The sequence below is a fragment of the Protopterus annectens genome, chromosome 2.part1 (genome assembly GCF_019279795.1).
Source record: "Protopterus annectens isolate FY-2018-M chromosome 2.part1, PAN1.0, whole genome shotgun sequence".
NCBI classification, from domain to species: Eukaryota; Metazoa; Chordata; order Ceratodontiformes; family Protopteridae; genus Protopterus; species Protopterus annectens.
Genome location: NC_056729.1, coordinates 1,618,559,009 through 1,618,703,187, shown reverse-complemented (window position 1 = coordinate 1,618,703,187; position 144,179 = coordinate 1,618,559,009).

Below are 144,179 nucleotides of genomic sequence, written 5' to 3'. Positions count from 1 at the left end.
CAAGCTAGATGCACAGATAGCAAGAAAGTGCCCATCCATGGTTGCAGGTCCTAATGTGTACTTTGCAAGGAATGGGAGTGGAGGGTGTTTGTAACTGGATGACGCATGGGTGCTTGCTTTGGTGTAATCTACAGCTAACCTATACAGTGAAGCTGCCCAGTGCCCAAACCAGATGCTCTTTGAGCAGCAATAGTCGTGGATGCTGTAGTAATGTAATATAGACCTAAATCCTCCTAACTAAATGTGTTTATGCTGCTCACCACACAAACTAGCTGCCCCATGAGAAGAGTACAGACTTTGAACCTCATAATGTCAAATGACTGATTTGGAGCCCATGTGTTAAGAAACCACAAACAGATGCCTACTAGTAGCTAAAAATCACTGGATACAATGTATTAAAATACAGAACAGCAGCCCTAACAGCACTTACAAAATGTAACTTTTAAACCTTAAAGAAGTGCAGAAAACAATAAATAGCTCAGAAATCTTTCACAGTATAATGACAACAAATAAAGCAAGTGCAAAATGATACTTAATCTCATTTGTCTTGCCAAGGGTGGCTTCAGATTGTATCTTCCCTCTATTGTCTAAGTCTACCAATTTATTTTGTAACTGGGTATTCTGTCTGAGGAGAAATTCTGTTTCTTTTCTCCCTGTTCAGTCTTTCATTAACCACAGAAAGAGATTTTTATTTGTTTTTGTTGAATCATGCCATTTAATATATCAGTTTGTTTGATACTGTTTTCTCTTAAATTGTTTATCCTGAACTCCACCCTTTTTCAAAGAAAGGCCTTATATGAATGACATTACCAGTTGAAAGCTTTTTTTCTCAGAAGAGAGTCTGAATGTATTTCTTTATTTTATTTATTTATTTATTTGAAGTTTGTTTGCCATGATGGTCCATTGGGCCGAAAGAGCCCATTTTCAATGGAGTCCTGAGGAGAAAAGCTCCATAGATACAATGTATAAAATAAGAGGTTGTTATAGTACAAGAAGAGCACATGAAAACAAAGTATTTGATGATACAATTTAGAAGATAAAAACATAAATTATATAACAATTAGTAAAAGTTTACAAATATATAGTCCCTATCATTGCTAAAATAGATAAGTCTATTACAATAATAAGTAGGTATTTACAACTCAATTACAACTATAAGTAGCTATTTACAAATATATATGTTCCCACACAGGAAATATGATCAGTGTGGGGGGGCTATATAGGTTAAATGAGGTAAGGGAGAAATGAGTTAGGGGAAGTAGAGACAGAGAGGAAAATGGGGAGATAGTTGAGTTAGGATAAAAGGAGAAAGGGAAGGAGGATTCATTTAACCAAGATAGTTTGACTGGAAAATATTGATCATTCTTCACAAAATGTGATATATTGGTAGACCAGAAGATAATGTAACAAATTAGCTATACTTCTTGTCGTGAAAACAAAAATCTGCCATTATAATATGTTAGATACTGTGGAGTTCTGAAAAAGGCACTGTTCTCAATTGGGCCTCTCCTGTCCTCTGCCCCCCCCCCCCCCCAGTGGAGTTCTTAGGCCAATTCAAGTGCAAAAAGGCAAGAGCAGTGCAGAATAAATTAAGAAGAGAAGGCATCACATTACTGATTTGGGCAAAGTTTTGGATACTGCAGTTTTTTAGAGTGGATTTTACAGTCTACTTCTGTAGATTGCCTTTCAAGTAACTTTTGAAACCAATGGATTTCACAATTTGCTGGGACAGGACAACAGCTGTGGGGATTCTTCACAATTCTGAGATTTCTCGTTCTACCAGTAGTAGCCTGGGGGACCACCTACATGGAAAGCTAAATAAATAATTAAACAAATAAATACACAAATAAAACATAAACAGACATCAATTTGTGGAAATAACTGATTTCTGTCAATGTCAAATCTCTGTGTGATTTTTTTAAGTGATGTCCTTGTTCCATTATTTACGGCTACAGAGAAAAAGACACGTTAGTATGCATCGTCACATGAACTTCAGTTCAGTATTTACATAATGCTGAGAGTGCAGACATAATGCTTCAAGTTATTTACTGTGGTACTTTATAATATGTTTATATTAATACTACAATATGCTGTAGTGTATCATAATATGCTGATATATCGCCCACATTTCATAAACTTTCCTGATGTTGTAGTGTGTTAAAACGAGTAAATGGCTTCTTGCATTTAGAATGCCTCAACATATCAAGCACTCAGTGTGTTAAAACTGGACAACAAGACTGAAGTTTGTGAGGCCCATTACCTCAGAAACCTCACAAAGCATCAATAACATTTTTATAATGATACCTTGCACACACTCATTTCTTTTGGATGGATTGTTAAGCATATGAGTCTTTAAAATGTAATGCAAACATACGTTAGACCTTGTGTCTATCGGGTTCCATTTTCTGCTGTTATAAATGCTTGTTAGGTACATGTTCTCTGTGTGAGCACAATGCTTGATGACTACACTGCTGCTCTGAAAGAGTTGTCATAACAGAAAGTGATTTCAGCATTAAAAAATAGGCTATGGTTAGCAGGACTAACCCAGCTAAATTAACTAACTATACAGTGTTTCAATAAGGATGTTACTGCACATAATTCCATGTTTAAGAACACCCATCTGTACACTAAATGAGGTTTAAAACGATCTACAGAATCTGTTTCTAAGCTGCTTATACCAGTGTACATCATTACAGAGTATTAGAGAATGGGCAACCTGTACCTTAAACCCTGATAGCAGAATTAACATTCTCAAGCAGGGTATTAATGTACAGGTAATGCCCTATGAAAAACAAGATCAGTGCTTCATGGCAACATATTAAGCTGCTAGGAAACTCGGAAGGTAAGAAGCAAATGAACACTATTTTTTACATTCACTAAACAGCACTTTGTTGTATAGTGAAAGAAAAAGGGAAAAAAAATTAAAGAAAGAAAAACAGAAAATTGTGGTGGTGTCTGTGTGTATGCATGTGTGTGTGCATGTGTATGATTGTGTTTGTGTATGCTTACATACATACGTGAGAGTGAGAGACAACACAAGAATACTGACTGCAACAGGCAGTCCATCAGCAGCATTATTGACTGAATTTAATCCTCAGTAAAGGCAAAAACCATGGACAGTGAAAACGGTGGAGATGGGGTGCAAAGAGTTGCAATGCTTTCATTGTGTGTGTGTGTGTGTTTCATTTATTTGTTCACAAGCAGAAGTTGGAAGGATAAATAAAGTGGCTGTGTGCGTTCTTGCTCATTTTGCAGATAGTCTATTCTCTAAACACAATAATGCCCAGCAGGGTGTGTGCATTGTGGAAATAACATACTTCCACAGCACCCCTGGGCAGGTGTTTTTTTACGCAATAACGACGACATGGTGTGGTATATTGAAGATTTACCCAGAGTTGGCGTGGTTTAATCACGAGGGTGAAGCCCGAGTGAGTAAATAAAGCCAATCGTGGGTAAATTTCAATATACCACAACCATGGAGTCGGTTATTGCTATTATACAATGACATTATTTAAGGAAAAAATACTTACTTTTCTTAAATAATGTCTTTGTATAATGGCGCATTACTGTTCTTCCGCGGGTAGTGGTATACTGCTTCCTTGTGTATGGGACTTTTGTTCCTATGCATACCCAGTACATCAATGCTTTGAAACAGAAACAATGGAGGAAAGAAAGTCTCCGTTGCTCCGTGTTTTTCTTTTTTTTTTTTTTTAGTTATTAAAAAAAAAAAAAAAAAAGTTTGGGACACTTTATACCAATGGAAAAAAGTTTGGGTGACAGGATCTTTTTCCGTTGGTGTATTATAGCAATAACCCACGCCTGGGTGTGGGTAATGCGGGACAACCGTGGGTAAATCCCGCATTACCCACACCCAGAAGTGGGTTATTGCTATTATACTATGACATTATTCAAGAAAAGAAATAATTACTTTTCTTAAATAATGGCATTGTATAATGCCTCTTTGCTGCCCTTCCGCAGCTGTCTGGTATCCGCGGCAGTTCTGATGTACTGCGCATGCCTACGCAGTACATCAGAGCTGTGGCCATAAGCAACAGAGAAAGCAAGATCTCCATTGCTTTTTACTGTTTCGCTATGTTAAATGGGTTTAACATAGCGAGACAGCTTTAAAATAAGCAACGGAGATGTTTGTTGCTTATTTTAAAGCTGTCTTGCTATGTTAAACCCATTTAACATAGCGAAACAGTAAAAAGCAACGGAGATCTTGCTTTCTCCATTGCTTTTTTTTTTTAAACCTGTCTCGCTATGTTAAATGGTTTTAACATAGCGAGACAGCTTTAAAATAAGCAATGGAGATCTCCTTTGCTTATTTTAAAGCTGTCTCGCTATGTTAAACCCATTTAACATAGCGAGACAGGTTTAAAAAAAAGCAACGGAGAAAGCAAGATCTCCATTGCTTTTTACATACTGTGTCGCTATGTTAAAGCAGTTTAACATAGCGAGACAGCTTTAAAAAAATCAACGGAGATCTCCGTTGCTTTTTTTAAACCTGTGTCGCTATGTTAAACTCTTTTAACATAGCGAGACAGTGTTTTAAAAGAGACTTATACTAATGGAAAAAGTCCGGGCGATCGGACCTTTTTCCATTAGTATAAGTCAATTTACAACATGCACGCTGGCCAATCAGCGTGCACGTTTTGGAATATTAATGGGGGGTCATGGTATAATCCATAATAACACACACTGCTGGGCATTATTGCTTGCCTAAACTAGAACTGCTGCAGGGCTTTTTTGCTTTTCTTTATGTAGAAATGGTGTATCTTATATGTCTGGCAACCTTTTTATTTTGACACAAAGTATCTTCTAGTAAGATCTTACTACTCAGTTGGAATATGTAAATTTAAACCTTTAATTCCCTTCAGCCTCCCAGCTCCAAAATAACACTTCATTTAGTCATCTTTTTCTTTAAGGGGTGGTTGGCACTTTCCATATCCATTCCTGAGATTGTATCAGCCAGTAAACCTAAACTATATTAAAACGAATGACAAACTTTCTTTTACAAAGAAAAGCATGGCTCTGAACTCCAGATGAAAGATGAACAACATGTATGTCTTGCAGTATACTTTTCAGTCTGTGTCATTCTAAGTTGCCAAGTAATGTTCCTCAGTGATCCTGCTCTGTTTGGCAATAAAAAAGGCCCATGCAAATAAATATATTAAAAATAAATATATAAGCATGTGAAATCTGATGCTACAGAACACGTTCACTCCTATTAACTTTCTCTAGTTGGACATCACTCTTCATAGCAGACATGACATTTCTAGAAACTGCTAATTTTGCATGTTTTTGTAAGTCACTCTCTGCAGGTCCCGACCACAGAAACCACAACACTTACCAGAAGCAGTATCTGCTAATGCAACACTGAAAAGAGTACACTATATTTATAAGATGATGACTACAGTGTGAAAATGTAAAGGGAAGACCAAAAGCTGTCAATATTACTGTTAGGCTATGGAAAACACCACACTAAAACTCAGAGGCATATTCCAGAAATTACTCAAACTATGCACAGGGCGTATATGCACACTGCTGCAATGTATAAAGTGAGAGGCAGAAAGATATATTTTAGAACAAAGCTCACTGGCTTAATAAAATAATACCAATGACTTCCTGATCAGAAATTTTCCTCATCGGGCTATAATGCATTTCTTTACATATCATTTTTTTATGTCAGTTACTGTAGTTTAATTTCTTATATATTTTTTTAATTTTCACTGTCACAAGCACATATATATTAGTTGCTGCCTCTCCAAATTTCAGATGTCCAATCAGCGAAGGTGTATTACCCTTGTAGTTGGTGTAGCATTAAGTTATTGCAAGCTGACAATCTTTACGTGTCCAGCTACAAGATTCTGAGTCATTGGTTAGGCTGTGCTATGAGCAACATAAAGGAAGAAGCATAGTTTGTGTGAATAATGTTAAAGCAAAAACATGTTTGTGTGCAAAGAGAACAATGGCCTTCATATTTCATTATAAAATAAGGCTGTACTCTCTGATGATTCAGATACACAAACATGCAGAATGTGTCTTGCAGGCATTGGATAGCACCTGCTTAGACCTTCCTTCCCATTACAGCTCATCAGGTATGGCTTCCTGAAGACGTCAGAAGTCATTTATTCATACATTACCAAATATGGACACATGCTGCATCTATAAACCTATTTCTATGCTAGTACCTGTATGCCTAATGCAAACTACGTAACTTACATCTGTAATATACTTAATCTGTACAGGTGCACCAGATCTGTTGTTACCTGTCACTGCTGTGCTGGTAACTTATGAGCTAATCTGTATGTTGTTATGAGTGATTATGTATCATGCTACTCCTCTGTGATTCAAACTATGCACATTTGCCAGTGACATTCACTGAAGTGATTTATTCCATTTGCTCAATTTTCCCTCATGGAATGCAAAGTAAGTTTTTATATGCAGTTTGTACTTCTACTTGTATCATAATCAGAACTGCTTATCTATTCACCAACTTTTGCTAAAATTTGGTTAATGCGAAGTTCTACCTACCTACTAGCCCCCCACCATCTCTCATCTTCTCTTCTATTTTTTTCACCTCATTTGAATATGTTCCTCTCTTAATGTTCCTTAACTTCTATTTTTGCATACCCCAATATTTATTTCTCAAGTGGTATGGCTGCAAAATACAGGAATCACATTCCCTAAGCACAAAACCCAGCGCACAACCTGTAATGCCTTACTATAGTCACACTATCATCCAAAGTGTAATAACATTTAAAACACTCTAGAAATGATACAGGATTGAGCTGACATATGCTTACTTTGTCAGGCAAATAGTGATCGATCACAAATCAGGATTTTACTTTGCAGTGAATTAATGCAATATTATCTACAACTGCCTTGCTTTCACACTGCAGCTTCACTTCAAAAAACATTTATTTCAGTTCCAGGTCGAATCAGCTTCTTCCTGTTAGATTCAAGCTCAGAAAATGAGGGTTAAGGTAAAACAGGCACTGAGTGGTTTATCTTCTCAGTCAATGGTAACTAAGAAATATCTCTCTTCTACATAAAGAGCTTCAACTGTCTCAATAAAACGAGAGGAATATACATCTGAACATTTTGGATATTTAAGGAAAGAGTATCTTTCTGCTACGGTAACCTGAAATACCTGTGTTACATTAAAACATTGCTGTGAGCATACAGTATATGTGCCAACATATAACTCATCTTACAAAATGTATACTTCCTATTTGTGTAGCTTTATTTCCCACTAATGGAATTACAGATGTATCATATCTCTCAACCTCCAAGCATTAAAAATCAGTGCACTGAACCTTACAAATAATATCAAAGGGTCAGAAAGTGAAAAACTTTCTTATTTTTTTAAACAACTTTTCATTAATTTTAAAACAAAAGATTGTACATTTTTTTAAAGATAAATAGAAGAAAAACACAACTATTTATAGATATCCACAATAAAATTAAACATAGAAAACAAAATCATTAAAATTTATCAAGTAAATCATTTAACTTTGACCAAAATCTGAACTGGTGAGTAACATTCAAAGTTCTCATTTTGGCAGTTGACAATAATTTTTTACAGACCTTTTTTACTAAATTAATGAATTCAGTGAAAGAAAGAAAGAGAAGTTTTACATTTCCGATTCTTTGTGACTATTTTTCTTGTAACTGACTCCACAACACAAAACTAAATAAAATACTACAAATAGAGGATGCTGAGTAAAGGGATAACCTCCATTTATTGTCCAAATTAAGTGCTTTTATCCACAGTACAAGGACTTCATCAGAATGACACAAATACAACCAACCCTAGTTTATATAAAAAACAGATAATCACATGATATCCAATCAATTAACTAATTAAACATGTCTCTGTTTTTAAAGCACACTGACACTTATAAACATAAGAAAAATACATATTTGAACCTCAAAAAATAAAAAAAATAAATATATATATATATATATGTGTGTGTGTGTGTGTGTGTGTGTGTGTGTGTGTGTGTATGTGTATAAAATAACCTCCACATAAAATATAACTCTGTTAAAAAATATATGTATATATGTTTTGTATACATATATATATATATATATATATATATGCGTATATACAATATGTCTGTATATACACTTATACACTATAGCCCTATTGCATTCATTTTGCTGTACAATAAGTATTAAATATATTTTTTTGTCTTTATCCATAAAAGGACAACTTAGCACTTCTTAAAAAAAAAAAAATATATATATATATATATATATATATATATATATATATATATATATATATATATATCAATATCCCATCTGTGCCTTCAAGTTCAGCAAACAGGAAATAGAAATGGTTTCATTAAGGCCAGGGGGGGTTGGTGGAGTTGACCCTGAGTTGCCATTTCAACTCACAAAGTTCTAAAAATAAATAAACAGGACCGCCCCTTGATCTCAAATCAACTTGGTCTATAGCCATAAATGTAAATGAGTGGGTGGGATTCCTATTCGTGTGTCTGGCCAAGGCATTCAACTCATCCCCTTTCTGTATATCATATATATGTTGATATATTCTGTCCCAGAAGGCTTTTTTAGTTTAAACAATCTAAGAGCTTTCACAGGACTGACATTTTCCCACATAAACTACCCGTTTACTGTAACAATGCAATTTTCACCTTGGTTTAATGACCCCAAAATTCCAAACATTGACCTCCTGCCCATCTAGGACATATTTACATTGTTGGCACTGCCCGTATTTGACCATGCCAAAAATAGCTGGGTCATGTCCAATTCTTTCCACCAAGGTTATCTTTCTTATATACAACTATAAGTTTTGGTCCAACTTTATAAAGAAGGCCTTGTTGAATACCAAAAATACTCCAGTTTTTTTAATAATATGACAAATGCTTTCAAAATGTAGGTTGTATGTTAAAATCAACCCTTTTTGAAAGATTCCCCTACTACTGTTTATTCCTACCACATCAGAACTTTCACCTGGAGTGGGGGAAACCAAGGCACATGGTGTCATGTTTGACCTTAACAAAGCGGTAAAGTGGCCACTTACTCTTTTCTGTACCACTTCATCAAATATGTTATTTAAAAAGGTTTCAGATAACCCCTCCTTTCAAACATTACCTTTAATGTGAGGAGTTCATTGGAGAACTGGTTCTTGTTACTCACCATTCTGGCCTACCTTACACACTGCCCCTTCATGAGGGATTTCTTCTGATGACGGGGATGCCAGCTATCGAAAAGGAGAAAGGAACTGGAATATGTATGTTTTCTATACAGGGTGGATTCAAACTTCCCCCTCTCCCCTATGTTTGGTAAGGATGACATCTAAATAGTTCACCTTGCCATGGTTTACCTACATTGTAAACTTTAAAAAGCCTGTGCTAACATTTAGGAAGGAAAAATTGATTTAAACAGTCCCTGGAATCTGTCCAAAAAATAATAATGTCGTTCAGGAACCTCCCATAAATGTACCAACTACTGGCAAATTCTGAGGAAAACACTATGTGTTGCTCCCACTGTGCCTGGGCAATGTTGACGAAGATTGAGGCGCATGCAGCACCCATGGCCACACCTTTCTTCTGCCTAAAAAGCTGATCTTCAAAGGTTCAAAAATTGTTTTCTAAGACCACTTCCATAAGGATTTGTAAAGTTAAAATCTTGGTATGATCAAACCCTGAATTCCCACATAGGAACTCATAAAACAATTCCATCCCTTCAACATGAGGTATGACTGAAAACAAATCTTGTACATAAACGGTGACAAATAATAAATTATCTGAATATAATCCATTATTGACCCTGGAGAGGAAGTTCCATGAATCCTTGTACAGGTACCTGTGCCTCGTTAACACCCATTTTAGCTGTTGATATAAATATTTTTCTATAAAGAAGGTTTTAGAAGCCTTGGCACCCACAGTGTGCCTTAGTGGGGGATCAAAAATGTTTTTATGCATTTCTGGGATGCAACTAGTGGGGCCATGTGGCATACAGATGTCCACGGAGGCAAGATGGGGGAATAAAATTAGGGAGCCAGTAAGTAGGAAAGACAAAATGGCAATAGTAGGTTGTCTTGGGACAACAAGGGTACCAAACTACCACAACAGGTTATATCCTATTGTACTGAATGGCAAAGAGGCCATTGCTAAGAGAGACACAGCCTCTGACATAACCATTATAAGGCCTGCAATAGTTATAGAGTAGTACTACTTGCCTGGGCAGTCCATTCCAGTCAGAGCTTTAGGAGGGACCCCATTCCAAATACCTTTGGCTAGGGTTCACCTTGACTGGGAGGGTGGAAAAGGAAACCAGCAAGTAGGTGTGTTTGAGGCCCTTACCAAAGGTTGTCCAATTATTACTGTGCAATATTATTATCCAACTGGTAAGTGTGACTGAGCAGCAAAGCTTATTTGGAGTGGCTTTGTACAGTATCACTATATACATGCAATGTACTTTAGAGCTTAAATTATCTCTACACAAACAGCCACAGTTGAAAGGTTTAAAAATATTTAATAATAAATAATAAAACACAAGACCATACTTCTTACTACACAGTGCCAGTCAAGAGTTCAGAGATATCAGGAAACTGCTTACAATAATACAGTAAAATAGTTCTGACGTCAATACAGAAAACAGCTAGTCTAAACTTACTATTTTCTATCTATTGCTATGAGATACACTAAAGTCTAAGATCCTACTTACATGCAGACAGAGCAAAGCAAGTGCTGGTGGGTGGTCAGTTCTGAAGACAAATGCAAAATGCTCTCTCTCTGTCTCTGAGAAAGTCATTTAAATTGATAATACATCCTGCTGACTCATTTTAGATTACATCATTCTTAATAATTCTCTGGTTTCCCAGGCTAACACAAACTCTACATTTACATTTCTTAGTAAGCTTGCACCTGGTCAGGAAACTACAGCAACTAAAGACATTATATATGTAAAATCTAGCAATTATCTCTAGTCTCAGAACAATAGAAAAAACTCTGCTGGTTCAGACACCACAGCTCTGAGTCCTGAGATCAAAACAGTTATAAAATGCTTGACTTATCAGCTTTCTTACAGCAGAGTGCACTGTTGTAACATTTTTTTTGCAGTTCGACATCCAATACAGTCTTCATATTTAAGAGAACAATTACTATTTACAAACAACAGAATTATCTACAAAATTCTATCTAGCTAGGCTGGCAGCCTTCACATATCTTCACATCTTTAATAAGATCTGTCCCATAAGCAAGAACCTAGGAGGAACAAAGCTAAGTCGGAGGGCAATATCCAAAGTGTTATGCCTAAATCATATCACTGATTAATTGATCATATGCATTTATATTTTATTTCTTCTGCATGACCTGCTTAGCTCAATGTACTGTATATGAAATGGCTAATTATGTGATTATTTTACTACATTACTTTTTTCTTTTTTTCTTATAAAAATTGTTTTCAGTAACATTGTAATAATTCCACAGTCAGTTGAAATGCAAGAATACATTCCCCAGGATTCACTAATATCTTCCATGTAAGACTAAATTAATCTTACACGGAAGAGCCAGTCTAAGAGTAAGACGGCAGCGTGCCATGCATATTAATGAGGGTGCACTGCCTCAACTCTAAAACTAACACAGAGCGTGGAAGAGTGTAGGGGGCATGTCGGACTGCCTATCAGTCCAAAAATCCATGCCCCTGCAAGTTTGAAACTCAGGAATTGTCTAGTTACATGAGCAAGTCCATTCACATGTGTACATTCTAACACTACACTCCTCCATATAGTAAACCTCGTACAAATATAAAAAGTAAAAGAAATTTTTTTTTCATTTCTGATATAGCTGCCCGTATTTGCGCATGTTTGCGTGGGTTTGCCCATTGCTTAGCTACAGTTAGCAGTTTAGACACCGAAGAGGATAATAAGAAAAATATATGCAAATTAAGCAAAATAGCGATAACTTAGTGGTTAGAGACTTCGCACAAAGAGGAAGCATTTCCAGTTCGAGTCCCACCACTATACTTTTCATTTTCTGTTGGAAATCTGTATACAAAAAATATTTCCTGACATGTATTATTTAAAGTTTTGTAAAAAGCGTTGAAATGTTATATGTAGTAGTGAACAAATGAAATATATATATATATATATATATATATATATATATATATATAGGAAGGTGAAATGGTTATGCATACTGATGCATGAGTAACTTATTTTAAGCAATGTAAAGCACTGCTAAGCATAATTTACCAGTATTGAGCATATTTATATTTAATTGCACGTAGCTGAGAACTGCATTAACTAGCGCAATGTCTTTGTGCGGAGCTGCGCATTGCGCAAACTAGCACAAACAGAACATGTTTGCGTGAAGCTGCACACCGTGCTACCCAGCACAACATCAGGCAACGTCGGCAACGTCGGGCAATGTCAGGCAACGTTGAGCAATGTTGATCAAAGTCGCGCAAAGTTGAGCAAAGTCGGCTAAACACAGCCACACCTCCTTTACTGTACCTTAACCATTCAGGTCTGGCCAATAGGAAAATAAAAAACAGTGATAGGGCTCGAACTTGGGATACTGTGCACTATAGTCACAGTACATAACCACTAAGCCATGACAGCATTTCATAACCATGCACTTTCAACATACACATATCTATCAAAGGAATATTAAACATTGCTAACATCAGCTAAGCAGGTGTGCCTACAGCTGAGTTTTTTCAAAACTGGCCAATCACAAATAAGTGCGGGAAATGAGGAATATTTAAGCTCCACAGGTGGGAATACTTGCCATAACTGGTTGTAGCTCCCTTCTGCAGTCAGCATGGCCGGTTGGAGAAGGCACTCGATTTCGAGCGCAATGTTGGGGCATTTAGGAGACCAAAGTAATGGTTTGGCCCCTTGTCCACAATTATGAGGAAAGACTCCTGTGGGGCCAGTACCAGGGCACCCAATACAAAATGGAGGCCTGGAACTGTCTAGCCCATGATCTCACCAGTGCCACTGGTGTTCCTCGGACTGGTGAGCAGGTCAGGCACCATTACTCTGACCTGAAGTGACGTAAGGAGGATCAACTGGACCAGTGGATCCAGGAGGCCTGTGGGATGGCAAATGCCCCACTAGTGAGTAAGTAGCCATTGTATTAAGTATTTAAGAATTGCTATTCTTGTCTATACTATGGATAGATATGTCTCATTATCACTGCATTTACTTCACAGCTGCAGGTGTCCAGGCTATGAATCAGCAAGCCCATGAAGATAGGCTGAAAAGGCTGCGCCACCAGGCAGGTTAATAATTATTCTGCATGTACTGTTATATAAAATACATGAGAGAGCCTTCAAAAAAGTGTTTTAACCCAATAAATAAAGGTGTAATAAATCTTTAATAAAGGTATAATTCCTGGAGTGAGTCTGTGTGATTTTCTTTGGTATGTTGTTGTACTGTTGCATTTTAGAAATAGTACTGTTGTATTAAGCAGTGTTAGTTAACCCACACTTGGGTAGGCCCATATAAAGTGGATGAAGGGAGTGCCAGTAGCTTTTATGCATATTTACAGCCCTTAACTGTTGGTTCATGGCCAGCATGTACAGGTTAATCTGGCACATGAGTAGCTTGGTATTGTGTTCCCCAGAAATGTCAGTGTGCTGCCAGAAATGTAGGGAGCTGTTAACATATAACTGATAATTTCACCTGAACATATTTAGATAATTATATGAAAGTAGAGCTGTCAGTGTACCATCTCAGCAGTAGTGTGTGTGAGCAACTCTCAAAATATGTAGCAGTAACATCTGCATCCTGGACAGTTTGTATGTCAGATACAGCTCATGTATATAATGATCCAGCAAAATCCAGTTGCACAATAGAAGGACATTGGGTAGTGTAATAATACATGTAAGGGACATATTACTGCAGTTAATAGGAATGTAGTGTAAACTAGAAGGTTATATAAGTTGTTAATTGAGCTATATTTTCCACCCTACTGTATGTGCATAAAAATGCAATTCCACACCTCAATGAGTATGTCTAATCTCAAAACATTTGTTGGGATATATGTCCTATTGGTTTATAAATATTTGCATTCATTTATATGCATGTGCCCTGTTCAAATACCACAATATTGGTGGCATTTTGCCATCAATTAAACCTGCATGCTGTTGTAATGTCCACTATTGTTCTATATATGCATGTGTTATGCTTGCTTTTCAACTGTTGAAACTCTGGTGTGTTGGGTTAATGGGAATACTTCTGCATGCTGTTATAACTAACTGGGAATGCTGTTGACTGCTACTAACCCATATCTTTATTAAATTCTCCAAAACATAGTTCGTATGGGAAGGCCGGTCCCAGCGGACCCACCTGTCTCACTTCAGCTGGCCATGGCACCCGGCACCAGCAGGTCCGGTGCCCAGCCTGGGACCTCCTCCTCCATTGGCCCTGTGCCACATTCAGGTGGAAGTGCTGCAGGGAATGGGGCTCAGGCCCCCCCCATGCAAGTGTGGGCAGAAGAGGGCCACCTATCACCCTACGAACTGTCTGGGCTGTGGTGCGTAGAGAGATCAAGCATTCTGTTGCAGAACCTCTACATCAGCTTGAGGCATGAGTGGCACAACTCCCGGGTCAGCCTGCCCCTCCTACACAGCTCCCAGCACAGCCACCCTCTGGGCTGTGAAGGTGCAGTGGTGACTGCCCATGGATGGAGATGTCAGTTCTACTGTTACCATCTGTGGGCTCATGGGCTTGTGATTTCCAAACATCCCTCCCCATCAATGGTGTTCACCCACCACGTGTCATATTCCGCTCCTGTATGCATCTTGTTTGTCTTGTCTGTTTACCTCCCAACCTACCTCCTCAAAAAACCTACTTTCCCTACCCCACAATCCACTCTCACCTGAAAAAAAAGGGCAATCTGCTCCCAAAAAAAAAATTACACCCCATACATAGCTGCCCATTTTGCACACATGTCCCCTGGACACATAAAATGTAATTTAATTGGCATTACAACATACTTTGTTGTCCTCACCCCTCTCTCAGGGGTTGAAGGTTTCATATTTACCTCCAAATTTATTCCATATGCATAGCTGTTGCTGTTAAAGAAATGGGCAGCTATGGACCTTCCCTACACCCGTCCTGCACTTCCCAAGCTATTTTCCCTACTGTCTTTCCCTCTTTGTGCCCCTTTTTCACCACTTTCCTATCTCCCCATTTTTCTTTTCTTTCAAAGAAATGAGTGCGGGGGTTAGCAGGAGGAAGCACTATTAAGCAGTTGATAGTGTGTTTGCGCGAGTGTGCGCTTGTTTGCACTTAGCTAAGCATTGCTAAGCATTGCGCAAACCCACAAAAACCCACTTACAACTGCTAAAAAGTGCCTTAGTCACTCTGTATGTGAGGGCCCTTGTTCTGCTCAGCAGCAAAATAAAACACCTCTGTCAGTCTTGAACCTCAGACCTTGTACACACTACACTGCATGAAGTACCACTAACCCACGGTAGATATACAACAAGTTGGTGCTGAAATAAATATATCATGCATCAGAATGAGTGAATGTAAAGGAAAAATAGGAATGCCATACCACACAACTTGTTTTGTGGATCTTTACCAACAGTTGTTGTGGGATTACATTACATGACTGTGATAAAAGAAGCAGCCATTCTAGCAGGAAATAATGTTACACCATCACTTTACAACCCCCACACAGTATCATAGCAGGGCAAACACTGGCATATCTGTTTAGGGCAGAGGCCATACCCCCCAACTGTCCCTAATTTTCAGGGATGTCCTTGATTTTGAAACAAAATTTAGCTCTGTCCCTCTGAATCTCTCTGAAAACTACTGACTTGGCCAGAAAGGTGGTGAATTACACATAATAAGTAATGACAATAATTAAGAGTTAGACACTTCTTTTACTTCAGAAAAGGTGTATTAATCCATATGCTGTGGTTCTCTCAAAGTCTCAACTTAATGGCACTAATATTTTAAATGTGTCCCTGACTTTTTCTCTATTTTTCCCTGAGTCCATTCAAATATGTACCTGAGTGTTTGAGAGGTCTGGCAGAGGCAGAAACACAGAGGCATATCAGCCTTTGTGCTGTTACACACTGTGCAAATAGCTTTGGAAGGAGATCCGGAAGCATACCCTTATGTAGGAATACAACATTGAAATAAAAAAGGATGTAGCCATGCACTGGTAGCAACCAACTGTAACAATGCCATTGCTCTAGTGCTGAAAAGACCAGTGTGGTGCACAGATAAAGAATAACAGGCTAATCTCTGTCTACCATGTGGATGGGTCCACAGTTGGGAGTTACACAGACAGACTACTTGCCTTGATAAACTAATATGTACACAGCAACCCTGTAAGTCCAGCAAGATAAAATTCACACAATAATACATACGCTCTCTGTACTTCTGCACCCCTACCAAAATGTAGAATATACCTGTGTGTGCAGGGTCTACCAAGGATGTAGGTAAGCATACTCAAAGTACTGAAATGTGTCCAGTTTTCTTGAGCAGCTTGTGCTAATGTCAACACTAAAAAAGCACAAACTGTTTAGAACTGAGTAAATGAATATTCACAGTATAGCAGTTCACAAACAATTCTTGTGCCAAAGGAATACATCTCAATAACTAGCTTTGTGTGGCAGTTCATTGTAAAATTTGAAAAGAAAGTACATCCTCCCATGTATCTTGGGTTAGCATTTTGAGGGGTGAGTACATTTCTACACTGACAAGTGTGTACTGGAAGCAGCAACTTTTAGGTCTGAGTACAAAATGTAAATCACTGGCTACACCCCTGGCTTCTGATATAAGAACTATACCAACCTTCTGTCTTAAACAATGATGTCCACAGCAAACAAGGATGATCTTCATCTTGGAAAGCTGAAAGGGCCACGCCTACCTGAGTTAGCAATTTATAGTAATGGGTTGCTATGACAGTGATTACTGCAATTACTACACAGCAGGCTGCATGCAATTAGCAAATGGTGGCCACTAATTGGTGCAGAGGCCATCACATGCTCATGTGCAAATATCTACAAAAGCAGGCTGCAATCACTGCCAACAAACAAAATAACTCTATTGCAGAGACTGACAGAGAGAGAGAGAGAGAGACAGAAAAGGAAAAAGAAAAGAAATAATACCAAATCATACAAAGGAAAGGTATGTGACACATATGTATTTACTGGCATGTAGTAGATGTTTTTGAAGAGTAGTCTACATAATGTGAACCATTCATATGTGGCAGCAGTACTTATCTATGCACAGATGTCCTGCTTAACTACTGCTATGGACAATACAGTGTGTACCTGTGGGCAGAGGGACATACCTGTAAAATGTGTAGCTTAGCATTAAATGTCAACAATCTGATCCATGTTATCTGTGTTCTGTACAGTAGTGTGGCCAATGGCCGTTGGGGGGATTAGTGCTGCCATTATATAAACATGGGTGTTACAGAGCAACACAAGCATGATAGTCATATTAAAATGTAGCTTAGCATTGGCAACTGCTTTAGCAGTCTAGTATGCATATCTAGCATTTGTAGCTATATATACCCCCTCTAAAGTTAGTGTGTTCACATGTGACACCTGTTTGTGTTGCAGCAAGGCCCAACAGTTCAGCCGTGAGGTCCAGGGACTTACAACAGTGTGGACCTTGTGTGTGTATGCCACACACATAAGGAGAAATATATATGCGTCATATATATTCACATCTGTATATGTGCATAGAGCAGGGGACATATTGCAACTGTTTGTGAAGGGTGGAGATATATATGTTGGTGAAGGTTAGCATGCACATATCTGTATGTAGGTTTTAGTGTGTGACGAACAAGACAGCATACAGTGCTGGTATATGACATGTGGTGTTTAAACAGTGTGGGTGGTTTGTTCAGTTTGCAATGTTGAAGCCAGTGAGGCCTGCTAAAGCTATCTGGGCTGTGAAAACTTTCAATGCATTTATCACAAGAATGTGCGATATTATTACATTACTGCACATCTCACATCCTTTGTATAATTGATATTCCCACTATGAAAGGTGGAATGTGTATGTGCCTACATATATATGTATATGTATATGTACACCAATGGATGTGTGTATACATATATATATATATATATATATATATATATATATATAGAGAGAGAGAGAGAGAGAGTCATATATACTCATACACACCTACATCTACTTGTTGCAATAGATTCTCTGTACTGTTGACTGACTGTGATGGTCAATGTGTTTGTGAATATGTCAAAGATATATGTATTTGTGGGATAGCTTAGTGGGAAACTGTTTATGTCATTATGGGTCCTTGCTTTGATCCCAGCAAAAGCTGTGTATTCTGTTGCTAGGCAGAAAAAGTGCTATGGCATACAGTGTGATTAAGTCCCTTGGTTTTAACTGGGGTGTGTCATTGGAGGCTAAAGCACTACATCTATGATTATTGATTGGTACTGATGTTGAATCCAAATCTTCTGTGTACTGTAGTACTACTTGAAGCTCTGGGCCTGTACAGCAAAGTATGGTGTATGTCCACATTGCTTGCATCCACTGTTTTGTGTGGTCCCTGTATTCATCACAGATTACATTTCTCAAGATTAAGGTTTTGTAAGTACTGACACACAGTACTGTATAGTACACACGTAAAGCTTATCTGGGTTGCCATACCTTTGTGTCCTGGAATTATGTCTGATGTGTGTAGATATGTCTGTAACATGTTCTCTGTCATATGTGTGGTAAAACATATAACTGTGTATCTAGCAACATTTATAGTGGACTACAGCAGTATGCAACCTATATTCCCAATTGTGCACTTATTTTGGCCATGGGTTTGCCATTAACAAGTTGTGTGGTATAATAGTAATACACTCATTGTGATGGATGACATATTTCTTTACACATCAGCTTGATGTATATCTGCTGTGGTTAGGTGGTGCATTGTGTTGCATACAATGTGCCAGGTACTCTTGTATAGTCATATAATGATTTTATTTTATTGCTGTGCAGAACATGGTTCATTAGATAGAGTGAACCAGGCACTTTCAAGCAGTTGTGGGGTGAGCAGTGATAAGTGGTAGTTAAAGTGCTTCATTCTCAGTTAGCTAATAGGTTGCTATATATGGCAGTTCATTGATATCTGTACTGTATAATGTTAAATGTGTCATATGACTTGCTCAGCCATATTTTTTCTTTATGTCTTCCAGGGATCATGACACATCACAGAAATCCCAGCTATAGTAGTGCTGAAGATGAGATCATTACTAGTTGTATGATTCAGCACTACAGTCTAATGTTCTCACAAACCAGCCAGAACCAGCAGGAGCATACTGCAATGTGGCAAGATGTTGTCCGGAGAGTAAATGAGGTAGGCCTGCATAACCGGACATATGAGCAGGTATGCCACCACTGCAGTGATATACTCAGACATGTCTGTCAGCATGCTTCTGATGTGCGGAGACAACAGCTTGCAACAATAGGTGGTGTTAATATCCACCCCCCCCACCAGAGTGGAGGAGCTGCTCCTGAGCCTCGTGGCACCTGCCCAACAAGAACAACAGCAGTAGACATACACCATGATGGAGGTTGGAGCCACACAGCAAGCACACATGGAGCATGCAGGTAGCATGGCATATCTGTAGACTACTGTTATCTGTATTGGTAGATCATGCATATGTGAGATGTGGAGTGTGTAGTTAGAAGATGTGGAGCCTGTTGTTGTGCAATACTGATCATTTGGAACATAATCTGTAGGCCTGTGAATGTAAACTCTTGTTCTACTGTAAGACTGCAAACACACAGTAGCAATGCCACAGTTGTGGCCACTGACAAACTGTCTCATCTCTATGTAGGTCTCTCTGGGGTGACATCAAGGCAGTGGACAGATGCTGGTGAGTGTGTTCTACATTTATTATTGTAAATAAAAAATGCATGTCATAGTTAAGGTGTAGGCCATGTACACATGTAAGACACCTACCCATAATGCATGCTTTGCATGTTTGGTGTAAGACCATGCACATCTCACTAATGTGATTAGCTGCCTCAAACACATGCAATACCCAGACCATCTCAAACAAATGTGGCTACACTGTAGTGACCATTGGATAGGCAAAGTTGATACTCAACATGCACATAACATACACAACTATGTCATATACAGAGCATTTTAACATGCTACACATAAAGGATTCACAAACCCTCTGTAAAGACACATTCCAGTATCCAAAATCTCATCCACACATTACACATAATATACCTGAGGGGTAGAGGCCTATCATGGGGCATTTAAATACTCTGCAACACACTACACATTCATGTCAGGGAATGCTCCTTATTGGCCTCCTTACAAACCCATGTAACAACTGGTTGTTAAATGTTGAATGTAGCCAAGGTAGTACAGTTCTGGTACAGCATGATTAGTGCTGGTTTGGGAAACATTTGTAGCCTTGAATGACCACATGCTGCTTCATGATGATAGCTTATGGTACTATACCCCATCCAGTTATTGTAACCACAGTACTACACATAGCTTTCATTGCTATACACCTCAATGTTCTGTGTGTGCAAACATATGCACCTCTAAACAATATTCATACCAATCACCATTTGCACATCTGACACATATATGTCTTGTCTTGAGTTGCTAGGTCATATGACACACATTGGATATGTGTGATGTTTAAATATGCAGTTGTGTTTTAGCATATCATGTCATGGATGACACTGGCATGTCCACAATATGATCTACACTCACCATAACTACTGTACATTGGGTATGTGGACGAATGGTATTCCATCAATTATACATGCACTACTGATGATGTTGTATGAATACTCATCATACATGTGCTAAAACTGTGTCCACAATGATTTGCTAAAGACATAGAGGCGATAATCAGCATTGGATACCTATCTGACACACAGATACACATCCAGCCATGGCATGTAGACCTGTGAGTTATGGTGCACAGTACATTACAGAGTTTTGAATACTTGCACAGCAATGTTGTGTCCATGTATGCATTGCATTCCAGGGGGAGGCCAATCACCTAATAACAAAACACATGCATCAAAGCCATGTATACTGTTAGTAACAAGGACTGTCTACACTTGCACTGCATGCTGTTGAGCAACACATGTCCTGCATGCTGACATGTGTGATATGACTGTTTTGCTTGTGATACTGTACCCCACCATTACCTGCTATTGTGTATGTTCTGAGATTGCTGGTGTTGTGTGTATATGTGTCTGCTTTAGGGAGGAGTGTATTTGTGTGTGTGCATGTGCGCATGTGCATGTGTGCATGTGTACATGTGCATGTGTGCATGTGTGCATGTGCACATGTGCATGTGTGCATGTGCACATGTGCATGTGCATGTGTGTGTGTGTGCATATGTGCATGTGCATGTATGCATGTGCATGTGTGCATGTGCATGTGTTCATGTGCATGTGCGCATGTGGTCTGACATCATGTTCAGGTCTTAAAGTGTGTTTCCTGTTTTCCTCTCACAGGTGCTGAGGTGGGGCTGGTTCAGTACAGCAGGGAACCTGATGTCATTGAGACAGACAGTGATCATGAGGATAGGTGTGTTGAGGCACAGGCAGGTTTGTCAGGGTCTGTTGTTGGGCCACCAATTGACATTACACAAGTCTCCACCCCATCCATGCACACAGTCATACTGTCTGTACATCCATCATCACCATTGCCCTTAGCTGAGGGACAGTGTATGGTTGGCACTGGCCAGGACAGTGTGGTATCTATGGCACATGTATCAGGACACAGCAGCCATAGCCAGATGTCTGGAATGGTACCACATAGGCAGATGCCCAGGGGTTCTCATTAGAACACTGCTGGTCATCATGCGCCTGGCAGACGTGCCACACCTCTTTCTACCACACACATGTTCCAGGCTGTCATGGAGGCACAGACACGAATGGACTGGTACACCAGACAGGGACTAAGGCACAGAGGGCTCATAACACCTCTGTAAATGACAGTATCTGTGACCTAGCAGGTGCCATACGTAATTACACTGAGGTCATTGATAGATGTTGGGGTGAGACATTGGATGTCCTCCACAATGTCATGTCCATGTGTCAGGATAGTGCGGGACGGTTGAGATGTCAAAGTGGACATTTGCCAGCAACATCAGCAGCTGGAGGTTGCCGTGGATATCCAGCAAGTCACAGCCACTCCCGTAGTGCCAGTACTAGCCCCAGCAATGTTGGGGGGCTGTCCATAGAATGTCCTAGAAGACGACGTGCACGTGGCTCTGGTCAGTCCCAGCAGGGACCTGGATCCAGTGGACATATGTCAACTTCTTTGTATAGTACCCAGTCTGGATTAGTACCTGATACTGTCTGTAGCACCCCTGCCAGGCACAGGTTCCATATCCGTGACCAGAGATGGTGATCTGTAAAGTCGGCCAGGTACAGTCTGTAGCTGTCTCACAAATCCCCGTATATGGCAGCCACATGGTGGAACTGTGTGCATGCAGACACACACACATAAACCAGAAACCTAGGGCAAACACATATCCGCACACATTACATCAACATTGGCCCATAACAGTACTCATGGCCCTCACACACACACACTCACATACACATGTCGATTGTATAGCTCAGTGTAGGCTTCTGGCAAACCAACAACACACCGTGTGCATATGATGAAACCTGTGCCACCTCCTGTCATCTGTAACATTGATGCAGGAACAGGCTAACATGGTGCTGATGCACAAGGTGACTTTAATAAAGTATAGCAATGGTTGAATGTGTAGCATGTTGTCAGCAGTAAAGTGTAATGATATCCTTGAAGGTGTAGCTGAGCAGGCATGATGCATTAAAGCTGTAATTAGTAATGTTGTATTGTTTCCACCAGTGTTTATTCCAATTGTGTTTTGTTTGCCCATGTGCCACTTGGCTGATGTGTGTAGTTGTGTCAGAATGTGTTATACAGTGGAGAGTAAGTGTGGGGTGTGTGCAGCACAGGTCTGCAGGTGTACATTTGTGAACATGGTGGAGGTGCACTGTCTGCATGTACGTGCATACTGGACACATGGGCAGGGTGACATGCCCTGTATTGGTCAGTATTAACACTCCACACTTTCTATTGGTGGCCATTATGCATTGTACTACACACATTTTGGAACTTGAATATGCATGTGTGTGTATGACACGGGTTGACACTGTGCTGTGGGTGATGCTGTTGTTGCTATCTGTCATTGGTTTGCATTACTAAGGTTAACACTGCCCCAGCTGCATAATCCTTTATTAATGCACACTGTTCACCTGCATGGACCATGCTATCACAAACACAAGAAATTCTCACTTATACAGTAAAAGTGCATTAGTCTCATGGACCCCTGCCATGAACTAAATATATAATAGAAGGTGTGAAGTTGTACCAAAAGAGTTACATACCAAGAAGGGATAACCTCTCTGGTCAATATCATTGGGAAAATTCAATCCCTCAATAAACATACAAGGCAAGCTTCAAAATACAAAATGGCAAGGATTCCAAAGACAACACTAAAGATTTCTTCAGTGTTGTTCATAATCTACAGGTGAAATCTCGGATCGGGTCACAGTTAATGTAAATGGTCACAAAGTACACTTATCTGACTGACATTACCAATTCCTTGTCAGACACTTTGAATGCAGATTTCGCCACCCTGTCATTACACAAGGGCCACATTTCCAGACCTGAAGAATGTAAAACCTGATGATTCACAGACACTTTAGTTAAAACATCTCTTTAACAAAGTACACACCACAGTGGCAATGGTACTGGACAGCATCCCTGGCTGTGTCATACACAAGCTGACATATGAAGTCACCACTCACCTAAATGCTCTGTCCAGATGCAGCCTCTATGCAGGTTACATACTTGTGGCATGACACACGGTAATGGTGTTCACAGTCCACAAGAGTTGAGCTACAATGTCTTCTTCTTCTTCTCCTTTTGGATGCTCCCATTAGGGGTCGCCACAGTACATCATTTCTTCCTGGCCTCTGCATCTTGCGCTATCACACCATCCACCTGTATGTCCTCTCTCACCACAGCCATAAACCTCTTCTTAGGTATTCCTCTTTTCCTACCTGGTGGCTTCATCCTTATCATCTATTTCACAATATATTCTGCATCCCTCCTCAGCACAAGTACAAGCCAACTTAATCCTGGCTATCTGGCATGGTCTACTAACCTTCAAACCTGGTCTGACCCTCTAATATACTTATTCTTAAACCTGTCCACCCTCGTCACACCCAGTGCAAATGTTAACATAAATTGATTAAGGGTAGAACTACAACAGGTCCTGGAAACTCTCACCCTATAAGCCAGACCAATGTTATCTGGAAGGCTATGGAGCACAGCATTATGGAACTCATTAACAGAGACTTTATGAATCTGCAAACACGGCACCATACCTATTTAGGTTTTCTAAAGGCCAGATCATGGCTCCTACACCTAAGTAGACTTCAAGCCAGTCAACAAGGCTATAGATGAGGGAGGGGAGGTCAACACAGCCAAGCTATAGCTCACCAGCAAATCATACCTATCCCACATACTGGTATTAGACATAACCTTAACAGACTGACCATAAACGATTGTTCGATGATGGCTTGAAAACTGATGCACAGATGTAGGACACACAGTAACATTTGCAGCCTCCATGTACTATTTTATGCAAGTAACAAGTGGTATTCACCTGCACTCAGTCCTGGGACTACTCCTGTTTGGCATATAGCTTTCTTAGGTACAAGCAAACACAGTAGGGATATGGCTGCCCATGTTTGATGAAAATGCATACTGTGGGCTATACTTTATTCTCCAGATGACACACACATCCTCCAAAAGGGTATCATACAGATAGATACTTGGTGTCAAACTCATGCTGTAAAGCTATCAGCCTAAGAAAGCATAGTTATCCACTTTTAGAAAACAAAGTATCCCCAGAGTACCACATAGGTAGTAGTCCCCAAAATGTGGAACAGGTACTAATGTATACATAGAGCCATGCGTTAAGTCATCTCTCCTTTGATAATCACATTACCAAAGGGTTTTGGAAATCCCTCTGTGGAGCACATAAGCAATAAAGGGTTTGCATGCAGATCCACAGAGGTTGTTGCACACCTATAATGATTAGTCGTCTTTGCCAGACTTTGCTTGCTTTGGAACAGGTTTCAAATATACCTCAAGCATAAACCCTCACTCACACTCTTCAATAAAAACTGTGATGAGTGGATGTGAAACGGAAGCCATAGCCCAGGGATCACTGCAGTGGCTAAGCTTGTCACAAGCATACAGAAGTGACCTAAGGTCTGGAAGGCGCCAGTACGCTCTGACAAAGATAACACATGCGTTCATGGAGAAAGCAGAGTACCCACCTATGAAATACTTGAGGTCACATGTATGTATATGGATTTGCCCCACAGTTACCTTACATGTGTAATGCACATAAAGTTGTCATTGTGATATGTCATACACTAAAAAAATCAAAACCCACTCCACATTGGCCAACGGTGTCACACACCTGCAGTACAGACACACACAGTCAGCAAGTGCAAGATTCAAACTCTTTTCTAACTACATTATGGTAATGCAGCAGCATGCATTTACACAATGCACTATACACATTACTAGGATTTCATCTTTCCACAGGTATATTTGTAGGATGGTGACATAATCAGACTTGACAAAGATGAGTATACCACTTTTAAAGTGTGTGAGTAGTCTCCAAAAAGTTGCTCCTCCCTAGGGAGATACACACATTCAAATACACAGTTAGCAAGTGCAGGATTCAAACCCCTACTCAACTGCATTATGATATTACAACAGTACGCATTTACACAACACCCTGTACACATCACTGGAATTGCACCTTTCCACAGGTATATTTGTAGGATGGTGGACTTGACAAAGATGAGTATACCACTTCTAAGGTGTTTGAGTAGTCTCCAAAAAGGTTGCTCCTCCCCAGAGAGAGACACACACACACACTCACACCACACACACACACACACACACACACACACACACACACACACACACACACACACAGTTGGCAAGTGCGGTGTTCTTAATCCAAACTAAGTATGTCTTTACACTTCAGCAAGCAATATGGAGTTACAGGGTGCAATACAGACATCACTTGCTGACAGTTTGCACAAGGGTTTTTTTCACATTTGCTAACCTCAGCAGGCTTATCATACTAGGTGTATTGTGTGTGTATTGTATGCACAGGCCATGACAATATCATATATGGGTTGATGCACCACATGCTGGCACACACAGGGTCAAACCTTGAGTAGCATCATACCTTCACCTACATGATACTGCAATATAACAGAAAGATGATAAACTTCAACAATTGCCTGAGCTTCTAGTGTCATTCAAAGGGGATCCAGTCTCTGTCTGCCTGTGATGACATGATAGACAAGCCTTGTTGCTTCACTACAGATGGTTTGCACCTGTCACCCCTATGCTTCTGAATACTGGCCAAGGCTCGTGCTGTCCCCATATTACCTTTTTTAGGCAAGGCTCAAAGGTTCATAGGTTCATAGGTAGGTACTAGTCTATCGGCCCTGGGACCTATACAAGGCCAGCCAAAAAGGTACACTGGCTTTTGCCACCCAATAAATTTATTTTCCTGTGCCACTGTCATGCAGAGACACAGAAGTGATCCCCAGGGTGAATTTCCTATTTCCCATCCAATAATCAAGATTTTCCTTGAAGAGTGCTAATGAGGAGCTTTGTTTGATATAAATAGGTAGTTTATTCTGGAGTATGTGAAGTCTGTGGGACAGGAATCTATCCCTCCGGCATGTTCTGTTTATTGTGGTGACAAGGTTTAGGTCCCTAGAGCATGTAGGTTCATAGATAGGTACTAGGCTATCTGCCCAAGGGCATTTATAAGCCTAGCCAGAATGTGTTGGCTTTCGCCTCCCTTTTAAATTAGTTTCCTGGGCCTCTGTCTAGCAGGGCCACTGAAGTGATCCCAGGGGTAAATTTACAATTTCCCATCCACTCATCAAGATTCCTCTTGAAGAGAGTCTGCAAGGGGCTCTGCCTAACATCAACTGGGATTCTATTCCAGAGTGAGGGAAGTCTCTGGGACAGGAATCTATCCCTCCAGCATGTCCTGTTTATTGCTTTACTGAGGTTTAATTCACTGGAGCGTGTGGCTCTAAGAGATTTGTTTTTCTTGAGGTGGAGCATGTCCATTAATTCTGGGTTGGACATGGCCTTATACGTCAGGCATAGATCAGCTCTGAGCAGGTGGTAAGCAACTGAGTAGAGCTGGAGTTTCTTTAGTCGAGCTGCATAGGGCATCTCTTTGAGGCCCATGATCCTCTTGGTGAAGTACTTCTGTGGTCTTACCAGCTGTTGCATGTGCCAATTAAGGTACATACCAAATGGGGCATTGTACTCTATTATGGGCCTAATGAGTGATGAGTAGATGGGGCACAATGACCTCTCTTGATCTAGAGGTGAACCCTTTCATGATTAGGTGGGCTACATAGAAGGAATATCTTACGACTTTGCCAATGTGATTATCAAAGTAGAGGTTACTATCTATCTGGGTCCCCAGGTCCCTAATTACATTTTCTGTACCTAGCGGATTACCACCTATATGGTAATTCATGGGTACTTTGTTTTTTCCAAAGGGGATGACTATGCATTTTTTGGCATTCAGCTTGAGGCCATGGTTTTGATACCAGGTATCTGCCTCTGTAAGACCCTAATGGAGGATGTCTGTGTCAGCCAGAGAGTTGATTATGGCCCCCAGTTTACAGTCATCTGGGAGCTTGGTCAGCCATAGTCCTCCCATGCTTGCCGGTACCTCAGAGAAGTATATACTGAACAAGAGGGGTCCCAGGACCGAGACCTGTGGGATGCCACTTGTGACTGGTTTAGAGTCATACATGGCACCTGCAACTCTGACCATGTGTGTTCTATCCGTGAGCCAGTTGGCCACCCATCTCGTGACATAGGGGTTAATGTTTAAGCTGGTAAGCTTGTCTATGATGCCAGAGTAGGGAATGGTGTCAAAAGCCTTAGTGTGGTCCAGGTAGGCTGTGTGGACTACCTTCCCTTCATCTATGGCCTTGGTAACTGTTTCAAAGAAGTCAACTAGGTTTAGGAGGCAGGATCTGTCTTTAACAAAGCCACATTGGGTAGGGTCCAGTATCTGGAGGTTCCCAATGTCTCTGTTTATGAGTTCCATGATAATTTGCTCCATAGCTTTGCAGACCAGGCTGGCCAGGCTTATAGGGCGATAGTTCCCAGGTTCTGTTGTGGCACCACCTTTGTGGAGTGGGATGACTGTTGCTGTACACCATTCTTTGGGTACATAGCCTGTTGTAAGGTTGAGTCTGAACAGTGAATGTAGGTGAGGGTTTAGTTCCTTTTGGAGCTCGTGTAAGACGCAGCCTGGGACACCATCCAGTCCCATTGATGCTGTGTTCTTATCTTTGGACAGGGCTGTTTTTACCTGCATGCCCATGAAGTCTGGGGCTCTGCATTCTTCTGGGATGGACACAGGCCCTTTTGGGGGTGAGGGGGGGGGGTGATGTTTGCACAGAACATGTCCACCAGGATGTTGGCAGTATCAGTTGGTTCAGTGTATTTTTGCCATTTTGCAGTAGCTGAAAGCATATCTGAGAGTTGCCACCTAAATGTTTGATATAGCTAAAGAAGGCTTTGTGGTTATCTTTAGATTCCTTGGCAATTTTTCTTTAGAAACTGGACTTGGAATATTTTATGAGCAATTGTAGTTTCTTGCTAATAATGATCAGTGATGCCTTTCCTTTTTGGAATTTTTCTCTATTATGTGTTAGTTTCCTCCTTCTGTTGTTTAGCTTATTTATGGGCAAGGACCACCAGATCGGTTTCTTCTTTTTGGAGGAGTGAGTCTTGGTTATAATTGGGATGGCTCAATCCATGCATCCCTGTAGATGCTCATAGAATGCACTTGTAAAGGATTTTGAAGATTGGATAGCATTATCCTGTAGCAAGGGGGCTTTGAAACTTTCCACTTTGGTCTTGAGAAGTGTGAAGTTTGCTTTTGAAAAGTTTTTCCACAGTGGTTTTGTTGACTGGGGTGCAGGGGATCGGGATGTGGATGTCCAGTGCGATTACTTCATGATCTGATATTACCAGCAAGGGGTTTACATCTGGTGTGGAACACTGATCCCCCATGTTGGTGATGATCAGGTCCAGTATGTTGTCACCTCTAGTGGGCATGGTGACCAGCTGTTCCAGGTCGTTTGAGTTTATAAACTCTAGGAAGCATTGGGCAAAGGACTTTGTACTCGAGTAATTCTCCCAGTCAATGTTTGGGTAGTGGAAATGTCCTCATATCATGGTGTTTGGTAGGATCTTTATATTTCCCAGTGTTCTCAGGAATACTGAGTGAGGGTCCTGAGACAAGGTATGTGATCTGTAGCAGGCTACAATCTGATAAGCAGCTTTGCCAAATGTTAGTTGCACTTGCATGGTCTCCAAGGCCTTGTGCTGTGCCACTAACCTGGAGGGGTGAGTATCCTTTATGAAAATGGATACACCCCCTCCTTTTGTATTTCAGTCTGGGTTTTGGAGCCGACACTCGGAGGGATTGGGATTTCTTTAAGTGGAGCATATCCAACAGCTCTGTGTTTGACATAGCTTTGTATGTTAGGCAGAGATCACCTCTGAGTAGGCGATATGTGACAGAGTAAAGCTGTAGTGTTTTGAGACGGTCTGTGTATGGCATGTATTTGAGGCCGCTAATCCTCTTTGTGAGGTATTTCCGCAGGCTTTCCAGTTGTTGTAGATGTCTTGTGAGGCACATAGCAAAAGGGGCATTGTACTCTATAATGGAGCTAATGAGTGATGAGTAGAGGGGAACAATGACCTCTTTTATTTTGCATAAGACACCTTTTGTGATGAGGTGTGCCATGTAGATGGATTTCCTGACTACTGTGGCGATGTGATTATCAAAGGAGAGTCTACTGTCCACCTGTGTCCCAAGGTCTCTTATCACACTTTTGGTGTTAAGTATACTACCACCTATATTGTAGTTCATGGGTACAGTGTTTTTACCAAAGGGGATGACAATACACCTTTTGGCATTGAGCTTGAGGCCATGGCTTTGACACCAGGCATCTGTCTCAGTGAGGCCCTTTTGTAAGATGTCCACATCATTAGTAGTCTTGATTATGGCTCCTAGTTTGCAGTCATCTGGGAACTTCATTAGCCAGAGACCTTCCATGTTAACCTGTACTTCAGGGAAGTAGATACCAAACAGAACAGGACCCAGGACTGAACTCTGTGGTACTCCACTTGTCACTGGTCCGAAGTCGGACTTGGAGTGGGTTGTGTCAGTGAGCCAGTTGGCAACCCATCTTGTGACATAGGGATTTATACCTAGTTTAATGGGTTTATCCATAATTCCAGAGTGGGGGATGGTGTCAAAAGCCGTGGCAAGATCTAGATAGGCTGTGTGAACCACCTTACCCTTGTCTACAGCTTTGGTGACTGCTTCAAAGAAGTCTATCAGGTTTAGGAGACATGATCTGCCTTTTACAAACCCAAAATGGTTGTGGTCCAGAGTTTGGAGATTACCAATGTCTTTGTTTATAAGTTCCATGATGATACGTTCTATGGCCTTGCAGACCAGGCTCATCAGGCTAATGGGGCGCTAGTTCATGGGGTCCGTGGTGGCTCTCCCCTTGTGTAGTGGGATAACCATCACTGTGCGCCATTCAGCAGGCACAAAGCCTGAGGTGAGGCTATGATTGAACATGGTACGTAGGTATGGTGCCAGTTCATTTGGTAGTTTGTGCAGAATGCAGCCTGGGATGTAATCTGGTCCCATGGATGCTGTGTTCCTGGCTTTAGAGAGTGGTTTTTACCTGTGTAGCCATGATGACAGCAACTTTGCATTCTTCTGGTATAGAGATGTACTCTTTCATGGGTGACAGGGGGGTAAAGTTAGCACTGATCCTATCTGCCAGGCTGTTGGCAATATCAGTTGGGTCTGTATATTTAGTGCCATTGTGCTGTAACTCAGAGCAGATCTCAGTGTTGCCATTGAGACTCTTGACATAGCTATATAATGCTTCATGGTTGTCTTTAGAATCAGTGTCGACTTTGTTTTCGTAACTAGCTTTGGAGGATTTTATCAGGGATTGCAGCTTTTTCCTGAGGCTAACCAGGGAGCTCCTCCACTCATGGGATTTTACCCTCTTTTGCAACAGTTTCTTCAGTCTGTTGTGCAGTTTGTTTATGGCAGGGGACCACCAGATTGGCTTCCTTTTCTTGGAGGATAGCATATTGGTTCTGTTTGGGATAGCATGATGCATACAATGTAAGTGCTTATAAAGTGCAATTGTGAAGGATTCTGTAGTCATAACAGTATTGTCCATCTGCATGGGTGTCCTGAAGTTCAGCACTTCTGTCTTAAGAAGCATGAAGTTGGCTTTGGAGACATTTTGTAACATGGTTTCCTTAATGGGGGGTGGGTGCAGAATGTGGATATGTAGGGTAATTAGCTTATGGTCAGATGGGACGAATGAGGCATTGACTTCAGGTGTGGAACTCCAGTCACTCAGGACAAATCAAACCCCATAACCAACACAAATAACCACAAAGTTAGCTAAATGCTACTCATTGCCAGAAGTCTCAGCCTCCAGATGCACACACTCAAGCCACATCTCAGTATGGAGAATATTGATATCTGTGCAGTAACAGAAACCTAGTTCAAGGCTCCAGAGAGCACACCAGCACTACCAGGATACTACTCATTCCATACCTTCCAGCATCAGGACCTGGATCATAGCACATAAGGTGGGGATGTATCCATATTCATCAATGATACCTACACCTCTCTCTAAATGCTCTGTGCAGGATATGTACCCATAGAATGTTGCACAGCAACATTCTTCACACTCCTCAGGGGTGGGGCCACAAAACCCCCTTGGCATTCATGCTCTATGAGCCTGATGAGTCTGATCTTTAAGGCAATGGAGCCAATCATAATGGAAGTCAACAATAAAGAGATTGTGAACCTTCACATAGTTGAGCACACCCAGTTTGGCTTCATCATATGCAGATCACTCCTCCTGAACTGGATGGATTTCTTTGAGACTGTTACCCAGGCTACAGATGATTGAAATGAGCTCAACACAGCCTACCTATACCCTACAGCCTTTGACACCATTCCCCAGTCAGGTATCATAGATGAACTCACCAACCTGGGCATGAATCCATACATCAAAAGATGGATTGCAAACTGGCTCACAGGTAGATTCCACAAATTAAGAGTTGCTGGCTACATGTCAGACTCTACACCTGTAACAACTGGTTGCCCCAAGGGTTCAGTCCTGGGGTCCCTCCTGTTTGGTATAGACTTCTCAAATGTACATGCCAACACAGGAGGGTTGTGGTTGACTAAGTTTGCTTGGAACTGTAAAGTGTTTGCCATAATAGATTCCCCAGATGACACAAATATTCTCCAGAAGGGACTCTATGAGACAGATGTGTGGTGTCAGAATCATGGCATCAAGCTCAATGTGGAGGAATGCATAGTGATTCCCTTTGCTGAAAATAAAGTACACACAAACTACCACATAGGTGTAACCCCCTTAAAACTGACAAGGTAATAAGGGATCTGGGGACACAAGTAGATAGTCATCTTTCCTTTGACAACCATGTTGCCAAAGTGATTGGGAAATCTTATGTGGTCCACCTAATCAACAAAGGGTTTTCATCAGGATCTGAAGAGGTAGTGGTGGCCCTCTACTCTTAAGTCATCAGACCCATCATTGAGTACAATGCATCATTTTGGATGTACTCGACTACGCATATCCAGCAGCTGTAGAGACCACAGAGGTACCACACCGTGAGGATTACTGGCCTCAAATTGTTGTGTTATGCAACACAACTGGTAAAACTAAATCTGTTCTTCGTTGCATACCGCCTACTCAGAGGCACACTCTGCCTAACATCCAGAGCCATGTCCAACACATAACTGCTGAGCATGCTCCATCTACAGATAACAAAACTGAGTCACCCTACACACTCCCGGGATATGAACCTCATCACAACAATGAATACAACATGCTGGTGGGATAGAGTACCATCCCAGACACTTGCCTTACTGTGGAACAGAGTCCCAATGTACATCAGACAGAGCCCCTCGCTGACACTCTACAATAGGAACCTTGATGAGTGAATGGGAAACAGACAATTCACACCAGCCATCACATCAGCAGCCCCACTAGAAAGGGGTTAAGGGTACTAACTATTAGAATGAGGGCTTGGGAGACTACCCAGTGGGGTGATGAAAGCTGCACAACTTGCTTAGGCTAACATATGCCTTATTGAAGATAGGTTCATAGGTATGTAGTAGACTATGTGACAGGTACATGTCTACAGATAGTAGATGTGTACTTCACTGTACCATCATGTTGTACAGCAGGCACATGGACCACATACACTGTAATGCTTACAGATACTGGTGGCTGTTATGTACACTGGGTGAGATGTGCACCTCATGTCTTTTGTGCCATTGGGATGTGTGTTGGGTGGGACAGTCCTGGATGGCTCCCTGTCATGGTCACCCTCTTACACACATCTCTGCCCATCCATCTTTGGCTTATTATACTGTGTTCCCCCTACATATATATATATATATATATATATATATATATATATATATATATATATATATATATATATATATATAGGTACATAGGTAGGTATTAGGCTATATGCCTGAAGGCATATATTAGTATGGCCAGAGTGTGCAGCTATCACCACCCATGGAGTTAGTTCCCTAGGCCTCTGTGTAATAGAGCTGATGAAGTGATCCATGGTGTGACAGTTCAGTTTCACATACACTTATCAAGGCTCCTCTGGAAGAGTGTCAGTGAGGGACTCAGCTTAATGTAGGTTGGGAGGGAGCCTGTTCCAAAGAAAGGGAAGTCTGTGAGTTATTAATGTATCCCACCAACATGTTCTATTTATTGTTGTGATGATGATATCCCTAGAGCCTGTGGTACAGTGAGCTCGGAGTTACTTCAGATAGCACATGTACATCCATTCTGCATTGGACATGGACCTGTCTGTTGGGCAGAGATCACCTGAGTGGACAGTATGAAACAGTACAGATTGAGTTAAATTCAGTCTTGTTGCATGGGGCAACTGTTTGAGGCCAGTAATGCTCTTGTTGAGGTATGTCAGTGGTTTTTCCAGCTGCTGAAGGTGCCTAGTCAGATTCATCGCAAGTGTGTTGTGGTACTCTATGATGGGTCTGATGACTGATGAGTAGAGGAAACCTCCTTTGACCTACATGCAAAGTCCATGGCAGTTTGTGGGAACATATAGCATGATTTTCTAATAACTTTGTGAATGTGTTTCTGGAAGTAGTGATGACTTTCCACGTGTCCATAGATCCCTTATTATTACCTCCATATTTAGGGTGTTGGCACCTATGTGGTATTTGTATGACTGTAGCTCGAGGCCATAAGTTTGACACCACATCTGTCAGACTGAAACCCTTTTTAAGGATGTCTCTGTTGTCCCAAACAAACATCGATTATGACATCCTTTTTGCAGTCATCCACAAACCTTGCTAAACATAGCCCTCGTGTTTGACTGTATTTCTGGAAAGTATACACCAGACACGAGGGGTCCCAGGACTGAGCCATGGGGACAGCAGTTGTTACCAGCTTGAACAGGAGACCACAATTCTTACCTTGTGGGATCTATCTGTGCCCCAGTTGGCAATCCATAAGATGACTTACGTGTTTATGCACAGGTTGTTGATTTTGTGAATACAACATGTGTGTGGGATGTTGGAAAAGGGCTTTTCAAGGTCTATGTAGGCCTTGTGTAGCTCATTTCATTGATGCATGCCCTGGGTGACTGCCTTCAAAACTGTCTAGCAGGTTTAGGAACCATGATCTGCCCCAGACCAAACCAAAATGGGCAGGGTTGGGTATTTGTAGGCTCTCAATAGCTCTATTTATGAGTTCCATAATGATGGACTCCATGGCCTTGCACATCAGGTTTGTTAGGCTTATAAGACAATAGTTCTCATGGTCTTTTGTGCACCAACACTCGTTGAGTGTGCCAAACGTTGCTGTAACCCATTCAACAGTTTCATATCCTGTACAGACGGTGAGTCTCAACAGACTTTTCAGGTGCAGGGTCTGTTTGTTTTGGAGTTCACATATGACAGAGCCAGGGAAGCCATGTTAATCCCATACACGCCATCTTTTTAGGTTTGGAAAGAGCTGTTTAACCATTGTATATGTGATTTCTGGATTTTCACAATCTCCAGGTATAATAATGGGCCCTTTTGTCAGTGAGAATGGGGTAAATATGTATGAACCTGTCTGACAAGATGTTGGCAATGTCAGTCATGTACATGTATTCATTTACAGTTTGCACTGACTCAGAACATATATGAGTTTACATTGATATTTATGACATAGCGAAAGAAAGCTTCATGGTTCTCTATGGACTCTTTGACCATTTTCTTTGAACAACTTAAGTACTTGGAGTACATAGTTTGATTATGACAGCTGTCCAATATATTATATGGGTCTGTTTTCATATCAGTGTGTGTATAAGGCAGGACTGGTGAATAGTGACAAGTGTCTGGAATAAGAACTGCAACTGCCAGATATGTGTGGCCCACTGCTGTACTCAGACATGGCCTAAGTGTGTGAGCATGCCCAGTATGACCTTTCAGTATGTTGCTGACTGAAATTTTCTAAATTTGTTTTTAAGTGTGTGAGCATGCCCAGTATGAGCATATATACTATATGTGCGTGAAAATCAAGTTGTTTTTTACTTCAGGGCTCACCTTTGTGTTGTACATCAACAGGAAGCACAGTGTGCCTGCAGGGTTTCCATGAGTCATTCTACAAACAGTGGGGACAGCTATTATTTGTACATTTCTACCCGGGGGCACATTTGATTGTTACTGTGGGTGTACATAGGATGAAGGGTTCACCTGACACTTAATACACATTTGCTAGGCCTGCACTGCTATGTCAGGTACTCCATTTCAGTCTGTACTGTTGCCTATTGTACTGGCTTGAGGCATACCACTGTACTGCAGACCTTAGCTTCCAATTACATGCATATTAGTTTGTGACTTCATAGCCTACCCAACCCACATCGCACTGCCTGGCCTGCTGTTATCTGTCTGCATAGGCCTGGGGGGAGGTTACTCATATGCCTCTTCAGAGGGCATGATACAGCATTTGTTTGTGTTTGTCTACATTTGTCCTGCTGGCTGTGATGGTTAGGTATGTGACCCCCCCCCCAACTAGTATGTGTGAGTGAGTTAAGTTGTGTCTGTGCCAGTGAAATGCTGTCATGGCTTAGTGGTTCAGTACTGTGACTATAGTGCACAGTATCCTGAGTTCGAGCCCTGTCACTGCTTTTTATTTTCCTGCTGGGCAGACCAGACTGCTTAAGGAACAGTAAAGCAGGTGTGAGCATGTTTACCAGACTTTGCTCAACTTTGCCCGACTTTGCCCAACATTGCTCAATGTTGCCCGACGTTGCGCTGATTAGCGCAGTGAATAGCTATGTGTAATTGAATTTAAATATGCTCAGTACTGGTAAAATGTGCTTAGCAGTGCTTTATGTTGCTTAAAATAGGGCACTCATGCCTCAGGTGGTGCTGCAGGGCTGCCTATGTCAGATGCACATAGTACACTCCCTGTACATGTTTGAAAACTGGTAGTGTCAAGTTAGGCATCCCTTTTACTGTATGTGCGAGTCAGAGAGAGGTGTCATTTCCAGGGTTCCTACTGAGTCAGTGTATGTGCTATGCGTTGCCTCGTTGCCAAGGCCAAGGCATACTGGGCACACCTCCTTCTGCCTACTGGGGCAGGCTCAGGTTGTTTCTCCTCCGAGTCACGTGGTGCCTGTGCAGGCCTTGGCAATGGTGGGGGGCTGTTTGGCTCTGCCCCATGCTGTTCCTGCTGCAGCTGTTTTTGCAGGATCATATTGTGTAGCATGGCACATACCATGACAATTTGGGTACATGTAGTTGGTGAGTACTGTAAGGCTCCACCAGATGTGTCCAGGCACAGGAACTGTGACTTGAGCATTGCAAACACACGCTTAATAATATTTCTTGTTTGTGCGTGTGCCTCATTATGGAGTTCTTGTTCGTGTGTGTATGCATTTCTGATGGGTGTCATCAGCCACGGCTCCAGTGCATATCCAGCATCCCCCACTAGGTGACCGTCAGGGATGTCCCCAATGGCAAATCTCTGGTACAGCTGCATCAAATGCCAGATGTGGGAATCGTGATAGCTTCCAGGGCAGCCAGCACACACATTCATTATTAGGCCCTGGGCATTGCACATGACCTGGCAGTTGATGGAGGGGAAGCCCTTGCAGTTGATGTAGACCCTAACCCGCTCACCGGGTGGTGCTTTGATGTGTATGTGCCTGCAGTCTATTGCACCCACTACCTCAGGGAATTCTGCTATTTGGTGGAAAAGATGCATATTGCTGGCCAATGCCTCATGGGAATTGGGGAAATAAACGTGCTCACTGACATGTGCTGACATGGCATCCAGGAACTGGTGCAGTACCCTGGATGCTGATGCCTGTGAAATCCCCATCATATCACCAGTTGGTCACTGGAAGGTACCTGTAGCTAGTATTCTTAGGCCAACACATACCTTGGTATCCACTGGGATGGGTTGCCCTCTCTTGGTTCTGTGTGTGAGGCATGGCTGGCAGGAAGTCTCTGTCCACCCTATAGCGCTCCACTATCTCCAGCTCATGTATAGCCCCTGGTAGGTTACCCTGGGTTTGTACACTCTTCTCTGTCTCCTCACTATGGGTTGCTCAGCAGCATTCACAACATCACCACCCTCAGCACCTTGCACATGTTGGTTTATGATAGCAAGAGCAGCCCCTAACATTTTGTTTGACTTTAATGTTTTTAAGCTTTCCCTCTTTGTATACTGCAGTGTTGCAGTGTTCTTGGGAAAAAAAACAGGGAAGAATGCTGTTTGCAGAGTCTAAAGTGCTGGGCTGGGCTGGGCTAGTCTGCTGCCTGTGTAATTGGCTGATTCTGATATATTTCACCTGGCAGCTCTGCTAGTTCTCCTTGGTTTTCCTACTACTTCTTTTCATTCTTTTTCCCTTTCTGTTTCTGCCCAGGGCAGCGCTGTGCAAACACCTGCACACGCACGCAAACAAGCGGACACATGCGCACACGCACACACATGCTGTGTGCACTTTTGCAAGAAATTTCAGATATATTCACAGCATACACCTTTGGTTTCTGGTTTTCAAAAAGGACAACTGTAGACACGCCTCTTGCAATCCTGAGCAACTCAGGGCAAACACAAGACACTGTGCACCAATAAGCATACAGCCTTTTTGACACACCCCCTCATAATGTCACCTATCTTCTACTCTACTACTCACCTACTCCTACACTTACTCTCTTGGGACATGGCTCACATGCTGGGGAAATTGGTATTCACTATCCTTATCCTCATTTGCATAGGATTGCCTACTAATGCTTGGTTACATCTCTTACACTGAGCTTCCCTCCCTTAGCAACCACTACTCAGTGGCCATGTTGTCTTCAGCCTGCCATTCACCTGCATGACAGGATAAGCTTTTTAGTGAAAATGCCTATTTTGGGCTATTTTTTAATTATTTTCTTGTTTTTTTAAGCGCCGCACGTTTGTCTGGTGCTGCGCTACGCTTAAACATCGGAGATCGGGAAAAAATTAGATTTTAATAATTTTAAACATTTAAAAATGCCAATGGCCTTATATTTGGCCATTGGCATGCTTCCTCAACTGGATGCATCCTTTATTTGGGGCTGTTATAGCTCCATTTTGCTATTTGCAGAACGGTACTCCGTTACCAACAGAGTACATTCCTGCATATAACACTACTCTTCCACGGACAGGTTAGTGTTTCCTGGATTGCAAATTTACCTCATTTGCATAGCTCTCAGCAGCAAATGAGGTAATTTGCATACCATGACACTGTCTATGCAAGAGTAGCTTTAGAAGCTCTCATGCATGCCCCTGCCGGCTGTTGCTGGATCGCTCGGCAGACATATTGGCTGTCTGACGTCTTACTCTTCTCTACAATTCTGTGCAAGCTTTCATAAATCCAGCATATTGTTTAATATATATATTTAATGAAATGTTAATCGACAGACTTTATCATAGGAATCTACAGATGGATTATGCATGCCAAAACTGTGTGGACGTCAGACATATCTTGTGCCTTTGCTCCTAACATCTAAATCAAGAAATGTGTGAGATTAAAAGCTGCATGGAAATTCAGTAATACATATGAAGCTTATTTCCCTTTGTATTGTAAATACACATGCAAGAGAAGATATGTGTTTTGTAATGTCTGAAAATGCAATGTGTTTGGCTTTGTAAGCTACATGCTCTCTTTTGGCATGACAAAGATAAGAAGAGAAGAGACATGAAGGCTAATGGAGATCTGTTTACCAAACAATACTAAAGAGACAAATAAATTAATGCTGACTTACTTTCCTAAGTGGCCAGTGTCACATTCATAATTATCTAGTAGTTTATAATGGATATATTTTTGAGGGCATTGGTTACAGTGAAATATAACAGGACAATTTACTGCAGCTTAATAGTGCTATCAAGACAACTTAAAACAACATGCACTGAGGCCTGGTTGAACAATGGGATGTCAAAAAACTAATTTTTACAGAGATGGAAGCAAGTGCTTGTACTGGTCTGGGTTATAGGTACGTGGTACAGCATGGGAACTATATTGGTTTATCACAGTGAGATAAAGCTATAAACTAACACACTTATGTCTGCACACCTGGGTTTGACTCTGTCAGTCTCCATTTGCAAATTGTGACCAGGCAGAACCTAAAGAAATATACTTGTGTCTAGAGGGGCATACCTGTTTAAGAAACAAATAAATAATGTATAGGGTGTCCACAAAGTCTTAATAGAAAGAAGAAAAGCATGTTGAACCCAGAAGTCATAGCTACTTGTGTCTGTTTATTTCATGGCTGCTTGCTGTAGCAGGAAATTGTTAGCTACTGTAAAGCATACTGCTGCATATGGCTCAATCTTTTCAAAGCTTCTCAATTTCATTACAGCAGGGTTTTGTCAAAGTTCACAGCAGTCTCCAATTCATGTTCCTTTCCAGCCAGCTCATTGCCAGAAAATTATATTGCCTCCTGCCAAAAAGCAAAGCATAGCCTTAAATCCCAGAGTTTCTGTATTGGCAGAAAGTCCCAAAAATTTAGATGTTGTTTCTAATTTGAGTTTTCAGGCTTTGTTAGCTAAGCATTCTGGTTCAGTGTGCTAACCACAAATATGATGTATACACAGGCCCCTTCCACATCCTCCTTATCACTTACCCTGTTTATGTATATATGTTTCCATTTAAACACTGTTACTTGTAGACTGTTCATCTGCTGTTCTTCACTTCTTGCACTGCTATTTCTTATAGATTAGTATATGCAGAGCAATGGCTGCAGACAGAGTTCAGTGCTTTGGTCAATATGAGTTAGTAGAAATCTGGTCACAATGCCAGACACTGTACTTTTTATCAACTTGACCTTGGTTTTGAAAGCAGAAAGTATCCCTCACCAATTTTTTCAAACTTTTTATTAGCACGCTGTAGAAGTCTGCAGTTGTTTGTCAAATTTTATGCAGCATTCTTTTGTATTCATGGGACAGGCATTAACAATATATTACATCTATATTAAGAGGTTAGAAATCTACTTTTATTTATGTCCTCTCAATTTGGACTCAGAGGGTTTACAACAATGTTAATTTTTTCTTTGTAACACTCACAATATATGAGGAAACCAAACAAGAAATCAAAGGATGGGTTGAAAAAAATTATCAACATACAGCAGGAGACAAGACAAAAGATATTAGTCGTTATAAAACCCATGGCAGAGAATTAGGTCACACAACTGTGTGGCCAAAGAGCAGGCTAGTATGTTCTGTAGCATATTATAATTATAAATTGTATGACAAACACTAAAGATATTCTTAAGTCAAACTATGAATATTATATGCCACACACACATTGCATTTATTTTGTTAGGTTTTTAACAGTAAATGTAAATACATGCTGCATAAGACCAGAATGCTGCTGGAAACAGACAGACATACATGCACGCACGCATGCATGCACGCATACACACACACACACACACACACACACACACACACACACACACACACACACACACACACACACACACACACACACACTCGTGCGTGCACACACAAAACCACAAATAGACACCCTTGCAAGCACTCTAATATAGATTGCTGAAATAGAGAATTCTGTAGTGAAATTAACTATATGTATTAAATTAAATTTGACTAAGTAAAAAAGCAACCAAAAATCATTTTTGCAGTGCCTTCATACATGTGCCACAAAGCCCCTCCTATTTATATATTCCTACACAAAGACCACATTATCTTGGAGGAAGAGAAAAATTCTTTAACTGAATTGAGTTTCATAGTTGCACAAATAGCTAACTGTGATGCAGAATTCTATGATTTTCAATTGTTAGAGAGAACACATTCTATATATTATATTATATTATATTATATTATATTATAGTATATTATATATTATATTACGTTGGCTCATAGGTAAGTACTATGCTAGTTGCCCTTGTCGGGCATTTTAAGCCCAGCCAGTTTGTCTTTTTATGCTCTAATTAATCTATCCCCTTTGGTTACAGATTGGTCTTACCCATCCAATGATCAATAATTATATATTAACTCTAATGAGAATAACTGGGCTAAAACTGTACATAATTTAAGGGGACTCAGCATTTAGGAGTTGACTCTGTCCATTAGTAGTACTGGAGCTGACTTGGGGTAAATTTTCTGTTTTCCATCCACAGATCCAAATTGCAGTTGAATACAGACAGGAATGAACTTTTCTTTTATGTGGATGGGGACTCTGATTCAGAGCAGTGCTATCCTCTGCCAGATACTCTTATCACTCCAAATCATTCTGCTGATGTTAAGAAGAGGTTTAGATCCCTAGACCATGTATTTCTGATGCCATTTGACTTGTTAATGTGCAGTAAATCCATCAGTTTGGGTTGGAGGATACTTTTTATGCCAGACACAGATTGATTCTTAGCAGTCTGTATGATACCAGATATAGTGATAAGGCTTTGAATCATTCCAGCTAGGACATGTTGCTTAGGCCTTGTATCCTTTTAATAAGGTATCTCTGTGGCCATTCCAGTTGTTGAATATGTCTGGACAGATACATGCCAAATGGGCATTTTATTGAATGATTGGCTTAATGGCTTAATGAGGGCTGAGGAAAAGGGGGACTATGACATCTTTAGATCTGCACACAATCCCTTTGTTTATAAGCTGTGCAATATAGAGGGCTTTCTTACAACGGACTCATGTTGGTCAAAAGTTAGGGCGCTGTCCACATAAGTTCTCAAATCCCGAACAGCTGGGTCAACTGTTAGGGGTATATTGTTAAAGTAATAGTTCCCTGGGAATAATAACTCCCCAAAGGATTTTGGCATTTAGTTTCAGTCCACGATTTTGGCATCAGTTATTTATTTGCGACAAACTTCCTGCAGGATGGTTAAGTCATTTGGGGATTCAGAGACTGCTCCTAGCTTGCATTCATCTGCAAAGTTTGTCAGCAAAAGCTTTGGAATTGACTTTTACTTCAGAAAAGTAGATGCCAAACAGGAGAAGTCCTGGTTATCCCTTGTGCAGGTGAATGATGGCAGCTATTCTCCCTTTGCTTGGTACAACACCTGGCTAGAGGGTGAGATTGAACAGTGGTGTTGGGGGTGTGGCTAAATCGTGCTTCATGCTATTTAAGATACATCCAAAAATATTGTCAGGATTCAACACTGTAGTAGTTTTAGCTTTTGATGGTAGTTTTAGGACTTCGTCTTGTGTGATAGCTGGAGGCGAACCAGTTTCAGGTAAATGTTGAGGGACAGAGGGGTAAAGTTAGAGCTCAATTTATTGGCCAGTATGTTTACTATATTTTCAGCCTCAGTGTAAAAATATTTTATATTATATTATATAATATTATATTATATTATATTATACTATATTATTATACTTCTCTCACTAGTGCTGAGACACAGTGGGCTGAGCTTTTTTGGAGGCCTGCTGTGCTAAATGGGTTTTGTTGTGCATTGTCTCGTTTATCTGGGGTATGAACTTGCTTATATTTTGCTTATAGCTCCATGATAAATAATTTCATACTCTTGGTTTGAATTTATCATTTGAGGTTACGTTTATCTATATTTGGTTTCTTAATTTTCTTTCTTTCTTTCTTTCGTTCTTTCTTTCGTTTTTCCATCTTTCAGTTTAATAATCAGGTAAATGGACTAGTTAACAGACCATTTCTAGCCGTGACTCATGTCCAGAGGCATATTGCAAGATCCCTGACAAAAAGTACAAGACAAAGGCTTGCAAAAAGCTTACAATCTATACAGAGTGACAGACATTTTTACTAGATATGCAGTTAAGAATAGAAAAACCTCCTCCCCGGGATGGGCTGCCCACCCATCCTCCCTGCCTCTAGTTGGATTTAAGTCACCTGGGTCATAGTCAGAGATTTATCCCTGTTTGCCACCTGTGCTGTTTTTGAGAAGGAAAAAAATACTTGACCTTATTCTTATGAATCGTGCCTTTGCCTGTACACACATTATTCTTTCTTAGATCAGATCTGAGCAATAGACTGTCACCTTTTCCCACAAAATTAGTATCAAATTGTTCACAAGCTCAGCTGCATTCTGGGACTACTCAGAAGCCAAGATTATATCCATATCTTAGGGACTCAAGAATTTCAAAAGTGCTTTGTCTCCTGCTGACCCGAATTCAGAAGTCATTACATTTACAAAAATTTTTTTTGCAGCCATCTCAATCAATATATACTTAAGTTACTACCTACTAAGCATAAGTATGGAGGGAAATTCAGGGATAATTCTCTGTGGAGGAACTTTCAGATTAACACACTTTATTATAGGAGGAGAAAATCATATGACTTGTGTGAGAGCAAAAGTTAATGCATCCAAATCTGCACCACCGCCATCCAAATATGTACAAAAAACTGCTTGGCTTTAAGAGCTTACAGCAAATGTGCACAACTACCTTGGGTTATAAGTAACACCTGCCATAATTAAACAAACTATGGACTGTCAGCTCTAGAACTGGGTTATAATCACTGGTTCTCCAGAACTTCACACATCACAGTCTAAGCCCAAATGCCTTCCTGTGCATTCTAGTGCATTCCTACCTAAAGTAACAATGACTTAACAAAATTCTTTTTTCACACACCTTCATACTTATAACATTTACAGTTAGGGGTTACTGAACCCCACACGAGTATTCCTCACCTGTACACATTTATTATTTATTTATTTTATATTTGTTGACTGGGATTGTCAGACTGGGCTACAAATGCCCATTTTCAGCAGAGGCCCAAGGAGAAGATCTCCAACAGAAAATAGAAATTTTACATATTAAATACATACAGAAATACAGTCATCAGTACCACAGATTACTGCATTACAGTGCCACACATTACATTCATCAGTTGTTGTGACTTTTGGCTTTTCCCGGTTAGGGGTCGCCACAGCGGAACTCCGGTCCGCTAATGATTGGTAATAGATTTTTTACATGCTGAGTTGCCGGCCCTGATGCACAACCTTCAATGAAGGTACACCCATTCACACATGTCTCCACACAAAAGACGCTCTAGTTGAGAATCGAACAGGACAACGTCTTACTGTGAGGCAACAATGCTACCGCAGCACCACCACTGCAGTACATTACATTCATCAGTACCACACATTATTGCATTACAGTGTCATATATTAAACTGTGGCAAGTGAAATACATTGAAATACATTCATCAGAGGGATACATTCATAATTACATATTATATACATAATAGTGCAATAGTTACATAGCTGAAACATTTTACGAGTTATGTTTGTACAGTGATGTACCAAGAGGAGAAGATAAAGTAGTAAGTTTGTTTATTGAAGGGAAGGAAGAGAGAAGAGAAGTAGAAGGTTATAGGGGAGTCACAAATCAGACTTCTAACTTGATACAGAGACCTCTGTTACTGATGACTCTTTCAATGAGCCAGCTGTCACTTTCGTGTCTAGGACACGATAAAAGAGTCTTCACGGGTTCTGTTCAAACATCTTTATTTTATACAAACACATCACTGTAGAGACTTACAGAGTAACATATACAGATCAATGACTATAGTTATGCATGTTCTCTCTCTCTGGCTGCTTCTTCAAAATGGCACAATGAAATGCACGTGTTAGGACTATATATACATACACATACAGCTTCACATGCTTCTTAAAGATATAGCATGCACACTCTTACCCTATGATTTACATCCCCCTCTTCTGAGAATTAGATCAAATAATTGTTATCAGACTGTTTGGCATGCAGAAATCACAGCAAATTCATAGTCATACATTATGCAACACTAAATATACATGTGAATACAATCAAGTCCACGTTGTTATGTATTTTACATCGGCCTAGATATTTGGCCATAACGTGTGACATAAAACTGGGGTTTAGAACTAGCAACTGGGACAGTTTCTATAAAATGATTGACCTGTGGAATGTTCGAATCATTTACTGGAATGGAATCAAAATTTTGAACATGTTCGGGTCTGGAAACAGTGTCTGATTCACTCTTGGATTTAGAGTCAGCATCACAGAAACAATGTTGTGATTGCAATGATGATGATGATTCTGGTACAGGAAGAAGATGTCTGCAATTCCTATACTCCACCCCCTCAGAGCTTACCATATAGGATCTCAGCTCGGCACAGATGCCTGTAATCTATTCTATTCGATCAAAACCTTTTGTTGTCTGAATTCGTACCATCTCTCTCCTTCCCTCAATGGACGAAGTAATCTACTCGATCTGCCATAGCTATTTTACTGGATATTATGCTTCTTAAACAATTGCGCCTTGATGGTTTTAGTGTTCTTAGATTTAGGCTGCAACAAACTTGAAGAAATAGGTAGCATAGTTGTAGTTTGCCTGGAAAGTAGTCTTTGAGCAGGTGAGCCAATAAATCATCACAGGGTATCTTTCTGAGATTCAGAAACACATCGGTGTTGTCACACTTTCACCTTTCAAGTAATTGCTTTGCACTCTGTATTGCATGTTCAGCTAGACCATTGGACTGAGGATATTCAGGACTACTAGTGACATAGATAGATTAGTTCATAGATTAGTACTAAGCTAACTGCCCTTGCAAGCCATTTTAAGCTTAGCCAATTATCCCTTATGAGACTCAAACCCAGCACCTTGTGTTTGTAAGGCAAACACCTTAACCATTAGGCCACCCTTCTATGTACAAAGTCCCATTCTTTTGCAAATTTCTGAAACAACTGGCTAGTGAATTGAGTACTATTGTCAGAAAAAAGTGTGTGGACTAACATGAACTGAGAAATGATGTTTCAACTTAGTAATAACAGCAGTGGATGTTAGGTTAGGTAGTAGATCAATCTCAAACCAATTCAAATAAGAGTCTACCAATACTGAGTGGTATTGATTATTCCACTCAAAGATATCAGTTGCTATAGTAGACCAAAGTAGTTCTGGAACTGGACTTAGCTGAAGCAGTTCTCTTTGCAAATGAGATTTAATACTGCTGCATACTGAACAAGAAGAAAGAACTCTATCAATGTCTTTCAGTAATGAAGGCCAAAATACTAATTTCTTACTCTTCTCTAAGTGGATGTGGACCCTGGGTGAACACGATGCAAAATCTGGATATATTCTTGTTGTAAGGAAGCAGGAACAGCAATTTTAGGACGTTTGAAAATAATGCCATCTTCCATCAACAATTCATCTCTGTAAGGAAAATACGTTTGCACTTCAGGTGGTACACTAGATTGCTTTGAAGGCCATTCAACATTAATGTAGTGATTGAGCTTCTGTAAAATTGGATCAGTCTTAGTGTGATCTCTTAACTCATCAAGTCTAGTGGTGGAAAAATTATGCACTGACATCAGATCAAAGTCAAAAGTCGGCGTCAGGCTGTTCTGTTGTATTTCTAGGGGATGTGGATAAGGTATCAGCCAGATAGAGCAATTTGCCTTTTGTCTAGACCATTTTGAAATTGTACTTTTGCAATTTGAGCATCACTCTTTGTAATCTCACTGGAGCAGAATGCATAGGCTTCTTCAGGATAATAACTAGAGGGTGATGGTCAGTTTCAGTCTGAATAGCATGACCATAAATATAATCATGAAACTTGGAACATGCAAATACTACTGCCAAAACCTCCTTTTCAATGTGAGCATGCTGTATCTCAGTTTGGGTTAGTGTTCTTGATTCATAGGCTGCTGGTCTGCCCTCTTGAAGTATGACTGAGCCTACACCAAATTTTGAAGCATCACAAGAAAGAGCAACTGGTTTAAACACATCATAGAATCTTAATGTAGTTGTGGTGCCAATTTTCTGCTTCAGGTCTTCAAATGCCTTCTGGTGCTGTTCCATCCATGACCATGCAACATTTTTGTGTGTGAGCTCTCTTAAAGGTGCTGTCAACTCACTGAAGTCTGGTATAAATTTGCCTAAATAGTTGACTATGCCCAGAAAACACTGTAAAGTTTGCACATTATCTGGTGCTTACATTTCAAGAATAGCTACTTGCTTGGTCGGACCTGGTCTCAAACCTGTACTCGTAAATAAATGACCTACATATGTAACTTCTGGAAGTCTGAATTTGCATTTCAGAGGGTTGAGCTTCAGTTTACTTCATGTGCTCTGTCAAGAACTTTCTTGAGGTTTCTGTCAAGCTCTGCTTCACCACTGCCTCCAACCAATAGATCATCTACTATTATGGCACAGGGATAACCTGAAAAAGTTTGTTCCATAGCACACTGAAATACTTCACTTGCAGAATTTATTCCTAATGGCATGTGTAGGGATCTGTATCTGCCAAACGGAGTACAAAAAGTAGTTAGAAATGACGATTTGCGATCAAGCATTACTTGCCAAAATGAACTTTTTGCATCCAAAACAGAAAAGAGCTGCAACTTCTTCGACTGTGTGCATTGGGTGATACAGTCCTTTTTAATGCTTTGTTCAGATCTCTGGGATCAATGCATATTCTGATTTCATCTGAACCTTTTTTATGAGTGGCTACCATGGACTACACCCATTCAGTTGGTTCTGTCACTGGACAAATCACACCTTGCTGTACCATTTTATCCAACCGAGCTTTTACTTATCTTGCACAGCTAACAGAACTCTTCTTGCTGGTCTGAATACTGGAGTGACTTCTGGGTCTAACTTCATGGAATACACAATTGGAACTTTGCCTGACTTATCGAAAACATTAGCATACTCTGAGAAAACAGATTAGGAGAAATTAGAACTCGGAACTGCATTTATGTGATGAACTTCTTTAGTAAAAGAAAGCAGATTCATTCTCACACTATCTTTGAGACCCATTAAAGATTGCACTGGTCTTTGGACTACACAAAATAACAAGTTGTAACAATTCTTAGCCAAAAAACATGAAAACATCACTGAACCTTCAGTTTGAATTTCTCTACCTCCATAAGCAACAAGTCTCACACTACTGGTTACATTGAGTTGCTCATTAGCTCTTACTCTAGCGAATGTGTCTGCTGATATAACATTACACTTTGAACCAGTGTCTACTTTCAGCTCTGCGGATCTTCCCTTAATCCAGCCAGTACAAAATACTTCACTTCTTATTAATAAGGTCACTGCATCAATTCTTTCACCAAGCACCGATATGCTGTCTACATAGAAAGCTGACTGCTTTGGCTTTACTTGATCAACTTACTTTTTTGTGCGACTTTTCTTTACAACTGTGTGAGGCTTACTTGACTTGCAAAACTTTTGGAAATGGTTCCATTTTTCACATTTGTGACACTGCTGACCATATTCTAAGCAATTCTCTCTTTTAGACTCATGATTTGCACCACAATTACGACAGTTAACAATAAAGTTAGATTTGGGTTTTGCTGATTCACAGTTGTACTGCACTGAGCTGGTGCTTGCACCCTTTTTAGAACTTTCTGAAAAGCCTCATGCCTTCTTTGGAAACCCTGTAGCTGCCACGTGCTTAGGCCTGCCCTTGTTTGCCACGGGTTGCATACTATCTACATGTGCTCTAGAGTCAACCGAAATCATGCTCTTGTCACTCGTAAGCATACTTGTGTGTTTTTCTGTCAACTCATAGATTTGACAAATCTCTATGGCTTTGCTCAACATTAAATCACTGTCATGAAGTAAAATCTTTTTCATGGCAGCACTGTTAATACCACATACAAGTTTGTCCTTTATCTCACCCTTTAAATCATCAAACCGACACATTTTAGCTTTTTTTCTCAAGTCAGTTATATAAGCTGCAAATGTTTTCCCTGGTTTCTGATCTCTCGTGTAAAACAAATGTCTCTCTAATGTAATATTTGTCTGAGGATTGCACATTTCTCTGAACTTGCACTTCAAACACTCGGGGGTCTTCCATTGATTCAGCTTGTAAAACAATATGGCGGTCCACACCTTCTCGTTCATATACTGCTGGTGCATACACAAACAAAGGGTCTCTTTCTATAGCCTCTGACCCTGCTAGGTTTAGCAAAATGAATGCCCTTGTGCAAGCATCTCTATCTGCATAAGCTGCTTATATAAATATATTGTACTCTTGCTAAAATATTCTCCAATTCTCTGCAATATTCTGATCAAATGCAAGTGGTAGGGTCTTTCAAAATCTGTCTGCCATATTAACAAATACCAGCGAAGGAATTTGCAAATAAACAAACATACACACATGCACATATGTCAGAAGCTAATGCCAGTAATTGCCCAATGCCTTTGTACTCTGAACTTATACCTTTGCTGGGCTTTTTGGAATTATGCGAATAAACAAACTAGTAATACTTTTGAATAACTGGACTTTGAGAATTAAATTTCTCGGGCATTTTGGTACTTTCATAATATCATTGCAAAGGTGAAAATGCTAAAGTCATTTATCATCATTTGCTAAAGTTATTTACCATCATTTTAAGAAACATTTGAGAACTTTAGCATGCAACTAGATGACTCACAAGCACTGTAATCCTCTTGGAATGTCATGTTTTGTGAGAAAACACCTGTTATCAGTGTAAGAACCATGTCAAAAAACTGCACAATGTGAATAAATCCAACATCAGTTGCCCAAAACTCAATAACTTTCAAAGTAATTGCATTTTGCGAGTAACTGCATACAGCACACCAAAATGTCCCCAAAATGGTGGTACCTTGCTAGGCAACTCTTTACAGTACAAGAAGCACTCTGTAATGGTGGCAGTTTACAAATAGACACATCCAGTGCAAGAAACATTTCGAAATGGCTATACTTTGACTGTATTTCACAAAATTGTTGCACCTTGCACACAGTAAACTCTTCCAAATACATGTACAGTAATAAGCACAGTCTGTAAATACTTTTATACACTTTGAGATACTTTGAATAACTTTAGTTATGCCCTTGAAACAATACAAAGTCATACTCATGCTCAAACACAGCACTTTGCCAAAACACATACAGTCGCCTTACTTCACTTTTGCTTAATGTGATTTTTTTTCTTATTGTTATATTCATTTTGCTTGTTTAAGCCCTTTTCATGCCCAACATACTTTTCTTGTGCTCATTTTACTCTAAATATGCCCAACTTTGCCTTAAACACACTTGTTTTGCTTTAAACATGCTCATTTTTGCTTTAAACATGCTTGTTTTGCTTTAAACATGCTTGTTTTATCAAATACTTTTGTTTCGAACATTTTCTTTAGTTAACAAACTTTTCATACTGTCTGCTTACCTGATAATGCTGTTTTTGTCTTTGTAATGCCCCGTTTTTCATCTTTCGTATCAGTTAAATAGTTTGCGTTATTTCTCATTACCTTTGACCTTTCTGGCTCTGTTTGTGCTCTTTTCTCTCAGTTTTACCTTCACTGTTGTCTTTGCAACTCATGGCTTCGAATATTCTGCTCTCTTCTATCCTGGTTCTGACACCATGTCGCTTTCATGTCTAGGACACAATGAAAGAGTCTTTGTGGGTTCTGTTCAAACATCTTTATTTTGTAGAAACACATCAGCATAGAGATTTACTAAGTAACTTATATACAGATTAATGACTATGGTTATGCATGTTCTCTCTCTGGCTGCTTCTTCAAAATGGAGCAATGGAATACACGTGTTAGGACTATATATACATACACATACAGCTTCACATGCTTCCTTAAAGATATAGCATGCACACTCTTACCCTGAGATCTACACCAGCCAACATTAAATTATAATAATAGATGGCAAACAATCTGTGTCTTCAAAAAAGGTTGATAGAACAGTCACACCTAACTAATGAAATAAGAAATCAGTCATAAGATTGTGCAGATAGACAATTAAAGACTCTTTACTTTTAACAAGGCTCTGATTACAAACAAAGAACAGAAATGTAGTTCCAGAGGAAAGGAAACAACAATGTTTCATATGCCAGAATGTTGGCTACATCCTGTTTAAGCAGTGACTAAAGCTTTTGTAGTACTGCTCGGATTTCCTGACATGGGCAGGGGATAGCTGTTTTGACATCACTAACTCATTCACTGACATGTTATACTGAGTTTCACTAAGCAGGTCTACTACAAGATTTACCTGTACTTCTTTCTATAATCCACTGCAGGTGCTAACTGACAACAACCCTCCATCATGGGAAGGTTGCATCATGCTACTATAGTAAAGGTTATGTTTCTGCCTCCTGCCAGGCAACACTACCTCATAAGTAATAATGCCTATCTTTGTTACAGCAGTGATGGGTCACCCTTCTATGGCTTGCAGCTTATTTTGCTGAACAGGAATAAGCACCATTTTCTCTTGTTCTGCAATATATTCCTGTGGTCTTGCTGTCCATTCGAACCAAAGTTTTTCTGCTGTTGTGCCTGAGCTAGGAGTTCCTATGTGAACTCCATGATCTACCTCAGGCTTATTAGTGAAATTAATTCTAGAAAAGACTCTTTTGGGGAATTATTTCTCTCCCTCCATTAAACATGAATTAAGTCTAGGAGCCTGTCATTGGATGATCATAACAAATCTCAAATGTTAAACAAATGTGTATTTTTGGGGCACCTCCATGAGAGCAAGAAGGAGGAAGAGATGAGGTAGATAGTTATCCCTTTACTGCTTAACCAGGCTTGTGAGTGCTCTCAGTATGTACTTAGGCATGTAGGTTCCTCATACTTCCTAGGCTATTGATCTGTGAAAATCTTAAAACGCTTAGCCCTGCATTCCATAGCATTTAATAGCCCTTATATTTTGCAATTATATATTGGTATTGGGTACTAATATGTTTCCCATATCCATGACGGCCATTGCTGCTTAATCAGGGGTGAATTAATGACAGCACATTCATTCTTCTGAGGTACTTCTGAATAAAGTAACAAAGTACTCTGCTTTATGTACAGGGAAAGACAGTTTTATAGATGTGGTATTCTCTGTGATACATACTTGTCCCTCTAGCATGTCCTGTTAATCTTGCAAAAGAGATTGAGGTCTCTTGAGCAGGTGTTTCTGATACCACTGAACACCTGAATGTGCAATAGGTTTGACAGAACAGTGTCTGCTGAGGCTCTATATATAAGGCAGAGTTTGCCTCTCAGTAGCAGATATGATACCAAGAAGAAAGACAACACTTTGAGGCAGTCTGCATTGTTTTCATGAATAAGGCCCTTGATTACTTTTTCAGTGATGCAGTGTTGCAGTCATTTCAGCTGTGGCAAGAGTTTAGACGGTTACATACTGAAAGGGACATTATACTCCATGATCGACCTAATGAGTGTTGAGTGCAGAAGAACAACTATATTCCTGGATCTGAACTCTACACACTTTGTTTAAGCTGTGAGATAAAAAAAGACTTCCTGACAATAGTGGATATGTGACGATCAAAGGACTGTTCATTATCAACATTGGTTCTGAGATCCCTAACCACAAGATCAGTTTTCAGGGTGGAGGGGGTGTTGTCAATGTGATAGTTACAAAGGGAGTTATATTTGCCAAAGTATACAATTTCTGGGTATTTAGTTTCAGTCTATGGTTTTGGTACCAGCTATTGTTTGGGAGAATTATTCTTGTAGGATCATGGTGACCTCTGGAGAGTTTATATTGACAACAAGCTTGCACTTAAATGGATAACTGGTCAGCCACTATCCCTTAACATTACTTTTGTCCCCTTAGAAGCAAATGCTGAAGAGAAATGGCCCAAGGACTGAACCCTGGGGCACTTCCCTAGTGACAAGTTTATTGGAGGAAGTCGAGTTGCCAATCTCCTACTACCTGTGCTTGATTTGTGAGCCAGTTTGCTATCCAGCACGTTACATGGGGGTAACATTTAGGTTTAATTTCTCAAAGTCTTTTGGGTTTCTAATACCATAATGGGAATGGACTCCATTCCTAAGTCAAAGTATGATTAAAATTCGTGAAATTAGTATTGTTTCAACCTTTGGTGTTAGCCAAAAGTGTTCTTTGCAGCACCTGCAATGTGCCCAGAACTGACTCCTGTAATTTATATCGAGTTACATGTATCGGTATCATCTAAATATGACTTTAAATTCTTTTTTTATGAGACCCATTGCTTCCTTCTTCCACAATGCTCTTATTTCTGCTTGGAAATCCTGGTATTTTATGACTTTGTGTTTCCCTTTACGCAAGACACTGTAGTCACTGTGTGTAGCAATTTCAATGATCAATGCTACTTTTGTCTTCTTTTCATGGACTACTATATCTGTTTTTCTCTTATCTATTTTTTGAACTGTTGGTAATAGGTGATCCCATGTGATATAAACTTTATCATTCTCTATAATGCTTTGTGGCTGATGTTTTCAGTGCTGCAAAGCTACTTCAGTATTGTAATGTTTGCACAATCCCCAATGGAACAGTCTTTCTACATTATTATGCCTTTCAGTATACAGCCCCTTCGGCATTAGTGTATCACACCCAGCAATAAGATGTGACTGTTTCCAATTCTGTTTCATAGAACTTGCATTTGTCTGTTTCTCCCACATGTTCAATGGACTTTGTAAACAAATGTGTACATACTCCACTATCCTGGGTTGCCAATATTAAACTTTCATCTTTTATTTTAAATTCACCTCTCCTTAGCCATTCCTGCATTGGGTCCTGATCAACATGAAATTGTTTGAGGAGTTTTCTATATTTGCAACTATATTTATGCATTTTCCACATTTCTTGTTTTCACACCTCTCAACCGTACTGAATTCCTTGGTATTTACCAGTTTTGAGGGCAAAATAATGGGGTGCCATGAATTCCTGAGTGGCCCCTTTAATTCCCATTTTTTTACTATTTTATTATTATTTTTTTTTTGTATTACTACTTTAAATTTATGGCTGACGTCACCAGGCATCACCAGCCTACAGGGGTGTGCATGATGACATCAGCTACTGCCTGTTAGACTCGGTATTTATTTTGAATTATTTAAAGGGAACTAGGGAATATAACAGCAATGGCGGGAGATAAGTTTTGCAGAGTCCGTCCACATGTCCCAGCCTCCCGGTAAGAAAAAAGAACTAATGGGCCTGTAATGCTGCTTAGTGGCATAGCTTTTACCCTTATATGCAGCGCTAGTTAGAACAGAACTGTGTGTATATATGTTATCTGCGAGTTGCTGTAAGGTATATTTTATCTGCTGTGAAAGTCTGTGCAAGCAAGTAAGCTGTGGGTATTTCTGCTTGGCCAAGAGTCCATTCAAGCTTGTTGGGCCAATTTATCTGCTTTGAAAGTATGTGTGTGAAATGCCCCAGTTAAGTATACCTGGTGGTTAGTGTTACTCAGACTCAAACCCTGTACCTTAGGTACAAGGAGCAACAGCCTGAATACCCTACCTACACCACCACTTACGTTCAGTGTTTGAAATGTTTGGCTCTTTGGTCTGTTCCACTTAAAATTTGCGGTTTTCTAGCAAATTAGTGAGAACTGAATTTACTAAATAATAATAGCCATTTAAGTTTCAGTTTTCCTATCTTTCAGGAAATGGATGATAACACAAAACATTTTATACTAGCAACTTTTCTATGATTATACAAGTGATGTTTAAAATGTGTCCCTGGTTTGGGGCCTTTGTCCCCCCGAATACATTTTGGCTTTTTCCAGATTTCTTGTGCTGCATAGTTCTTCAAGGAGAGAGAAGTTTAGTGCTGCTTATGCAAGTCTGTTTGTGCTGTTAGTAGCACAACAGGTAGAATGCTTTTAATGCAAAGGGCTGTGGGTTCTACTCCCATAGTATATTGATAGATTGTTGATGTACTTTTAAAGGGGGTGGATGCTGCAGCCCTGAGAATGTCCTCTTTGGCGGAGATACCTAGTAGCTATGAACCTGTTAGTAGTTTGCCATTGCAGTATTACTAGCTTATCATTTTTTTGTAATGTAACATGAACAATTTATTCAAGGGCAACATGTACTTTACTTATAGATGAAACAATGAAATATAAAGTTGTTTGCTAGCAGCAACCTCTTCATTAGTTACAGATCACTTTAATGTGGAATTATTTAGATGACTTTTACTTTTGCAGAGATTGTACATATTTAATGATACTGGTGGATTGTAGAAGTTTGAGTAGACTTTTCTGATGGGAATGTTCTGAAATGGGCAGTTTTGCCATTATTGGTTCATGCATTTTGTTTCATTGCTTACCTGAAAAAATGTTCAAAACTATACATTTAAAATGCGCTCTAACAAGTGTGCTGTATTATACAAGGAATATGATTTAATGCAATCAAGAAGGTGTATCATAGAACACATATATGTTTCATGTGCAAGGGACCTATGACTTGAAAACAGCCCAAAGGTAATCTTTATCCGCCACTGGCCAGATGCATTTTCTTTGAATGTGGGTTTCAATGTTGTTTCAATGAATGTGAGTTTACTTTCAAGGGCAGAGAAGTTTTACTGCCAAGTCTCTTTTCATTGTGAGACTGTATTGCTTTGTTTAGCAGATGTCTATTAGTGTCTGTGCTATAAAGTGTAAAATAAAAGTTTTAAATGAAATCCAAATGATTATAGTAGAAGTAAAGCTGTATGCACATTACAGTGTTTATGGTAAATGAGGTGAAATAACTAAGTAATGGGACATTGGAATGACTGCGGGGGGGATGTATACGGGGGGCCCCATTCGACCATGATTTTGTGAGGGGGGAAGGGCGGCAAACTCAAAGACATCCCTGGGTGGTACAAACTCTAGCTACGCCACTGATCAGTAGGCCATGGAGAATGAGTTTTGAAGGTCCTAGCAAACTATAATATTCTTTTGCTAAGATTAGAATATTGCCTACCATTAAATGTCCTAGTTTTACCACAAAACCCACATACTGCAAGTCACCAAAAGCAAAATCCTAAGGTTTATCTTCTCCCTTTGCAGTGAACATCATTGCTACAAATTAAAAAAAAATGGTTACCATTTACTACAGGGTCTGGGGCCATATTTTGGTTGTATGTTCTTCAATTTGAGTTTGAAAGTTGGTATTCCACTATTCCATCTGAGTGGGTAGGGTTACATAATTTTGTATGCAAGTTTTATGTTAATCAGCTTATAGATTTGTACCTATTTTTCATGGACCTTTGTCCAGATTTTTGATGCTTCCAGGTTGAGAGGTATGCTTGCCTTCTCATCTGATACTTCTTGTATTCTTTCTTTTTTTGGCACATTCAGTTGCTGCCTGATTTTTACTTACTTCTGGTTTCATTTCCATTCCAGCTTGACACTGAAATGCTTCTGCTAAACTAAGCAGGGAAATCATCTTAGACTTGTTTTCCTCATGTTTTAAAACTTTCACTATGTCTGTATCTATGACTGCAGATGTATGCATGTAATTAATTTCAAGGAGGGCCATAGCTTCTTCAGAATGGGGAATATATAATCTTGGTATACACTGATTTTTATATATCATTTGATGTGTGAAGCATTTTGTTTTTGTTTTTCTGTCCAACTGATCCAACACCTTTTGCGGCCAATCACCCCAAAACTGTAAAGTAGAACAGGTAAAACAAATTGGTTTAAAGCTTGGACTTTGTTCCTAGATGTCAGGGCTATTTCCAGTATTGAGTCTTCTAAAATATTCCTTACTGAATTTTGTTCGCATTTGATCATGTTTTATTGGCAATCCTTAATCAATTCCCAAATATTTATATACTAATTCCTGCTCACTTTCCTTTATATCACATTCCTGTCAAAACTGATATTTTCCTGGTGCTGCAGCTTTCCTGTTTTAAGTGCTACTTTTGCATATTTATCAAGACCAAATGACATTCTTATATCATCTAAGAAAGTCTTGACCACTTGCAAGTGTGCCTTCAGCTCCTCATCTGATGAACTGTACAGTTTTAAATCATCCACAAAAAGAACAGCCTGTTTTTTTTCCTGGGAGCCAAATCGTGACTATACCCTAATCTGTTAAGCAGACAGATTAATGGGTTAAGGGCAAACCAAAACAGCAGCAGTGACAAAGAGTCACCCTGGAATACCCCCCTATGAATTTTTAACCCAGGGATAATAAATTGTCCTTCATCATGGCTTGGCTGCAAAGTGGTTTGACACTGTTTTATGGGTTACTGTAATGTAATTCACCAATGCAGGGTATATCTTATACATCTGTAAGCACTCCATTATCCATGAATATAGGATGTTGTCAAATGCGTTTTGTAATCTGCCCATGCCACACACGTAGATTCTTCCCCTTTTTACAATTCTCCATTATTACTTTATTTTCCAGCAAATGAACCTTTGTTCCATATGACTTTCTTTTGTTACCCTTTTGTTCTATTGACATGATTGAGTTTTCTTCTAAACAAGTGCTAAGGAAAGCCTTCTACATTAGGCATCTCATAAGTAATGGCATCACATCCATGACTAAGGATGTTATAAATCCACTGTACTCAACCCTCATCAGACCTTTATTAGAGTACAATGCTTCCTTCTGCATTACCTCATCAGACACATGCAGCAGCTGGAAATACCATAGAGGTTTCTCACCAAGAAAATATAGAGGGCCTCCAAACCATGACTTATGTGGATAGACTGAAAGCCCTGTCACTGCAGTCTTTTTCATATAGGCTGCTGAGAGGCAACTTGTGCCTGGCCTACAGAGCAGTCTCTGACCCTGCCCTGATGGATATGCTGCATGTTCTCAAGTCAAATAGCACAAGAGTCACTTGCTTTAGGGATCTTAACCTCGCCTGTGACATTAACAGAACATGCCGGAGAGACAAATATCTCTCCCAGAGATTGCCATTATTCTGGAATAAACTTTCAATTCATGTGAAGCAGAGCTCCTCACTGACACTACTCAAGCTCAATCTGGCAAATGGATGGGAGACTGCAAATTCACCCTAGGGGCTGGCACCCATGTCCCTCATGGACAGAGGTAGTTGGTGTTTATCATAGACACGCTCTGTGAATTATATCCATTTAACCAAGGACAATTGGGACAACTTTGGATTAACATGGCTAGGCTTGTAAGGGCTCTAGGGCTGTTACTACAGTAACCTCCTATGAACCTATGAACCTATGGCTATAAACTCTGTCGGCATCAATTCCAGTATATTGTTTATACATTGACATAAGGCAAATTATTGCTCTATAGTTTTGCAGGATAACTTGCAGGTTCACTCGTAAGGAGGAGTATTATTTTTCTTTTGTTAACGTGGTTGATGTGTCTGTTGGGTTGCATATAAGTAGTTCTTATCCAGGGCTAAATCTTTGTGTAAAGATGTTAATACTTTTAGCTTTAAAGTTAGGTACTGTATCTGGTCCTGCATTTTTCCAATATGAGCTTTTCTTAATTTTGTTTCAGTTTCTCTGGCCATTACTTCATCTCTTTTCATATCCTGTACATTTGAACTTCTTCCTGTTTCTTTTATGTCTTCTATCCATCATCTTCTTTATGGCCCACAGGGTCTTCATAAATATTTCTCCAAAATGTGTCTCTTTCTTCTTTTTTTTTGGTGGTGTTTCATTTCCTTTTGTTTCATTTCCCAAATTTCTATAAAATGTTTTTGGATCATCAATTAATTGCTTATTATGTACCTTTCCTTTACATTTATCTGCATATCTTTTAAGCTTTTCTACCTGTGTTGACATCTTTAGGTTATTATTTGCAATACTATATGATAGATCCTGGTCTCTTCTAATACTGCACATTGCTTTTATTATGTCTGTCTTTCTAAGCATTTTACTTGATCTGTTGCCTCTTCTATACTCTTACAACATTGGCACTTCTTGTCTTAATTGCTTTATAATTTTCTCTGTTCAGTACTTCCATGATGGCATTTGATTTCATCCCTTCCTTTGCCTTATTGCTCTGTATTTTTGTGGTAAGACTTTATCTGATATTAATTTAGCTGCACAGTTATAGATCCTATTTACTTCTGTTATATCATGTGAATTTATGTTAATAGTCTTGATTACTTTGTTTCTTTGTTTTATCAGACTTCCAACATTTTTGGTCTTACTGACTTTCTGTAAACTATTTCTTTCATTGATCTTAATATGTCTATCCATCTCTATTAAGTCAAGCAACTTATTCCTTAGATCATTTTCTTCTAAAATGAGGGTACATTCTTTGTCCTCCATTTTCTGTGGGCATTATACAGAAAGTTCCAGAACATCTTCCTGTGACTGTTCAGCTGCATCCTGCATCATTCATTGCTCTTTCATGTGGGAACTCACTGACCTATCACTTCAGAACATTGTTTTTGTCAGAGTTACCACTATTTTCTGTTACTTCCCTTGCTATGCAACTCCAACTGAACTTTTGTACTGGCTTCCAACTGAAGGCTCCAGAGTATCTTCATATGGCAAGTGATCAGATGCTTCATGTTCCACCTGTTTTTCCTTAATATGAGGGCTCGTTGTTCCATCATACTGTGACATTACCAGAACTGGATTTTCTACACTAAATCCTTCACTTCACAGGTAATCCATAACTTCAGTTCCTATTCCTTTAACCTCTCCATTACTAATCCTCTTTTCTATTTTCCCCTTTGTTTTCTTATTCTTTTGTATTATGAAATTTTATCTGGATGTCTTTGCCTATATTTTTCTTTGAATATCTTTGGAGCTGCTATTTTTGTGTATTTATTAGTTTGTTTTTCTCCTTAGCGTAATATTGCACCATACTGGAACTATATTTCTTTCCCATGTTCAATTTTTTTTTGTAAATTTCAAAAATCTCTACGTTTTGTTCTTTATATTTTCACACTTCCTCAGCCGGTTCTTTTTCCAAACAGTCTAAGGTTTCTTGTTCTATATAATGTTTTTCATGGATTTGTTGTATTAATGAACACAAATTTGTATTTGAAGCTTTTGACAGATTTTCTTCTGCAAGTATTTTTTCCATCTTTTAATTTTTCTGGTAATCTTTTTGAATATTTTCTGTCTGGAAATGCTGGGCATCTTGCATAATAGTAACAATACATAATTTCTTTCTTATCCTCAATAGTCCATCTTTATTGTTCTTTTTTTGACATGCCAGTGTTTGTGTTTTTTTGTGACCTACTAATTCATTCTTCAAAAGGGGAGCCTGGGCCTGGCCTAACCCCTCTGCTGGAATGTTTCCATGTTTTGGAATGTTTCCATGTTTTGAGGATTCTACACTGTCATTTTTTTCCGGTTTTGGCATCAGGGCAAATACCAGGATTGGAGACTTTTTTTTTATCCTGCGACTTGTGTACCCAGCTATCCATTTTATTTTTTAACCTATTTCTGTCCATGATATATGTCTGCATATCAGCGAGAGTTTGTGAAAACAGGGTCCATTTCATGAAGGTACTCATCAAGACTAGAGGATGAATTCAGGTCCAGCAGTACTACTTTCATTTGCTTGCTGATTTTATTATCTCTCCATTCAGAGAATTAGCTGGGAGAGTTAATCTATGGTCCCTGAGTGTGGGCTAGTGTCAAACACCTTTGCAAGGTCTAGATAGGAACTATGCACTGATTTGCCTTCATACACTGCCTCATTGGTACTTTTTAAAGAAGTCAACCACGTTAAGAATAACATACCCTTGATAAATCTGAACTGGGTTGGGTCTAGAGTCTTTAGGGAACTATATCCTTATTTATTAGTTCCCCTAATGATCCTTTCCATAACCTTGTAGATGAGGCTGGTCAGGCTTATGGGTTTGTAATTACCCAGGTCTATTGTACCACCACCTGTATGCAGGAAAATGACTGTTGCTGATCTCCATTCATCCGGTACAAAGCCTGTTTTGAGGCTAATGCTAAATAGCCTTTGTAGGGAGTCTGACAATTTATGTTTCAGGTTAGCCAGTAGGCAGTCTCATATGTTATCCAGGCCCAGAAATGTAGTGTTCTTGAGTGTATATGGTGCCTTAAGACCTTATTCTTAGGTGATTTGAGGAGGGGGTAGATGTGGCTATTTGATCTGAGAATACTAGAGTGGAGGGGGTATCTGTGGCAATGCACATATTTACACTTTCCAGGGTAAGTTCATAGGTTCATAGGTTGGTACTAGGCTATTGGCCCTAGGGCCTATACAAGCCTAGCCATAACAATTCCCTGGCTATTTCTTCCCACAGTATTTAATTCCCTGGACCCCTGTCTAGCAGGGCGACTGACGTGATCCCCAGGGTGAATTTCCTACTCTCATCCAATCATCAAGGTTCCTTTTGAAGAAGGCCAAAGAGGTGCTCTGCTTGACATGTATGGGCAGTCTATTCCAGAGTCTGGGGAGACTCTAGGTCAAGAACTTATCCTTCCTGCATGTTTTGTTCATTGTGATGACAAGGTTTAGATCCCTGGAGCATGTGTCTTTGAGGGATTGGGATTTTTTTAAGTGTAGCATGTCCAACAGCTCTAGGTTTGACATGGTCTTGTATGCTAAGCAGAGATCACCTTTGAGTAGACAATTTGCGACAGAGTATAGGTGGAGTTTTTTTAGATGGTCAGCATAGGGCATCTGCTTTAGACTTGTGATTCTTTTAGTGAGGTATTTCTGTGGCTTTTCCAGTTGTTGCAGATGTCTCGAGAGGTACATATCAAATGGAGCGCTGTATTCTATAATGGGTCTAATGAGGGATGAGTACAGTGGGACAATGACCTCCTTTTTTCTGGATGAAAAGCCCTTAGTGATGAGGTGTGCCACATAGAAGAATTTCCTGACTGTTGTGGCGATGTGGTTATCGAAGGTGACACCACTGCCATCTGTGTCGCTAAGTCTCTTATCACACTTTTGGTGTTTAGTGTACTGCCACCTATGTAGTAATTCATGGGTACATGTTTTTTTCCCAAAGGGGATAACTATACATTTCTTGGCATTGAGCTTGAGCCCATGGCATTGGCACCAAGCATCTGTTTCTGTAAGACCCTTTTGTAGAATATCCACATCATTTGGGGATTCAGTAATCGTTCCCAGTTTGCAGTCATCTGCGAACTTTGTTAGCCAGAGTCCCTTAGTGTTGGCCTGTACTTCACAGAAGTAGATGCCAAACAAGAGCAATCCCAGGACTGAACCCTGAGGTACTCCACTTGTCACTTGTCTGGAGCTGGATTTGGAGTCGGGTACTTTTACAGTGTGGGTTCTGTCAGTAATCTAGATGGCAACCCATCAAGTGACCTAGGGATTAATGCCCAGCTTAGTAAGTTTATCTATGATTCCAGAGTGGGGGATGGTGCTGAAGGCTTTAGCGAGGTCCAGATAGGCCATGTGGACTGCCTTACCCTTGTCCACAGCTCTGGAGACTGATTTGAAAAAGTCAGTCAGGTTCAGGAGACAAGATCAGCCCTTCACGAACCCAAACTGCGTGGGGTTCAGTGTTTGAAGGTTGCCAATGTCTTTGTTTATCAGTTCCATGATAATATGTTCCATGGCCTTGCAGATAAGGCTTGTCAAACTGATGGGGCAGTAGTTCCTGGGATCCAAGGTGGATCCCCCCTTGTGGAGTGGGATAACTGTAGCTGTGCGCCACTCAGTGGGCATGAAGCCTGAGGTGAGGCTATGATTAAACATGACACTTAGGTCAGGTGCCAGTTCATTTTGTAGTTCATGTAGTACACAGCCTGGGGTGTCATCTGGTCCCATGGATGCTATATTCTTAGCTTTGCAGTGTGCGTTTTTTACCTGTGTGGCCGTTATTACCGGAATTTGGTAGTCTTTCAGTATTGAGATGGGCCCTTTAGGGGGTGAGAGGGGGGTGAAGTTTGCACTGAATTGATCTGCCAGGATATTGGCAATATCCTTGGGATCAGTATATTTAATGCCATTCTGATGTAGCTCAGAACAGATCTCAGCATTGCCATCTACATTTTTGACATAGATATAGAATGCCTTGTGGTTGTCTTTGGAATCTTTGGCAATTTTATTTTCGTAACTAGCTTTGGAGGATTTTATGAGGGATCTCAGCTTCTTACTGATGCTGGTAAGCGAGTTTTATGCATCCTGGGATTTTCCCCTTTTCTGCAACAGTTTCTTCCTTTTGTTGTGATGTTTGTTTATGGCAAGGGAGCACCAGATTGGCTTCCTTTTTTTGGAGAAGAGTGTCTTGGTTCTATTGAGTATGGCATGATTCATGCACGAGTGGATGTGCTCGTACAGTGCCTTAGTGTAGGATTCAGCAGTCGAACTCTCAGTTCCCTTCTGCATGGGTGTCACGAAGTTTGTCACTTATATCTTGAGTGGCATGAAGTTGGCTTTGGAGAAGTTTTTTACGGAGGTTTCCTTACTGGGGGTGGGGGGGGTTTGTTAAGGGTGATTAGCTTATGGTCAAACCTGACAAATGAGGGGGTGACCATAGCTGTGGAGCATCGGTTTCCCATGTTGGTAATGACCAGGTCTAGGATATTGGAGCCCCTGGTGGGACTAAGGATTAGTTGATCCAGGGCGTTGAAATTTATGAATTCCAAGAACTACTGGGCAAAGGTGTTGGTACACAAATAGTTTTCTCATTTAATGGCAGGGTAGCTGAAATCACCCAGTATTAGGGTGTTTGGCTGTATCTTAATATTTTCCAGTATGTTTCAAAAGGTGTAGTGAGAATCTTGGGGCATGGCGGAGGATCTGTAGCATGCTACACTTTGGATTGCAGTCTTACTTAGTGTTAGTTGCAGCTGGAGAATTTCAGATGCATTGTGTTTGGCAACTAGCCTGGTGTTGTGAAGATCCTTGGTGAATATGGACACTCCTTCACCTTTATTGTTTCAGTCCTGGTTTGGTGGCCGAAAAGTGTGGTAAGAGTTGCCACCTGGTATTGCAGGGGTGCTCTCTGGAGCCTTGAACCAGGTCTCAGTTGCTGCACAGATATCGATGTTCTCCATTTTTAGGAGTGCCTCGAGAGAGTGCATTTTGAGGTTTAGACTTCTAGCATTGAGTAGTATTACATTCAGATTTTGCATGCTTGTACCTGTTATGGTGGTGGTTTTGTCCTTTGAACCTTGCCTAAAAAAGGCACTATAGCGGTGGGAAAAGCCTTAGCCTTAACCTGAATCCCGGGGGCGACAGGTACAGACCATCTCTGGCAAAGCATTGTGGTCCGTCGATCATGTCGTCCTAGGCAGACAGATACTGGATCCCCCTTTGAAAGACACCAGAAGCTTAGCCAATTGTTGAAGTCAATCATTTTGTCCTTATGCTGTGGTATAATTCTGGATGTAGGCAGGATGCTACTCAGGGCTAGGGTCATACCTGCCTGGACCACATGATCTGAGACCTCTTCCATGTCACTTTTTATGTAGTCCAGGCCGGTACATCTCAAGTCATTCACTCCAAAATGGACAATGGCAGAGTCATATTTGTACTTGTTGTGTAGTGACTTGAGTGCGTGCGTTATGTGGTGGATCCTGGTACCCGACAGGCAGCTGACTGTAATTTTCTCCTTGTTCAGCTTGGTGGGTGGGACATCAGTGTGCTGACTATAGAGTCACCTATGACTAAAGTGTTGGGTACGTTGTCTTGGCTTAAGGGCTGTTGTTGGGTGGCACACTCATGTTGTGAGCTATGTGACACTTTGGTTGTGATTGGTGTTTGTGTTTCAGCTTCAGAGGTCCTCGTTGCTTGGGCAGTTTAATGTTAAGGGCCTCCACATATGTGGGTTTAGTGTTGCTATGTGTGTGTGTGTGTTGATGGTGTGGGTTTAGAAGGGCTATGTATTGCTTGAGGTGAGTTGTAGGTGTTAACCTTCTCCTCTTGACTGTCTAGCACAATCTTGGGTGGAGAGAGGTTTGCTTCCAGTTTGGCTATGTAAGTGCATCTCTCGCAGGTTGAAGGGGAGTGATTTCACAAAATGATAATTTTTGTGCTTACTCACACAAGCCAATAAAAACAGAGAGGAAATGAGATATATAGTCAAATTAACATAAGAAGAAGGCAACTAGAAAGACGGTGGTATTTAAGAACACTACAATGACCGGGTGGGAGGGTAGTGCTTGTTGGACATGCAGTTTGCAAGTGAATATGAGACAAGTATTGCCCTGTCTCAGGATGCCCATGTCAACCAAGTTGGCTACAGAGTAATTTGGAAAGTAGAAATCCATGCTTTCAATTACTTACTACTGTGTGCTGGAAGGGAAATAGTGCCTAAGAGATTAGGAGTTGCTTAACCGGAATGCTCTCTGCCTAAGATGAACAATATAAATCTACGCATGAAGAGGAGCGAGCCACTTCCAGCAACTACTATTAGGTATGCACAGAAATTCTACAGTAGGTTATAGGGAGAAAGCCATGGTTCTAAGTGCTTGTGATTGTGCAGAGCATAGTTAAAATGGCTGCACAAAGAATAGCACCTTGCAAATGACTTATGATAACAGGGAAATACACAAAAATTCAAATTAGCCCACTGGCTAATAGCAAAACAGCATATTTCAAGGGTCTACAAGCAAGCAATCAGAGACCTAGAAATGGCTTAGTTCTTCCTCTAATCTCACTAGAGTTTAAACCAAAACAGTTCTGATGCATATCACAATAAATGCTAAAGATAAGTGCAGATATATTTCAGCAACTCTGTAAGAAATGTAAAAGTACTTATCTTGGTTGTTTCTAGGCTGGTGGTTAGTCAAATCTGGTATAAAACTGTTTCAATCAGTGTTGTGGTTGCTTAGCATTGAGCTGCTCTGACTGAATGAGAATGTGACCACACAAACTTGGGTAATGTATAATAGCTGAGAAATGCAAAAAAAGAAAGAAAATTTAAATAAGCCCACTGGCCAATAGCAAACCAGCATGATTCAAGATTCTACAAGCACTCAGAAGCCTACAAATGGTCTGCTTTTTTTCCTGTACTCTTACAAGCAATTGCAACTCAGATTCCAATAAATACATATATACTAGGCAAAGGGTACTAAATGAATGTTAATGAAGTGAAATTGTAGGAAAATTGCACATATTAGAACACCAGGATGATCAAATTTTAAAAGAAATATGGAAAAAATGTAAAAGTTTTAGTTAGTGCACTGTGCAGTAAGCAGGCAGAAAGATATGAAGACTGGTAACTGGGACGTTAGCAATTTAAAAGGAGGAACCTTCCAGTTTGATCTGCTAATTTCCAGCAGTATAAGCAGCTGAGATGAGATTGGGAGGAGTTCCCAGAAATAATTTAAGGTAAGGGAAAGTAACTCAAGAGCAATACCGGTTGTCTGGGTGGGCACTCAGTGTTATGAATTTATGAAATACAATGGGAGGGAAAACATTTATTCAACCAACACTTTTGTGCTTACTGACAATAGCAATTTAAGAGGAGAGCGAGGCACTTCAGTAATCAAATTACCATAATAGGGGAAAACATTGACACTGTTTTTTAAAACCACATTAGGCTCATAGTGGAAAGATTAGGGAAAATCCAGCATTACTGTAGCAAGCCAGAGATGAAATCAGACATTAAACATTGTAGCCCACAGTAGTACAGGCCTACTAGCTGGCTGATCAAGCTGTTTGGCTAAAGAACAAGATAATACACTTCCAACAAAAGGTTTTAAAAACAATTATAACAGAATATTAGAATTAAATATGTGCAAATAGTCACCATTTCCGGGTGTAGAGATACTTAGATGAGTGATTTCTTGTTGCTTAAAATATGTCTACAGTAGCGGTAATAATGCAGGCAAGCCACAGTGGCCAACAGCAAGCCGAAGGCCTAGTGATATATAGAACAGAAGAACAAAGGGCAGGAGAAAGCAATCCAATCATCTGTAACAAGAAAGCTGAAATCAAACAGAACAAGACTGTAGCCACAACTCCACTCTCACTAAGGCTGTGAACTACTGCTAAGGCTTATTAGCTGGTTTAACAAATTATCTTAGCTAAAAAAACTAAATACCATGCATACAGAAAAATCCATCAAACTGTAAGAAACCAGAAATAAAATCAGACATTAAACAGAGGCCCACTAGCTGGCTGAAGAAGCTGTTTAGTTAAAGAACAAAATAATGCACTTACAATAAAATTATAAAAATGATTCTGACAAAATATTCGAATAAAACAAATGTAATACACAGAAGAGTAATTTCTTCTTGCTTAAAAAGTGTATCCACAAAAGTGGTCTTCAGGCAAGTCACAATGGCCAAAAGTAAACCCAAGGCTCAGGTTTAGTTAAAGAACAAATCAGATAAAGAACAAAATAATGCATTTACAACAAAATGTTTTAAAATTATTCTGACAGAAAAGTAGAATAAAACAAATGCAATATAGTTGCTTACTTTCCTGGTGTAGAGATACTCTACAATTTCTATACTAAGCAATATATTGATACAAGAATCCATAGTCCATGATATCTGGAAATCATTTTATATCATATCTTTACACAAAGATGGAAACTCCACTGACATTTCCAGTTTCAGGCCCATAGCCATTCTGTCCCCACTTTCAAAAATCCTCGAAAAATGCACACACACGCAGCTTCTCAACTTTCTTATTTTATTCAAGAAAACCTTCTGACAACAACACAACATGGTTTTTGGCCCAACCACAGTACTGTCACTGCCTTTATATCTTTCATACATACTGCAGTTGAAGCTAGAGACAACAACAAACTTGTCTCTTGTATGTTCCTAGACCTGTCAAACGCCTTTGACACGGTCTCGCACTGTAAGCTTCCAACAAAATTAACAGACCTCAGCCTCTCAGCTTCCACTTTTGAATGGTTCTCCAGCTACCTTCATAGGTTCATAGGCCTATAGAAGCCCAGCCAAAAAGGTACCCTGGCTTTTCCCACCCAAGAAAATTATTTTCCTGTGCCACTGTTGAGGAGAGCCACAGAGGTGATCCCCGGGGTGAATTTCCTATTTCCCATCCAATCATCAAGATTTTTCTTGAAGAGTGCTAATGAGGAGCTCTGTTTGATATAGATAGGAAGTCTTTACCAGAGATTGGGAAGTCTCTGGGACAGGAATCTATCCCTCCAGCATGTTCTGTTTATTGTGGTGAAAGGTTTAGGTCCCTAGAGCATATAGCTCAGAGGGATTGGGATTTTTTTAAGTGGAGCATGTCCAACAGCTCTGGGTTTGACATAACTTTGTATGTTAGGCAGAGATCACCTCTGAGTAGGTGATATGCGACGGAGTAAAGCTGGAGTTTTTTGAGACAGTCTGCACAGGGCATCTGTTTGAGGCCGGCAATCCTCTTTGTGAGGTATTTCTGCAGCCTTTCCAGTTGTTGTAGATGTCTTGTGAGATACATACCAAAAGAGGCGTTATACTCTATAATGGGTCTAATGAGTGATGAATAGAGGGGAACAATGACCTTTTTTTTTCTGGATGAGAAACCTTTTGTGATGAGGTGTGCCACATAGAAGGATTTCCTGACTACTGTGGCAATGTGATTATCAAATGAGAGACTACTGTCCACCTGTGTCCCAAGGTCTCTTATCACACTTTCGGTGTTAAGTATACTACCGCCTGTGTCGTAGTTCATGGGTACAGAGTTTTTACCAAAGGGGATGACAATGCACTTTTTGGCATTGAGCTTGAGGCCATGGCTTTGACACCAGGCATCTGTCTCAATGAGGCCCCTTTGTAAGATGTCCACATCATTAGGAGTTTCAATTATGGCTCCTAGTTTGCAGTCATCTGTGAACTTCATTAGCCAAAGACCTTCTGTGTTAGCCTGTACTTCAGAGAAGTAGATACCAAACAACAGAGGTCCCAGGACTGAACCCTGTGGTACTCCACTTGTCACTGGTCTGAAGTCGGATTTGGAGTCTGCTACTTTCACAGTGTGGGTTCTGTCAGTGAGCCAGTTGGCAACCCATCTTGTGACATAGGGATTTATAGCTAGTTTAGTGAGTTTATCTATAATTCCAGAGTGGTAGATGGTGTTGAAAGCCTTGGTAAGATCTAGATAGGCTGTGTGAACCACCTTACTCTTGTCTACAGCTTTGGTGACTGCTTCATAGAAGTCTATCAGGTTTAGGAGACATGATCTGCCTTTTACAAACCCAAACTGGGTGGGGTCCAGAGTTTGGAGATTACCAATGTCTTTGTTTATAAGTCCATGATGATACGTTCCATGGCCTTGCAGACCAGGCTCATCAGGCTAATGGGGCGGTAGTTCCTGGGGTCCTTGGTGGCTCCCCCCTTGTGGAGTGGGATAACCGTCACTGTGTGCCATTTGGCAGGCACAAAGCCTGAGGTGAGGCTATGATTGAACATGGTACTTAGGTGGGGTGCCAGTTCATTCTGTAGTTCATGTAGAACGCAGCCTGGGATGTTGTCTGGTCCCATGGTTGCTGTGTTCTTGGCTTTGGAGAGTGTGGTTTTTACCTGTGCAGCCGTGATTACAGGAACTTTGCATTCTTCCGGTATAGAGATGGGCTCTTTAGGGGGTGAGAGGGGGGTAAAGTTAGCACTGAACCTATCTGCCAGGATGTTGGCAATATCAGTTGGGTCTGTATATTTAGTGCCATTGTGCTGTAACTCAGAGCAGATCTGAGTGTTGTCATTGAGATTCTTGACATAGCTATAGAATGCTTTAAAATCAGTGGTGATTTTGTTTTCGTAACTAGCTTTGGAGGATTTTATCAGCAATCGCAGCTTCTTACTGAGGCTGACCATGGAGCTCCTCCACTCATGGGATTTTACTCACTTTTGCAACAGTTTCTTTCTTCCGTTGTACAGTTTGTTTATGGCAGGGGACCACCAGATTTGCTTCCTTTTTTTGGAGGATAGCGTCTTGGTTCTGTTTGAGATAGCACGATCCATGCACTCATGTAAGTGCTTAAAAAGTGCAATTGTGTAGGATTCAGTAGTTGTAACTGTATTGTCCATCTGCATGGGTGTCATGAAGTTCACCACTTCTGTCTTAAGAAGCATGAAGTTGGCTTTGGAGAAATTTTTTACCATGGTTTCCTTAATGGGGGGTGGGGGCAGGATGTGGATATCTAGGGTAATTAGCTTATAGTCGGATCGGACCAATGAGGCGTTGACTTCAGGTGTGGAACACTGGTCACTCATGTTGTTAATGACTAGATCTAGGATATGGTTGACCTTGGTGGGGGTGTGGATAAGTTGATCCAGGGCATTGGAGTTTATGAATTCCAGAAAGCTTTGAGCAAAGGAGTTGGTACATGAGTAGTTTTCCCAGTTAATGATGGGGTAATTGAAATTGACCATTATTAGGGTGTTTGGTTGAACCCTAATATTTTCCAGTACATCAAGAAAAGAGGAGTGGGAATCTTGGGGCATGGTAGGTGATCTGTAGCAAGCTACTATGTGGATTGCAGTTTTGCCCAAGGTTAGTTGCACTTGGATAACCTCTGCTGCATTATGCTGAGCAACTAGCCTGGAGGTATGGATATCCTTAATGAATATGGACACACCTCTGCCTTTGGTGTTCCGGTCCAGGTTACATGGCCAAAAAGTGTGGTATGAGTTATAGCCTGGTAGTGCAGGGCTGCTCTCTGGAGCCTTGAACCAGGTCTCAGTCACTGCACAGATATCGATGTTCTCCATTTTAAGGAGTGCCTCGAGTGAGTGCATTTTGAGATTTAGACTTCTAGCATTGAGTAGCATCACCCTCAGTTTTTGCTTGCCTGTTCCTGTTATGGTGGTGAATTTGTCATTTGAACCTTGCCTAAAAAAGGCACTATAGAGGTGGCAAGAACCTTAGCCAGTATGCGGAATCCCAGGGATGACAGGTGCAGGCCATCTCTGGCAAAGCATCATGGTCTGTTGACCATGTCCTCCCAGGCAGACGGATACTGGATCCCTTTAGAATGGCACCAGAAGCTTAGCCAATTGTTGAAGTCAATCATTTTATCCTTGTACTGCGGCATCATTCTGGGTGATGGCAGAATGCTACTCAGGGCTAGCGTCATTCCTGCCCGGGCTACAAAATCAGAGAGCTCTTCCATGTCTCTTTTCATGTAGTCCAGGGAGGTATGTCTCAGATCATTCACACCAACATGGACAATGACAGAGTCATATTTGTTCTTGTTGTGGAGTGACGTGAGTGCATGGGTTATGTGGCAGATCTTGGCACCTGACAGGCAGTTGACAGTAACCTTCTCCTTGTTTAGCCTGGTGAGTGGGACATCAGTGTGTCTGACAATAGAGTCACCTATGACTAGTGTGTTGGGGACGTTGTTTTGCCTTATTGGCTGTGGTTGAGTGGCACACTGAGTCTGCGGGCTGTGTGTCATTTCGGTTGTGTTGGGGGGTGGAGGTTGCTTGCATTTCTGCTTTGGAGGTCTCTGTTGCTTGAGCAGATTATTATTGAGAGCCTCCGCAAATGTTTTTGTGTTTCTATGTGTGGATTTTGGTGGTGTGGATTTAATGAGACTATGTGATGAGTGTGGTGTGGTGCAAGTGTTTACTTTCTCCTCTTGGCTGTCAAGTTCAGTCTTGATTGGAAAGAGCTTTACCTCCAGTTTGGCTAGATAAGTGCATCTCTCACAGGTTGTAGTGTTGGGTGATAGGAGGAGAGGGTTGTCTGTGTACATGAGGCAATTTCTACATTGCCCTAAGATGCCCAGATTCATCAGATAAACAGGACAGAACACTGGAAGCTGACCCTTGGACATGCTTGAATAAAAAACTATTTTCCTCTAGATAAGTGAGGAAAGTGAGTACAAGAGCTGTTTTTCTCTAAGCAAGTGAGGAAAGTAAGTACCAAAACTGTTTTCCTCTAGGTAATGAGGATTTAGTGCTTACAAGTTCTGAACAAGTGCTGATCACGAATAAGCAAATTCAAGTGCTAAAGCTAAGAATCTGTATCTGGACTAAACTAGTTACAGGAAAGGGGGGAAACAAGTGCAAATGGGGCTTTTAAATCAGAAAGTTGAGAGAGATGGAAAAACTGCCCATACAGACAATAACTACAATTTCTGGGCCAGAACCACTCCTTATGTGGTAGATAGGTTACCTAGTGCTTACCACTCCCACTGATAAGCTAGAAGGCTTCCCTCCAACACAGAAAGCTTGGGGGGCTCAGAAGCTTACATACAGTCCTGGATACAGCAAATCTGAATCTGGACTACACTAGTTACAGGAAAGGTATTTATATATATATATATATATATATATATATATATATATATATATATATATATATATATATCTATACACAGAAAAGTAGCTAAAACAGCGGTAACACAATTCAAATGCAGTGCAAGCTAGCACACTTGAGTATGCAGCAATGTTAGACCAAACAGTTTAAAAAATGCAATTAAATTAAAAATAACTAAAAACAAGTGCAGAAGGAGTCTATTAGGTAGAATGAGGTAAAGAGATGGGACTGGGGGGAGTGTCCCAGATCAAATCTACAGTGGGGGCGGGCAACTGCAAAAGCCTCCAAATTTAACAGGAATAGGGAGGGTGGGTATGGGAAAACCAACACCTTCAGAAGAGATCTGAAAAACTATACAGTGAAGCAAAAATAACAGTGCACAACTCTGAAGTCAGCCAGAAATTATATAAAATTAGTCAAACAACAATTACCAGTACACAAGTACCAGAAAAATATACTCAGCTCTGTATATCTCCAGATAGTTTGAAGAGCACTCTGTCAGGACACAGGAAGGCTCCAGCAATGATATGCAGGCTGTTACTAACAGAGTCTAATTTTATGCAAGTAATCATTGAGATGTCAGATAACACACAGGCTGTAAAACCAGTTATACCAACTTAAGACACAGAGAAATAGGGGAGGGGGGAAAAACACCTTCAGCAGAGATCTGAAGAACTATACAGTGAAGCAAAAATAACAGTGCAGAACTCTGAAGTCAGCCAGCAATTATATAAAATTAGTCAAACAACAATTACCAGTACACAACTCTGAAGTACCAGAAAAATATACTCAGCTCTGTATATCTCCAGATAGTTTGAAGAGCACTCTGTCAGGACACAGGAAGGCCCCAGCAATGATATGCAGGCTGTTACTAAGAGGGTCTAATTTTATGCAAGTAATCCTTGAGCTAGTCAGATAACACTGCAGTCTGTCAGATGGCACATCTCTTTCTCTCCTTTTCTACCTATCCAAACGGGTGTCCCCCAGGGCTCCATTCTTGGACCTCTACTATTCAACATATTTAGTAATAACCTTTACACATCCTGCTGCCACCCCACTCTTATTCAATATGCAGATGATTCTGCACTAATCTCCTTTTCTGACATTCTCCCTCAACTTCACACATTCACCCAAAACTCATTCCTTACTGTTGAAAGATGGCTTACAGAAAACCAGCTCATTTTAAAAAATCCCAAATCTCCCTCTCATCACAAATCTACCCTTACCATCTCATCACTTAATAACAGAAACATTTACGCAGAATCCCACACAAAGCTTCTTGGTAACATAATTGATGATCAATTAAAATTTGACCTTCATGTTCAACATTGTATCAAAAAAAAACACAAGAAAAATTGAATCTGCTTTACAGGAACAAAAAATTCCTAACTGCAGACTCCAAACTTTCTGTAGCACAGGCATTCCTTCTACCCAGCCTGCCTTATGCCTCTCCAACCCTAGCAAACAAAATTGTAAGATTTGCCACAAATCAACCCTACGCCTCTCCCCACTGACTTTCACTAAGAACCTACAGTGGCTAGTATTCCCCCAACAACTACTACTTTCACAACTACACATAAAACACTCCATCCTCAACAAACCCACTGCCTGCCCCTCCCTCTCTTCTCTAGTATCCTACTGCAGTCGAAAGCATTCACTCCAAAACTCTGACCAACATCTCCTGGATATATACAGGCCCATTAAAACCATCGGCAAACTTCTCTGCAAATACTCAGTATCTCAAGCCTAGAACAAACTCCCTTTCAATGTAAGAAATATTACCCACACAAATAGCTTCAAAAAAGAAATAAGACACCTGTTCAGAATCATGGATCTGCTCCTTTCAGGACCCTACATACCCCCCCCCCAATACAATGTCTTTACAGCTCTAGCTTCCTTGACTGTTTCATTATTGTGTATCTCTGCCTCGCTCAAATATGTGATGTATCAACCTATATTTCAGTGCATGTTTCAATGTATGCTACAATATGTGTATCAACTTTTAATTCAATTTTTGTTTCATTGTATCTTCCTAGGTACACATTAACATATGTCTCATTTTAAGTTGCAATGTATGTTTTTATCTATGAATTCTTTTTTCTAAAATGTTTGATAATGTTTGTCATGTACTAGAGCTTTTCTTCTTGAGTCTCCACTGAAAATGGGCTCAGGTTCAGTTGGACCAACCCAGTTAATGAATGTCAAATTAATTAATTAATTAATCAATCAATTAATTAATTAATTAATTAATTAATTCTCAGGAAAACTATTTATTTTTGTTTAAAAATGCATCCACAGAAGTAGTCTTAATCCAGGCAAGCAACAATTGCCAGCAGCAAAGCAAAGGCTCAGTGATATATAGAATGGAAAACCAAAGAGCAAGAGAAAGCAATGCAATCAGCAAAATGGATCTGTAACAATCAAGATGAAACCAGTCACTAGAAGCTTGTTTCTCATGACCCCACTCTCACTAAGGCTGTGAACTACTGCTGAGGCCTACTAGCTGGTTTATCAAACTGATTTAGATAAAGAACAAAATAATGTGCTTACAGAAAAATCAGTATTAGAATGAAACAAGTGCAATACTTTCTTCAGGTAAGTGACAATGAAAAAAGCATGCTCAAGGCTCAGTGAAAGATAGCACTGAAGAACAGAGGGCAGGAGAAAGCAATCCAGTCAGCACTTGAGAACAGAGTTAAATGTCTACACCAAATCATTTGTTTGTAGAAGGCACAGAGTAGTTTTTAAATGCTTTATCCCATAGTATTTACTCAGATAGGTTTGCAGGTCTGACATAAACTTGGTTAATTTGTGTATCAGTATTCCCCAGGAAAAATACCTTCCTGAAATTTTCTGAGCATTTGACACCTTTTCTGCCTCCATGGAGGACAAAGACACAAAGTACATAAAAGAATAATGCAGAACTAACAAGATATACCTCTTACCTGTGATGCTTGGGGTACTAAGAACAACCATGACTACTCTCTGAAATGTTTCTTCAAAAAAAGGAAAAGGGGGTAGTTTACCTCACTCTCACAAAGTACAAGGTTTGATTCTCACCTTTGAAAAGAGAATTAGCTAGGAATAAAAGGGCTCACAAGGGTAGCTAACCTAGTACTTACCTATGAATCAGACCAGTCACTGCTTTGTCTTCTACCTTGCTAACTCTTTTGTACTACTGACCTGTGAGTATAGTGCCCTGTCACATCTTTTGCAATGCTCGGCTGAGAATAATTTTGTATAAGCATCCTGTTTGCATGCTTTATGCCTAGGTGGCTTGAAAAAGGAAAATCCTTGGCTATGGCCAGAAGTGCTTACTGGTAGGCCATTGGGACTATCAACTGATGTATTACATCTCCATCTAGCCCCCATCCAGGAGTCTGCTCACTGTATAATAACCCTTGTCGTAGTGTATAGACTCACTGTGCCTGTGACAAGGGGAGATACTGCCAGCACAGCTATCTTGAATTTTGTAAATAATTATATGTCATTGGTGAATATCAAAATGATTTGTGTACGATGCTTGTGCTACAACTGTACTAAAACTGTATGTTATGTGTATATCAATGTGCTGGTACAGAAGTGTGTGTTGAAAGGGGTTTGTAAAATACTGAGCTTAAAAAATGTAACCACAGAGTACCCTACTGGAAAAGAACAGAAATGTACAGACAGCATTGTAACTGTTTGAATGTACATATTTTAGCAATGGAAACTCAGTTTAAGTGCAGCAACAGACACAATGTCTATGCTGAGAAGTTTTATGAATTGTCATGGAAGTGTTTTATTGTTTTATGACTTCCAAGATCTGTTAAGATCTGAGGGAAAGCCCTTGTGTATGGACTTTCACAGGTAGATGCTAAATACTGTTAGCTTTCAGTAATGAGGGGTTTACCTGAGATAGAGTCAAATGACAAGAAATGATGTAATTCTGCAAGCTATCCCAGCAGTAATATTTGAGATATTAATTTAAGAACTCTCTGAGAGAGACTGAGCATTCTGTATTCTGTCTTTGACCTGACAACATTAGCTAGAGGATATATTCATCACATCTACCTTGCTGCTCTAATTAAGTGTACTATGGTACAGTATAATTCTTGGGTCTATATTATAAGAACAAAGTTTTAAATATTCAAACACCATATGGGCGACACTAAATGGTCAAATATTTAAAACATTGTAAGTGTGAATGGAGATTGCAGTAGGGAATTCTTCCCTTTACTTTAATGTAGTGCAATCTCGGAGTTGGTATATTTAGGTAGCGAGGGTGTGGGGGGGGGGGGCGCTGCCCCCTGTTCAGAGCGATTAGGTAGTTTTTTCTTTTATTTTTTACATTTTTTATTTTGGTTTTGATGTTTTACAACTTTGCTCATATGGTGTCGCCCATATGGTGTTCGAAGTTGTAAAACGTCATTCTTATAATATAGACCTTAATTATTTTAGATATAGTCAGGAATATAACAAAGCTTAATTTAGATGTTTTTCTTTATTTATTTGAGACTGTCCTGAAATGTTGTTTTAAATATTTCCTGTGATGTTACTGTAAAAGTATATTTATTATTGTCTCGTTCTTTTATTTTTTATTATTAAATATATTTATACCTTTCATTGTGGCTGGTCTGTCTAGACATATTTAAGCTCTGAAAGTACTTGCATATTTATTTGGTGACACTGTGTAGGCCACTCCTAATACCCTTGCTCTTTGTCAAACTACCATTTGCATTGATAGTAACATTACACAGTAAGATTGGTTGGGAGGGTGGCCTAATGGTTAAGGTATTTGCCTTACAAACACAAGGTGCAGGGTTTGAGTCTCACAAGAGCTAACTGGCTAGGCTTAAAATGGCTCGCAAGGGACGTTAGCTTAGTACTAATCTATGAACCTATGAACCTATGACACCCTATGTTAATAGCCTTAAAGTAACTGTTAAAGAGTTGGCTGGTGGCTATAATAACTACCTTATAGTCTGCAGAGAAGGGGGCATAGCTAGTAAACCCATGCCAGCCTTTCCCAGGTGTATGTGTGTGTGTGTGTGTGTGTGTGTGTGTGTGTGTGTGTGTGTGTGTGTGTGTGTAAAACAAATCTCCAAGAGTGTGTGTGTCAGCTACTTGGGCAGGGACATGAAGCACTGAGTAGACAGAGAGAGTGTTGGAGGTCTTCACTTGGCTACTCAGCTGAGATCTCAACTCTATAGCTGTGCCAGTGGGGAGTCTTATTGCAGATCTGGAGAAAGAGGGAGAAACCAGCCCTGGGCTGACTGTGGTCTCTGTGTGCCCTTAAGAGAAATTGCACTTGATGCAGAAAGCTGCATATGGAAATACTGTGCATGTACCTGTCATCCTCCTGCTGTATGTCCCCCACTGGTGCTAGTGGTGAGGATTGAGGGTCCTTGATTATTGGCCCAGTGGTGGGGCATCACAGTGCCTTTAAAAGTCAGCAGCCTCCTTGGCTAGTTCATTCTAGTTGCACAAGGTAGGATTCAGCATCTGTGCTTGCCTTAACTCTCTCTCAATGATCTTCATCAGTTCCCCTTCCACAAGATATCTAATATCATTTAACAACTTTGCCTCAAATTTAGGCATTTTGCTACCAACTATCCCCTCCCATGAAGTAGCTTCCACCAGAAGAAATCATGTATCTTGTGACACCTGTAGCTGTGGCTCAAGCTGACTGTTATTACCCAGCTCCTCTCCCCAGCTAACTACATCAGCAGCCATTATTGTGGGTGTAAGCACTGACTTGATTCATAGGTTCATAGATTAGTAGGTTTGTAGATTAGTACTAGGCTAAGTGCCCTTGTTGGCCAATTGTAAGCCTAGCCAATTACTCCATGTGAGAATCAAACCCTGCACCTTGTGTTTGTAAGGTAAACACCTTAACCATTATGCCAACCTCCCACTCCATCTCTACCCTTGTACTTCCCCATCTGAGTATTGCTATGCCTGGCTGCAATTAACTTCATGTGCGTAATTTATTGTACTATTATAGGTTCATAGGTTCATAGGTTGGTACTGGGCTATCTGCCCGAAGGCATATATTAGCCCAGCCACATTGTGCGGTATTCACCGCCCCTTTAGTAGTTCCCTAGACCCTTGTACTAGCAGCGAGTACCCTTGGCCCCCATCTAGTAGTGCTGTTGGTGTGATCCCCGGTGTGAACTTTCTGTTACCCATCCACTCATCAAGGTTCCTCTTGAAGAGTGATAGTGAGGGGCTCTGTCTTATGTAGATCGGGACCCTGTTCCATAGTAAGGGAAGTCTCTGTGAAGGGAATCTATCCCTCCAGCATGTTCTATGCATTGTTGTGTTGAGGTTTATATCCCTAGAGCATGTAGCTTGAGTAGATTTGGTTTTGCTAAGATGGAGGATGTTCAACAATTCTGGGTTGGACATGGCTCTGTTCGTTAGACAGAGATCTCCTCTGAGAAAGCAGTATGCAACAGAGAACAGTCTTAGCTTTTTCAATCGTGCTGCATAGGGCAACTGTTTGAGGCCAGTAATCCTCTTGGTTAGGCACCTCTGTGGTCTCTCCAGCTGCTGGAAATGTCTAGCCAGGTACATTCCAATTGGTGCATTGTACTCAGTAATGGGTCTGATGAGGGAAGAGTAGAGGGGCACCATTACATCCTTAGATCTTGATGCAAACCCTTTGGTGATTAGATGGGTCACATAGAAGGATTTTCTAATCACTTTGGCAACATGGTTATCAAAGGAAAGCTGACTATCCACTTGGGTCCCTAGATCCCTTATTTTTTCTTCAGATTTCAGGGGATTACCTCCTATGTTGTAGTTTGCGGGTACTCTATTTTTTCCAAAGGGGATTACTTCACATTTTTTTGCATTTAGCTTGAGACCATGGCTTTGACACCATGCATCAGTCTCATTTAGGCCCTTCTGGAGGATCTCCATGTCAGCCGGAGACTCTATTATAGCACCCAGTTTGCAGTTGTCCACAAACTTAGTCAGCCACAGCCCTTCCATGCTTGCCTGTACTTCTGAGAAGTATATGCCAAACAGGAGGGGCCCCAGGACAGAGCCCTGAGACACACCACACATTACTGGTCTGGATTCGGACATAGATCCCACTACTCTTACTTTATGGGATCTGTTTGAGAGCCAGTTTGTGATCCATCTTGTGACGTAAGGGTTTATGCCCAGGCTGGTGAGCTTATTAATAATACCTGAATGGGGAATGGTGTCAAATGCTTTAGCAAGGTCAAGGTAAGCTGTGTGTACCTCATTTCCCTTATCTATAGCCTGAGTAACTGTCTCAAAAAAATCCACCAGGTTCGGGAGGCATGATCTGCCCTTGACGAAGCCGAACTGTGTGGGGTCCAGCGACTGGAGGTTCCCAATCTCTCCATTTATGAGTTCCATAATGATTCGCTCCATAGCCTTACAGATCAGACTAGTCAGGCTTATTGGTCGGTAGTTCCCAGGGTCAGTTGTGGCCCCACTCTTGTGTAGCAGGACCACCATTGCCATGCGCCATTCTATGGGCACATATCCTTTGGAGAGGCGGAGACTGAACAGGGTATTAAGATGCGGGTTTAATTCCTTTTGGAGCTCGCGTATGACACAGCCTGGGACACCATCTGGTCCCATGGAGGCAGTGTTTTTAGCTTTAGCTAGAGCCTTGTTAACCAATGTATCAGTAATAATTAGACTTACACAATCCCCTGGAATGGTAATAGGCCCTGTAGGTGGTGAAGGTGGGGGGGGGGGGATTTGCACTGAACCTGTCAGCCAAGATGTTGGCAATGTCAGTAGGGTCAGTGTATTTTGTTCCATTTTGTACTAGCTCAGAACAGACCTGAGCATTGCCATTTAGGTTTTTGATGTAGCCATAGAAGGCCTAATGGTTATCCTTGGCATCCTTGGCAACTTTCTTTTCAAAATTAGCTTTAGTTGACTTGATGAGGGCCCTCAATTTCTTACTAATGCTGATCAGGGATGTTTTTTCTTCTTGAGATTTGGCCTTTTTTTTGTATAAGTCTCCTCCTTTTATTGTAAAGTTTGCTTATGACCGGGGTCCACCAGACTTGTTTCTTCTTGCTTGAGGAAGGAGTCTTGGTTTTATTTGGGATAGCACGGTCCATGCAATCCTGAAGATGCATATAGAGTGCCTTGGTGTAGGATTCCGCATCCTGGATATCATTATCCTTCTGCAAGGGAATAGTGAAGCTTTCCACTTCGGATGCAAGTAGTTTGAAGTTTGCTTTGGAAAGGTTTTTGACTATGTTTTCTTTGACTGGGGGAGGTGGAGGAGTGAGGATGTCCAGGGTTATCAGTTTGTGGTCGGATCTGACCAAGGAGGGAGTGATAACGGGTATGGTACAATGGGCACCCATATTTGTGATAATTAAAAGCAATATGTCGTCCCCTCTAGTGGGGGAACATACTAGTTGTTCAAGGGCATTTGAATTTATAAATTCTATGAATCATTGAGCATAGGAGTTGGAATATTGGTAGTTCACCCAGTCTATACCAGGGTAGTTGAAATCACCCAAGATTATGGTGTGGGGTAGGTCCTTTATATTTTCCAATGTCTCAAGGAATGCAGAGTGAGCATCTTGGGACATGGTGGGCGATCTATAACTGGCTATGACTTGACATGTGGTTTTGCCTGCTGATAGTTGCACATGGATGATCTCTGGGGCATCATGCTGCGCTACTAACCGGGAGATATGAGTATCCTTGATGAATATGGATACACCTCCACCCTTTGTACTGCAATCCAGTAACTAAGGCCAGAAGCTATGATATGAATTGTAACCAGGCAGTGCTGGGGTGCTCTCTTGAGCCTTGAACCAGGTTTCTGTCACTGCACAAACATCAGTTTTCTCCATGCTGAGGAGAGCCTCGAGTGTGTGCAATTTGAGGTTGAGACTTCTGGTGTTGAGTAGCATTACCTTTAGTTTTTGGTTACCTGTGCTGGTTACGGTGGTTGGTTTGTCCTTTGAGCCTTGCCTAAAATAGGCACTATGGGGACGGCAAGAGCCTTGGCCAGTATTTGAAAACCTAGGGGTGACAGGTGCAACCCATCTCTGGCAAAACAGCGAGGCTTGTCTATCATGTCATCCCAGGCAGACAGACACTGGATCCCCTTAGAATGACACAGGAAGCTCAGCCAATTGTTGAAATTGATCATTTTGTCTTTGTATTGTGGTATCATTCTAGGTGAAGGTAGTATGCTACTCAAGGTCAGGGTCATACCAGCTTGGGCTACATGATCAGAGAGCTCCTCAATGTCTCTTTTCATGTAGTCCAGGGAGGTACGTCTTAAATCATTCACACCAACATGTACAATGACAGCATCATACTTGTACTTGCTCTGGAGTGACCTAAGTGCATGTGTTATGTGGCGGATCTGAGCACCCGACAGGCAGCTGACAGTAACCTTCTCCTTATTCAGCCTGGTGAGTGGAACATCCGTGTGCCTTACTATAGAGTCTCCTATTACTAGCATGTTAGGTATGGTGTTTTGCCTTAAGGGCTGTTGTGAGGCACACTGCTGAGGTGAATTATGTGTTTTCTGGCTTGTGTTTGGGGGTGCAGGTTGCATGCTTGTCTGCTTTGGAGGGCACTGTTTCTTTTTCAGATTGGTACCTAGTGCTTCCGAATATGTTTTTGTGTATTTATGCGTATGTTTTGCTGGTGCTTGTTTTGTAGATTCATGTGTGACAGGTGGTGTGATGCAAGTGTGTCCCTTATCCTCTTGACTGTCTGTTGCAGTCATGGGTTGAGAGCGCTTAGCCTCCAGTCTGGCTGTATATTTGCATCTCTCACAAGTGTTTGTGTCTAGAGGTAAGAGGTGAGGGTTGTCTGTATACATGAGGCAGTTGTGACATTGCCTCAGGATGCCCAATTCCACCAGATGAACTGGAGAGTACACCTGAAGCTGACCTCTGGACATGCTTTTGAAGAGTAAATTGAACTTAAGTCCTGTGGACGATCGAGGATCTTATGCTATATTATAATAGTGCTGTCTAGGAAATTTGGAGAATAATAGTGCAATAATAATAATAATAATAATAGTGAAGTCATTTCATAGCACCTGTGAGTCTAATCACATGGGTTCTGTCAGACAACCAGCTAGTTATCTGTTACACTACATACAGATTTATATTCCGATTCACAATCTGTCAATATTTCCTGCATGGGGAATTGTGTCAAAGGTATTTACTAGTCATGGGTCCAGAAGACCACTGAGGAGTTTAGCTTAATTTTTCAGTTGCCATAGCACATTGTCTGGTCATGTGACTTGCTCAGGGTCACACAGTAGGCAGATGGAGATATAAGGAATCAATCCCTGTACACCTGGCTAAAGGAAAGAGCTTGTTAATGATGTAGAGTCTTAATCATTTACATTAACTGTCAGACTTGGTGATGATAAATTTTGAACTCTATGCCATCTTTCTCAGCTTTCAGTCAAGTCTGCAATGTATTTTTCTGTGCCTAGAGATCACATGAAACTGTACAGCAGGGATTTAATTTTTACCATGCCAAGGTATCACTCATGGATAATGTTGTTTGTTTGTTTGTGTCTTTCGGCTTTTCCCGGTTAGGGGTCACCACAGCGGAACTCCGGTCCGCTAATGATTCGCAGTTGATTTTTACGTACCGGCTTGCTAGGCCTGACGCACAACCTTTAACGAAGGTACGTCCATTCACGCATGTCTCCACACAGAAGACACTCTAGCTGAGAATCGAACCGGACAGCGTCTTACTGTGAGGCAACAATGCTACCACAGCACCACCACCGCGGGTATACTCATGGATAATGTTACTTTTCCAAAATCATTTACATCCAGCCACAAAGTAATGTAACTTGTCATATAGATAATTGTTCTTTTCTTTCTGCAAATGTGGGTACAATGCATTGTCAAACATGGACTGTCATTTGATAGCTAAATCATGCACTTTTTTTTCAAACACCTTTATTGAATAATTACTTGAGGCATAGGCAAATTTGCATTCATATAAAAGTAACAAACTATATTAATGCAACAAACATTATACTTCACATATATTGCTAGATGTCACATAAACTAATCAACATTACATAACATCCAATTCCTACCTTGTTTTTTTTAAACAAGAAACATCTTTAGTAAACCATCACTTACTACATAGGCAATTATACATTTATATAAATGAAAATAAACCACACCAACACAAGTCTAGTTGCAAGTATTTTACATCACAAACCATACTGACACACTCCCAGTTGCAAACATTATACATCACTTATGATCTACCCAGTATTTTTCAAGCATTACATAGCTCATTTAAGTCCTGCCATCTTTTAAACCTCATTCCTTCCTTGTATGTATTGTTCACAGAATTCCAACTTTTTCCTATGTAGTTTGTTCCTGCCCTATACTAAAGATCTCAATTCCAGTTGTTTTATTTCTGTTACTATATTCACCACGTCTAGTACAGTTGGTTTAGATTTTGATTTCCATTTTCTAGTAATTGCTTTTTTGGCAGCCATCATTATTAGGCACAACAAGGCCTTACCATGTCTAGGCAATTCAGATTCTGTATCATAGCTCAAAAATTCATCTCTCCCATTAGACCAATCTTCCTACCCAGCATCTCTGGCAGTGCATCCCGCAGGAAATCTTTAAAGTCTGCTAACTCACCAAACTCCCAGAAAATATGTTCCCAAGTGCCTCCCACTTCCCTGTCACATATCCAACATTTGCTGTCTGCCTTAGGAAAAATTCTCTGAAGTCTACTTTGGTAAATATCTATATAAACATTTCCTGCAAAAATCCTAAACCTTCCAGATTTTGTTGCATATTTGGGAAACATACAGATATCCTCCCATTGTTTTTTTTGTGAATTGCTTATCTAATCTCTCTTCCTAATCCTTTCTAACCTACTCTGATTCATTCTTACAGTAATCATGCAATATTTTATATGATCTACTAATTATTCCTTTTTTAATGGCAGCTTATGTTATACATTCTACTAAAAACTCTACCAGTGCTGGTCTTTCATTTAGGACCCCATTATTTTTTACTCTTTTCCTATACTCTGAGCAAACAACTGAGCAGAAAGTCAAAGACCACAGCAAATTAATCCATCAATGGTAGAAACCACTCCAATTCGTAGTTGTTGCAGAAAGAAACAATTCTTTATTGGTAAAACAACCACAATTCACAGTTAACTGCTTTCGTCCAAACATAGACTTCTTCAGAACCATGAAAACTCTTCTAAACACTGAATTTAAGAGCAGAGAGAAGTAAAATCACACCCCCAAGAACTGTTAATTAATAGACAGGCTGAGCAAAGCCCGGAAATTTTTTTAAAGTTGTACACACACCAGAAAGTACTTTTGCATCAAACCAAGTAAAAATGGCTAAAACAAATCTGGAATGTCAAAATAGTACAGAAAGCCATTACAGTTGCAAATTTTTGCACAAGCTGTGTTGGCTTTTTTTTAAGTCCACTAGCAATGGAAATATAGTCATTCAGTCCAGGTGGATTTGCTGCTTCTAAAACCAGCTGCCAATACATCTCACGATTAAGCAGTCAGTTTTCCCAATCACCAACAAAGGCACCTGTTTCCATCTGTTCAAGCTCCAAAAAAGTAAACTTAAAACTGAAGGTTGTACAAGCATGCCTAGTCAAAGCACTCTTCATGTCCCTTTTGGATATACTATAATAGTGTTTGTATATCCTTTTGTTGAGTTCATTTTTAGTCAGTATAGAAGACAGGGCATGATATGTATTTTGCCAAGTAGACTATCCTCTCTGATTGACAATTGAACTTACCACAGATGTTCATACCCTTAATTTTTTAATTGTGTCACCTTCATTCCTGGTTTCAGTATAAGTGCACTGATGGCAACATCCACATTTTGTCATAGTGCATGAGTCACTTTGGAAACAATCAGTTTCTCCAATAACTGTTTTATGTTAAGCTTGTTCTTAAAGGTGAATGAAGGGAAATAAGGAAGATTTTAAGTCCCTCATCACAATGTAAGACGGCCCAATTTCTATGCATCACTTTTTGGATGTCCTTAGAGTCCAGTGAGGAATTTTAAATCATATTGGTGTGGCCAAATGTATCCTTACTTTCATTCATCTTGTCTTTTGACTTAATATTATCAAGGCCATACCTAATAATAGGGGCGTACCTATTGTCTCTGTCTGGCCACACATCCTTCTGAAGTGTACAATTGTACACTTACTGCTACTCTCTGAGACCAGGTCTTCTACTGCCCAGGCCACTAATCAAATTCCAGTAATTTGGAGTACAGCTAAGTCAAAATCTATTTTATATAGGTTCTTGTCTATGAACCTATGAACCTGAAGATTATCAAGAAGAGTTTCAGGATACCCTCTTTCCAAAAACATAGATTTGAGGGTGTCAAATTATTTTAAACAGTTGTCATCAGATGATAGGCAAAAAATCCTGATAAGTTGGCTTTTCACAATCCCCTTCCTAGTTTCAGGATACCCTCTTTCCAAAAACATAGATTTGAGGGTGTCACAGTTGTTGTCATCAGATGATAGGCAAAAAATCCTGATAAGTTGGCTTTTCACAATCCCCTTCCTTCATGGAAAGGGTGACAGCTGGTGTATGACAAAAAAGAATTACAGAATGTGGGCTTCCTGTAAATCTGTGTGTCTATGCCACCATACTGGTCTCATCTCCTCCGTAAGAAATCTTGTCTTTGAAGTAATTATGCGTGACTATTATCTCATATACATTTAGGCCATTCACGATTCTCATTGGATGAAGCACCCTTCATCATTTTCTTGTCAGTAAGATATCATCACGGTGACCCTATATATATATATATATATATATATATATATATATATATATATATCTTTATATATATTCTTAATTTTTTTGCTTTGTATAAAATAGATTTTGACTTCACTATACTCTAAATTACCGGCATTTGATTAAGGGCCTGGGCAGTAGAAGACCTGGTCTCAGAGAGTAGCAGTAAGTGTACAATTGTAGCTCCTGCAACTCAGTGGTACAGTTTTGTTAGAGTTCTGCTACAGAAGCACCATCTGGGAGAAGTTCCACAAGTACAGCCTTGTGTCTCATGGACCATTGGAGATGTACACGTGGAAACAACCACACAGCACTCTAGTTTGAGAATGCAGTTGTACTAAAGCATGCACCTGCAGTGACACAACAAAAAGCATTTTCTGGTCCACGTGCAAGATCAGGAGCATTACAAAAATTAAAATACCCCACAGGATGATGACTGTCATCCCTGCCTCTCTCCTCTGTCTCACAAAATTATCATATGCCTGGGGATGGGTAGACTGAGTTGTTTAACGGTTGTGAGGGTAGAGAAAGGAGGGGTAATTTAGCATTTAATTATGATGATGTCATTGAAAAAGTGGTGTAATTAATTTTTAAATAGATCATTTCAATTACCTTTTGTTACAAGTGCTTTTTTTTTTTTTATTATTGGAACATGTAATTTAAATAAACTTTGTATGTATGCCAATGCCATCAGTTTTAGGAAAATATCCTTCTGTTAAGGATCTAAATATGTATCTTTCATTAGGGATGCAAGTACATCCTCTTTTCTTATTAAAGAATGCTGCATTTTATATAGCAGCGAATTAAAAATGATCTTACACTCTCTGAATAAATGAACGTGTTAAGTTTAGTCCTTTTTTAAGTTGAGTAGAAATGGGCTTGGCTCACTGACATCATTTTATCAATGTGTGTAGCTCATTCACTCCATTAAACCAGTAAATGTACCTGACTCACTGCAATCCATACATTATTCCACCCATAGGTGTGGCTCACTCACTTTATTCCACCCATAGGTGTGGCTAACTCACTTTATATCACCCATGGGTGTGGCTCATTTACTTTATTCTACAGTCTACCAGCACTCTTATCCTTTACAATTCCATCGGCACAGTGGCTTTATAACATCTTGAGCTAGCCTTTTCTCCATTTTAACTATAGCTTTCATGTGCTTCAAGACACATCAGTTCAAACTAAAAGCTCAGTATGCATTCTTGGTTAAACTTGAGGACTTCTCAAAGTTCTCACTGATTACAGTCATACAAGTTCATTAAATATGTATTGTCTTTATATTCCACTAATACAGGGACTGCATCTCCAGGAGCCACCTTCTACACGATATAGGTGATTAGCAACATTTCTGCCTTTTGTAATTGTATGTGAAACATATTTATATAATCTGTTACATAAATAATGGATAATAAAAGTCATGTATCTAGGTCCAGTTTAAGCTTTACCTTGGCCGTGTGGAGTGAACCAGATAATTATTAGCAATAATAAATTCTTCTAAAAATGCAAAATCATGAGTACTGTCATATATTCTTATTTTAACTAACCCACTGTATATCCATTATTGATTTATTTTGTTTTAACCATTCTGTACCTTGTATTTGCCAGTTAAACCTGCCATGTTTCCATTTCAACACTCTCAGTGTAATCCTTTTAGTGACATTTTCTGCAACACTTGAGGTACCAGTTATTACACCTATGTAATATTTTACCACACTGAAACATGCTTACTATTAGGAGACAATATAAACATCTTGTTAAGTGCACAGTCACAATTCTATTTTAGCTTTATCTAAAGATACTGCAATATTTCATACTTGCTCTAACATTTGATGCTGCTTAGAAAGGAAGCTCTTGTACGTACTTAGCGTACATATTTCACACAAGCATATACTATGTTAGGTAATATTTCAGCTTTACTCAGAAGCTTGCAGTAGTTTACTTGTTCTGAATTTCAGCTAATTGGTTCTAGCAGACAGGGTCTACTTTGGAAAAAACATTTCTCCTATGACTAGACCAAAGGTGGTCTTACTAGGGCAAAGAAGCTATGAAATGGTTCTAATTTCATTTATCATCTGATATTTATACAACATGTCATTATGAGTTTCAGATCTAAATTCCTCTGTACAGTTTCATTAAAACCATTAAATTATTTTTTCAAATACTTTAGTTGCTGATTCTAAGCTGCATTATAATCTGCATATTTCTACACCAATAACATAGAGCATCACTGAAATTCTTTTTTCCGCACCTGGAACATTGTTACTCTGCTTTCTCACGGTGCTTTTACTACAAATACTTTTATATGTCTGATATTCTCTACTATTTTACAACTATTTACAAATGCTAGTATTCATTCTTACTAATCAAGCTTTCCTGCTATGATCAAGTAATTATGTAAACAGTTTCAAATCCATTGTCTGCTTTATTATTTTTGTAGCGGTATGCACTCTGTATTGTATCCTACAGTTGCAAAATGTTGACTACTCTGCTTTTTTGGTTTAAATACTGCACTTTCACTACATATGACCTCAAAAAAACAATATTATCATCATATGAAAATTACTTTGCTTTGTTTTTAACTTGTCATATGTTTATGCAAATGTATTCTGCATGTCTGTTTATAGGTGGTTACTGGGCTATTGACCTGAAGGTCTTTATAAGCCTAGCCGTGTGTACCCAATATAATACTAGAGAAATCCAATATAAAGGATCTTGCCAAAACTTGAGATCTAAGTTAGGAATGACTGCCCATATCTAGGAGGGTCATAGGTGAAATCCCAGAAGGAATTTACGTTTTTCCATCCAGTCATCCAGACTATGCTTAAACAGGGTCATAGAGTGGCTCTATTTGATGTGAATTGATAGCCTATTATAGAGCAGTGGCAACCCCTGAGAGATATATCTGTTTCTCCAGCAGGTCCTGTTTCTATCACACTAGGTTAAGGTCCCTGGAACGGGTGACCTTTGTCCCATTTGACTTGCAGATGTGCTGTATTTCCATTAGGTTTGAGCAGAGATTGCTCTATAGGCCGGGCCCAAGTCTCCTCTAGGTAGTCTGTACACTACTGAGTAAAGTGACAGTGACTTCAATCTGTCAATGTATGATGTGCTGGAGAAAAAATTAACCACTTGGCCAGTGAAAATAACTGCACACTGAAGAAATACAAGAAAATAACTTAATAAAAAATACTCTAGCGCTGGAGTATTTTTTATTAAATTATTTTCTTGTATTTCTTCAGTATGCAGTTATTTTCACTGGCCAAGTGGTTAATTTTTATCATGTTTGTTTTGGTGTTTGATTTTGTGGTTTGTATAATGTGCTAGAGACCCTGAATTTTCTTGGTTAGAAATCTCTGAGTCTTTCAAGTTGTTGCAGGTGCCCGGAAAGGTACATACCAAAGGGAGTATTGTACTCAATTATTGGCCTGATGATGGTCAAGTACAGAGGAGTTATGACCTCTTTTGCTCTTGAGGCAATGCCTTTGCTAATGAGGTGTGTGATGTAGAATGCTTTCCTTACCACAGAAGACACATGGTGGTCAAAGTTTAGGCTACAGTCAACTTACGTTCCTATGTCTGTCGCTACTGAGTTGTTACTTAGGGTATTATTATTTATATGATAGTCTGCAGGAATATTGTTTTTACTGAAGGGGATGATAATGCATTTTAGCACTGAGTTTGAGTCCATGGGTTTGGGACTAATCGTTGGTTTGTGTAAGTCCCTCTTTAAGTATATTGACATTGTTTAGGGGTTCAATGATTGCACCAAATTTGCAGTTGTCAGCAAACTTAAGTCAGCCACAGCCCCTCTGTTTTGGCCTAGACTTCTCAGAAGTATATTCAAAGTAATAGGGGGCCCAACAATGACCCCTGTGGAACCCCACTGGTGAAATGTCTGCTGGTTGAGGTAAAGTTGCTAACTTTGACAGAGTGTGATCTGTTGGTGAGCCAGTTACCAACCCATCTGACGACATAAGGGTTGATATTCAACTGGGAGAGTTTCAGTGATGCCCAAATGTGGGATTGTGTCAAAGGCCTTGGATAAGTCAAGGTAGGCTGTTCGCACAGATTTGACTTTGTCTATGGCTCTAGTGACATTTTCAAAGAAGCCCACCAGATTTAACAGACATTACCTGCCTTTGACAAAAACCACACTGTGTCTGATCAAGGGTTTGGAGATCACCTGTATTCTTATTTATAAAGTCCATGATGATTTGTTTCATTGCCTCACAGATAAGGTTGGTTAAGCTTATGGGTCTTTAGTTCTCAAGGTCTGTTGTTGTACCCCCTTTATGAAGGGGGATGATGGCTGATGTTTTCCATTCAGCAGGGACAAAACCAGTACTCAGGCTGTGGTTATAGACAGTACTTAATGGAGTTGCTAACTCATGTTCTAGATCATTTAAAATGTAGCCTGGGATGCCATCCTGTTCCATAGAGGCTGTGGTTTTGGCCTTGAAGACAGCATTAATGACTTGCTCTTTGGAGATGCTATGTGGGAGAGATGCAGAGGAAATACTTTGGGTAATGTTTGGAGGGGATAGGGGGGGGTAAAATTTTTGCCAAACCTGTCAGCTAATAGATTATCTATTTTCGCAGTATCAGTGTGTGTGTGATGCCATCCACAGCTAGTTCAGCCCACATCTGGGTCCTACTTTTTAGGTTATGGATATATCTTAAGTATGCCTTATGGTTATCCTTAGCTATGGTTGCTAATTTTTTTTCAAAGAGGATTTTACAAGTTGTCTTCTTTGTTTGTTCAAATAGAGGAGGGTGTTCTGGGACCTTTCTTTTTCATTCTTAGACAGCAACTTCTTTATCTTGTTGTATACCTTATTAATGCCAGATGTCCACCAGGGATGTTTGTCTTTTCTTAAGGATCTTGTTTTAATCCTGTCAGGTACAGTAATGTCAATACATTTGCATAAGTGTTTGCACAGGTCATTTGTGTATATCTTAATATAATTGCCAATGCCATCTGTAGGAGCAGGAGCTTGGAAATGATTTATGCCATCTCTTAGGAGTGTATAATTAGCTTTGGTGGAATTTTTTAGCCTGATTTCACCCTAAGAGGGGTTCAGATGTTATAGCTACTTCAAATTTGACTGATTTGTGATTGGATTTACCAATGAGGGTCTTATTCTTGTAGTGGTGCAACTGTCACCCATGTTGATGAGGACCAGGTCGAGAATATTTGTGCCCCTTGTGGAGTTGCATGCTATTTGTTCCAGGGCATTAGTGTTAACAAACCAGGAACCTTTGTACGAGCATGTTGGTACTGGGTACACGTTTTCCCATCAATGGAGGGACAGTTAAAATCGCCCATAACTAGAGTGTTTAGTTGTAATTTGATTGACTCAAGTAGGTCCAAATAAGCAGTGTGGGGATCATGGTTCATTGAAGGGGGCCTATAGCTAATGGTGACTTGAAGGGGGGGGGGTCTTAACCACAGTTAGTTGAACTTGGAGTAACTCCATGGAGTTTTCCTGTCTAACCAGTCTAGAGGTATATTTATCTTTGGTGAAGATAGATAATCCTTATCCTCTGGTTCTCACACGTTCATTTTGCTGTCTGAAAGTGTGGAAGGCATTATAGTCTTGCAAGGCCAGGGTAATTTCTGCAGCCTTGAACTTGATTTCTGTGACTGCACAGATGTCAACATCCTCCAGTGAGAGAGTTCTTTCAGTGAGTGCAGTTTCTGATTTAAACTCCTAGTGTTTAGTAGCATAACCTTTAATGTATTTGTGAGTGATATTTTCACATAGTAAATTTTGTTCTTGAGACCGTGCCTAAAAAAGGCACTATGGAGGAGTCAAGTGTCTTAGCCAGTTATCAAAAGCCTAGAGGTGTCAAGTGAAGACCATCTCTGGCAAAGCAGTGTGGTCTATCAACCATGTCATCCTAGGCTGACAGGAACTGGATCCCCTTAGAATGACACCAGAAACTAAGCCAATTGTTGAAGTCAATCATTTTTTGTTTATATTGTGGTATCATCCTAGGTGAGGGTAGAATGCTGCTCAAGGCTAGGGATGTACCTGCTTGAAACACATATTCATAGAGCTCAATCATATCTCTCATTGTATCGTCCAATGAGGTACATCTCAAGTCATTCACACCAACATGAACTATGACAGAGTCATAATGGTACTTGTTGTTGAGAGACTTGAGTGCATGTGTGATGTGATGGATCCTAGTACCTAATAGACAGTTGACCATAACCTTCTCCTTGTCCAACCTGGTGAGTGGAACATCTGTGTATCTCACAACGGAGTCACCTATGTCTACAAAATTTAGTTTAGATGTGCTCTGCCTTAGGGGCTTATTTGGAGAGACACTAATGCTTGTGTTTTTATGTGTACAGAGTGCTGGGGTGTATATCACATAATCGAAATCCCAAAATATTGAACACCATAAGCTCGAACTTGGAATATCGAAATGTGATATCATCGAAAGCTCAGAACAGCAAATTTTTTCCCAGGGAAAAAAATTTGCTGTTCCGAGAAACACACACACAACACAAGCACACCAAAAAAAGTAATCCACACATATACACTTAAAATTCTGCTTCTAACCCTGCACTAAACCATACATACACTACTATCTATCCACTTACCTTAACCCAAACCCTAATCCTAAGGTCCGTAACTATCGCACACTCACTTTACCCGCTCCCTAGCCCTAAGGTCCATAACTATTGCACACTCACCTTATCCACTCCCTAACCCTAAGGTCCCTAACTATCACACACTCACCTTACCCGCTCCCTAACCCCAAGGCTCCTAACTATCAAACACTCAGCTTACCCGTTCCCTAACCCTAAGGTCCCTAACATTCCCATTCCCACACTCACCTTAACCCAGTCCATTCACACACTTACGTTAACCCGGTCCGTAACCTTCGCACCACAGTGGAGAAAATAGCGAAGCGGCAGAAACAGCCCACCAAATTCTTTCCCTATGAAAGAATTTGATGTTCTGCAGATTCGCTATTTTCAGCGTTCGCTGTTTTGGGTTCGATATTATAACATTCGATGTTTTACTACTTCGATGTTATGATATAAACCCAAGTGCTGTAGGTGCTGTATTAGGTGTAGCATGTTTGTGTTTGGAAGGTCTCTGGTGTTTAGGTAGGTTTCTGGTGAGCACCTCTATGTTTGATGGCTTATGTGTTGATTGCAAAGCTTGCAAAAGAGGTGTAGTATGTGAGCTGACAATCTGTTTGGTGTTATTGTTCTCTGCATGAGAGAACAAAAATTCCTGATTCTTAGTGTAGATGCATCTTTCACAAACTGTACTTGGGTGATTTAGGTGTAGAGGGTTGTCAGTGTACATGAGGGAGTTGCTACACTGCCTCAGGATACCCATGTCAATCAGGCTGGTAGGAGAAATGGAGGTAAACTGACCATCCATAATGCTAGGTTAAATCCTGTTTTCCCAATGGTGAGAGAAAATGGAGGGGTGTGGTATAACTGGGTGATCTAAGCTGAGTCTATACTAATGGGGTGCTCTATAAAAGGTCTCTAAATGGTATGAGACTATTGTAGATTTGGTGGTTTTGGGACTGCTTAAGGGGCAAAAGTGCAGCTGAGGTGCTCTCTGAGCAGCTAACCACAATTTAAGGACTTCTCATCCGAATCACAGAGGCAACTACAGGAAAATGTATCTACTGAAGTGTTTGTGTCTATAGCCACCAATAGTTACCACCACTGCAAGATACTGCACAGTGGTGCATGGTGGTTTGCTGCCCGTAAACAGATGAATACAGCAGAGCAGTGGTTAGTCGCCTAACCCTGTGGAGCTGTGTTAAAACAAGCACAAACCCACGCCAATGCTGGGCTTATGTAGCAACAGTAAGCACATGAATTATACAATTTAACCAATAAAAAAGCTCATAACTGAGCCCTGCTAGCAACCTTCAATCAGATGAGTCCTAACTGCACTCTCCTGCCACAAGTATACAGGGGGGTCCTCTCCATAAAAATATAGCCTGGTTTAGTGTTCAGTTTAACAAACAGAACTATATTCAGCAGGTCTGAATCTAGTCTACACTACAGGAGGCAAAAAGTGCAACAAATCGACAAGAACACTTTTGAAAAATCTGCAATATAAGTATTAAATTTATATTTGTCCCTTTTATCATGCGGAAATTAATATACCTTGCCATCTACTTGTTCTTTTGTGCAAATACAGAAAAATGTTCACATTGCCTTTTCTTATGCGTGTTTATGTATGAAATGCAGTATATATGAATCATTTCTCAATCTTTTCATTAAATAGGCACTATAATATATAATTTTCACATTTGCTCTATGCATAATTTTATTTAAGCCATTTCATGAAAATTGTACTGCATTGTTTCTATGTTGATGTTTTGTTCTCCTAAACTATAATCTCTTAATTGATTCAACATAAAATTACTTTCAATGTTATTTTTTTATGCCAGAACACTTTAAATGCTATTTTCTTTCATAAATGTTATTCATGCAGCCCCCTAGATGTCTGTCTTTCTTTGCACAAGGATTTTCTTCTCGATTACCACACAAACCGCATCTTCTAATTTTGTTCTCCTAAAGTTAAGTTTAATGTTTTTTTCTAACTTGGCACATATACCTTCATATACTCTTCAGTTTATTTTGTCAATTTGTTAGTTTTTCTTTAATTATTTATTTTATTTATTCAGTTGTTAACCAGATGAGAGGGCTGATACAAAAAACTTTTCAGCTATGAGACAAAAGGAACCACAGACAAGCACAGGCAACAACCTGGTTTGATTAAAAGACTTAATGCTTTTGTATAGATTATAACAACACTTCTTCAAACTCCACTAAAAGTACTCACACATATCTATTTTTATACCCCTCCTCAAAAAGAATCACAGTTCTAAAACACCAATAGCATCACTGAATTAATTAAACAGTCTTTTTTATATAATTGTGAATCACTTTTTAACATAATATTAGAACATCCAATGTTTTTTAGAAGGTATTTATTACTTAATATGGATGAAGACTCATAATCTACACGAAAGCGTTAAGTCCTATAATAAAATCGGATTGTTGTCAGTGCTCGTCTGTGGTTCCTTTTGTCTCTTTGTGCGTTCTCAGTTTCATCTTTTCAGCTATTAGCCAAGATAGAGATAGACAAAGAATAAAAATGGAGCATTCTAAATGGTGTCTGAATTAACATGTATTACTATATATTATCAAAAGCAGTATACCTACATATTACAATCGTTTCATACATGGAAAATTTACAATAAATTAAATAACAAAAGCAAAGCATGTTTCTGCATAACTGTTCTGTTGATGTACATGACATTAGAATATGCACTGAATATGCACTGAGGTGAGTTGCTGGAATCATGTCTTAAACTTTACAGGAATGTACACACCACAGGGACACACATGCAGTCATGCACTTAAAGTGCACAAACATAACAGTATTGCTTGCTTTAGGGTCCATTAATGGAAGAGAAGTCTTTAACCTTCCAGATGTCTTGATGTACCCTGGGGACCTGTAATATAGAACATTCAGCAAGATACAGTCTAACAACGACGCCAGGTATCTAACAGCAGATAATACACAAGAGGTGCCCGTGCATGCTCAGAGTCTTAATGAGTAGAGTTTTAGTGAAAGTAGTTTACGTACTGTTTCTTAATATTAGAATTTGTGGATTGAAAACCCTCAGGTAGAAAAAAGGAGAGTTGTCAGGCATGAAATCACTTCTTGAGAAGTCAGTTGTGTAGTCAGTAACTGCTCTGACCTACTTTCTCATTCATTTGTAGCACAGCGTGAACTGAAACAACATACATAAATGGACAATGAAAATAATTTTGAATCCTTCTCAGATAAGTCATTTACGTTGCCTGCTGAAATGTTATTCGCTAACACATTGTATAGTCTGATTCTCAGTTTTCATTTGCCTGGGTATTAATGGCCATACAAAACAAAAACGTGCATGTTAAACATTAAACAGCATCTTTACATTATTTTTATATGAAATACTCTTCTGTTTTGCACATTTAATTGCTGATTATCAATGCAGTTTCAGCAATTTTATAAATTTTGAACATTTTTGCAGCTAACTTACCTTGATCTTAATCACATAATATTTGAGAAAAACTCCAGTACTAATCATTATTTCTTTAGGAAAATAAAATATAAACTAACAAGAACAAGAAGACAGTGTAGAGTAAATCAACATTTCTGACAGCTACCAGGAGTGTTTTGCTGTTTTAGTAGTGTAGCCAAAAGCTTTCCATGCATTCTATTATCTGGAAGCATGCAATGATTATCATTAATTCCAGTATGGTGTCAATACATAAATAAATCATGCATTATTTCTTTATTTAAAAATTAGTTGTTTTTTTCTGTTTTTGTTGTCCATACTTGACTACGGTGGTGGTGCTGTGGTAGCATTGTCGCCTCACAGCAAGACGTTGTGCCATTCGATTCTCAGCTAGAGCATCTTCTGTGTGGAAACATGCGTGAATGGGCGTACCTTTGTTGAAGGTTGTGCGTCAGGGCTGGCAAACTCGGCACGTAAAAAAACTACTGCCAATCATTAGCGGACCACAGTTCCGCTGTGGCGACCCCTAATCGGGAAAAGCCGAAAGACACAAACAAACAATCTTATTGTCAAATATAATTATAGGGTGCTGCTTAAATCTTACTTAAATAATAAAATACTAACAAAAAAGTTGTATTTAGCTATTAATATGTTTTTAATAGGGTGAACAGCTTATCTACTTATCTTAAGGCATGTATAATTCATGGGTTCACTTCAGAAGCTCGAAATACTGAAATCTCGAATTTCAGTATCTCGAGCCCAAGAAGCCGAATCCACATAATAGCAAAAGTTTAGAAGCACAAAATTCAAAACTTTGAATATCGGAGGTTTTGAATTTCGCCCTTCTAAAGTTCGGCTATGGTCATGTATTCAGGTAAGTGTGTTAAGGGGTTTGGGTAGGGGCTGTGGTGTTTGTTAGTGTGTTTTGTTGCTGTGATGTGTGTGTGAAGAGAAAGTAGCTTGTGTGGTGGTGTTTTGTGTGTGTTTATATGTAGTGCAACCTCGGATTGAGAATATTTAAGTGGGGGTGTGTGGGGGTGCAGCCCCCCACATGGGAGGTGCAGGGGAGCTTTCTACCCTTCTTTCATGTAGGAGAGTGATTATGTATTTTTGTGTGGTGGATGGTGTGTGTGTCTATGTAGTAAAACCGCAGAATTCAAAACCTCCGGTATTCGAGGTTTTGAATTTCGTGGTTTTAAGTTTTCGTTGTTTTGTGGATTCAACTTCTTGGGCTCAAGATACTAAAATTCGAGATTTCAGTATTTTGAGCTTCTGAAGTGAATCCATAATTTATATACCATCATAAATAAATGAAAATAACAGAAAGTTACATAAAATAAAGAAACAATAATTACTTTGGTCAAGATGAACAACTGTGTCAGGTTTAATTGACACAGAATTATTTTTTGAATTCAAAATATTTAAAACCTTGGAAAGTCCAAGGTAGCAAAGCAAAACCATATATATATATATATATATATATATATATATATATATATATATATATATTTCTTTTTTGTGGCAGAAGGGGTAAGTTCCCTGCACCCCTACTAAGGTGACAAGCCCCTACAACCTTGAGGTCTTCAGAAAAGAGAGTGGAAGTTAAAAAATGCAGCAATCACCTTCTTGTTCCTCTCCTCATTTAACCAGCATAACAAGATGTCTGCATTCATTTGGTGAAGATGTTTTGAACCTTCATCATTTGCCCAGTGAAAAGCAGTAGGTCTTCTAGTTAGTCACTTGAAGCATTAATACATACACGTTTATTCTGGTTACATAACAGTTGTGTACAAAACAAATTTATAAACTGAACCTACTTGCCAGCTTGAGTTAGTAAAGTAGTTGAAAGGGATAAATGGATGCACCTTTCATATGTCTCATGATTACTGATCAGTTTGAATTTTATTATGGATTGAATGAGAGTTGTGTGGTGTGCATACCTTTCAACTGTACTGAATTCTTCAGTGTTTACTAGTTTTGTGGCCAAAATAATGGGGTGCCAGGAATTCCCGAGTGGCCCCCTTCATTCCTGTTTTTTTTTTTCAAATTTCCCCCCTTTCATAGTTGCTGCTGATGTCATCACGCATGGGGCATGTGCAATGACATCAGTTTCATGAGGCAGACTGCCAGCCAGTCAGAATTCGGCTGAGTGTTTACCTCAGCTTAGTCTATGTACTATGTTCGTATGTTGATTCATTGAAATTACTGGGCAGGAATCGGGGATTTCTTAATTTTCTTTGACTACTATCTTGCACAATGCCAGTGCACTCCTAGTCTCCCACTCCCAGGAATCTGAAGTCCGGACCCAGCTTAGGAACTGGGAAGGACAGAGGTGCAGAGGATGAGAAAATGTATTTTCGTGGCAGTGGCTCAATTTCTCCTCCAACAGGTAAAAGAAAAAAAATAAACACTACCAGTCCACAACTAGATTTATCATTTATTATAGCATAGCAAGCTCAGTAGCTTACTGTCTAGATTTTCACAGAATCTCCAGATTTAATTATAACTGTCTTCAAAAGAAGTTCTTTTCTTTCATAGTGCTGCTTCTAATTATTTGTTTAGTTTTCGCTGGTTGTTATTTATTTATTTCTTCTCTAACAGAAAGTAGTATTTCCAGTATTCGTTCAACTGCCAAATAAAATATTTTACTGATACTAGATGTGAAAAATGTGACAAAGGAGTTCTTGCTATTCGAGCATGTTTGTTTTCCTTATCTTAGTATATACCGCAGCAGTAAAAAAAGTGATGCCACTGGTTGGTATTGTGAATGCAGCAGCTAGATTAATGTGGTTTGTTCACTCGAGTACATTTCTCTAATTTTAGTGTTAATTGACAAAACTAAATTGTGTCTGTGCATTGCCATGGATCTGTAGACTAACACGGGGGAAACATAAATAATAGTATGTGTATGTGTGTGTGTGTGTGTGTGTGTGTGTGTGTGTGTGTGTGGCTTTATGTTGAATTATTATTTTGCATATATAAATGAGGAATTGTAAAGATTATTCATGCTTTAATTCTCTTCATCCACCACCCTTAGGCAGTATGATGACTGTATTGTCCCTGAGCTGACAAAGTCGTACTCCTAGACAGTAGTACCAGAGTCTCTTTCTGAGAATCAGTTGACATTCTTCTAACAAATGCTGTTTTTTTTCAGCTGGACCCTACCCTCAGCACCCATGGTGCTTGGTAACAAGTGATTATATTATAGTTTAATATATTTTAGTATTTAGTATTAGTTGTTTTTGCCTTTCAACATCCTACCTTATGACTTTACATTAATTCACAGCATTCAAGATGATGTCTTGTGTCCACATCATACCTGTAGAGTTGTCCAATACAAACTTACATAAACATTAGCAAACATTCTCTACTAATTAGGGTGCTGCTGATTGAAGTATATGCTGCAGAATTATTCATAAGGAAAAGTAATATTCTCCCTCCAATGATGTGCCAACTAGAAGATGCTCTGTGATTGGTTTACAATTTTTAGCTAATGGGTTGCACACTGTTTCTTGTTTTTGCTCTATTTAATTGTAGCTTGCTTTAATTTGAAATACTGTTGTTTTTCTGTTTATTTTGTGTTTAATAATTTTGTTTCTTTTTCAGTTTACATTTAAAAGCCGGTATCCCACAATTTTGTTGGAGTGGGCGGGATTACATAATTATGTATGCAAATGTTATGTTAATCAGCATACAGATTTGTACCTATTTTTCATAGGCCTTTGTCCAGATTTTTTATGATTCCAGGTTGGGAGATATGGTGGTGTGGAAGCTAATTGATCAGTGTGCATAATTATCTGTAGTGGGGCAATAGTTGGTGTTTTAAGGATAATTATATAATGCAGGAGGCCTAAAGCAACTGGTCCAACCCGTCAGAATCCCCCATTCATCCTTTTTCCAGAGGAGTAATAATTTCCCTGTGTCATGTCACCATAAAATGGCTGAATACTGTAAGGGCAATGTTGTACTTTACAAGCACAGTCATCTAGTAACACTGGCTATCCATAGCAATGACAGAATGGTACTGTGAAATTCAGAAAGAGAGATTATAAAACAATGATACTATGAAATTCAGAAAGAGAGATTATAAAACAAAGTGCATGTATATAGCTGTATCTTACATAGTGTATACATTTCCAATCAGTTCTACAGATGCCCTATCATATTGCTGATATTTAATGATAATTCTTTGGCACAAATTTTATTTCTATATTTAATATCTAGAAACACTGACAGAATCATGCTATCAAATTTAGCAGAAACACTTGAGAAATGGAGATACCACTATGCAACTTCTTTAACTACTCTAAAAGCTCAGTCACTACCACAGGTATCCTATTCATGCTGCTCAACTATCCAGATTTTCACAGAATGTCCAGATTTTTGTCTCATAGTTTGGGTCTGTTTCTCATAAAATTGTGATTTTCAGGAAATTACTGGCAAATCATTGAGGACTGATGTCAGAAAATAATGGCAGACATTTGAGTTTCAGACTTCATATCCTTCAGAAAATTCATGCTGATACAAAACCTGTTAGTCTATCAATTTTCTAAGTTTGTAAGAGCAATATTTAAAACATTCCCCTAATTTTTGGGGCCTTTGTCCCCCCATTATTTGTAGCTTTGTCCAGATTCTTGGTCTAAGAGGTTGAGATACATGATTCTGTTACATTAGTGCTTTATAACAAAAATTCTGTAAATATATGTTACTTCATATTTATTCCACATGAACTTCCAAAAATGTATTTTCTTGAAGAATGTTTTTCTTGCAATGATAGTATCACAGAAGAACTCGATAAATTAAAAACAAAAGTCAACTAATCCTGTAACCAGTGGCAGAAGAACACAAAACTGCACTGTCTCAATGATATTGTGAACAGTTAGGAAAAAATGAACAAGTAATTTAGTTGTATAATAGGAAAAATAACATGGAGAGATGAGAGTTATAGATGAGATTTATTCCATCTTGATATTAGCATTTGATCGGGCTTGTGAGCTCAAAAATCATTAAGCTTCTGAAGATTTATATCTTCCTAGGTGCTCCAAGAAATCTGTTTCCCTACTGAACAGCACTGCAATGATGCACATGTTGTACACAGTTGTTTAAGCAAGTACAATCAAGATGGAAAATGCATACAGAATGGCTTTTGGACATTCACGTGGGAACTTACTATATATTTCCTCTGTTAAGTGAAAAAAATGTCTTAAAATGCTACTTGAAACTTAGTTTGAAGACATGGATCAGTGTTTTGTTCAGCCTGCCTATGGTGGCTCCATCTGACAAGACATCAAGAGGCAGCTACACTATAACAGAGGAATACAAGGGTGGGTGTTAGAGGCATGCTTGCATATGCTGTCCCCTGCTCACAGCCTCTTCTATCTACACAAATCCTTTTTGTGAGTCAAACAATGTGAAACAAAAAACCCGAGTAGTTAACAATTGAAATTCCAAATAAGAATGTTGTTAATAAACAAAGAAAACTGCAGATTGAATAGGTCAGAACCTGAATCATTCAAATGAATTCTATCAGAATCATAAACATTATTGCCTGGGTTGGACAGGTCATTATACTCAATCATTTGGAATGGAAGTTGCAGCTTGTGTAACCCCATGATTAATAACACGTCTTGAAAGCTCAATGACTGAACGTCTCACCTCACTGTTTCCTATGAATTCTGGGTAGTGTGGCAGAACAGAAGATGTTCATGTTTGGCTGTAAAATATGTAGTCTGTGTAAGTTCATTAAAATCCTAACTGATAAAACCTTCTTAAACGAAGGGTTAAGTCATTTCCTCCAAGGTGAATATTTAGGGTGGCAGGCTTAGTCCTACTGGATAACAGCTGATGCCATATCTTCCACAGTTGAAACCAGGACAGACCCTGCTAACTGACCCAACAAACTATCCTAAGGTTGGAATACAAAAGATGATAAGCCATTAGGGTAGGCCACTGCCCTTGAAGCTGTCCTCAGGAATGGAGTGCCCTAAAATCCACGGAACTTTCTCCCCTGAAATGTAAAACAACAAAAATTACTGTCTTGTGTAGGAAAGAGAAGTATCTAACATCCATTTACCCATCCTCTTTAGGACTTTATTTGAATTCCCTTGGAGTGAAAGGTCTGAGGTCCTATCTATATAAAAGGAATGTGAGGAATAACCACAGTCAGGAATGCCTTGCTGTTGTAAAGCCTTGCACAATGTCCTATTAACTTTGAAGGAAGAACCATTGGCAGTGAACCATGCACATGATATAAGATTTGGCCCTTTCCTAGCAGACATGCCGTCCTTGACTTGTCTGATCTTTTTTGGATTTCTTCTACCAGACCAGTACACAATCCTTGGATAAAAACACATCACTGCAATGTAAGAACTGTAGGAGTTCACTTTCTCTAAAAACCTCAGTGTGCAACCAAGCAAACAAGACTGCCCAAAGAATGAATGAATGAATAAAAATCTTCGGCTGAATAATACGCTTCCATGACAATGTGATCCAAAATGAGGCAGATTATCATCTTCCTGGAATTTTGCAGTGCTCCTTTAAGGTTTTCATAGACTTTTATTAATCTAGTAAACACCTAGTACCTGGAAATGTCCAGCAGCCGTAGAGAACAAGCTGACCAATTTAATGCTACTAAGTGTATGAGTAAAGCACTAGGTGCTTCCATCAGAAGCATGTTCTAATTAGGAGGCGGATCAAAGCTGGAAATGCACAATGTCTGAAGTGCTGAGGTAGAGTCTTGTTAAAAGTTCTTGAAGGCATGTAAGGAGGATGAATAAGCCTTTTCAGTGTTCATAGCACATGACCTGGGGAAAAAGGCAGTTGACTAATCCTCACCAATAAATCAAATTTCTGAGGTTTAGGTGTCCTAAAGGGACCTGCAAATGGTGCCAGTTGTCAAAAACTGGAAACCTTGGAGTGGGATAAACTGTCAGCTATGCCATCATCCTTTCTTGTCATGACAATTTTAAAAGCTCAAATTGATCTGCAAACTTAAAAAGACCAACAATCTGACAATTGAATGAACCACTAAGACTCGGAGGATCTTTTGTTGAGGGCCTCTGTACCACAACTTGATTAGTGGAGTGAAATGTAACACACTTATTGCTAAAGTGCTCTTTCCAAAAAAAAAAGTGGCTACCTAAAGTGGCAAGATTTCTAAGAAGATAATATCCATCTTTCTTTCATCAGACCAAGAGAAGGGCCATTTGGCCAAAAAACACCACCACTGGAAATATCCACCAATTCCCAATCCTGCGGCTGCATTGGTGAAAAGATGCAACTCTTCACTGGAGATCCAAGGGCTGTAATGAAATGTAATCTCATTGTAGAGGTACAAAAATATCTTCCAGAAATAAAGATCTTCTCTGTGCTTATAAATAATGGATACCCAATGCTGTTTTTGTTTGCTACCTTTTAGTAAATTGGATAGATTTTTGAGGAAGGTCCAGCAAGTGAAGATGAGTAGCACACGCAGCTGCATAACTTTGCTGGCTCTAACTTTGTTGACTAGAACAAACCTGTCAGTTGTGGAACTGAGATGCTGCAACTTGCTGGCAGGGGGTTTAAAGGCCATAGATGGGACATCAGTCAGTAGGCTCAAAAAAGTAATGACTTGGCTGGGGCCATCAAGCTTGTCAAGAGCCAGAAGTACCCTTAACTCACTGCATAGCTGCATGAAGATTTTCATTCCTTCATTTGCACCCTGCACCCCTTCACCAATTATCAGGTAATTGTTTTGGTAATGAATGGCAGCTTGTATGGAAATGCATCACTGTCAGCACTAGCGTAATGCAGAAGTAAACGTTTCACATGCAGGTAATGAATTGCAGCTTGTGTGGAGATGCATCACTGCCAGCACCAGCGTAATGCAGAAGTGAAAGTTTCACATGCAGGTAATGAATGGCAGCTTGTGTGGAGACACATCACTGCCAGCACCAGCGTAATGCAGAAGTGAAAGTTTCACATGCAGGTAATGAATGGCAGCTTGTGTGGAGACACATCACTGCCAGCACCAGCATAATGCAGAAGTGAAAGTTTCACATGCAGGTAATGAATGGTAGCTTGTGTGGAGACACATTACTGCCAGCACCAGCGTAATGCAGAAGTGAAAGTTTCACATGTAGCACAAGCTAATGAGCAGCCCATAGGCAAAACCAGTTGGGGTAAGATGATAGTTCTGACAGCGCATCATCGAACCTGATTGGGGAATGCTATGCCTTGACTGCGTACCTACCCCTGAAAACAGTTTCCTCCTCTTTGGCCACAAAAGAGTGGCTTGCTTCTGGGTGTCACATCCTGCCTCCAGCTGATACCCTTCTCACCTCTACCAGCACTGGAGCTTGTTGAAAGCTGCCTGATCTTAGACAAGCACCTGCTAGCAGACTGAATCTTCCTATAATGGGAACAATGGAGTATGAACCTGCAAGAAGGCCACAAGCATTAATTGGTACCTCCCAGGTTATTAGGCTTATCAAGCATGATGATAAGCCAGATATCAAGGTGTCTTTGCTCCCAAAAGTAGGGATTTCTCTGTCACCTTTAACTTCCTAAATAATTGATCATAGCAAGATCAAAGAAGACCCTCCACTTATATGGTGTGGGTCCCTATTGGATAGTAAATAAGCTAAAAGAGGAAAAGCCTGATTAAGATTCTTTTCAATTAGGATAGCCATATAAACCGTGAAACCTAAAATACAGTTATTCCAACTTCTAACAATTGATTTGAAGTTGTGTTTTCATGTGATCTTCAACCTGTGGGAACTCAGATCTGGCACGGATCCAACTCTGCTATCTACTCCAGCATCAGAGCTGAAATCCAAACTCCTCCCCTACCCTTAATGCCCCACTCTCCCTGCTCTCCCAGATCTCTTTTGTCATTGTGAACAGCACGGATCACCATTGGTCTAAGCTCCTCCAGGGTTTTAGAGTCACTTAGTAAGTCTTTTTCTGAGTGTTCTCTTTTCTGTCTGTCCACCTACCGTATCCTTACTTCCGATCTTAACCTGCATTGGTCCATTTTTTGGGAATAAAAAAAAAAAAACAGAACTTCTTTCTGTCTTCTGTCCTTTCTCTCTCTTTTTTTGGGAGTGTGTGTGTGTGTGTGTGTGTGTATATGTTGTGTGTGTGTGTGTGTCTGTGTGTGTGTGTGTGTGTGTGTGTGTGTGTGTGTGTGTGTGTGTGTCTGTGTGTGTGTGTGGGGGGGGGGCTACTTCTTACTCCCATGGCTGAGACTCCTAAGCTTGGGTTCAGGAAGTGCACAGAGTGTGGGCACAAGATTCCTCTATCTGATGCCCACACTCTGTGCATGGTGTGCTTGGGGGTTCCCCATCTTGATTCCTCTTGCTCGATTTGCACAGGCTTCAACCCCGTGCACTTATCAACTGGAACAATAGACTTATTTTGAAGGGCCTACAAGCTCCTTCTGCTGAGGCCTGTTCTTCTGCATCCCCTACTTATGAGTCTCAAACTCCTACCAAGATGCCGAGAGAAGGAGAGCGGGTCAGGGACAAGGAGCAAAATCGACTTGAGGTAGACATCTCCTGAGCAGTCTTCCTCTGTTGAACTGCCTGCCAAGTCTAGAGCTGAACTGGCCCAGGTTTCTCCTCAGCTGCAGTCTCCTTGTTTCTCCCCCGAGCGGGGGAGTTCCTGAGCTAGGTCTCCTGCCTCTTCCTTCCCTCTGTGCCATTCCCAATGGCGGTCAGTTGCTTCCTCTGTCCAGTCCACTTGGACCATGTCTGAAGCTGAGATGGACAGGATGATGTTAAAATTTCTTCGGGCCCAGATTCAGCTGGGAGTCTTGCCTGCTCCATCCCTCTTTGGAGCCATGAGCATGCAGTCTGGTTTTCTCCTGATATCTCTTTCTCCAATTTGATCTTCGGCTTCAGAGTCCTTAGGTCTGAAGTTTCTGAGTCTTGAGGTGTCGGCAATGATTGTACCTTGTACCTCAACGCCGACAGTTGCCTTGATCAGTTTGGTTCCGATGTTGTCAGAGCAGAATGACTCTCAGAGCCATAGCTTCAGTGTCGGTTTAGAGGGTCTGGTGCCGGCTATGAAACTTTTGGAATTGTCCCTTCCCCTTGGGGTTTCAGTGCTGGGGAGCTTGGATCTGATTCCCCCATTGGTGCCTGGGGCAGCAATCTGGCAGGCTCTGACACTGATGGTTTTGGCTCTGGCTGCACCACCCTCTGGGGTCCGCTCACTGTTGGCATTCAAGATGGTGTAGAGGATCTTCTTGGCTCCTTCAAGAGCCTTGAAACTTTTGTCCCCAGATTCTGCCTTGGCTTCTTTGGTTCCTGGGCTGGAGTCTTCTGTTCTGCCCCCTCAGGAATCCACTGAAACTTCCAAGTCCTCCCCGGAGTTTCCCCTCAAGGAGGTACCTCAGAAGCATACATGCAAGAGGTGGCCTTAGATTCCCCACCCGAATCTATCATGAATGACACAGACTTGGATGAAGGGGAGGGTGCCCCTCGATCACCCCTAAAAGTTCATTATACGGTAGAGCATTTAACACATGAGAGGATGGCAGCTCTTACTATCCAAAAAATGTATCTTATCATTCAACTTCCTGTGTATTCTAGTACTAATAGTATTGCCAGAAACTTCCAGTTTTAAGTCTAAATAAGCAACAGATTTGCCTGTTTGTAAACCATCAAACTGCAAGTTAAAGCAATTGCTTTGCAAATCATTCACAAATAATCAAACTAAATTTTCACCCCCTTACAAAAAAAAATACATCATCAATAAACCTATAATATAAAACTACAAAATCAGTAAAGAAACTTAACTTATATAAAAACACAATTTCAAATAAACCCATAACTAAATTAGCATACATGGGTGCAAAAGATGCGCCCATGGCTGTCCCTTGCAGTTGTTGGTAGATGCACTGATTGAACTAAAAAAAAATATTTGTTAAACTAAAATATATCAGTTCAATGACATAATCACTCTCTGGACTTGCACCAAGAAATAACCTTAGAGTTTCTAAACCTACCCTATGTGAAATACTAGTATACAGACTTTTAACATCTATAACAATCCACTTCCAGTTCATTCATGGAGGAAAGGAGATACTGAATGCTCAGAAAAAATATGTATCTGAAATGCATGATTATTATTCCAATTTCATTGAAATAATAAAACTTACATATACAACATGTGCAAGCATGATTAATGCATTTAGGCAAGGTTCAAATGACAAATTCACCACCGTAACAGGAAGAGGCAAGCAAAAACTGAGGGTAATGTTACTTGATACTAGAAGTCTAACTCTCAAAATGCACTCCCTCGAGGCACTCCTTAAAATGGAGAACATGGATATCTGTGCAGTGACTGAAACCTGGTTCAAGGCTCCAGAGAGCACCCCTGCATTACCAGACTATAACTCATACCACACTATTTGGCCGCCTAACCTGGACCAGAACACCAAAGGCAGAGGTGTGTCCATATTCATTAAAGATATCCACACCTCCAGGCTAGTTGCTCAGCATAATGCATCTAAGGTTATCCAAGTGAACTAACTCTGGGCAAAACTGCAATCCAAATTGTAGCTTGCTACAGATCTCCCATCATGCCCCAGGATTACCACTCCTCTTTTCTTTATATACTGGAAAATATTACGGTCAACCAAACACCCTAATAATAGGCGATTTCAACTACCCCACCATTAACTGGGAAAACTACTCATGTACCAACTCCTTCGCTCAACACTTTCTGGAATTCATAAATTCCAATGCCCTGGATCAACTTATCCACACCCCCACCAGGGGCAACAATATCCTAGACCTAGTCATTGCCAACATGAGTGACCAGTGTTCCACACTTGAAGGTCAACTCCTCGTTGGTCAGATCTGACCATAAGCTAATCACCCTAGATATCCACATCCCCCCCCCCCCATTAAGGAAACCATAATAAACATTTTCTCCAAAGCCAACATCATGCTTCTTAAGACAGAAGTGGCAAACTTCATGACACCCATGCAGATGGACAATACAGTTACGACTGCTGAATCCTACAGAAATGCACTCTATAAACACTTACACGAGTGCATGGATCGTGATATCCCAAACAGAACCAAGACGCTATCCTCAAAAAAAAAAGGAAGCCAATCTGGTGGTCCCCTGCCTTAAACAAACTATACAACAGAAGGAAGAAATTGTTGCAAAAGAGAGTAAAATCCCATGAGTAGAGGAGCTCCCTGGTCAGCCTCAGTAAGAAGCTGAGATCCCTTATAAGATCCTCCAAAGCTAGCTACGAAAACAAAACCACCACTAATTCTAGGGACAACCGCAACACATTCTATAGCTATTTCAAGACTCTCAATGGCAACACCCAGATCTGCTCTGAGTTACAGCACAACGGCATGAAAATTACAGAACCAACTGATATTGCCAACATCCTGGTTCAGTGCTAACTTTACCCCCCCACCCCCTAAAGAGCCCATATCTATACAGGAAGAATGCAGAGTCCCTGTAATCACAAGTATACATGTAAAAGCTGCACTCTCTAAAGCCAAAAACACAGCATCCATGTGACCGGACAACATCTCAGCCTGCGTTTTATATGAACTTCAGAATGAACTGGCTCCCCACCTAAGCACCATGTTCAATCATAGCATCACGTCAGGCTTTGTGCTCACTGAATGTCGCACAGCAACAGTTATCCCACTTCATAAAGGGGAGCCACCACTGATCCCGGGAACTATTGTCCTATTAGCCTGACGAACCTGGTCTGTAAGGCCATGGAACATATCATCATAGAACTCATAAACAAAGACATTGGTAACCTCCAAGCTCTGGACCCCACCCAGTTCGGGTTTGTGAAAGGCAAATCATGCCTCCTGAACCTAATTGATTTCTTTGAGACAGTCACCAAAGCCGTAGATGAGGGTAAGGTGGTTCACACAGCCTATCTTGACCTCGCCAAGGCTTTCAAAACCATCCCTCATTCTGGAATTATAGCTAATCTCACTAAACTAGGTATAAATCCCTATGTCACAAGATGGGTTGCAAACTCGCTCATTGACAGAACCCACACTGTAAAAGTTGCAGACTCCAAATCTGACTTCAAACCAGTGACAAGTGGAGTATCACAGGGTTCAGTCCCGGGATCTCTCCTGTTTGGTATCTACTTGTCTGAAGTACAGGCTAACACAGAAGGCCTTTGGCTAATGAAGTTCACAGATGACTGCAAACTAGGAGCCATAGTCGAGTCTCTAAATGATGTGGACATCCTACAGAAGGGCCTCACTGAGACAGATGCCTGGTGTCAGAGCCATGGCCTCAAGCTCAATGCCTAAAAGTGAATTGTCATCCCCTTTGGTAAAAACTCTGTACCCATGAACTACCACATAGGTGGCAGTCTACGTAATGCCGAATGTGTGATGAGACCTTGGGACCCAGGTGGACATTAGTCTCTCCTTTGATAATCGCATCCCAACAGTAGTCAGGAAATCCTTCTATGTGGCACACCTCATCACAAAAGGTTTCTCATCCAGGAAAAAAGAGGTCATTGTTCCCCTCTACTCGACACTCATTAGCCACATTATAGAGTACAATGCCCCTTTTGGAATGTACCTCACAAGACATCTGCAGCATCTGTAAAGGCCACAGAAGTACCTCACAAAGAGAATCACTGGTCTCAAACAGATGCCCTACACTATCTCAAAAAACACCAGCTTTACTCTGTAGCATATCCCCTACTCCAAGGTGATCTCTGCCTAACATATAAAGCTATGTCAAACCCAAAGCTGCTGGACATGCTACACCAAAAGAAATCCCAATCCCTCCAAGCTACACGCTCTAGGGACCTAAACCTTGTCACCACAATAAACAGGTCATGCTGGAGGGATAGATTCCTGTCCCAGAGACTTCCCATTCTCTGGAACAAGCTACTCATCTATGTCAAGCAAAGTTCCTCATTAGCACTCTTCAAGAAAAATCTTGATGAGTGGATGGGAAATAGGAAATACACCCTGGGGATCACTTATGTGGCTCTTCTCAACAGAGGCACAGGAAAATAACTTTTGTGGGTGGCATAAGCCTGGGAACCTTGTTGGCTAGGCTTACGTAGGCCCTTGGGCCAATAGCCAAGTACTTACATATGAACCATATATTAATCCCAAAATAGTTTTTTCATATTTTACTGTCAGAGGAGTCACACAGAGATGCACTAGTCCATGCTTGCCCCTCCCATCTACTTTATGCTTATCCTCCTCTTCCTCTGATACCCAAGTTTATTCAGAAAGCACAATGGTTGAGTGGTTCTGGATCTACTCACACACCTGTCAGGGGCCCCTCCCCCAGATTTAGTCAGCCTGAATCTCACTGCTTGGCTGCTTCAGTTTCCCTAATGGCCAGGACTCCCGGGCTCTCTTCGCCTGTCAAAAAGATCTTGGTTGCAGCTCATAAGGCTTCCACCAGGAAGATCTATTCTAGCAAGTGGAAATGTTTTTCTGCCTAGGCTTCTCAGCATAATTTGGATCCATTTACAGCTCCAGTCCTAGCCAGTTTGGACTTTCTAGCTCATATTTTTCACAATGGCATGAGTTTTTCTACAATTAAAGTTCAGTTGGCGGCAATTTCTAATTTCCATGTTGATGAGAATTCAGCCTCCTTGGCTTCTTCTAAGCTTTGCAAGGGCTTTTTGAAGGGTACTTTTCTTCTTCGGCCTCCTGTTAAGGACCCCATGCCTCCTTGGGATTTAACTCTGGTCTTACAGGTCTTATTGTCTCTGCTTTTTGAACCAGCTACCACTGTCGATTTTCAATTCTTATCTTGGAAGATGGCTTTCTTGGTGGCTATTACCTCAGCCAAGGTTTCTGAGCTACAGGCATTAGCTATCAAGCGCTCTTATTTCCTCTTCCATAAAGACAGAGTGACCCTTCGTAGTAACCCATCTTTCCTACCAAAGATGGCTTCTGAAGCTGTTAACCAAATGATTAATTTGCCAGTTTTTTTCCCTAATTACCAGAACAAAAGGGAGTATAAATTACATTTACTTGACGTAAACAGGCAGTTGTGATTTTATTTGCATAGAACTAAAAGTTTTCGATAGTCGGATCAACTTTTTGTGTCTTTTTCTAAGCCACGCCTAGGAAAGCCTATTTCTAAGGTTATTCTTGCTAATTGGATTTCTAGCTGTATTTCCACAGCCTATCATTCCAAAGTTTTGTCTCTACCAGGTCCTGTCCAGGTGCATTCTACCAGATCAGTATCTACTTCTGCGGCCTTTTGGTCCAGGGTTCCTATTGATGATACCTGTTCAGTTGCTACTTGGTCCTCTTCGCATACTTTTATCTCCATTACAAAGTGGAAATTCTCTCCAGGAGCAGGGCTTTATTTGGCTCAGCTGTACTCCAGGACATCCTTCCATGAGGGCCTTCCAAGGTTATTGTAGCTAGGGACTCTGTCCCACAGGTTGAAGATCAAATAAAAACAACTTCACATAAATAAGTTATGTACTTACCATAACGTTTTATCTGAGTTGTTGCTTTTCTTTTGTCTTCAACCATCCCTCCCTCCCTCCCCCTGCCTATTTGACTGTGTAGTGAGCTAGACAGAGGCAGACATAGACTTATTATTGGCTAGAGCTGAGTTTTTATGGCTGATGCCCCTTTTGGTCAGAGATGAATTTTTTTTTTTGCTGTGAGAGGTTGGTGCTGTTCTGCAGCTAACTCGATCTGAGGGGAGGAGGGAGAGTGGGGTATTATGGGAGGAGCTTGGATTTTGGCACTGATGGTGGAGTAGATGCTGAATCAGATCTGTGCCAGATCTGAGTTCCCACAGGTTGAAGACAAATGAAAAGCAACAACTCAGATGGAATGTTATGGTAAGTACATAACTTCCAAGTACTAAGCAGCACAAACCAAGAAATAATATCAGGATTCACAGCAATAGGGCAACACACAGAAGTACCACAGAAGTCACAGGAAAATAAAGTTGAATTTAAGTTGAATTTAATGAAGCGCTTTTCGTCTGTGGTGTACACAGACTTCCTCAGACAAAAAGTATTACAAACTACATTTAACTGAACAGCAGCTTAAATATCCAGCAGTATTAAGTCAAAGGTTCAATTAAACCTTGAACCTTTGACTTAATACTGCTGGATATTTAAGCTGCTGTTCAGTTAAATGTAGTTTGTAATACTTTTTGTCTGAGGAAGTCTGTGTACACCACAGACGCTTCATTAAATTCAACTTAAATTCAACTTTATTTTCCTGTGACTTCTGTGGTACTTCTGTGTGTTGCCCTATTGCTGTGAATCCTGATATTATAAGTACATAACTTCGTTTTTTGGAGGTAGCTTTTTTGCCTAGTGTAGCCAGTGCTGTAGCAAGGTCTTTAGATCCTGTATTCTCTGTCTCAGGAATCCTTTGGATGCTTTTGTGTCAATTAAATAAAAATGTCTATATAATCTCCCTGAAAACTTTCTCTTTAATATTCAGGGGAGCATATGCAGTGGTACATGCACCAGAACATACAACTCTGTCACAGTTATCAATGGCCAATTGGGGTTAAAAACGTGTTATATTGAGGTCCACATAAGCAGATAAAACCTTTTCAGAGGTGAATGACTGAGTTTTTAGTGTCTGTATGGCCATCAAAGTGGTTGTGTGGTCTTGCATAGACTGCTGGGTATCCTGAGGAATACTGTTATTAATATCTTGGTCCAAAATTCTTCTCTAGAATTAGATCAAATATTCTAGACCTACTTTTCTCTGGCCATGAATCCCAAAATTCATCCAAATATTTGATTACAGCCTGACGTCCCCTGGCAAATCTGTCCCAAAATAAGTATCTTCTTCTTTACCTTTCACTACTCGATTGCCTTTGGAAACCTGCTGTGGAGTTTCAGTAATTGCTCCGGATGAACTGGGAATCTCCTTCCTATTCCATCATTTTGATTTTTTTTTTGGATGGAAACTTGCTTGTCAAAAGGTCACCCTGTTCAGGAAGTTGAAGCCTTCTCTTGATGTGTGCCACTCTTAGTCTTGTATGGCTTGGAAGTGAAATGCTGCCATCTGTCCCTGAGAGTCTGCAAAAGAGTAGAACCTAGAATAAGATTTTATTTACTGTTTAATAACATGAAGAAGTTATAAAACCTCTACATATAGATTAGTTCCTACCCAGTGTCCATGAGTCTGACAAAAAACACTAGTTGGGCACTATAAATAATTAACAGGACAGTTTACCACTAAGGAGCCTTAAAAGCCGAGCAGGATTAGCTAAAGGGTCTGCTGAATATCCAGTCTGTGTCTAAACTGGAAATTTGCTAAACTAGAAGAGTCAGAATGGGGGGGGGGGTTACTAATCTTACCCTAGCTAAACCAAAACCAACTACCTGAAACCAATGCCTTTTTCCTTTACTTTTTTATCTTAACTTTAAAGAGTTACCCAAAAACTAGGAAAGCTTTTTGAGTAAACAGTGTTAGTTATGTCTAAAGGAATGGTGATAGCTGTGAGTAAAATGTTTAATATCAAAAATACTGCACAACCCACATCCTAATTATATACTTTTGTGTTTAGATGTTTCTCTTACAGTTTAGAAATATGCTAAATTAACAGGATTTATATTAGCATTACATTTCTGAAGGATATGAAATCTGAAACTCAAATGTATGCCATTTTTGTATGACTTTCATACTTGGCTATTTCCCAGAAAACTATAAATATAAAAGTAATAAACCAAGTCTTCTGAAACAAAACCTCACCACTCTGCAACATTCTGGCCCATTAAAAGATATGACCCTAGGATCGAGACCATCACCATCCAGTCAACAGTTGTATCTGACACGAATGAGGAGGGCAGCTATTCATGCATAAAACATACTTCCATTCTAAAGTGGTATTCATGCTCTTAGGTTCATAGGTAGGTACTAGGCTACCTGCCCGAGGGCATTTATAAGCCTAGCCAGAGTGTGTCGGTTTTCGCCGCCCCATTGATATTAATTAACTGATCCTCTGTCAAGCAGAGTCAGTGAAGTGATCCCAGGGGTGTATTTTCTGTTACCCATCTAATAACATTCAGAGATAATCCTGATAATGTTTACATCAAGAAAAGTTTTTTTTTTGTTATAATACTAATTGAAATTATGTAAGGAGCTGAGGAGAACTTCTAAAGTATAACATGTAAGGGCAAGCTTTGTCACTCCTGGACCACTTCTGTATGTTCCACTGCAGTTGGTGTTCCAGCATATAGCTGCATCCCTCTAAAATGTCCCCAGTCTAAAAATAACTGTTTAATGGTCTGGCACTACACTTCCCATTCAAAGTTCTCCCAAGCACAGTGAGCCCATGTGGTTACTAAACAAGCAGTACCCACCATTCCCAAGCCTCTATCATCCATCTGTGTAAGAATAAACAGCTAGATTTTACAAAATCATTCAGACTGCATTCATTACCTTATGGGATGTTAACACTTCATCCAGCACTGATACTGATGCCCCATATAGAAAAGATGCTAGCAAAATAATCAATAAAGAAAATCCTCGCACTCTGAATACAACCGGACTGACCAAGTACTCCATCCACACACCCAAAATATCCCACAACAAACAACCTCACAACATTGAAAGGAAAAGGGAATACATAGCAACAAAGATTACCATGCAGCTCATGTTCCCAACCATACAACAACATATGAATGGAGTTATACACTGAGATCCAAATTAGCATGCCAGCTCTAGAGGGCATGAAGTCTAAAACCCAATGAATGTCAACATTTAAAGACTTTAATCCATCATGACCTATCAGTTCCACAAATTCCATGATGACCAGAGCAGAACCATGAGAAAAGTCCAGAAATTGTTCCAAAATGGGTTAACAAGCCTTTAACGGCTTCTATAAAGTGACAACACAATAAATAACTATCAAAGCACTTACTACCTAAAATAAAATTAGAATTGCCAAGAATCAAACCCACAGTTTACTATACTGGAAAGCAATGCACTAGCACTCTGCTAAATCAGCTCACCACAAACTAATTGTAAAAATTCAGATATATTTCCTATTCCCATTTTTTTCAATACTTACCAGACTGGTTGCTGATGATTGACTCCACGAATGACCAGTCAGAATGAAAAAATACACCTGACGAAACAAAGCATAATTGTGAAGACTGTTCGTTTAGTGAGCTGACCAGTGAAGTGAAACAGACCTCTCCTGCAGGGTTATTTAAATCCTGCTTTAACTCTGACCTTAGCCAGGGACTCACTCAAGGATGACAGGCACGCCTGGCAAGCCGTACTTATGACACTGAAAGTGATCCTTGTCAGAGTAATTATACAAGGATGTCACCAAAGAACTGATGATAAGTATAAAATAATTACTTATTTTAACAGAATGAATAACATGAGAAGTCTCAATATCCACCTTAGAGGAACTCAATGATGCAATGAAAGCACTGTCTTCTAGAAAAGCCCCCATGAAAGATGGTTTTCTCTCAGAAATCCTTAAATGTGCCAGTGGTACCCGAGTCTCAGAGCTGCATGCAATACTTTGCCAATGCTGGAAAGAAGGTAGTGTACAGCACAATATGAGGGATGCTAACATAGTTACTATCTATACAAATAAGAGCGACAAAAGTGATTAAAACAACTATTGTGGTATTTCCCCTCTCTGTATTGTGGGGAAGCTGTTTGCACATGTCCTGAAGAGGCTCCATGTTCTGGCAGAGAGAGTTTACGATTAGTCTCAGTGTAGGTTCACAGCTGGACAGTCTACTATAGTCATAGTTTTTTCTGTTAGGCATCTATAAGAAAAGTGCAGGGAGTAGAACAAACCTCTGCATATTGCCTTCTTTGATCTGACCAAGGCATTCAACTTTGTCAGTAGGAAAGGTCTGTTTGCACTTCTGGCAAAGATCAGCTGTACTCCAGTACTGCTTACTATTATCAGGGCCTTCCATGAAGTCATGAAAGAGAATATTATGTACAACAGATCCACATCTGAACCTTTTGAGATTCTCAGTGGAGTAAAGCAGGGGGGTGTGTACTGGCTCCAACATTTTTTGGTATCTTCTTTTTGGGTCTGTTGTAATTTGCTTTTGGAACTGCTACAGAGTGTATGTTTCTCTAAACCAGAATGCATGGTAACATCTTTAAACTATCAATGCTTAGATTGAAGACCAGGGTGCTTAGGAAGTGTCTAAGGGAGTTCCTGTTTGCTGATGATGCAGCTATTGTGGTTCACTTTCAGCAAGAACTTCAGTCACTCATGAGTTGCTTTGTGGATGCATATGTAGAACTTGGCCTCACAACCAGTTTAAAGAAAGCCCAGGTGATGGGCCAAAATGTGGGCAATGGGCCATCAGTCAGGGTGAGTGTGTATGAGCTGGAGGTTGTCCATGAGTTTGTGTACCTAGGTTCTACAATTTCTGATTTGTCCCTTGATAGCGAGATCAACAAGCGCATTCGAAATGCCACCACATTTTCCAGGCTGGCAAAGACAGTATGGGCCAATGATAAGCTCACCCTTCATACCATGGTGCAGGTTTACACAGCCCATGTTTTGAGCACATTACTGCATGCCAGTGAAATATGGACTGTGAACTCAAAACAGGAGCAGCAGCTCAATGTATTCTATATGCGCTGCCTTAGACACGTACTTGGTGTCTCATAGCAGGACAAGATGCCCAACAGCACAGTGCCTGAGAGGACAAGCACCACCTCCATGTTTACTGTCCTGAAACAGAGACGTGTGCTGGTTGCATTATGTCTCACACATGAAGGATAGCTGAATAACAAAAGACTTCCTTTTTTGGAGAGTTGGAGTCTGGAAAGAGGTTGAAAGGGCAACACAAATTGCTCTACAAGGACATATGCAAGCACAACCTTAGTGCTCTATCCACTAATGTGAAGATGTAGTATTCTCTCACCTCACACAAGATTTCCTGGAAATGGGAAGTGAAGGAAACTCTCACTATCTATTAAACCACCTTAGCATGGAGAGCAGAGGATAAGAAAGCCCTCAGGAAGATCCATGCCCATGATACCAGATGGACATCTGGCAACTGCTAATCATAGTGTGGAAAGGATTGCCACTCCACAATTGGATTGCACAGCCACAGAAGATGCTCAAATCAGTCCAGTAAAAGCACAAACCCATGATCATTTGAGATCAAAGGATGCCTACCTTTTCAAAATGTCACATACTTTTTATTCCCCCTACTTCCTTCTGGTGCCTCTCCTTAATGTCTAGGTCCCCACAGACTACTACTTTCCCAGACCTGATCTGATAGTTGGGACTGATGAGGAGATCAGACTTTAGTTTATTGTTCCAGAAGCCTAAATACTGCACTACAAAGTGCTATACAAGGTAAAGCACAGTTTCAAAAAAAACAAAAAAAAAAACAAATCCCAATCTGTAGAATAAAAGAGGTATGAAGATGTATGTAGTATGCTAAAAATATAAATGAACAAGCCTCACAGTACAAAAAAGATAAGCAGCCAGCCACTATATGTACAAAGGTATAGTGATAAACATGTCTCTGCAGGAACCAAGCTTTGGCATTGCTGAATGTGACACACATTGCTTAGCTCGACAATGTAAAATCTGAGTAGCAAAGGGTTAATAAAAGATTGAATAAAAAGGCAATAGTACTTGATATTTTCAGTGGGTATATCAGTTTTATGAGGTAATGTCAGATACAGTGGATACCTTTGCTGGTCCACAAGAAGACTATACATGCTACTAGGCCTTGGCATAATGGTTAAGGTGTTCACCTTACAGACACAAGGTGCAGGGTTTGATTCTTGCATGAGGTAACTAGCTAGGCTTAAAATGGCCCACAAAGGCAGTTAGCCTAGTACTAATCTATGAACCTATGTTTAGATAAATACATGCCATTATATTCAATAATTTTTCTTATTTGCAATGGTGATGGACAAGTTGACAAATGAGATCAGACAGGAGTCCCCTTGAACAATGATGTTTGCAGATGACATTGTGATCTGAGTGAGAATAGGGAACAGGTTGAGAAGACCCTGGAGAGGTGGTGATATGCTCTAAAGAGGAGAGGAATAAATGTCAGTGAGGATTTGTGACAGACAGGTACCAGTAAGAGTGAAAGGGAAGGTCTACAAGAGGATAGTGAGACCAGCTATGTTATATGGGTTGGAGATTGTGGCATTGACAAATAGGCAGGAATCAGAGCTGGAGTTGGCAGAGTTAAAGATGTTAAGATTTGCAATGGGTGTGACGCAGATGGACAGGATTAGGAATCAGTATATTAAAGGGTCAGCTCAGGCTGGACAGTTTGGAGACGAAGCCAGAGAGGTATAGATGCAGAGTATGTTGGGAAAAAGATGCTAAGGATGAAGCTGTCAGGTAACAGGAAAAGAGGAAGGCCTAAGATAAGGTTTATGGATGTGGTTAGAGAGGACATGCAGGTTGTTGATGTGACAGAGCAAGATGCAGAGGACAGGAAGAAATGGAAACAGATGATCCGCTGTGGCGACTCCTAACGGGAACAAGCGAAGAAAGAAGAAGAAGAAGATATTCAATAATGGATCAGATAACATATGAGTAAAAGGGAATTAAGACTTCTTTGGACTACTGGAAATGCCTTTGGAAATTAGATGGGCCAGATAAAAGGCTTTCCAAACTACTGTGGAGATGTGATGGTCAAATGATAAGGAATTAACGAGAGCACCTGGATCCCTTACAACAGTATCTGATTAGAGAAGTGCATCTCCTATACGGTAAATAACACTGTTTTGCCTACTAAAATAAACTATGCAATTTTTTTTACATTTAATTTGAAACAGTTGTCTTTGCACCATTTGTTAACATGGTCTAAACCATTTTGTGAGCCAGTTAATTGAATAAGAATACCCAGTTTACAATCATCTGCAAACTTAGTTAACCATAGGCCAGAAGTGCTGGCCTGAAGGTCTGAGAAATATATGCCAAACAGGAGAAGGCCCAAAATTGAGCCACTGGTAACTCTTTTGCATTCAGAAGTGGCACCTTCTACTCTAACCACATGGATTCTGTCTCACAGCCAGTTAGATGTCCATCGCATAATATAAGGATTTACATTCAGATTTTCATGTCTATCAATAATGCTTGCATGGGGAAGAGTGTCAAAGGCCTTGACCAGGTCTAGATTTGCAATATGCACTGCATAACCCCTATCCATTGCTTCAGTTACTTTTCAAAGAAATGAATGAGTTTAAGTGGCAGAGACCTTCATTTGATAAAGCCAAATAAACGAGGGTTCAGGCTTGAGAGCTTTTTAATGTCCAGATTAATGAAGTCTGAGATAATGAGCCCCATAGCTGTACATGTGAGGCTAGTGACATTAATAGTTACCACGGTCTGTGGTTGAGCATCCTGTGTGTAATGGCATTACAACAGCGGGTTTCCAGGCTTTAGGAATATAACCATTGAAGAGGCTTAGATTAAAGAGATTAAGATAATCAGGCAACCTGGGACGTTGTCAGGGCCCATGGCTGAAGTATTCTTAGCTTTTGAAAGGGATGAGAGTACTTGTTCCATATTAATTAAAGGCAGTGGCTGGGATTGTGGAACCTGTGGGATAGATCTAACTGTGGGTGGAGTAATATTTGCTCTAAATTTGTTAGCTAAGATGTTAACTATTTTCTTTGGGTTAGAGAGTGTAGTATTATTGTGGACTAGCTCTGAACACTGTTGTGTGTTAATTCTTAACTTCCTCAAATATTTAAAGAAAGATTTGCAATTATTTCTGGTTTTAGTGACTATTTTAAGTTCATACTCTTTGAGTTTTCTAATGGTTCCCTTAAGCTCTTTACTAGTTTGCTTAAGTTTGGTCTTAAGGTAGGCAGAATGAGACCTCTTGTAAGTATTCAGCAGTTTCTTTCTCTTGTTATATAATTTATTTATATGGGTATTCTACCTCAGGGGGTTGTTTTTAAACTTCTCATTATATTTGCTGCAGATTACGCTCAATTTGGTAGAGCTTGATTTGAGTTTGGCTATGTTAGCCCGAGATCTGGATTGAATCTGAACTAAATCCAAGGCTTCCACTGTATTAAAAAATAAGTATATTTTAAGCTTGCACTGCACTTTTTTGAACTGTATTTTGCTTAATTGCTGCTTCATTTTTGCTGTTTTTACTGCTATGACTGTTTTTTTCTGCACTTTGAATTTCTAGTACTTCTGTATTTCATAGCATAAGGTAGATTTAGATTTACTGAATCTAGGCTGTTTGGTATTGCTTGAGCACTAAAACCAGCCATCCTACATTAAGAAGGCCCTCTGCACTCTTGTGGCAGAAGTGTGTAACCCAGGACCCATCTGACTTGAGGTTTGCTGGAAAAAGGCTCAGTGTTGGGCTTTCTTATTGGTTAATTTGTGTTAAAACTGTTTAATTTTGCTTGTATTTAAGTGCCGCATTTGTGAGTAGCTCCGCATCATGTAGCATGGTTTAGTGCTGCCATGTATAGACGCAAATGCTTAGAAACACAATTTTAACTTGATATCTGCTAGAGAACCCTCCTTAACTCCACTGCCTCTCTGTGTGCAACTCAGTTGCACATTGCTACCCAGTGAGCAACTCAGCTGCTCATTCTGAGGCATTGATGCAGTCTTCAACCCTTAGCCCTTCACAGAATAGCCACCTTTGATAATCTCACAAACAAACCCTGGTGCATCTAGCCCATCCCACTAGTTACTACAATATATACCTACCATATTGGATGGACAGTTTCCCACCATTTCTCCAGCCAAACTGATTGACACACACTCAGGTTGCTCAGCAACAAGTATCATTATGACTCTGTCTTAGTATATGTTGGTGTTAATGACTTGAGACATACATCTCTGGACAATATGAAGAGAGACATGACCAAACTCTCAGATTATGTGTCCATGGCAGGTATGTCCTTAGCCCTAAGCAGCATACTACCTTCATCTAGGATGATGCCACAATACAGACAAAAAAATGACTGATTTCAATAATTGGCTTAGCTTCTGGTATCACTCCAGGGGAATCCAGTATCTGTCTGCCTGGGAAGATATGGCTGACAGTCCACACTGTTTGCCAGAGATGGCCTTCAACTGTCTCTTCAAGGCTTTTGGATACTGCCAAAGATGCTTGCCTCCCCCATCGTGCCTTTTTTAGGCAATGTCCAAGCAACAAAACTTTTGACATAAAGAAATTCACTAAAGATAAACTCAAGGTCATGCTGCTTAATACTAGGAGCTTAAAAAGTAAACTGCAATTCCTGGAAGCAGTCCTCTCCTTGGAAGATGCTAATGTTTGTGCAGTCACTAAAACTTGGTTCAAGGCCACTGAGAGCACCCCAGCTGTACAAGGCTACACAGCTTTTCACAGTTCAGACCCCAAAATGAGTGAGAAAGAAAAAAAGGTGGAGGTGTATCCATCTTCATTAAATCCAAATACAGCTTGAGCCTGGTAAACAGTACAACTCTCTTGAGCTACTCCAGGTCCAATTAACTATAGGTAAAATACCCATCAACATCATCGCTAGCTACAGGTCCCCACTGTAAACCAGGAGAAGCACACCGCCTATCTGGACTTGCTAGAGTCGCTCAGTATACAGCTAAACACCTTGCTCATGGGAAATTTCAACTACCCTTCCATTGGTTAGGTGACTTACATGAGCACAAACAAGATTGCTATGACGTTCCTGGACTTTGTTAATTCAAATGCCCTGAAACAGTTTGTCTGCACCACACAAGGGGCTCAAATGTCCTGGAACTAGTGCTCACCAACATGGGGGGGGGGGTCACTGCATTCCCCCTGTGTGTTGCCCTCCCTGGTAAGGTCAGACCATAAATCTGTCTCATAGGTTCATAGGTTCATAGGTTTATACTAGGCTATCTGCCCTAAGGCATTTATAAGCCTAGCCCAAATTTTTGTGGCTTACGCCACCCCTTATATGAAAAAATACTGTGCCCATTAGTTTGTTGTGCCTCTGTCCAGCAGTGACACAGAGATGATTCCTGGGGTAAACCTACGATCTCCCATCCATTTGAAGGAAAGATCCAACCCGACACCCCCGAATGAGTAAAAGAAATGAAAAATGTTTCCAAAGTAAACTATTGCCTACTAAGCAATTGTATAAAAAGTTTCAAAGCTCCTGCCAACATAGACAACAATGACTCCTATGCAGAGGAATACACAAATGCCCTATATAGCCACTTAAACAAATGCATTGACTCGGCTTTACCTAACAGGAACAAAATCAGATCTTCCTGATAAAACAAGACACCCTGGTGAACTGTAAGTATAAAAAGAAAAAACTGAATAGGTGAAAAACGCTCAATTTAATAACCAACAAAGCTTTCGGAAATGTCCCTTCTTCAGTGTTAAAATCACATAGTAACAAACTTGTGAATTTATAACAATTTCAAACCCCCCCCACATGACACAGTGAACCAATGTATAACCTAACATCATTAACATCTTATTAGAAACACTAACTCTTCTAAAAAACATATAACTTCCATTCTTATATATCATAATACTTGCATGTGTATAAAGATAAAATCACAATACATAAAAAAAAAATAAAAAAATATATATAATAGGTAAATTAATTAATGTTAAACCTAAAAATCTTTTCTAAAAGTAAGCTTCTCATTTTATATACAATATTCATTTACCCATTATCACATAATATACCTAACATTCAAACTTATTATAAAAAGTAGCAGCACTAAATTAGCATCTACTTAAAAAATATTTATTTTCTACTTATTCTAAATTATACCTAATGTATAATTCCTTTCAAAAATATATACACCTAATTACCTATACTGTTTCTGTCTAAACTCTAGCATCGGTTTTAATGTTATTCTATTATTCACACATATATTTAGATGCTAATTTAGTGCTGCTACTTTTTATAATAAGTTTGATCGTTAGGTATATTATGTGATAATGGGTAAATGAATATTGTATGTTATAAATGAGAAGCTTATTTTTAGAAAAGATTTTTAGGTTTAACTTATTAATTAATTTACCTATTATATATATTTTTAATATTTTTTTATGTATTGTGATTTTATCTTTATACACATGCAAGTATTATGATATATAAGAATGGAAGTTATATGTTTTTTAGAACTGTTAGTGTTTCTAATGAGATGTTAATGATGTTAGGTTATACATTGGTTCGCTGTGTCATGTCGGGGGTTTTTGAAATTGTTATAAATTCACAAGTTTGTTACTATGTGATTTTAACACTGAAGAAGGGACATTCCCGAAAGCTTTGCTGGTTATTAAATTGAGCATTTTTCACCTATTCAGTTTTTCTTTTTGTTTATCGGAAATAATAGAATCGGTGGAAGTAAACTGAAATTGAACTTTATATCTTGTATTTTGTATCTACAGCTACAAGTTCATTAAGTTCGCTCTGTTTTGTTGTTCAATTAACCACAATGACACAGCCATTGCAAATTACTAATAAAGGGGGACAGAGAGGTGAAGAGAACTGTAAAAAAACAATGCGTGAATTGGTGACGTTGACTGGAAACCCTCTGGTAACACAATTTTTGGGTATTGATGAAGGAAATGTTATAACTGCTCCTGAAGTCGATGATAATTTGAATAACTTGTTAATGCAGCTTGAAAGGAAGATGCAAACCTTCTAGAGACTTCAGTGGCAACGAATGAGCTTCCTTGCATATATAGAATTTAACATCGTTCCACGAGGGCTTTGTATTCTTAAAATGCCTTCCTATGAAAATACTTATCCTGAACTTCTAAAATCCTGGCAACAATTAAATCTGAAGCTGAGTAGGAACTATATGATTTTAATGAATGAGCATTTTTTACCCATAGAAACTGAAACTGCTTGAAGAAATAAAAAAAATGGAGAATGAACTGACTATCTCTAATAATTTCATTAAAATATCGGTTCCCTATCAGATGATGTTAAATAGAATGGAGATATTAGATAAAAAATTACAAGCTACTAAACAGCATAAGCTGCAAAGGGATATTAATGATTTCAGAATGGGCCATATCTTTTCTTGGCCGCGATCTCAGATAAATAATAAGAAATCGCAAATGAAAGAACAGACTAATAAAATGGATGAATTAGATACTTTTTCAGAATTAGAGTTAACTTCAAAGAATCGACAAGAACGCAACTTTTTGTCACAATGGTCCAATCAGGAAGGAGAGTCTGCTATTGCAGTTACTGCGCATGACGGGATTGGACAACATGGAAGCATTACGCAGATAGAAGCAACGATGGATTCTACTTCTACATCAAATTTGCAAGCACAAAAGAATAAAGTAGCTGTAACACCAAAAACAAAACAGGCTGACATTTTTTTAAAGTTATCTCAGCCAATACAGGCGAAATTACCAGAGAAAGTAGACCATAACAAATGCCCGCAATCGAGAGGGCGTTCTCAGCAGAGAAACAATTCTTTTGTGGGAAAAAGGAAGAACGACAGTCCGCTTCCGAACAACAAACAGGGATGGAGATAAGCGATAAGCCCAGTGATTCTTTTTTGAACTTATCAAATCTGACTTTGACTACTGCAATGCAGAGTCTATTAAATAAGGGCTTACAGTTTATCCCATGTGGATCGGACTCAATAGTAGAAGCACTGACTGATTTAAAAACATTTGTCTGTAATGTATGTTTAAAATTGTTGTTTAAAGATTCTAGTAATGACATAAGAGTTGCATTTAGGAAAAAAAGCACGTTTATTTCTAACAATTATCCTATATTATATGCTTTTTTAGTTATATGTGAAGACAAATTAAGAAGTTTATACCAGGATCTAAATGTTGGAAAATTAAAAGTGAGAAGGTATAATATTTCATATGAAGAACATTTAGCTTATAAGCAATTGTGTGCCAATGATGAGATTATTATTAAGCAGCAGATAAAGGAGGAGCAACAGTTATATTCAATAAGGATGGGTATAATAATTTAATGAAACAGTTTTTAGATGATGAGTATACTTTTAAAGAACTAACTTTTGATGAAGTACGAAAAATACTTTATGAAATAAATATGTATGTGTATGAGATGCAAACACAAAATGACATCACAATAGAGTTATTCAACTTTCTCAAAGTGTCAACCCCAGTAATCCCTGTAATATATGGGATACCGAAACTACACAAATCAATGACGACCCCTCCCATGAGACCTATATTCTCAGGGAGGGGGTGGTCTACTGAACCTATTTCCATTTATATTCAGGAACGGTTACATAAATATTTACCCCTATGTCCAAGTTATATAAGAGATACAAATGATTTTTTGAAGAAATTGTATGCTTGGCATGAAGGGAAAACTAACGTAGAATTTATGATGGTAACGTTAGATATAAGTTCATTGTTTACAGTAATACCAAATCAATATGGAGTAAATGCAATTCGAGAATTTTTATGTGAAGAAGTGAAAATGAATGGGAAAGAGGTGGAAACAATGTGTAGCATGATAGAAATAGTACTGGAAAAGAATGTATTTTTGTTTAATAGGAAACCCTATTTATAAATATCAGGAGTGGCCATGGGTACAATAATGGCCAATACATATGCCAATATAGTATTAAATCAATGGGAGAAAAATTATATAAGAGACCAAAGTAATAATAATTTTAAAAGTAATGTTCTCTTTTATCAACATTTTGTAGACTATTGTTTTTTGCTATGGAATGGTAATGAAAATGAGTTAAAAGCCTTTGTCCAATATCTGAATAGTACTACTAGTTTTCTTAATTTTACTATTAATTATTCTCAAGATAGAGTATTTTTCTTAGGTGTTGAAATTTATAAAAATAGGAATAATAAATTAGAAACCTGTGCATATAGGAAAAATGTACAAGTGAATAAATATACACATACTAAGAGTATGCATGCAGCATATGTATTTAAAGGCATAGTGAAAAGCCAATTATTAAGAATTAGTAGATTGAATACAGATTTGGAAAAATGTGAAGAACAAATGAACATTTTAATAAATTAATTCTATAGTAGAGGATATGATAAAGAGACTACATTAGCAATGAGTAAAATTGTACTGCAGTTTAGGATGAAACAGGCATCTCATTTTTTAGTACTTATTTAGATACTACTAGTAAAGAAAAGAAAGTAGGTCCTGCAGTAAGATATGTTTACTACATATAATAATTTGACTAAATATGTAGAGACTATTATAAAAAGGAATTGGCGTATCTTGATGGTTCAACCAGAATTACAAATGTTATTAGGAAATAAGCCATATTTTGCTTATAGAAATATGAGCAACTTGAAGAGAAAGTTGTGTTTCAAAGATTTTAAAGTAAACTTAATTATACCTAAGGTTCATAATATGGGAACATTCCCTTGTTATAATTGTAGCTGTTGTTCTGATATTTGTGATAAAAAATATTTTGAACACCCAACGAGTAAAATAAAATATGAGATAAAATGTACAGCGACATGTAAAACAAGTATGGTTGTTTACTTAGCAACATGCACACAATGTGAATGTTTTTATGTTGGAAAATGCTCTAGATGTTTGAAAGACCGTATTATTGAACACAGGTCAGATATGAAGAAAAATACTCCTTCTAATGCATTAGCACAACATAGACTGGATAAAGGTACCTCACATAATTTTAAATTTAAATTGATAGATGTTATATATAGGAACTTAAGATTGGGTGATCAAAATAATAAATTAGAAATATCAGAATATGAATGGATAACAAGATTGGCAGCGGATAGATTACCAGGACTGAATAATAGAATAACATTAAAACCGATGCTAGAGTTTAGACAGAAAAAGTATAGGTAATTAGGTGTATATATTTTTGAAAGGAATTATAAGTTAGGTGTAATTTAGAATAAGTAGAAAATAAATATTTTTAATATATTTAGATGCTAATTTAGTGCTGCTACTTTTTATAATAAGTTTGAACATTAGGTATATTATGTGATAATGGGTAAATGAATATTGTATATTATAAATGAGAAGCTTATTTTTAGAAAAGATTTTTAGGTTTAACTTATTAATTAATTTACCTATTATATATATTTTTTAATATTTTTTTATGTATTGTGATTTTATCTTTATACACATGCAAGTATTATGATATATAAGAATGGAAGTTATATGTTTTTTAGAACTGTTAGTGTTTCTAATGAGATGTTAATGATGTTAGGTTATACATTGGTTTGCTGTGTCATGCGGGGGGTTTTTGAAATTGTTATAAATTCACAAGTTTGTTACTATGTGATTTTAACACTGAAGAAGGGACATTCTCGAAAGCTTTGTTGGTTATTAAATTGAGCATTTTTCACCTATTCAGTTTTTCTTTTTGTTTATCGAAAATAATAGAATTGGTGGAAGTAAACTGAAATTGAACTTTATATCTTGTATTTTGAACTGTAAGTATAAATAAGCTATACAACAAAAGAAATAAACTGACTAGATCTTTCTTTCCCTATTCTACCCCTCAGCTGCTGTGCTACCCTGGCTCCAGTGTCTGCACCCAAAATACTTGGGCTCCTGCCTATCCTGGGTTCTTCCTACAACAAGGATTACAAGAAACATGGGCTCCTGCCTATCCTGCTATAACCTCCTGAAAAGTACCCTCCTGAACACTCTGGCCAAGAACAGGCTAAACGAACTCTTAACTCCAAAACATCTAAGGCCTTGCTACTGCTCGCTAGGTTCTTCCTACAACAAGGATTACAAGAAACTTGGGCTCCTGCCTATCCTGCTATAACCTCCTGAAATGTACCCTCCTGAACACTCTGGCCAAGAACGGGCTAAACGAACTCTTAACTCCAAAACCGCTAAGGCCTTGCTACTGCTCCCTGGGTTCTTCCTACAACAAGGATTACAAGAAACTTGGGCTCCTGCCTATCCTGCTATAACCTCCTGAAAAGTATCCTCCTGAACACTCAGGCCAAGAACAGGCTAAACGAACTCTTAACTCCAAAATCTCTAAGGCCTTGCTACTGCTCCCTGTTCCTACAACAAGGATTACAAGAAACTTGGGCTCCTGCCTATCCTGCTATAACCTCCTGAAAAGTACCCTCCTGAACACTCTGGCCAAGAACAGGCTAAACAAACTCTTAACTCCAAAACCTCTAAGGCCTTGCTACTGCTCCCTGGGTTCTTCCTACAACAAGGATTACAAGAAACTTGGGCACCTGTCTATCCTGCTATAACCTCCTGAAAAGTACCATCCTGAACACTCTGGCCAAGAACAGGCCAAACAAACTCTTAAATACAAAACCTCTAAGGCCTTGCTACTGGTCCCTGGGTTTTTCCTACAACAAGGATTACAAGAAACTTGGGCTCCTGCCTATCCTGCTATAACCTTCTTAAAAGTTCCCTCTTGAACACTCTGGCCAAGAACAGGCTAAACGAACTCTTAACTCCAAAACCTCTAAGGCCTTGCTACTGCTCCCTGGGTTCTTCCTACAACAAGAATTACAAGAAACTTTGGCTCCTGCCTATCCTGCTATAATCTCCTGAAAAGTACCCTCCTGAACACTCTGGCCAAGAACAGGCTAAACAAACTCTTAACTCCAAAACCTCTAAGGCCTTGCTACTGCTCCCTGGGTTCTTCCTACAACAAGGATTACAAGAAACTTGGGCTCCTGCCTGTCCTGCTATAACCTCCTGAAAAGTACCCTCCTGAACACTCTGGCCAAGAACAGGCTAAACGAACTCTTAACTCCAAAACCTCTAAGACCTTGCTATGGCTCCCTGGGTTCTTCCTACAACAAGGATTACAAGAAAGTATGTGAACTTTGTAAACTGTGCAGTTTCAGTTGATTCTACTAGGTCATAGTATGCTTCCCTGCCAGATTAGCCAGCAGCCACTACCCCCTCTTCTTTATTGCTTGCACTCCTAGTTCTCCCCTTAATTTCAACCCTCTTCTCTGCTGCTTTAGTTTTCTCTGCTTTCATTACCCCCTATCCTGAACCCCGTTAGCTCCTTCCTCCCTTTCCTGACTCTCTCCGTGGGGTCTCTACTGCCTCAGACTGACTGACCACTAGGTGGTGCTCCTCTACCTTCTTGCTATCCCCACTACTTTTCCCTCTCCCTCCTCATCTCCCCTAATACAGCCCTCTAACATCTTCCCTCTGCTCTCTCCCTCTCTGCTGTCCAGGATCCCTAGCCACTCTTCACTTTATTTACAGCCATCCTCTAACACTTTCTGAAGTCTCTTCCTTCTCCCACTGTCTTTCTCCTTTACATCTACCCTTTAACTCCACTTCTCTATACTCCCCATTCACATCTCTGCTACTCTTACCTTACCTATTCACATCCCTGCTGAACTTACCTTCAGACTATTCACTCTGTACTGATCGTCTTCCTCACTTTCTCCTCCTCTGGCTCTTCCCGCTCTGTTCACCCTGCGGGCTCACTCCGCTCCACTACCCTGCCCCCAAATCTCACCCGCCCCCAGCATCTCTACATTTATACCTCACTAACTCCTCCCTCCTTATCCTTTAACCAGTCACAGTCTTCTACCAACTCAATCTAACCTTCATCAATTATCCAATCCCAATCACCCCCTGATATCCCCACCCACTCTTACACCTTCCTCTTCTCTCTACACTTAACCTCCCCCCTCCTATCCATAAGTTATACCTCCCTTCCTCTCCTTTTCATTCTCACCACAACTTCTTTTTTACTTCCTTTCTTATTTCTCCCTTCCTTGCCCCTCCCATTCCAAACATGCCCTCCCAAATCCTCTATATTTTCAGACTCCCCTGCTCTCTTCTCTTCTTTCTTATTCCTCTCTATCATGCTACTTCATACTCCTTAAAAACCTCACCCATACCTTCCTTCTACTCCAACTATCACTTTCACTCACCCACAACCTCTCCTACTCTCTCACTTCCATTCCATTTCTCCCTCCCTTATCACAACTAACCTACTTCACCTTTTCCATCCCAAACTTCTCTCCTCCTCTTACGTTTCCACTAACCCCTAACAACTTCCCACATACCAAACTTAAAAGACAAAAAGTTGTCTTGTGTAATATCCTTGCCTTATCTGGAGATATTAATCCTAACCCAGGCCCCTGCCTCAGTACAAACAACTCCTTCCCTCCTTCCCCTTCCACCCTCACTTCAAATAAGCCTCTCCCCCCTCCTCCTTCTTCTCCTACTTCCTCTCTTAGCACCCTGAAGGTCTTCTCTATCAATGTCCAGAGCCTCAACAAGAAAATTCACCATGTCCATGCTTGGATCAATCACAACCAACCTGGCATCTTAGCCATCTCCGAAACCTGGCTAAAACCTCATATTTCTGATTCTGAAATCTTACCTCCAGGTTTCAACATCCTAAGGACTGACTGTTTAAATAAAAAAGGTGGAGGCTTGCCCTAATCTACTCTAACCTTCTCTCCATAATCCCCCTTCATATCCCAGTCCCTCAATTCAAAAATACTGAAATAATTGCAAGTCTCCTCCAACTCAATAAACATAAAAATATCTGCTTCATCTCCTTATACATCTCCCCTGGCGATAATATCTCCACCCTCAAGAATATTCTCCACTGGGCCTCATCGGAAGTAAAATATGAAACCATTATTTTAGGTGACGTCAACATTGACTGGAACAAAATCAACTCACCTTCCCCCTCCCTAGCCATCAACCTCCTCAACTTCTCCCAAGTAATCCATTCTACAACCCGACCTAACAAAAACCACCCCCAAGATCCATCTTAGATGGGATTTTAGTCTCCCATCCAAACAAAATCTCTCTCTCTGGCACTATCTCTGACTCCTTTAGTGACCATCTCCCTACCTTCATTCATCGCTCAGCTAACCCCACCCTATTCCAACATCATTACATTCAAACTCGTAACCTTAGCAAATTCAACCCCACAATTTTCTCAAACATTTTCAAACAAATCAACTGGCAAATCCTTAACACTCTCTCCCTTGACAATGCTGTAGAGCATTTTAACTATATCTTCCTATATACTCTTAACTCCCTTGTCCCCCTAAGAAACAAACGAATCAAAGCCAACTCTGCTCCATGGCTGACCAAAGAGACTAAAACTATCATGCATCTCAGAGACAAATCCTGGAAGCGTTTTCAAAAAAGTAAACTATCTTCTGACTTCCTCCAATATACCCAGCTTCGCAACCAAGTAAAAAAATTAATCTCCTTGGACAAAAAAAGCTACTGCAATAAACTTCAGTCCAATAATTATAAGAACCCAAAAAAATTCTGGAAATCTGTTAACTCTCTTCTCCATCCTGGGTCTAGAAATAACCCCTGCCCTGACCCTAGTTTAACTGACAAGGAACTGAGCTCTCACTTCAACACTTTTTTTACAGATTCTATAGCTAAGCTTACCAAAACATTCCCTGACAATAATCCTCCCAACTTCCTAATCTCTCCTTCCAACATCCCTAATAACTGTCCCACTATGTTCCAGCTCAAACCAGTTTCTACATTGTTTATAAAAAAGTTCTTATCCAAACTAAAGCCTTGCTCTAATGCCCCCGACAACATCCCCCCCCTTCCTCAAATGCTCTCCCTATTAGTATCCTGATCAACCGATCCTTAAAAGAATCATATGTACCCAAACTTTGGCGTTTAGCCTACATTCTTCCACTCCACAAAGGAGGGAAAAACACCTCCATATCTAATTTCCATCCCATAGCCCTACTCTCTCCAATATCCAAAATTCTTGAAAAATGTGTCCACCACCAACTTTTACCCTACTTAGCTCAGAATCAGCTACTTACACCGACCCAACATGGTTTCCGTCCCAGCCACAGCACTATAACTGCCCTACTCTCCTTCTTAGAAACTGTTAATCAAGCCCGAGATTCTGGACTTCTTGTATCCACTGTTCTGCTAGATCTTTCTAAAGCCTTTGACACCATCTCCCATTCACACCTTCTCGTTCATCTCTCCAACCTTAATCTCTCCCCTAATACTCTTTCCTGGTTCTCCAGTTACCTTTCTGACAGATCTCAGGCTGTCAGATGGAAGGACTCTATCTCTTCCTTCTTACCCACACCTACCGGTGTTCCTCAGGGATCCATCCTCGGTCCCATGCTTTTCAACATCTTCATAAATAACCTTCACTCTGTCCTCCCTGACACTACAGTCATCCAATACGCTGATGACTCTACCTTAGTTTGTATCGCCCCCAACTTTTCTGAACTTCTGTCTAAAACACAAACAGCTTTTTCCACTACAGAAAACTGGATGCACCAAAACCATCTCTCCCTGAACTCCAATAAATTTAAAATTTTAATTTTCCTCCCTACCAAGACTTCTTCCTTTGACAAAAACACATTCATCATCCTAAGCCAAACCAACTCTCCTATAGAAGTGGTCCCTTCCGCTAAACTCCTTGGCATTACCATTGATGAACACCTCAAATTTGATCTCCACATACAACAAAACATAAAAAAAAACACCAAAAGTTAGGTATGCTCTACAGGAACAATCTATTTCTTTCAAACTCCTCTAGGCACTCCTTAGCTATCACCTACCTCCTTCCCTCTCTACTTTATGGTGCCCCTCTTCTTACTAATCTGTCTGCTTCCCTCACTTCTAAACTCGAAACTTGCTACAATAAGATCTCTAAATTCGCCGCTAAATCCAAAAGCTCAACCCACCACTGCCTAAGCCTTCAATCTCTGAACTGGTTAGAACTCCATAACCACCTTGACTATCTTCAACTAATGACCGCTCACAAATTAATATTCTTCCCAGAAAAATGCCCAGCCCTATCCAACATCCTTCCCCCTTACATCACTAACAGATCGTTGAGATCAAAACACAAAAACCTAATCTCAATTCACAGATCTAAACTTCCTGCTGGCCAGCTACTACTATCCTTCTCTCTAGGTAGAAAATAGAACTCTCTCCCTCCTTCACTTAGGACTATACCTAACACAGAATCTTTCAAGACCCAACTTTTCTTGCACCTTTCATCCAAATGGAAATGCTCTTGCTTTCACCCTATATAAATTCAAGGGATTCTATACTAGGCCCCTCTCTTCCCCTACACCAATCTGCTCTCTGATATCATTTTCTAAATTCCACCAAAATGGATTTAGTTGACTCTCAGCTGACTGTAAAGATGTAAATACTGCAAATTATGTTCCTAAAAAAAATAAATAAAAAAATTTTTTTTTTCTTTTTATTGCATTGTTCTTACTAGGTACACTTGCTGATTGTACATTTTCTATTGTATTTTTATTTTGTGCATTTGTAACTTTGATTGTACTGCCTTGGAGCTTTTCTCCCCGGGCCTCCACTGAAAATGTGTTCTTCGTAGCACAGTGGACTTCCCCGGTAATTAAACTGAAAATAAAATAAATAAATAAATAAATAGACATCTAAGAACAGGAGGGAACTTACGCAACAGAGGAAGAATACCCTCCACAGCTTGAACAAGCATCTTGTTAAGTCCTCTAAGGCTAGCTATGAGTCTAAATTAGCATCCCTAGGTAAAGACAATCATAAGGCATTCTTTAGCTACATCCAAAATGTAAAACAGAATGGCCAGCTGTGTTCTGAATGGTTTACCTTTAAAATGAAGAAAGAACATACATGAATGTGCACACCACCGAAACATTTCCGCAAAACCCATAGTGCTGAATCTTTTGTAAGTCAAAAAAACATTGAATGTCAACATTTGCAACCACACCACACCTACAAACAAGTGCTAACATGGGTCAAAAAGGGGGCAAGATTTTGTGGTTTGGAACATCAGCATTCAAGGTTTTGAGAAGACACAGTTCAGAGTTCATGAATGCGGTTTTGATGTTCCGACCATCAATATTTTGAAAGTAAACCGTGTGAAACTTATAGTGGATGGTACCACTGGCACTGAACCTGAGGAAATTGCCAACCTGCTAGCTCACAGATCTGTCAATAACTTCACCCCTCTGTCCCTACCAGACATACCCCAGAGCATTCCTGACACCAGTCCTCTACCGAGTATCTCCAAAGAACAGCTCATAAAAGCACTCACCAAGGCCAAAAACATATGGGACCATGTAACATCCCATGCTGCTTACTAAACAATCTAAAACAAGATCTGGCAGAACCACACAGCACCCTCTTAACCACAGCCTGAGAACTGGCTTTGTCCCAAAAGAATGGAGAACAGCAGCAGTAATCCTGTTGCACAAAGGAGATCCATCAACTGTTCCTGGGAACTATTGACTCATAAGCCTAACCAGCCTTATCTACAAGGTCATGGAAAGAATCAACATGGACGTTATCCACAAGGACATAGGTGATCTTCAAACTCTTGACCCGGCCCAGTTTGGTTTTGTCAAGAGTATATCTTGCTTATTAAACCTAGCAGTCTTCTTTGGGAATGTCACCAAAGCTCAGGATGAGGGCATAACAGTACATACCACCTATCTTGATTTAGCCAAGTCATTTGACACAATCCCCCATTCAGGTATCATAGAAAAACTCTACCAGCTGGGGATTCACCCGTACATTACTAGATGGGTAGCCAAGTGGTTAACTAACAGAATGCACACTGTCAAAGTTGGGGAGTCCACCTCCAGCAGTAGACCAATTACCAGTGGGGTACCACAAGGATCTGTGCTGGGATCTATACTGTTTGAAATCTTTTTCTCTGAAGTCCAGGCAAAGGCAGATAGCTTGTGTCTAACCAAGTTTGCAAATAGCTGTAAACTGCTCACAATAATAGAGTCTCCCAATGATGCTAACATATTAAAGAAGGGGGTGACACAGACAAATGATTGGTGCCAAATTTATGGACTAAAACTTAATGCAAAAAATGCCTCATTATCCCTTTTGGCAAAGAAGTAGCCCCTGCTAATTATAATATAGATAGCAGCCCTCTAAGCTCAAACTCAGTGGTGTGAGACTTGGGAACACAGGTTGATAGCAATCTAAACTTTGATTGCCATGTGTCTGTAGTGGTAAGAAAAGCATTCTGCAGTGTGCATCTCATAAATAAGGGCATCACATCAAAGAACAGGGAGGATGTAGGTGACCCTTATCAGACCACTAATTGAGTACAATACTGTCTTCTGTATGTACCTCAACCATAAAATGTCTACTAGTAAAACTAAAACCCTGCTCCAATGCTCCTGATATTCTACCCCCAGAATACCTAAAAATAGCTGCAGACAGTATCTCTTACCCCATAAGCATTTTTGTAAACAGATCCATTGTCAAGTCCTATGTTCCCAAAATCTGGAAAAAGGCCTTCATTCTTCCCCTCCATAAAGGTGGCAACAATACTGACATCACTAACTTTCGACCCATCGCAATTCTTTCTCCATTATCCAAAATAGAAAAAAATGCATCGATACTCAACTTGTCCACTACCTTCTAGACAACCAAATACTTTCAACATCACAACATGGCTTCAGACTGGGCCACAGTACTATAACTGCCTTTATATCATTTATGGATACTGTAAACAGAGCCAGTGACACTGGCAAAATTGTTTCTGCCCTCTTCCTTGACCTATCCAAAGCCTTCAACACTGTCTCTCACCCTTTCCTCATCACCCGACTTTCTAATATTGGTCTCTCCCCCCATACCCTAAATTGGTTCTCTAGTTATCTAAATGAAAGACAACAGGCTGCTAGATGGCAAAACTCCATCTCCTCTTTCCTCAACACCACCACTGGCATTCCCCAAGGTACCATACATGGACCCATCCTCTTTAGAATATTCATAAACAATTTCCAATCTTCACTATTTCAAGGATCTGTCATTCAGCATGCAAATGACTCCACTATCATTTGCTCTGACAATTATATCTCTAACTTACTTACACTAATTCAAAATGCCTTTGCCTCCACTGAATCCTGGATGCACAACAACCACCTAGCCCTGAACCATAAAAAATCCAAAATCATAATTGTCTCTCCTAAGAAAACAACCCCCTTAAATAAGACCGTGTAAACCATCTTTTCTCTTAATAAATCTTTAATAGAAGTCCTTAGCCACACAAAGCTCCTTGCAGTCACTATTGACGAATACATGAAATTCGACCTTCATATACAACACAATATTTGTAAAACACATTTTAAACTTGGAACCCTTTATAGACATAATCCGTTCCTAAGCCCATCCATGAGAATAACCCTAGCCACAACATACCTACTACCCTCTCTCCTCTACTTACTAATATCCAAAGCTCCTCTACACTCAAACTAAAGACATGCTACAATAAAATTGCCAAATTTGCAACCAACTCTAAATACTCCACCAATCACTGCACTGCTCTCACAGCACTGAAATGGCTAGAGCTACCAAACAACCTCTCCTACTTACAACTAACCACAGCTCACAAAATCCTCTTCAAACCCCAAGACTGTCCTGCTCTGAGCTCTACATTCAACTACTATCTCCCAAACAGGCCACTTAGATCAGGGAATCAGAAGTTCTTACAGGTTCACAAACCTAACCTCCCATCCGACCAGCTTCTTTACTCAGTCTCAATAGGCAAGAGCTGGAATACATTACCGCTATCCATTAGAACAATGCAAAATCTTTCCCATTTCAAAACTTCCCCTTCATAATCACCTCTCCTCATGCTGGAAATGTACTTGTACCAAGCCCCCCTAAAAAATGTGTACTCCCTATCTTTGCCAACACTGTCTTTTTTGTAAGGTAGTAGCACTGTAGAGAGAGAGTTTAGAGCTCCAAAAAGCTATGTAGATACTTATTTTCTGCTGATTGTTTCAGATTGTACAATTCTATTATGGTTCACTGGACAATTTGTACATACTTATTCTTGTAATTGCTTTTTAATTTATGTGTAAATTGATTTTTGTAGTTTTAACTGCTAATTTTCTGTACTGTGGAGCTGTTTGGCCTGGGCCTCCGTTGAAAATGGGTTCTTTCAGTGAACTCTCCTGGTAAACAAAAAGCAAATAAATAAATACAAATAAATTAATGTGTGTCACCAGACACCTACAGCAACTGGAGAGACCACAGAGATTTCTAACCAAGAGAATCCAGGGCCTCCAAAACATGACATACGTGGAAAGACTGAAAGCCCTGTCACTGTACTCAGTATGATACAGGCTGCTGAGAGGTGACCTGTGCCTGGCCTACAGAGCAGTCTTGGACCCTGCCCTAATGGAAATACTGTACCTCTGCATATCAAATGGGACAAGAATAACTCACTCCAGGGATCTCAACCTAGCCTGTGACATTAACAGAACGTGCTGGAGAGACAGATATATCTCAGAGCAATTGCCACTCCTCTGGAATAAGCTCCCACTCCATGTGAAGCAGAGCTCCTCAATGACCCTATTCAAGCACAACCTTGACAACCGGATGGGTGACCGTAAATTCACCCCAGGAGAGGCACCTATGTCCCTCATGGACAGGGGCAGGCAGTGCTGATCACAGAATCACTCTAACAATGACCATCTAACTATGGTCAATAAGGCTACTTGGGTTTTTACATGGCTAGGCTTATAAAGACCCTACAGCCATTAGCCTAGTAACCTCCTATGAACCTACGAACCTATAAGGACTGCTTTATCAGTACAACTATTTAAGTGGGAGTAGAAGTCAGAGACAAAGGTAGCAGCTTTTGCAACATGATCCTTCAACTAGGATTACAGCAGAGTTTATTTAAGTTATCTAGTAACCAAAGAAGGATTGCTTTTGAGAAGTTTCTTAACAGAGAGCTATTTACTGGGTAAGTACCACCTGTTTTAAAGGAAAAGATCAATAAATTATGGTCTGATTTAACAATATATAATGATACATATGGAGCTGTGTGAGAAGAGGCCATATTTGTGAGGACTAGATCCAGGATATTGGGACCCCCCCCCCTTCCATAGGACAGTTAACTATTTGTGAAAGAGAGTCAGCATTTATAATGTCAAGGAAGCACTGGGAATGCTGACCATTGGCAATGCAGGTCAGCCAGTTTATTGACATATAGTTGAAGTCTCCCAGTAGAAAGATATTGAGTTAATGGGAATTTTAGCTAATCTGTTAAGATAACTATTGATATCAGAAGAGGACATAGAAGGTGTTTGATAGCTACCTCTGAAGTGGTGTTAGCTTGTGATGAGCTTTTTTTCACTGTTTTGTCCTTGGACAAACAGTGTTTGATGAATAATCATGAATCAAGATAAAATATGGAAGAATGATTTGGGCTCAAGGCATCATGAATTAGTATTAAAATCCATAGATTAGAAATTTGACATTTGTCGACCGGGTTAGTCCATCTGGGCTAAGGCCCTTTTTCAGTGGAGACCCAGGGAGAAAAGCTCAATGATTACAAAAATATGTACAGTTCACAAAAAAGAGAAAAGCTGTTTCTAGCACCTGAAGAAGAGTATTTAACAATGGACAGCAAGTATACAGTAACAATACCGGTACCAGATAACATCCACTGGAGACTTACAGTGAGTATGCAATTTCAATACAGATTACAGTTAACATACACTGATGGCTAAATATGTTTGTTCAGGTAGGTAGACTAGGAGAGAGTGAAATGAAAGTAGAAAGAAAATAGTGGGGAGTGTGAGGGGAGCAGTAAAAAAGAGGGATAAGAGTGCAGAGTAAGTATGTTGAATATTTTACTGAGTAGGGAAAGATTTTTGAGAGGAGAAGGGAGGGCGAATTAGGAAGGTAGAGTTGGGTCAGAGAGAAAGAAGTGAGGGCGAGTAAGGAAGGTAGAGTTGGGTCAGAGAGAAAGAAGTGGAAGATAGGTCTAGGAGGTGGGATAGTCGGGGGGCTGGTAACAGAGGCAAAGTTTATTTGAGGTAAGGTAATTTCTGACAGTCTTTTTGAATAGGGGTTTGGAAGAAGTGTTTCATACATCCAGTGGGAGTTTATTCCAGTATTTGGCCAGGTAATAGGTATACAGGTTCTTGCCAATGTTGAGTCTGGGTTTGGTTGTGATCAGTAGGTGTTGGTCAGAGCTCCAGAGTGTCCTGGTTGGGGTGTATGCTGAGATGATGGGTGATAAGGCAGGGCAGAAAGTGGGCTGGTAGAGAATGGAATGAATTATCTGGAGCTGAGAGAGAGTTAGGTTGTGAGGGAGCTCTAACCATTTAAGTTTTTGTAAAGCAAGACAGTGGTGAAAGGAGCAAGGAAGTTCAGCAGCAAATTTTGCTACTTTGTTAAAGGTGGAATTGAGTTTGGTCATAAGAGAGGTCTGCAGGTTGGTGAGAATCTGAGCACCATAGAGCAGGGTTGGAGGAAGGTAGGTATGTGATAGAGTAATTTTTGCAAGAGAGGAGAGAAAGGTTTTGCTTCTGTAAAGAAGGCCTAGTTTCTGGTGGTTTTTCTCGATGTTATTTAGTATATGCAGGTTGAATTTTAGTTGGTCATCAATGATGACCCCAAGTAGTTTAGTATGATTATCCACCATGATAGGTGTGTTGTTATGGGAGGAGATTGAGCCATTTTGCTTCAACTGTGTCATGGTCTTTGGTAGAAAGAGAAGGAGTTTGGTCTTTTTTGGGTTTAGGATTAGATGATTTTGGGTGAGCCAGGTCTCGACAGATAGGAAGGATTCTTGAGTCTTACAATGGAGTATGGGAAGTGTGTCTGCAATGATGATGACAGTGGAGTCATCAGTGTATTGCATTAGGGAAGAGTGTGGGGTTCATGGGTTCATAGGTAGGTACTAGGCTATCAGCCCTGGGGCCTATACAAGCCCAGCCAAAAAGGTACCCTGGCTTTTGCCACCCAAGAAAATTATTTTCCTGTGCCACTGTTGAGCAGAGCCACAGAGGTGATCCCCGGGATGAATTTCCTATTTCCCATACAATCATCAAGATTTTTCTTGAAGCGTGCTAATGAGGAGCTTTGTTTGATATAGATAGGTAGTTTATTCCAGAGTATGGGAAGTCTCTGGGGCAGGAATCTATCCCTCCGACATGTTCTGTTTATTGTGGTGACAAGGTTTAGGTCCCTAGAGCATGTAGCTCGGAGGGATTGGGATTTCTTTAAGTGGAGCATGTCCAACAGTTCTGGGTTTGACATAGCTTTATATGTTAGGCAGAGATCACCTCTGAGTAGGCGATATGCGACGGAGTAAAGCTGGAGTTTTTTGAGACGGTCCACGTAGGGCATCTGTTTGAGGCTGATAATCCTCTTTGTGAGGTATTTCTGCGGCCTTTCCAGTTGTTGTAGATGTCTTGTGAGGTACATACCAAAAGGGATGTTGTACTCTATAATGGGTCTAATGAGTGATGAGTAGAGTGGAACAATGACCTATTTTTTTCTGGATGAGAAACCTTTTGTGAAGAGGTGTGCCACATAGAAGGATTTCCTGACTACTGTGGCGATGTGATTATGAAAGGAGAGACTATTATCCACCTGTGCCCCAAGGTCTCTTATCGCATTTTCGGTGTTAAGTATACTACAGCCTATGTTGTAGTTCATGGGTACAGAGTTTTTACCAAAGGGGATGACAATGCACTTTTTGGCATTGAGCTTGAGGTCATGGCTTTGACACCAGGCATCTGTCTCAGTGAGGCCCTTTTGTAGGATGTCCACATCATTAGGAGTTTTGATTATGGCTCCTAGTTTGCAGTCATCTGTGAACTTCATTAGCCAAAGACCTTCTGTGCTAGCCTGTGCTTCAGAGAAGTAGCTACTAAACAGGAGAGGACCCAGGACTGAACCCTGTGGTACTCCACTTGTCACTGGTCTGAAGTCGGATTTGGAGTCTGCTACTTTCACAGTGTGGGTTCTGTCAGTGAGCCAGTTGGCAACCCATCTTGTGACAGGGATTTATACCTAGTTTAGTGAGTTTATCTATAATTTCAGTGTGGGGGGATGGTGTCAAAAGCCTTGGCAAGATCTAGATAGGCTGTGTGAACCACCTTACCCTTGTCTACGGCTTTAGTGACTGTTTCAAAGAAGTCTATCAGGTTTAGGAGACATGATCTGCCTTTTACAAACCCGAACAAGGTGGGGTCCAGAGTTTGGAGATTACCAATGTCTATGGTTATAAGTTCCATGATGATATGTTCCATGACCTTGCAGACCAGGCTCATTAGGCTAATAGGGGGGTAGTTCCCAGGGTCCGTGGTGGCTCCCCGCTTGTGGAGTGGGATAACTGTTGCTGTGCACCATTCAGCAGGCCCAAAGACTGAGGTGAGGCTATGATTGAACATGGTACTTAGGTGGGGTGCCAGTTTGTTCTGTAGTTCATGTAGAACTCAGCCTGGGATGTTGTCTGGTCCCATGGATGCTGTGTTCTTGGCTTTGGAGAGTGTGGTTTTTACCTGTGCAGCCGTGATTACAGGAACTTTGCATTCTTCCGGTATAGAGATGGGCTCTTTAGGGGGTGAGAAGGGGGTAAAGTTAGTACTGAACCTATCTGCCAGGATGTTGACAATATCAGTTGGGTCTGTATATTTAGTGCCATTGTGCTGTAACTCAGAGCAGATCTGAGTGTTGCCATTGAGATTCTTGACATAGCTATAGAATGCTTTGTGGTTGTCTTTAGAATCAGTGGCAATTTTGTTTTCGTAACTAGCTTTGGAGGATTTTATCAGGGATCGCAGCTTCTTACTGAGGCTGACCAGGGAGCTCCTCCACTCGTGGGATTTTACTCTCTTTTGCAACAGTTTCTTCCTTCTGTTGTACAGTTTGTTTATGGCAGGGGACCACCAGATTGGCTTCCTTTTTTTGGAGGATAGCATCTTGGTTCTGTTTGGGATAGCACAATCCATGCACTCATGTAAGTGCTTATAAAGTGCAATTGTGAAGGATTCAGTAGTCGTAACTGTATTGTCCATCTGCATGGGTGTCATGAAGTTCACCACTTCTGTCTTAAGAAGCGTGAAGTTGGCTTTAGAGAAATTTTTTACCATGGTTTCCTTAATGGGGGGTGGGGGCAGGATGTGGATATCTAGGGTAATTAGCTTATGGTCGGAATGGACCAATGAGGCATTGACTTCAGGTGTGGAACTCTGGTCACTCATGTTGGTAATGACTAGAGCTAGGATATTGTTGCCCTGGTTGGGGTGTGGATAAGTTGATCCAGAGCACTGGAGTTTATGAATTCCAGAAAGCGTTGAGTGATGGAGTTGGTACATGAGTAGTTTTCCCAGTTAATGGTGGGGTAGTTGAAATCGCCCATTATTAGGGTGTTTGATTGAACCCTAATATTTTTCAGTACATCAAGAAAAGAGGAGTGGGAATCCTGGGGCATGGGGGTGATCTGTAGCAAGCTACAATTTGGATTGCAGTTTTGCCCAGAGTTAGTTGCACTTGGATAATCTCGGCTGCATTATGCTGAGCAACTAGCCTGGAGGTGTGGATATCCTTAATGAATATGGACACACCTCCGTGTTTGGTGTTCCGGTCTAGGTTACATGGCCGAAAAGTGTGGTATGAGTTATAGCCTGGTAGTGCAGAGGTGCTCTCTGGAGCCTTGAACCAGGTCTCAGTCACTGCAAAGATATTGATGTTCTCCATTTTAAGGAGTGCCTCGAGTGAGTGCATTTTGAGATTTAGACTTCTAGCATTGAGTAGCATCACCCTCAGTTTTTGCTTGCCTGTTCCTGTTACAGTGGTGAATTTGTCATTTGAACCTTGCCTAAAAAAGGCACTATAGGGGCGGCAAGAACCTTAGCCAGTATCTGGAATCCCAGGGGTGACAGGTGTAGGCCATCTCTGGCAAAGCATCGTGGTTTGTCGACCATGTCTTCTCAGGCAGACAGATACTGGATCCCTTTAGAATGGCACCAGAAGCTTCGCCAATTGTTGAAGTCAATCATTTTGTCCTTGTACTGCGGCATCATTCTAGGTGATGGCAGAATGCTACTCAGAGCTAGGATCATACCTGCCTGGGCTACATGATCAGAGAGCTCTTCCATGTCTCTTTTCATGTAGTCCAGGGAGGTACATTTCAGGTCGTTCACACCAACACGGACAATGACAGAGTCATATTTTTACTTGTTGTGGAGTGACCTGAGTGTGTGGGTTATGTGGCGGATCCAGGCACCCGTTAGGCAGCTGACAGTAACCTTCTCCTTGTTTAGCCTGGTGAGTGGGACATCAGTGTGCCTGACTATAGAGTCACCTATGACTAGTGTGTTGGGTACGTTGTTTTGCCTTATTGACTGTGGTTGAGTGGCACACTGAGTCTGCGGGCTATGTGTCATTTGGGTTGTGTTGGGGGGTGGAGGTTGCTTGCATTTCTGCTCTTTGTTCCTCTCTGTTGCTTCAGCAGATTATTATTGAGAGTCTCAGTGAATGTTTTTGTGTTTCTATTTGTGGATTTTGGTGGTATAGATTTAGTGAGACTATGTGATGAGTGTGGTGCGGTGCAAGTGTTTACCTTCTCCTCTTGACTGTCAAGTTCAGTCTTGATTGGAGAGAGCTTTAACTCCAGTTTGGCTAGATAAGTGCATCTCTCATGGGTTGTAGTGTTGGGTGGTAGGAGGAGAGGGTTGTCTGTGTACATGAGGCAATTTCTACATCCCCCCAAGATGCCCAGACTCATCAGATAGACAGGAGAGAACACTGGGAGCTGACCCTTGGACATGCCTGAATAAAAAAATATTTTCCTCTAGATAAGTGAGGAAAGTGAGTTCAAGAGCTGTTTTTCTCTAAGCAAGTGAGGAAAGTAAGTACCAAAACTGTTTTCCTCTAGGTAATGAGGAAGGTTGAGTGCTGTAGTAATTAGTAGGTTATTTAGTGCTTAGAAGTTCTGAACAAGTGCAGATCACGAATATGCAAATTCAAGTGCTAAAAGTAGGAATCTGTATCTGGACTAAACTAGTTACAGGAAAGGGGGGAAACAAGTGCAAATGGGGCTTTTAA